The sequence below is a fragment of the Acomys minous genome (genome assembly GCF_964271855.1).
Source record: "Acomys minous genome assembly, chromosome: 16".
Lineage (NCBI taxonomy): Eukaryota > Metazoa > Chordata > Mammalia > Rodentia > Muridae > Acomys > Acomys minous.
In genome coordinates this window covers 93,496,444-93,617,775 of record NC_140498.1, presented here as the reverse complement: position 1 = coordinate 93,617,775, position 121,332 = coordinate 93,496,444, and the positions used below count along the sequence as shown (strand labels likewise).

Here is a 121,332-nt window from a genome sequence, read left to right as displayed (position 1 = left end):
TAACTGGGGACCAAGGGTCCCGAAGCCTAAGAGGGACATTTCTTGTTCAAACTGCCATGAAGAGTCTCACTCTGTAGACCAGGCTGGCCTCGAACTCACAGATTCACCTCCCTCTGCCTCAGACATGGCCTGTTTGGGTTTTTTATTTGTTTGTCTTTTGATCTTTGGGGGGTTTTTTGTTGTTTTGTTTTGTTTTCCTTACCACCCGTGATGTCCTAGCACTATGAGTGTGTCTCTTGCCTCAACATAACTGCTCCAACCCTGTCATCAGACTAGAATCTACCACCTTCACTTCCGGCTTTCTCAGCCTTTTGCACACGGGTCACTCCGTATCAAAGGGGCCGTAAAACTGGGCTCAGGAAGGAGCAATGTGTAAGCGAAGAATGTGAGTCGCTTCCTTGATCAGACTGAAGGACCCGGAGCTGGTAGTTTGTGAGACACCCAACAGGTGTCCCTGCGTTACCTTCTAGATCTCTCTAAGACCCTTCTGTTGTGTCCTGGGATGCATGGTTTGGGAACTTCAGACCTCCAGGGCCTCCACTCACACAGAAGAGTTAAAAAATAAAATAGCTGTGAACGCACCAGGTTCGCTTTCCTTTGACCCACTAAGAGGGATGCTGGGTCAGCCAACCCCAGAGCTTATCTTGGCTTTGACCCTTCTTTGTATGTGCACCTGGCTGTGAGTGCGGATGACAAGAAGCCAGGCAAGTGTGGTGGCGCATGCCTTTCATCCCAGCCCTGGGAGGCAGAGGCAAGGGAATCTGTGAGTTCAGTGCCAGCCTGGTCTACAAAGTGAATCAGGAAAGCCAAAGCTGCACAGAGAAATCCTGTCTCAAAAAAACAAAAAAACAAAAAAACAAGGGGCTGGAAAGATGGCTCAGAGGTTAAGAGCACTGTCTGTTCTTCCAAAGGCCATGAGTTCAATTCCCAGCAACCACATGGTGGCTCAAAACCATCTATAATGAGATCTAGTGCCCTCTTCTGGCCTGCAGGCACACACGTGGGCAGAATACTGTATAAATAAATCTTAAAAAAAAAAAACAAAAGTCGGGCGTGGTGGCGCACGCCTTTAATCCCAGCACTCGGGAGGCAGAGGCAGGTGGATCACTGTGCGTTCGAGGCCAGCCTGGACTACAAAGTGAGTCCAGGACAGTCAAGGCTACACAGAGAAACCCTGTCTCGAAAAACCAAAACAAACAAAACAAAACAAAAAAGAATAAAAGGCAAGGCAGTGGTGATGCACGCCTTTAATCCCAGCACTTGGGAGGCAGAGGCAGGCGGATTGCTGTGAGTTCAAGGCCAGCCTGGTCTACAAAGTGAGTCCAGGACAGCCAGGACTACACAGAGAGACCCTGTCTTCAAAAACAAAAAACAAAAAACAAAACAAACAAACAAAAAAAAAAGAATAAAGGTCTGTCTGTTCCCAGACATCAATCGACGCCGACTACACAACTAAAGAAGTGTTCTCTACCTGGAGTTTGTACATTGTGAGCGCATCTCTGCAGTGCGGTTCTTGCCAGAACCAGAGACGAACACCACCACCAAGGAAAGAGAACTGAGGTGTGCCTGGCCCTTGTGTGCTGTGGGGTGAGCATTGGTCGAAGGACAACTTGCCAGAGCCGGCTCTGTCCTTTCACCATGCTCTTTCTCGGATTTCCCGAAGGTGCGTTTTCAATCCCGTTAGAGGAGAACTCCTCGGGGAGAGCAGGATAGCTCTTTCTTCTCTTCATACCTGGTCTGCAGCTCTGACCTGGACACGGAGGAACACAGGAGAGCAGGACCCGCATCCTCCCGCGTTGGTGCAATCCTCTTTTTACCAGCAGAGGGCGCTCGACCTCCATGCGCCACAGCTTCCTACCCTTCCTTGCCTAAGACTTCCCCAGTCCGGATCCACCCACTTTGTTCCTGGCTCAGACTCCCGCGTCCAAATGGCAGAGTCTCTTGTTTGAGCAAACACTTGAGGCAGTCTTGCCAGGATCTCACCTGTTTCTCCGCTCTCCAGGTGCTTTTAGGAGACAATCTGGTTCTCACAAGCAAAATCCCAAGGACACCGATGAAACGGAGGCGACAATCAAAGTGAAGAAAAAGGTGAACCGCGGGCTGGGAAAATGACTTGGGGGAGATGGCTCGCACGTGTGCTGGCTGGAGCTGGGATCCTGACCACTCAGCCAAACACGTCCGAGTGCCTTTGCGAGTTTGCACCTACAGAAGGTTCCCGGGGCACAGTAGGACAAGTCAGCTCAGAAAGTAACAATAAGCCAGGCGCGGTGGCGCACGCCTTTAATCCCAGCACTGGGGAGGCAGAGGCAAGCGGATCGCTGTGAGTTCGAGGCCAGCCTGGTCTACAAAGTGAGTCTAGGACAGCCAGGGCTACACAGAGAAACTCTGTCTCAAACAAAACAAAACAAAACAAAACAGGAGGACTGCCGGGCATGGCGGCCCACACCTGTAATCCCTACCTTTTTTTCTGTTTTGAGGCAGGGTCTTGCTATGTAGCCCTGGAAATCCTCCTGCCTCAGCGTCCCTGTGCTTTGACTTAACATCTGTCTCTCTCAAGTGTCTCATAGCCAGTTTGTCTTGAGCTCAGTAAGAGTTTCCCACGAATCAGAAACAAAAACAACCTCAACCACGTGAGGTGTTGCTGTTGCTTTTCCGATATTGTGATAAGACATTGTAACCAAGGCCACTTGTAGAAGAAATTGTTCACTTGGGACGTGAGGTTCCAGAGCCAATGGCAGTGATGTGAAAGGGGCAAGCAGCTGAGAGCTCACATCTTGCGACCGAGACAGGATGGGGCGCAGAGAGAGCTCCCCAGGAAAGGTCTTTTTTTTTTTTTTATTATTATTTTGGTTTTTTGAAACAGGGTGTCTCTGTGTTAGCCTTGGCTATCCTGGAACAGTCTTTGTAAACCTCAAGGTCGGGCCCCCAGTAGCCACCAACTGGGGACCATGTGTTCAGAGGCCCCAGACTTATGCAGGACATCTCATTCAAACCAGCGCATCAAGCGAGCCTGAGGATACGGCTCTTGAGGTCACTAAGAGGCTGCCACCACTCCCAGAGGCCACCAAAGAGCAAGTACCTACTGCCTCTCATTGGTCCCCAGGCCTGACCTCAACCACCCACCGGCAAGATGCCTGACAAGTGAGCTGTTCTCTGGCGGAGTTCCATCAGCCCCACCCCCCACCCCCTCACCTCCCACCCCCCACCTCACCCCCACCCCACCTCACCCCCACCCCCCACCCCCACCCCCTCACCTCCCGCCCCCACCTCACCCCCCAGCAGACCTTCCAAGCTCAGCTCAAGCCTGCTACATCAGAAACCCTGGAGGGTGCCAAAGAGAGAGTTTTCAAAAGCCCTACATAAGCAAGACTTTGTCTCAAAAAACAGGAGGGCTGCTGGCCATGGTGGCGCACGCCTTTAATCCCAGCACTCGGGAGCCAGAGGCAGGAGGATCGCTGTGAGTTCGAGGCCAGCCTGGTCTACAAAGTGAGTCCAGGACAGCTAAGGCTACACAGAGAAACCCTGTCTTGAAAAATAAAAAATAAATTAAAAGCCCTCCAAGGGCTCTGGAGGTGGGTTCCTGTTGGAAAATCCACCTTACAGAGGTCTAGGGCTTCCTTTGTTTTGTTTTTAATTTAAATTTAAAATATATATATTTAGTGTTGTTTTAGGGAGAGGCGATACATGTAGAGAAGTCAAAGGACAGCCTGTGGGAGTAGATTCTCACGGTTCACCAGGTGGGTCCTGGGGATCGAACTCATGTCTTGACGCTTGACAGCAAGTGCCTTTACCCACTGAGCTGTCCCTCCAGCCCTTGCTTTGCTTTGTTTGGACGGCCGGGTTTGTTGGAGGCAGGGTCTCAGTGTACAGCCCAGGCTGTCCAAGCAACCATGACAGGCCCTACCTCTAACCCCCTGGCTTTGGAACGGCAGGCCTGTGCCACCATACGCAGTGATGCCAGCTCATCTTACACCCATCTGATTGCAGGTGCGATTAAGTTTCATTTTGAGTAATAAGGAAGTGGGCTCAGAGGTGCTAAGGCCGCCTAGCCTTGTGTCATCAGGGCTGAGTTTCAGCCTTATAACACCAGATAGCCAGCCTCTCCCCTGGTGACCTGCCCGTGGCGAGCCGGTGGAGCACAGCTGCGGTGGAGACCATTTCCCTGAGAAAACTTTAGAGCAACTAAAAATTAGGCCAGAAGGATGGCTCAGAGGATAAAAGCCCTTCTTACTGAGCCTGATGACCTAAGTTTGTTCCCTGGGTTCTGACTGGTGGAAAGAGGAACCAATTGTGTGTGCATGAGCTCTCTCCCCAAACACACACACACCGAGCACAGCACTAAATAAAGGTAAGAAGTCATTTTTTAAAAGAAAACAAGTCAAATTTTGTTTTGGTTTTGGTTTTTTGGATTTTTTGTTGTTGGTTGGTTGGTTGGTTTGGTTTTTTTGGTTTTGGTTTTGGTTTTCCAAGACAGGGTTTCTGTGTAGCCTTGGCTGTCCTGGACTCACCATGTAGACCAGGCTGGCCTCGAACTCATAAAGATCTGCCTGCCTCTGCCTCCTGAGTGCTGGGATTACAGGCATGTGCCACTACCACCCAGCTCTTTTTTCGTTTTTTTAAAAGATATATTTATTTTATGTCCTATTACAGATGGGTTTGAGCCACCATGTGGTTGCTGGGAATTAAACTCAGGACCTCTGGAAGAGCAGACAGTGCTCTTAACCACTGAGCCATCACTCCAGACCTCTTTTTTTTTCTTTTTTGTTTTGTTGTTGTTGTTGTTGTTGTTTTGTTTGTTTTTCAAGATGGTTTCTCTGTGTAGCCTTGGCTGTCCTGGACTTGCTTTGTAGACCAGGCTGGCTTCGAACTCACAGCGATCCACCTTCCTCTGCCTCCCAAGTGCTGGGATTAAAGGGGTGCGCCACCACGCCTGGCCTCTTTTTTAAAAAAAAACAGTTTTTATTTTATTATTTTATATGTATGAGTAATTTGCCTGCATTATGCCAGGCTACCACATGCATGCAGTGCTCTTTGTGGCCAGAGGAGGGCACTAGATCCCCTGGAAGGAGCAGCCAGTGTTCTTAACTGAGGAGCCACCTCTGCAGTTCTCTTTGTTTTTCTTTCTTTATTTTGCAGTTCCCAACATTGTGCAAATTGGCCTCCAGCTCAAGGCAACTCTCCTGCCTCCTGAGTGCAAGCAGGAGCTTCACTTCCGGCTAAAATTAGCTCCCTTGAAAAATAAAAACAAAGCCAGGTGTGGTGGTGCACCCCTTTAATCCCAGCACTCGGGAGGCAGAGGCAGGCGGATCGCTGTGAGTTGGAGGCCAGCCTGGTCTACAAAGTGAGCCCAGGACAGTCAAGGAAGGCTACAGAGAAACTCTGTCTCGAAAAACCAAAATAAGCCAGGCGTGGTGGCGCACACCTTTAACCCCAAGTGCGTACACCTCTGTGTTCCTCTGTGTATGCACAAGTGTGTGGGTGCCTAGGGATGCCAGGAGAAGGTTCCAGATATCCTGGAGCTGGACTCAGAGGTAGCTGTGCTCACCTGGTCCGGATGCTCTGTGAAAGCAGTAAACTGAGCTGGCCCTCCAGCCCCTACCACCAGGCCTTGCTGGCCACCCCTGCTGTGCTTTGCCCTCGTGGAAGCTGATGCAAGGACTTCCCGAGCTGCTCCCCTGCCCCAGATGGGATCAATTATAAACAGTTGTCTCAAGGCAGCTTTATAATATTACAAAATTGCTGAACACAGTGTAGGAGTCAGGTCCCCGTGTAGATAGGCCCGCATCTAAACTATAGATTTCTCTTTAGCTGATAGGAAGGTTGCTATTCCCCCACCCCCAGGGCTATGGGCAGATGACTGTGAATTCAAACAATCTCTGGTCAAGAATTACTGTGTTAAAAATAGCAACTGAGCCAGGTGTGGTAGCACACATCTTTAATCCCAGCATTGGGAGACAGAGGCATGTGGATCTCTGAGTTCAAGGCTAGCCTGGTCTACAGAGTGAGTTCAGGACAGCCAAGGATATACCGAGAAACCCTGTCTTGTAAAAACAAAATAAAAAAATAGCAACTGTGGGGCTGGAGAGATGGCTCAGAGGTTAAGAGCACTGTCTGCTCTTCCAGAGGTCCTGAGTTCAATTCCCAGCAACCACATGGTGGCTCACAACCATCTACAATGAGATCTGGCGCCCTCTTCTGGCATGTAGGAGTTGTATGCAAAACACTGCATGTGTAATAAGTAAATAAAAATTTAAAATAAATAAATAAATAACATTGTTGTATTTTCCAATTCTGAGACAGCCACTAGAAGATATAACATTGACTTGATAAGTTTGGGGTAGAAAAATACTCAATACATATACATTAAAAAAAAAAAGCCGGGCATGGTGGCGCACGCCTGTAATCCCAGCACTTGGGAGGCAGAGGCAGACGGATCGCTGTGAGTTCGAGGCCAGCCTGGTCTACAAAGTGACTCCAGGACAGCCAAGGCTACACAGAGAGATCTTGTCTCAAAAAAACAAAACCAAAAACAAACAAACAAACAAAAAAAGCAACTGTGCCGAGTATGGGCAGAATTCTGCTGTCATTATACTGTAAGCAATATGGTAGGAGACTGTATTTACAATGACTGGAAGTCTGTAGGGAGCCAGGCCTGATGGCACCAGCCTATAATGCCAGCCCCTTGGAAAGCTGAGGCAGGAGGACCCCAGGCTGGAGGATGACAGGTCTGCCGGGGCTGCAGAGTGAGTTCGAAGCCAGCTTGGACAACTTAGGGAGACCCTGTGACAACAGTCAAAGGCTTGCTTGTCCAGCACGTATGAGGCCCCGGGTTTCAACCTAAGTGAGGGAGGGAGGGAGGAATAAAAGAATGACGTAGGGGTGTGGACACATCCTACATGGATCAGATCAGCCTCTTAGGTTGGTATCTAAGGTGGGACCTGAACCCAGGCCCCGGGAATGGCTGTACAGTAGCCACAAAGACAAAGAAAAGAACTTGGCCTACTTCAGACCCACCTCTCTCCGTGACCTCACCAGGTTTTCATTTGTGTTTAAAATGTTAATCAGGGGGCTCGGGAGATGATGGGTCAGCGATTAAAAGCATTGGCTGTCTTGCAGAGGACCCAAATTCAGTTCCCAGCACCCACAAGGTGGCTCACAGCTGTTTGTAACTCCAGCTACAGGGAATCTGACGCCTGTGTCCTCTTCACGCACCTGCAGCTATGTCTATGTACACATAATTAAAAATAATAAGATAAATATATTTAAAACGTAAAGCAGTAAATTTGAGACAAGAAGACCTAAGAGAGTTTAACACCCACTCCCTTCCGATGTTTGACAGAGATGTGGTTTTCAAAACAATACTCAAGGTTAATTTTTGCTTTTGGTTTTGGTTTTTCGAGACAAGATTTCTCTGTGTAGCCTTGGCTGTCCTGGACTCACTTTGTAATCCAGGCTAACCTCAAACTCATCGATCCACCTGTCTCTGCCTCCTGAGTGCTGGTATTAAAGGTGTGTACCACCACACCCAGCTCAAGGTTAATTTTTTTTTTCTTCTTTCAGTTCTTTGAGACAGTTTTTCTGTGTAGCCCTGACTGTCCTGGAATCTCAAACTCACAGAGGTCCACCTGCCTCTGCCCCCTATGCTGGGATTAAAGGCTGCACCACCATGCCCAGCTGGGAACTTTTGTTTGTTTGTTTTGTTTTGAGACAGGGTTTCTCTGTGTGACAACCCTGGTTATCCTCGAACTCCCTCTGTAGACCAGGCTGTCCTCAAACTCACAGACATCTGTCTGCCTCTGCCTCCCAAGTGTGTGAGTCACCACAGCCTGGCTCTCTGGGAACTATTTTTAAATAAAAGAATCAGCCAAGTGCTGGTGGTACTGGCCTTTAATTCCAGCCCTCGGGAGGCAGAGGCAGGCCAATCACTGTGAGTTCGAGGCCAGCCTGGTCTACAAAGCAAGTCCAGGACAGTCAAGGCTACACAGAGAAACCCTGTCTCAAAAAAGAAAGAATCAAGAAAATAAAGACAATTACTTATCAATGATGTACAACTCCCGAAACATCTTTATCTGATCACAGGCTACAGGTGTGTCTAAACCTGAGGCCTTTGGGCTGCATGCACCCCGGAGAACTATGAGTTGGGCCCAATTTACTTACAATGTTAGTAGACATGTGTGCACATGCACCTCTGTATGTGTGTGTGTGTGTGTGTGTGTTTCGTTTTCTGTAACTCAGTTACACAGTTCTGGTTTTGTTTTTCGTTTTTTTGAGCCCAGTTACACAGTTCTGAAAATTGGTAGCTGACAGCGTCTTTCAGTGAAGAGGCAGACTGAGCCAGGCGGTGGTGGCAGCAAAGCCCTTTAATGTGGCAGAGGCAGGCGGATCTCTTGGATCAAGGCCAGCCTGGTCTACAGAGCGAGTTTCAGGACAGCCAGGGCTACACAGAGAGACCCTCTCTTGAAACCACAAACACAGAAAAAGGGACTGTGTCCTAGAAGGTACAGCCTAGCTGGCCTGCCATGCCAAAGCCTCAGACTGCAGTAAAAAGAGCAAAAGAGCAGATATGGCGGCTCACAGCTGTGATCCCAGCACCTGGCTGGAAGACGGTCACCTTTGGCTGCACAACAAGTTCAAGGCCAGTCTGAGCCACAAGAGAGAGCTTGTCTCCACCAAAGTTAAAAATTAAAACTGGACACAAACAAAGAAATCAAAACATGCCCCCAAGTCAAGAGGAGGCCCGGACACCAGGAGACTGTTTCCACACCTGCGCCTTGAGGTCAGTCCTGCCAACTCAACGACTCCATCCCTTTGTCCATTCATGTTCCAGACAGTTCCATCAGCACCCTCTGTGGCCTCTAGAGCCTGCTGGGGACCAGAGAGAGGACCAAGCCCCAAGGCAGGGAACATGTTGGAGCAGCGTTCAGGCCCAGGATGGGACCGACCGTGAGCTTGCTTCCTCACTGTTCCAGTTGTTTAAGGATGCTTGTGATCTCGTGGGGTTACTGTGAGGACAAGGTGAGGGTGTCACTGCTCTTGGGAGTGATTACTCATTGTGTCCCAGTCCCACCTTCTGAGGGAACGGGGTTCATGTTTTGTTTTGTTTTGTTTGCTTTTCCAGTCAGGGCCTCTCTGTGTAGCCCTGGCTGGCCTGGACTCACTTTGTAGACCAGGCTGGCCTCGAACTCACAGAGATCTGCCTGCCTCTAGCTCTGGAGTGCTGCAATTAAAGGCGTGGGCCACTACGCCCGGCTCACAACCACTTATAATGTGATCTGATGCCCTCTTCTGCTCTGCAGGTGTGCATGCAGTCAGAGCACTATCTACATAATGAATAAATAAAACTATAAAAAATACTAAAAAAATAAAACAACAAAAACAGAAACAGCCTAATGGGTGAGGAAAACGTCATGAAGAATGAGCTTGTAGTTCAATGACAGGTCACTTACCCAGCAGGTGTACAGCGCTCACACACACACATAAGCATACACGTTTTCACAGGACTCATCACATACCCTCGCAGGGGCACACATGGGTACACACACACACTCAAACACACAGCTGAGTAACTGGCACAGTGGCATATTGCTTGACAACAAAAAGAGTGAACAACTTACTGACGTGAACATGCTACCGTCACAATGGCGTGGGTGAATCTCAAACTAATGCTGGTGAGGGGGGTGGGCGTAAGGGAAGGCTCAGCAGTAAGGAGAGTGGCTGCTCTTGCAGAGGACCAGAGTTCAGTCCCCGGCACTTCAGCCGAGAGGCCCACAGCTGCCTGTGGGTCCCGCTCTATTCGACGATCCAGGAAGTGAAAACTTATCTGCACTTACAGCGAAAGTTGTAGTTGTTCAAAGCAGAACCAGGCCGCATGGGAAGCCCCCAGAAAGCGGGCACGTGGCCCCGGGGATTAGAAAAAGCAGGAAGAGGGGTCCCGGGAGCCCAGAGGGAACTTCTGAGAATTACTCAGTTCCCTTCCACTTAACAACTGGATACGGGCTGGAGAGATGGCGCAGAGGTAAGGAGCATTGTCTGTTCTTAGAGGTCCTGAGTTCAAATCCCAGAAACCACTGTCTATAATGAGATCTGGTGCCCTCTGCTGTAGGGCACGCACACACGCAGGCAGAATATTGTATACATAATAAATAAATAATTTTTTTTTTTAAACTGGATGAAGCCAGGCATGTTGGCGCACGCCTTTAATCCCAGCACTCGGGAGGCAGAGGCAGGAGGATCGCCGTGAGTTCGAGGCCAGCCTGGTCTACAAAGTGAGTCCAGGATGGCCAAGGCTACACAGAGGAAACCCTGTCTCGAAAAAACCAAAACCAAACCAAAACAAAAAAAACCTGGATGCATTCTGGAGCATACATTAACTGGAGATGTTGTTAATGTGCAAATATTGTAGAATGTGCTTATTCAAACCAAGATGGCTCAGGTGTCCCATCCTCACACAGGACACTGTCGCACCTGCAATCTCTCCAGGCTGGAGATGTTTCAATTCCTGTGACTATTTTTTATTTATTTATTTTATTTTTTTATTTTTTGGTTTTTCGAGACAGGGTTTCTCTGTGTAGCCTTGGCCATTCTGGACTCACTTTGTAGACCAGGCTGGCCTTGAACTCAAAGATCCACCTGCCTCTGCCTCCTGAGTGCTGGGATTAAAGGCATGTGAGATACCACTGCCGGCATCATCATCATCTGTGGGTGGGTGTGTGCGCGCGCGCTGTGAATATACGATTTATCCCATGGTTACAGACGCACTGGAGCACACATGTGAAAAACTCTGTACAATCTGCAGGAGCCAGCTCCTCCCTTCCGCCGCGGATTCCAGGGACGAGACCCAGGTAACAAGGCTTGGGTGGCAATCGCGTTTGCCCACAGAGGCCTCTCACCAGCCCCAAGAGCTCTTTTTACAAAAGTCTCTCTAGGGCAAACGCTGTGGCTCACTGCATAAAGCCAGGCGTGGTGGTTTAGGCCTGTAATCCCAGCCCCTGGAGAGCGGAGGCAGGAGAATCAAGAACTCAAGGTCACCCTGCGCTTCCTCTTGGTGATGAGGGCGTGGCTGGCTGGTGGGGCCGTAGGGGCGTGGCTGGGCGGTGAGGGCGTGGCTGGGTGGTGGAGCACTGTTCAAGCTTGCACAAGGCCCTTGGTTTCACTCCCAGTCCCACCCAAACAAAAAACAAAAAACCAGAAACTACTCGGGCAATTTTCTGAGACTGGGAAAAGATTTTAATTACTTTCTTTTTTTTTTTTCCTTTCTGCCAAATAAGTCACCACACAGAGGCAATGAAAAGCTTTGGTTATATTTGGCTTACATATATTATGCATAGAGCTTGGTGTCTGTCGCAATAAATAGCCCTGGCTGGGATGACTAAAGTGGCCCTTGCAGATACCGTCTGACAGGCAGAGAGAACTCTAGGCTACAAGAGGAAGGAAGCTCAGGAACATGAGGGGCAGGTGAAGGAAAGCGAAGAAGAAAGATAAGCTGTGGCTCTCAGCTACACCGTTGCAAAACGGAATTTATGTTCAGTGAAATGTATGTAAATGTCCGATGCTGAACAATGTACAGCGGTGGGCGGAGAGTGGGCGGAGACTGGGCAGCAGTGGGCGGGGACTGGGCCGGGGTCCAGGGCCAAAGCAGCTGCCCCTGACTACACCCAGCCGCTGAGTGATTACAATAGATAATTTTGCAAAATGCTTTTCGCTGATGCTCCCATTTCTCTGTGTTCTGGGTAATGATTAGTTCCTGTTCCAGGTGACACCTCTGAGGCTCAAGGCCAGAGAGTCTTAAGACCCAACCTATAGCCACCGCTGGCCTCAAACTCACTCTATAGACCAGGCTGGCCTTGAACTCACACAGACCGCCCCGCCCCCCCCCCCCCCCCCCCCCGCTTTGCCTCTGCCTCCTGATTGGTCTGATTGGTGGGATTAAAGGCGCGCGCCGCCACACCCGGCATACCAGCCTCGCATATCTCTCCAAGGATCTGAGATTCTTCCCTCCCAGACACACCTGGATCAAATAGGCTTTCTTTTATTAGGTCCACGGTGTAAAACTCCACTCTCCTTTCTTCCCGGATACGCCTGGAGCCAGGGAGGTTTTGGTTTGGTTTGGAGTTCTTTGGAGACAGGTCTGTCTAGGAGGCTAGGCTGGCCTTCAGTGAAAAATCTCCCTGCATCAGCCAGTTGAGAGGTGGGACCACAGATATGTGCCATCACACCCTACTAATTTGTGTGTGCGTGCTTGAGTGTGTGCAGGTGCACGTGTGTGGAGGCCTGCTGACAGCCTCAGGAGCCAGCCACCGTGTCTTTGTGTGTGTGGCGCGTCACGTGTGTGGGTACTCCTCCAGATAGCACGTGAAGAGGCCGGAAGTTGATGTCTGGGTCTCTTCTTCTACTGCTCGGCTTTATTTTGTGAAACAGGGTCTCTCGCTGAACCGAGGGCTTATCTTTTCCGCTAGATTGACTGGCCAGACAGCCTCGTGGGCCCTTCTCTGCTACCCAGGCACACACCACACCACCACAGCATTTCACCAGGGTCCCGGGGATCTGAGGCAATGTTGCCCAGAAAACACTTTGCCCACTGAGCTATCTCCTTAGGCCCCTGGCTGGTTTTGATTTTGGTTTTGAGGCACGGTGTCTCCCTGGGACCTGGAAATCACCAACTGTCCAGGCTGATCAGCCAGCAAGCCCTCTGGCTCGGTCTCCCCAGTGCACACTCCATGCACTCTCATGGGGAGTTATGAATATTGAATTAAATCATCAAGCTTGCAAGGTGAGAGCTTTACAAACCCGACCGTCAGCGTTGTTTTGGAGTCAGGAGAGTGATTCCAGGAGCCTCTGAGGAACATTCTAGAAACAAAAGAGTTGGAGAGGCACACACTCTCCTATGCCCTGTCATCACTAGTTGATGTTTTTGTTTTTGTAAATCCATTAGCAATTTCTCTGTGTAAATGTATCCTGGTTATAATGCAAGTGAAGTTTTCTTTCCCTTTTTTTTTTCTTCTCGAGACAGAGTCTCTCTATGTTATAGCCTTGGCTGTCCTGGACTCACTTTGTAGATCAGGCTGCCCTCGAACTCACAGTGATCCACCTGCCTCTGCCTCCCGGGTGCTGGGATTAAAGGCGTGCGCCACCACGCCCGGCTCTTTCCCTTTTTTCCCCCCCCATTTAACTAACTTATTTTTGAGGCAAGTTCTCCCTACATAGACCAGGCTGGCCATACACTGACAAAGCTCTCCCTGCCCCCACCTCCTGAGTGCCGGGATTCTAGATCAACACGCTCAGCTACAATGTTTGTTTGTTTGTTTGTTTGTTTGTTTGTTTGAAACAGAGTTCGACCATGAAGACCTGGCTGGCCTCGAACTCACCAAGATTCACCTTCCTCTGGCCCCAGAGCACTAGAATTAAAGTTGAGATCCCCCCAGCTCCCCGAACCAAGCTAAATTTTTAAAGGGAGCTATTGTGTGTGAAATTTAACTTGCAGAATGAATGTGTTTATTCATTCCACAAACAAATCGAGTGTGTGAGGCTCCTCATGAACAGTGAGCAGGGCTCACTGTGTGTGTGCCAGGCATCGCCCGGCTATTTGACAGGCATGCGAACAATTCATCGTTAGAAAACAAGCATGTGAGGCAGCTTCTCTTACGTCTCAGTCCGTGTGGGCTGCCAGAACACAGGGCCATAGATGGAGAACTTTATACCTCATCCTTCTGGAAGCCGAGACGCCCAGGGTCAAGGTGTCAGTGAAGCAAGCTTCTGAAGCCTCTTGGCTTGTGAGAGACGAACATGTGCCCACACGACCTCTCCAAGACTCTCCTCAGAGAGCTGCTAGCCCATGGGGCTGGAGGATGCCTCAGCTCCTGTGCTCGATGCTTGCGCCAAGACCTGAGTCCTGTCCTCAACAGCCGTGTGGTGGCTCACAACTGTCTGTAGCTCCAGGTCCGGAGAATCCAGCACTGTCTTCTGACCTCACCGGGCACTAGGAATGCACATGGCGCACAGACATGCTTTCAAGCTGAACATTCGTACACATAAAATAAAACAAAAATGCCTTACGGAGCTGGCAGTGGTGGCACAGGCCTTTAATCCTAGCACTCAGAAGGCAGAGCCAGGCACATCTCTGGGTTCGAGGCCAGGGTGGTCTGCAGAGTGAGTTCCAGAATAGGCAGGGCTACACAGAGAAACCCTACTTTGATGTCTTGAAAAATCGGAACAACAGCTGGGCATGGTGGTGCACATCTGTAATTCCAGCACTCAGGGAGGCAGAGGCAAGTGGATCTCTGTGAGTTCAAGGCCAGCCTGGTCTACAAAGCAAGTTCAGGACAGCCCCAATCTTGAGAAACCCAGTCTTGAAAAACCAAAAGAAAACAAACAAACAAACAAAAAAGGCCAGGCATGATGGCACACACCTTTAATCCCAGCACTCAGGAGACAGAGGTAGGCAGATCGCTGTGAGTTCAAGGTCAGCCTGGTCTACAAAGCGAGTCCAGAACAGTCAAAAGATATACAGAGAAACCCTGCCTCAAAGAAAAGAAAGAAAGTGGAGCGCCGGGCGTGGTGGCGCATGCCTTTAATCCCAGCACTCGGGAGGCAGAGGCAAGCGGATCGCTGTGAGTTCGAGGCCAGCCTGGTCTACAAAGTGAGTCCAGGATGGCCAAGGCTACATAGAGAAACCCTGTCTCGAAAAACCAAAAAAAAAAAAAAAAAAAAAAGAAAGAAAGTGGAGGTTAGGGGGCTGGAGAAATGGCTCAGAGGTTAAGAGCACTCTCTGTTCTTTCAAAGGTCCTGAGTTCAACTCCCAGAAACTACATGGTGGCTCACAACCGTCTATAATGAGATCTGGTGCCCTCTTCTGACATGCAGGCAGAATACTGTATAAATAAATAAAAAGCCATTAAAAAAACAAAAAACAAAAAAGGAACCAGGCATGGTGGCTCACACCTTTAATCCCAGCACTTGGGAGGCAGAGGCAGGCAGATCTTTGTGAGTTTGAGGACAGTCAGCACTACAAGAGAACCCTGTCTTGAAAAACCAAATCCAAACCAACCAAACAAACAAACAAAAAAACCATCAGAGGTTAGCCAGGCCTTTAATGGTGCACACCTTTAATCCTGCCTCCAGGAAGAAGCAGGAGGATTGCTGTGAGTTCGAGGCCAGCCTGGTCTAAAAAGTGAGTCCTGGGCTACACAGAGAAACTCTGTCGGGGGTGGGGGTGGCAGGGGCAGTGGGGGCGGGACAGCAGAGGCTAACCATCAGCATGGAGGAGCAGTAGAGAAAGCCGACTGGGCAGAAGAGTTTGACAGAACCTAAATCCTGGGTGCGGGGCTGTCAGACAAGGGAACTCCAAGCCACCACCATGGCATTTGCCTATAATCCCACCAGTCCTGAGCTGAGGCAGGAGGATCTCAGGTTCAAAGCCAGCCTGGACGATGGAGAGAGACCATCTCAAACCAGAATATCGTAGAGCTGCCAAACTAGGTCATTGCTAGATCACACTGGCCTCCAACTCACAGAGATCCCCTCTGCCTCCGGAGTGCTGGGACTAAGGGCATGTGCCACCACGCCGGGCTCCAGTTCTGTCGTTTCCTATTCCTCCTTCCTGCTGGTCTCCAAATGCTGTAGATCATCGTATCTGAAGGGTAAGAGCTGGTTCTGGTGTCGGCCCAGGGTCAAATGCTTTCCTTGGCTCAGATGAGTGCTACTAGATTTAATTGACCCAAGGAATTTTCATTTAACAATTTCCTTACTTACTCATTTGTTTGTATGTAGGCTCAATTTTCTTAACAACTATATTTTATTATGAACTTATTAAACGAGCCTACCTCCCTTACAACCCGACTAACCCAAACTATAGGAAAAGGAGACTAAGGAACACAATAATGAAACCTTAAGGATATTAGTTCTGAGGACTGATTCTCCTGGCGTGGTCAGCAGGAGCTCAGCAAACCAGCAATCCCACCAAAACTGCTGCTGGAACCTGGAGCAGCCGGAACCTGGAGCCTCAGCTGGAGCCCAAAGCCTCGATGCTTTCCCTGGAGCAGTCCTCTCTAGGAGCGTCTCTTGAAGTGTTGATGAACAGCCAAAATAATCCCAGGTCCTCTGCTCTCTCAAGCCTCTTATTTTGGTTCGACTTCTAAGTGGAAGAACATCGTGCTCTCTCACAAGTCTGTTCCCCATCCCACACTTGGGATCAACACAAAAACATGTTTATCTCCCCTACATTTGTTAATCCATCTAAGACTCTATTCCCAGGCTAGCGAGACAGCTGCCACGGCTGATGACCTAAATCTTTTTTCTTTCTTTCTTTCTTTTTTTTTTTTTCTTTTTTTTCTTTTTTTTTTTTTTTTTTTTTTTTGGTTTTTTCGAGACAGGGTCTCTCTGTGTAGCCTTGGCCATCCTGGACTCACTGTGTAGATCAGGCTGGCCTCGAACACACAGTGATCCGCCTACCTCTACCTCCCGAGTGCTGGGATTAAAGGTGTGCGCCACCACGCCCACGCCCGGCTCTTTCTTTTTCTTTTTCTTTCTTTCTTTCTTTCTTTTTTTTTTTTTTTTTTTTTTTTTTGTTTCTTTGTGTAACCCTGGCTGTCCTGGACTTACTTTGTAGACCAGGCTGGCCTCGAACTCATAGAGATCCGCCTGCCTCTGCCTCCCGAGTGCTGGGATTAAAGGAGTGTGCCACCATGCCAGGCTGGTGACCTGGATGTTATCCCTTAGACAAACATGATGGGAGGAAAGAACCAGCTCCTGACAGTGCACTAAATAGTACGCCACCACCGTACGATGTTCAAAAGATACAAAGCCATAGAGAGAAATGTTTTCTCTCCCACAGTCTCATGGCTTCAGGACTGTGATCTTTTGCAGGTAAGCAAGGCGAGGCGTGTGACATTTTTTGGTACCCGACAGAAACTGTAAGTCTGACCTTGTAACTTGTTAGCTGCTAATGTTTTTGTGTTCTTATAGATATTTACAGTGCTGTTCTTGGAAGTGCATTTATACATTTTTACATTTTTCTCCTTAGTATGTGTGCACCTGTGTGCATGTGTGTGTGTGTGTGCACGTGTGCTCACTCTGTGGCCTTGCTTCTAGGATGAACCCTTCTGGTCCAGCCACAGCATTCAGCACTGCAAAGCCTGCTGTTTTGTTGAACCCGTGCTCTCCTGGCGTTTCTGACTGTGGTTTTATGAGCTGCACAAGAACCCAGTCTAGATCAGCCATTCCCCAATGTGACTCTTACACACACACACACACACACACACACACACACACACAGACACACACAGGGTTTCTCTGTGTAGCCTTGGCTGTCCTGGACTCCCTCTGTAGACCAGGCTGTCCTTGAACTCACAGTGATCCACCTGCCTCTGCCTCCCGAGCGCTGGGAGTAAAGGCGTGCACCACCACGCCCGGCTTAAATTGAAGATCTTTATTTTTGGTTGTTTTTGTGGTTTTTGTTTGTTTGTTTTCGAGACAGGGTTTCTCTGTGTAGTCTTGGCCAAAAAGTATGACCCAGGCATACTGAACAGCACAGTTTAGCCAACCCTGCTTGAAACAGGCTCTGAGTGTTTACATCAGCCTACAGCTGGGCAAGGCTCTCGCATGGCGTCTTAGCCACTTTCTGTAGCTGTGACAGAACACCAGGACGAAGGCAACTCATAAAAGGAAGTGTTTCAAGCCGGGCGGTGGTGACACACACCGGGTGCTGGGATGGATAAAACGCCTGCGCCACCATTCCGATCTAATTAAGTGTGTCTGAGGCCAGCCTGGTCTACACAGTAAATCCCAGGGTCACTAGTGAGGCCCCGTGTTGTACAGCCAGTGCCATCCTCAGAGCCACACAGCTGCCACTCTCAGGAGCTCCTCTGGGTCTGTATGCAAGACTGTAAACTTTCCTTCGGGGAAAGAGGGGCTGGAAGGGCCATGGGACTCTTATCCTAATTACACCCCAGGAGTGGCCTTTGGGGTTAAGGAAGGTTTAGGAGATTGGGGGGTGGGGAGGCTCAGCTCCATCCACCCAGCCCTGAGGAGTGAGCATCCCCACTGGGGTAGAGTGCTTTGATTGTGGCTGTTTTAAGTTCACCCACATTTCTGCCCATGACCCCATTGCTTTATAAGTATGCCTCATAAACTCCACTGGCTCCCCAGAGTGAACTTTGTGGTTTATAGTTGGAGTCACGGTGTCCTGGTGCGGGTGGGAATGGGGGGTGTGGGGGGTGGGTGGGGGGGTGGGACCTGGAGTCACGGTGTCCTGGCGGGAGTGGGGGTGGGGGTGGGGGCGGGGCATGGCATGGTATCCTAATGGGGATGGGGGCGAGCGTGGGATATGAGGAGGTGGGGAAGTGGGGGTAAGTTTATTTATGCCTTCCCCAGGGAAAGAATTTTAGCAACACCCTGTCTTTAAAACAAATAAATAAACAAGCCAGGCCGACTGGGTGGTGTGTTTCTAACCTCCCACTCTGGGAAGGGAGAGACAGGAAACCCTGGAGCTCTCAGGCCACCCTGTGTAGCAGCCACAGCAAACTGGGGGTTCAGGGAGAGGAGAGACCCTGGCTCAAAAACATAAGGTAGCCAGGCACGGTGGCGCACGCCTTTAATCCCAACACCCGGGAGGCGGAGGCAGGCGGACCTGGTCTACAAAGGGAGTCCAGGACAGCCGAGGCTACACAGAGACCTTGTCTCGAAACCCTGCCCCCACACCCCCCAAAAAGGTCAACCTACCTATATTACACAGTAAGCTCCAAATCAGCCTGTGCTAAGACTTTGTCACAAAACAAAACAACGAACAAGCAAATAACTGCCAACTGTGATCAGCCCTGTGTGGTAGCCCCGTGCCTCAGGTAAATTAGAGACCATCTTGGTCTACATACAGAGTCCAGGCCAGCCAGGGCTACGGAAAAAGACCCCGGCTCAACTGTATTCCCCTCCAAAACACACTCTCCCACCCACTTACCCCCAAAACCCAGTAAGGAGCAAGGAGAGAGAGTTTCAGGGACAGCGAGGGTATGAACCCTACCAAGCGATCACTCTGTCAAGATTGACTTCACGGTGGTAGTCAGGTGGCTGGGGTGGGGGCCAGGCAGCCTGCTGGGATTACTGATGGCACAGTGAGGTGAGCTGGGCTAGAAAGGAGGGGGAGCACGCCAATGACTTGGGGACCACTACTCTCAGGCCTTGTTTTCTCGGGGTATCTATGTCACCTGACGTATCAGGTGTGTAGAATGGCTTACCCAGGCCATCTGTGTGGTTGCTCTGGGGAGACAACTCTGAGGAGAGTCTCCCCACAAAATGAGGCTGAGTGGGTGGCTCTTCCCTAATGCACTGAAAAGCATCTGGGATGTGCTCCTACCTGCCCTGGGGAGGCCCCTGCGCTCCTGTGACTCATCAGGAGCGTGAGGTGGGGCAGCCTCAGGCCCTAGCCCCAGCTCAAAGCCCCCCAGGGACAGGCTCTAACTCCTGATGCCCATGGAAACAGATGCAGAGGTCGGTAGTCCCCGGCGGGGCATCCTCCGGCCCTCTACGCACTGCACGTCCCCACGGTGGGTCTAGTGGATCCACTCTCAGGGGTGTGGTCCTGAGAACAGGACTGATGTCAGCGCTTCGTGGAGCCAGAGGCCTGAGGCCATCTGGCAGCATCTAGACTCGTGTTCTAGCAGGTGGCTGCTTGCCTGCAGTCCCGGGATACATGTACATTCACTCTGCCTTTGCCCTTCCCTATCAAAAACCCACCTCCTCCCATACCTCCTCGGCGTCTCCATTTGCATCCACTGGGCCCTTTGGCCCTTCTGGGATGGCCAAGTATTGCCGGGTTCAAAACGTGGACCCGCTGCCCACCTCTCGCTTGTCTGTCCTTCAACCATTCCTCTCCTGGATTGTAGTTTCCTGTGATAGAAAAATAGGGAGAAAAAGTTAGTGCCACAGGATTGTTAACATTTTCTCTTTTATTTATTCCTGTGGGTTTTTTTTTTTTGGGGGGGCGTGGGGAGTGTTTTGCTTTGTTTTTCGAGACAGGGTTTCTCTGTGTAACAGCTCTGGCTGTCCTGGACTCACTTTGTGGACCAGGCTGGCCTTGAACTCACAGAGATCCACCTGCCTCTGCCTTGTGAGTGCTGAGATTAAAGGCGTGCGCCACCACCCACCAGCGAGCCACCCACCAGCAGAGAGCAGATGAGTTTATTTTTTGTTTAATTAAAATATAACTTTATCATTCCCCCCCACCCCCCACCCCGCTCTTCTTTGCGACACTTTTCCTGCCCCTACCCCCACCGCCCATCCACTGCATCCTCCTCTTTTACCCACTATTGTTAGATTTACATATAAACAAGGAGACTATGGATACAACTGGCTGGGTCTGTTTAGTGTTGCCATCCTGTCTGGTTCTAGAGCGGACCACGTGGTCCCGGAAAGCCAAACAGGGGACTCCTTCTCTGGCAAGTGGCTCACTCCCTGCCTCAGGGATTGTTAAGGGCCTAGCTGTTCATCTCGGGATGAGTGTGTGTGTGTGTGTGTGTGTGTGTGCACGCATTTTGTGGTATGTGTGTGTTTCCTGGGATTTATGTGGGTACCAGAGGCCTCATGTCTGCACGCAAGCGGTTTGCGCACTGAGCCACCTCCCCAGCTTTATTACCGACGCCCTCATCCCGCGGGCGTGAGAAGCTTGGAAGAGAGCCCAGGACGTGTGTAACTAATAAATTAGAACGAATTGACCAGCACCAAGATGAAATATGCAGGGGGCATTCGGCCAGGTGTTGGGAATTCAGAGGGGGTGAGAGTAGACACTGTGGAAAACGGATGCGCTCAGGCGAGGAATGCATGGCGCCCGGCATGACAGGCTGCTCAGGAAACAGTGGGTCCTCCCTCTTCCTTCCCAGGGTCATGCCCTGGCTCTGAGAATGCCCCCCCCCCCCCCGTGTTTGCTGAAACCCACAGATCTGACTCGTTGGAGCGGGAAGATGCGCTGAGCCAGTCTAGCCACCTTAGAATGTGCCAGCCAAGGAGTTTCTCTGGTACACTTACGAGATGGGCCAGCTCTGAAGGTGGCACCCAAGTCCTTGCTTCTAACTTGGGCTGGCTGACAAGTTCAGCTGGCATCTACGAATGGGACAGTAAGAGTTTGCCTTCCTCGGTCGTGGGTTGTTCCTGGATTCCCATTGGGCACCCTGATCCAGCCTTCCGTCGTTTCTGTAGCTGGCTTTGCAGTTTTCCTGCCCTGTTCAGCGCTGTCACCTCAGGCGTCATAGACTGTGTGCTCTCTAGCAGGAAGGCCGGTGATCTGAGGCTGGGCGTCCCTGAACCCTTCTGAGAAGTTCTTTTGGGCTCTGGGATAAGTTGAAATGTTTCTTGTTTTGGGAGTGTGGCTTGAAGGGGAGAGTAGTTCCGTAGCACCCCTTAAGGCCTGGGGCTCCATCTTGGTGCTGGGAAAATAGATATATAATGAAATTATTTCTTCCCTGGAAAGAAGTGGAATGGACAGCCTCAGGGGTAGAGGCTGGGGGGAAGGAAGGACAGAGGGGAGGGATTCTGAAGTAATTTAGAGCGCACAGGTATAATTTGACTCTAGAGACCTGAAATAAAGTCAAAGATCCTGACAAAAGGAAACGGGAGGGAGGCTGTGCTACGAATTCCGTCTCAGGGCTGGAGAGATGGCCTGCACTGACTGTTCTCCTAGAGAAACCGAGTTCCGTTCCTAGCACCCACATGGTGGCTCACAACCACCCACAACCTCAGTTTCAGCTGATCCAGCATCCTCTTTGGACTTCCTTCGGTTCCTAGCATGTACGTGGTACCCAGACATACACGCAGGCAAAATACTTACATACATAAGATGAAAATAAATTAAAAAAAAAAAAATCACAGGCCCGGTGTGGTGGCGCATGCCTTTAACCCAAGCACTTGGGAGGCAGAGGCAGGTGGATCGCTGTGAGTTCGAGGCCAGCCTGGTCTACAGAGTGAGTCCAGGACAGCCAAGGCTACACAGAGAAACCCTGTCTCCAAAAACCAAAACCAAAACAAAACAAAAATCACAACCTAGTCTGGACATGGTGATGCACGCCTGAAATCCCAGCACTCAGGAGGCAGAGGGACGCAGGTCTCTGAGAGTTTGAGGCAAGCTTGGTGTACAAAGCAAGTCAGGACGGCCATAGCTACTTAGACTTTGCTTTAAAAAAAAAATGCAACTGAGAGACTGGAAGACCAGAGTTGGGGTCCCAGTACCTATGTCTGGTGACTCAAAACTGTCTGTAACTACACCACTAGGGGTATCCAATGTCCTCTTCTGCCCTCCACAGGCACTGAACCCTGAGTCACCCCCTCACCCAGATACACACAATCACAGGCAGACATTCGGAAAAATTAATAGACACAGTCTGCTGTATGCTTAGGGGTGTCAGGCCCTGCCTCAGCCCTCACATGCGTTATCTTACCACAGGCCCATGAGGTTGGCGCCAGTTTTTTTAATGTTTAATTTAAGAGAGGAGGGAGTGGGGACCTCAGAAACGTAGCCATACTTTCCTGGGGCCTCACAGCTAAAAGACACCTTAATACTCATGTCACCTACGGGGTGAAGCATGCTGGGAAAGTAAGAGGAATGGAGTGGGAGGGCCTGCCTCTGCCAGAGGGGTTCCGCCTGGCTGAGCTCCACGGAAGCGGAATAAAGCGCTGACTCCTCTGAACCTACTGCAGAGTGATTACCTGGGTAGTCGAAGCGTGCCCTCTCTATCTTGCCTGGTTTGTCAAATGACTCTGGTGATTGACAGCTTACCCAGCCCTGCTCTAAGTAGGGGTTTGGAGAGCTTTTGCCTCCTCTTGTCCCCAAGGATCTTCTGGAGGAGTCTAGGCTACCATCCAAACCACTCTGAAGGCGTGGTGGGGAAGAGAGGGACAAGCTGAGAGCGGCTCTGACTGGTTTCAAACCCTGGCTTCGTGTGACCTTGGATAAATGGTTTCACGGTTAGGTTTTCCGGTGCCTCGGTTTCTGCAGCTGAGAAATGGGAGGCAGCTGGCCAAATGCGCCGTGAGCTGGACACAGTGCTGCGGGAAGGTGAGCCCCCACCTGGAGGCTGAAGTCGGAGGACCAGGAGTGTGAAGCCAGCCTGTGTTTGCCACTGGGAGTTCCAGGCCTGCGTGGGCGCCCCGGCGGAAAGGCCCTGGCCCGGGCGTGGGCGCCGGGCTTTGGAGTGAGATTTCGCTTCACAGAGTGGAACATCAGAAGATTAAACAGAGGTCTGTCACCGCGGACGCGTGTTATAAGAAACAGGAAAGCACCTGTTGGAAGCGGGTGGACCTAAGTGAAAATCAAATCTACAGAAAAGAATTTAAAGATAAACGTATACTGGGCAAGTGGTGGCGCACCCCTTTAGTCCCAGCACTCGGAAGGCAGAGGCAGGTGGATTTCTGTGAGTTCGAGGCCAGCCTGGTCTACACAGTGAGTCCTGGACAGTGAGGGCTACACAGAGAAACCCTGTCTGGAGAAACCAAAAATAAATACAGAAATCTTAAAATGTTGCACTCCTAGAATATGGGTAAAAAAAGATCTTTAAAGAGCGATCTAACCACTACTACTACTGAGGCACACACGCGCACACACACACACACACACACACACACGCACATACGCACACACACACACACACACACGCACATACGCACACACACATGCACACACGCACATACACATGCACACGCACACATGCACACACACGCACATACACACACACACATGCACACACGCACGCGCACACACACAATTAGTAAAGACAGAATATATGGGGCTGGAGAGATGGCTCAGAGGTTAAGAGCACTGGCTGTTCTTCCAGAGGTCCTGAGTTCAATTCCCAGCAACCACATGGTGGCTCACAGAATATATGAGCATTACTGATCTCCTTGAATTAATTACCAAACCCCAAAATAGTATAATTCTGACTGAACAAAAAATATTTGCAAAAATAAACCAGACACCAGGCCAGAAGCACATTTTAATAAGCCTCAGAACACTGAAACCTTACATAATTTGTTAAATCACAAGGATTCAACAATAAGGTATCTGGGAAAGCCATAAGTGGGAAATTAAACAATGTGTTTGCAAAAACCCAAACAAATGACATATGTGCCCAAAGTCTGCATGTGAGTTTTTATTGTCATTTTATTTGTAATTCCCAATGCTTAGAAGCACTCAAGACACCCCTCAGCGAGTGAGTGTGTAAACACGCCGACCACTTGGTGGCTGAAGGGATCTGCTGCTGTTAGTGGCCCGGGCACTTAGGACCTGCATGCCGCCCATGGGTTTGCGTTTGCGTTTTTTTTAAACCCTTTCATGTGCGCATGCGGAGACAGGGCTCGTCCTTCATTCTGTGAGCTCCCGGGTTTGAACTCAGGATGCCAGGCTGGGTGGCAAGTGTGTTTCCTGCTGGGTCTGTGTGATTCCTCAGACTGGGAATTATAACGACTGGATTATACAGAAAAAAAAAACTGTCTCGCACTAAGAAAGGTCTGGGGTAGAGAGTTGGCTCAGCAGTGCCGAGCAGTTGCTGTGGACTTCATGGATACGTAATTTCACAACGGTCCTCCATGAACCATCCTAACGCCATGGCCCTTTGATACAGTTCATGTCCTGGTGATCCCAACCACAACATCGTGTCATTGCTGCTTCATAACTGCAGCCTTGCCACTGTTTTGAATTGTAACAGAAATATCGGGGCTGGAGAGATGGCTCAGCGGTTAAGAGCACTGACTGCTCCTCCAGAGGTCCGGAGTTCAATTCCCAGCAACCACATGGTGGCTCACAACCATCTGTAATGTAATTTGATGCCTTCTTCTGGTCTGCAGGCACACATGCAGGCAAAACACTGTAAACATAATAAGTAAATCTTAAAAAAAGAAAAAAGAAAAAGAAAAAAAGAAATATCTGACATGCAGGGTATCTAATGTGTGACCCAGAGGGGGTCACCACCCTCAGGCTGAAAGCTGCTGCTCTGTGGACTCCTGGCATGCACATGGGATGCTTACTAACATGCAAGCAAGACACTCATACACACAAAGTAGTAAATCTAAAAACCGGTTTTTAAATCTATGAAGAAGCCATGACAAGACTTGGAGCGGGCTGGGTGTGTTCTGCCGTTGGTAGGCTCCTGGCCTAGCGTTCCTACAGCCCAGGGTAAGGGTTCCAATGCCAAGTACTCTGGGTGTGCTGGCAAGAAGATCCCAGCAGGAGGATCAGAAATTCAATCCTGCCTAGGATACATGAGACACAGAGGAGAGCTAAACGTGAGGGCCTGTCTGAGGGGCTTCATCTTATATTGTTCTAATCATGTGACATTCTGGAAAAAAAGACAACTATGAAAACAGCTGGGCGTGGTGGCGCACACCAGCACTTAAGAGGCAGAGAGGCAGGTGGATTTCTGTGAGTTTGAGGCTAGTCTACAAAGTGAGTCCAGGACAGCCAAGGCTACACAGAGAGACCCTGTCTGGAAAAACAACAACAAAAAGACCACTGGTCCTCGGGGGCTAAGCAGAGAGATAAATAGGCGTGACTCGGGGGTTTTGAAGACAACACTAGCCCATATGACTCTGCAATGGTGGAGATAAACCATGACATGCTCATTCATGCCCACAGAGCTTACAATACAGAGGGAAATTGTACACTGTTACTAGAGGATCCGTTGGGGAAAGTGTGTGTCAGAGAGCACTCTGTACATCCCATAGTTTTTCCTGTAGCTTGAAACTCTTTCACCTCTCTCTTTTTCCGTATGTATGTATGCTTGCTTGCTTGTTTTCCTGTTTGTACTGCACAGCTGCACAGTATACCCTTCACTCCACGGTCAGGGTCTGGGGGAGGGTTGGGGGGTGGTAGGAACACATGCCACCGGGCTTGACAACCTGCCTGGTACCTGGGTTGGGTCCCCAGGACCCACATGTGTGGAAGGAGAGAACCAGCTTCAGGAAGTTGCAGGCGGGCACCACGAGGAAGACGTGTGGGAGTTGTCACAGGCAATGGGAGTAGAAGAGAACACAGGCCCCTGGGGACTGACAGGTGGGTCCCTGGAGAAGGCCAGTGTCCCCTGCCTGTTGGTGCATTGGAAGAGGGAAGATAGAGCGATGGGCCGGCAGCATAGGGTAGGGCTCAGGCCAGACAGGAGCCTTTGACCCTCACAGAAGCATGCCTAAGCCCGGCCTGGCAATGCTTGCTCCCAGGAGTCTGTGCCTGAGGCACATGATGCACCCTGGGAGGCTCTCCAAGTCTCCTTTGAACATACTCAGTGGATAAAACCATCCTATAATTACCATGGGGATAATTAGAGGCACTTTCATGGTCTCTTTCAACAAATATTACACAAGCTATGGCTCTCTCATCTTGGGGGTTGGAGGAGAGCAAGGCATCCCCTCCTGGGGGGTAGCCAACACCTGAACCCTCGCCAAACACACCTGACTCCACGGCCGAGGCTCGGGGATATAGAGGTCCACCTGGGGCTGCTCCAGCTCGGAGCCCAGTGCTGCTGGCACAGGCGCTGAAAGTCACCCCCCCAGTGCCACAGGCTGGGCGGCTTCCTGCCAATGTGCAGGCCTCTCCTTTACTCCAGCTTGGCCTCCTTGGAGGCCTGCAAGTTCTCTGAGATCGTGATGGTCTTAGATGCTCAAGTCACAAGACTCTCGTCTGGGCTCTCGTCATCTCTAGGGACCACGCACACAGGGTTTCTGGGGCCTGGACGACCTCCCAGCAGCACCAAGGGCTGTTTGGTTCTTGGCATAGAGTTTGTGTGTTTCCTGGGAAACACAGTGCTTATTGTCATTGACCAGGTCCCTCTTTTCTGTCATCCCCCCCCCTGCCCCCTCCGAGACAGGGTTTTTCTGTGTAGCCTTGGCTGTCCTGGAACTCCCTCTATAGCTTGAGGCTGGCCTCAAGCTCACAGAAATCCACCTGCCTCTGCCTCCCACGTGCTGGGAATAAAGGTGTGCGCCACCACTGCCTGGACAATGTTTCTTGCTGGCCTGAATGGCCTCCTTTTTTTTCTTTTTTTGGCTTTTTGAGACAGGGTTTCTCTGTGTAGCCTTGGCTGTCCTGGACTAGCATTGTAGAGCAGGCTGGCCTCGAACTCACAGAGATCCGCCTGCCTCTGCCTCCCAAGTGCTGGGATTAAAGGCGTGCGCCACCATGCCCAGCTCCTTCCCTTTTTTCTGTTTGTTTTCTGTTTTGTTTTTTTTTTTTTTTTAAGACAAGGTTTCTGTGTGATGGCTTGGCTGTCTTGGACTTGCTTGTAGATCAGGCTGGCCTCAAGCTCAGAGGCCTCTGCCTCCCAAGTGCTGGGATTAAAGGCGTGTGCCACCACTGCCCGGCCAGTGTTCCTTGCTGGCCCATGTGGGGCCTTTCCCTCTTTTCTTACACCAACACTTCCTCCACTGGATAGTCTTCCCTTTCAGCACAGCTTTGGCTGTTTTGTCAGCTACTCCTGCTCCACTCACCTCACACCCTAACTCCTCATTGGCTTTATCTTCTGTGACTCACTGGGAATCAAAGCCTAAGAGAGTTGCCCAGAGGCACCTGCTTGTCATTTCTGTTTCATTAGCCACACGTCTGGTCTGTTTTGTTCCTAACTCCCCTGAGAAAGCGTTTGGGCACCTCCCACAGCCACTCCTGCTTATGGCTTCGGGCCTTTCCCATGGGATCTGAAACCTCACTCACTCTGCTTGGAGACTCAGGATGACTGTGTCACACTTAAGGTCACAACTGCCTTTCTGTAGAAGTAACTTGGGGAGCTGTAAGGGGTCCACAGATGTTAAGAATTGGTGCTCTTTGCTGTTTCGCCTCCCTAGGACACCTGTGGGGTTTGCGGCTGAGCAGGCACTTGAGAGTTGGTACCTTGCTGGCCAGAGAAAGATGGAGACCTTGGATTAAATCCTCCCTGACACCTTTTCTTGGTCTCTCTGGTGATGCTCAGGAGGGGACACCTAGGACCTGGATGGTCCTAGCACCTGGCGACAGGGTAAAAGGAGAAAGCTTGCAGGAACAGTATACTTGGCCTTCTCATGAAAGCCTTCCCCTTGGAGGAAGGCAGGCGGCAGCTGCATGGGTAGTGGCCAACTGATCTATTAGAGATAGATTCCGGGTGTGGCGTTCCCCGTAAGCCTGGGGAGGCCCTGGGAAACCGGAGCAGAGTTAGAGCCTGGCCTAACACCGCGTGCTGGGCGAGCCACAGAGGATCCTGCGGTTGCGGGTGTGTGCCTTGCTTTCTGCGAAGGGGGGCAGAACTGGGGCTTCAGGCACGGTGCTGTGGTTTATTTGCCAAGCGTGGTTCTGAATCCTGACCATACCGTTCACAAGCAACACCAACTGACAGGGAGGCTGAGGGAGGCCCTTCCGAGCCTGGCCTCCACCCCGATTCCGAGCATCTTTGCTCAACAGCCTGTAGCACAGATCACCCATCCACTCCTATTCCTGGGTCTTGCTTGGCGCCACCCTGTCCTTAAACCTCTATACTGTTCTGCCTACCCCACTTCTGCAGTTCTGGGATTACAGCGTCATGTAGTCTAGTCCCCTTGCTTTAAAAATTCTCTTATTGTGTCCCTTCATCCCCTGACGACCAGTGGCCTTTTTACAGTTTTCATAGTTATTTTTCCAGAATGTCATGTGGTCAGAAACATACACTAGGTAGCTTTCTCAGAACACGCTCTTCATCTTTAGATATAGATGCTGTCACTTTTCTGTCTTTCTTATCGATACAGGGTCTCACTATGAAGTCTCGGCTGGCCTGGACCTCACTAATGTAGACCAGGCTGGCCTCGAACTCACAGCGATCCACCTGCCTCTCTGCCTCCTGAGCGCTGGGATTGCAGGCGCGCGCCAACCACACCTGGTTCCACCCCCCGTTCTCCCCCCGGCCCCCCCCCCCCCCCCCCCCGTCTTCTAAGGCAGGGTCTTAAAACAGCACTCTACTCACTGCGCTGTGCCCACCCACCGTACCCAACGCAGCCTGCGCCCCCTTCCCTTAGTCTCTGTTCCATCAGCACTCTGTGAACGCCTTCCCAACTTCGGCCTGAACCACCCGCACCTCTTCCCTGAGCACGTGTAAGCAGGGACAGGGGGCCCAGGTGAGGGGGGCTGACGCCTTAGTTGGCACCCGACAAGGGGCGTGCTGATCCAGGCTCTGCCAAGTCGAGCATGTAGCACTTGACTCGGCACCGGGAGCCGCGAGGGAAATCTTAGCTGAAACCAATGAGGGGCCCGTGCAAGGCGGGGACCCTGCAAAGCGGGGCCCTGCCCACCAGATGACAGTTGACTGGCGGTTGGGGACCCAGGCCAGACGGCTGATGACGGGAGGCTGACAGCTTGAGTGGCAGCGAACCGGGCCGCTCGGCGCCCGCCGGAGGGGCCTACAGCACGCGGCGGCCGCCAACCGTAGCCTCCAGCCGGGCCCGGCGCTCCGCGCATGGGCCGCGCGCGCGCGAGGCGGGGCGCGCGGGTCACGTGAGCGTGTTTTGGGCACGTGACCCGCGCGGCCCGGGCTCGCCCCCGCCCGCTCCCTCCTCCCTCGGCGGGTGTGCTCCGAGCGGCCTCGCCTCACCGCCTAGCGCCCCCCTCAGCCGTCGCCGCCGCCGCCGCCGCCGCCGCCGCCGCTCCCGCCGCCGGCCATGTCCCCCGGCCGCCGCCGCCGCCGCCCGAGCGCGTCGCTCCCGCGGCCCGGCGCGCACTGAGCACGGGCCCGAGCTGCCGTTCGCCCGCCCCGGGCCCTTGTTCTCCGCGCCGCCGCCGCCGCCATGTTGGGTTTGGAGCCGCAGCGGAGCCGCCGCCGCCGCCGCGGCTGACGAGGCCAAGCGCGGAGCCCGGCCCGCGCCGGGGCCCAGGGAGCAGGGCCGGTCGGAGTCCGTCGGAGCCCCGAGTGCCCGTCCGCCGCGCGAGCGAGCCGCCGGGCCTCCGGCCGCGCCCTCTGCCGCCGGCCGAGCGAGCCGCGGAGCCCCGAGAGGCAGCACCATGGCGGAGCAGACCTATTCGTGGTGAGTGCGGGCTCGGGGCGGGGGGCCGGGGGGACCGGGGGACGGGGGAGCCGGGCCGCAGGTGCTTGCGGGGCCGGGGTGCGGGCGGCGAGCGCCCTCCGAGCCCGGGGGAGGGGCGGTCATCCGAGTGGCACCGCGGAACCGACGGGCGCGGGTGCTGGCGGGCGGGCGGGGACTGGAGAGGGTGGGCACAGGCGGGCCGGGGCAAAGGTGTACCCCACTCCGGGGAGAACAGGTGGTAAGAGGCACAACTTGTGAGGAGCGAGCGAGGGAGGGAGGAGCGGCCGCCTCCGCGGTGGGCAGAGGCCCTTGCTCGGCCGAGGGGAGTCTGTGTTCGGATGGCCACCTTCTGGAAAGGAAGTGGTCGGTAGCAGTGGGGCATGGGCAGCCTCCGTGAGGGGTTGGTACTCTGCTGTAGGGATTCGAAGGTGCTCGTGTGTCTGGGGTCGATGGCGGAGACGGAGGGCGAGCAAGTTGAGTCCTCTCTTTCCCCCCTGTGGGACTTTCCAGTATGTTCAGGGGCTTAGACGCAAAGCTTGTAGTTTACCGGGGGCGGGGGGGGGGGGGAGTTGACAAATGGCGCCCTGGATGAGGGAGCGCCAAGTTTGGGGGGCACAAGGGGGTGAGAAGTGCAGAGGTGTGGAGTGTTTGCAGCCCAGTGGAGATGGTGTAGTTGAGAGCAAGGCAGGGCCTGAGGGTGAGAAAGCAGGGCTTGGAGGGTTGACTGTAGGTGTGGGGCGGGGAACCCGGCTGCAGTCGAGAGATGCTGGAGGTGGTTTGGAGCACTTGCGGTTTGGTACAGACCTGTGGACTGTTCCCGTGGGTAGGCTCGAAGGCCCGCTTCGTGGTGTAATTGGAAAAGTGAAAAGTGAGTTCTTCGTTCTTTGTCCCTAAACTATAAAGAACAAGAGTTGCCCTTTCCACAGCCTGGGCGGACTAGGCCGGTGCACGGGGCAAACTGTCAAGTGTCCATATTATACTAGAGCTTTAGCTCTGAAAGGGAGACAGTAAAAGAAATGGGTTCTATATGAAAACAAGGAATGGTTATGGTAAGTGAGGAAGGAACTCCTTGTGACCTGACAGAGGGCTGGTGATTGAAGATAATTTAATAATGCAAACTTCGCAGTCTGAAAAAGAAGATACTTGAGAAATTGAGAGGATGTAACTAAAAGGAAAGCTAGGTTTTGGTGGCTACAGTTGTGTTTTATTTAAAAGGACAAACTAAGTTGATGGTTTTGAGCAGCAGTGAGGAGAATCTCAGCGGCAGGTGTCGTTGGAACACAGGAGTACAGCTTGCCTTCCTGCAGATGGATTAGGACGTGAAGGTAGCGGGGATGTGGCCATGGCGCTGGGAACTCACCTGGAGCTAGTGCTGCACCATGAGGGCTCCCAAGTGACTCCCCATGGCTGCCTTGCTGTTTTGATTTGCTTTTTTGACTGTACTGTAAAACGGCTATGATTGGTTGAAAAAATAACTACCATAGTGGTCAGGAAAATGGGGAAAGCGCTGTACATGGTGGCACATGCTCACAATCCCAGTTTGAGTTTGGCCTGGTCTACAAAGTGCGGCCCTGTCTATAAACATGGGAAGTTAGTGCCTTACTGGGTAGACAGGCCACATACCACTTCTCTGGGATGCTCATGGGCCCTGGTGGTTAAGGAAAGACTACTTAGTGAGGTCTGATCGTTTACAAGATACCTGCTCTTGAAACACTTCCTTGTGTCTCAGCTTTCTTTGATCCACAGTTGAGGAACACTCAGCCCCTCCTTTCCAGCCTGTTTCAGGGCAGAGAGGGGGGCGGGGCACTGTGCCTACCCTGTTTCCTGCTTTTTCCCAAGTCAACCAGGGAACAAAAAAACTAAGCAGAGTGTTTGACATGCAGTCATTTAATCTCACTTGTCTCTAAGGTGGAGAAATCTTCCCTATTTTCAGAGGAGGACACAGGCTCAGGCAGTGACATGAAACGCCCTGAATATGTGGCCCATGGTGCTTTCTGAGTTCTCTCAGCATCTTTACTCGTTCCTGCAGAAATACCAGTGTGGAAGAGCTATTCTAAAAGTATATGTAAGATGAATTTTGGAATATTTTTTGTCACTTTTCACTTGGATTATGTAGATACACAAAATGTGATTTAAAAAACAAACCAGAAAATGGTGTTTGATACTTGCATTGTGCATCTAGGAACAGTCCACTGTGGCCCTGTGTATTGTCTGTGACTGGAGCTAGGAGAGATCTGGAATTTAAAAATAGGCACTCGGGAGGCAGAGGCAGGGGGATTGATGTGAGTTGAAGGCCAGCCTGGTCTATAGAGTGAGCTACAGGACAGCCAGGGCTACACAGACACACCCTGTCTAGAAAAACAAAACAAAAACCAAAAATAGGCTTATGTTATAGCCTCTGACATGTAAGCTATATATAAAATGAGTTTTGTTATTTTGTTGACTTGTACATGCTTAACTTTTTTGTGATAACATTAAAAAAATTACACCTTACCAATAAGATCGTATGGTTCTGATGTCTTGGACAAAATTCTATCACCTGGTGCCCAGCTCAAACTCCATCTAGCTGTGAGGTGTTTTCTGCTCACTCCTGAAGGCGGTCTTTTTATTTTATTTTAGTACTTCTGATTCTGTCTGCATCACCCCTTCCATTTCTTGTGTAAATACCGAGCCTGCTCACTAAACTTCCAGAGAGAGGGCCATGTGGTACTAACCTTTGTCCTCTAGTGCCCGTCGCACTGTCTGGCACACAGCTTCTGCCCAGTAAAGACTGTGTGGTTAATGTGATGGCAACTTCTCAGTTTATCTTCTGTCAAAGAATGCTGACCTAGAGCTCGGTGTACTGGCACACGCCTTTAATCCCAGTACTCAGGAGGCAGAGGCAGGGGGATTGATGTGAGTTCAAGGCCAGCCTGGTCTACAAAGCACGTCCAGGACAGCCAAGGCTCTGTTACACAGCGAAACCATGTCTCGAAAAATCTTTAAAAAAAAAAAAAAAAAAAATGCTGACTAGGAGGAGGGGCCGCTGCAGGATTCCTGTCTACTAGCTTTCCTGGTGTCCCATCGCGCCTACAGTAAAGGCTGTCACTCTTGGTTAATTCTTCTGAGACAAGATCTCACTGTAGCATCCAAGCTGACCCCCAATGTAGTATGAGTTCAGGTTGACCTTGAGCTCACTATTTCCTGCCTGCCTTTTGGAGGCCAGGATGTCAGGCTGTCAACAGAAGTTGATGGTTGCTTGGGATGCCAGGGTCTTCTTTTTCCTTCCTTCCTTTGTTTGTTTGTTTGTTTGTTTGTTTGTTTGAGACAGGGTTTCTCTGTATAGCCCTGGCTGTACCGGACTCACTTTGTAGACCAGGCTGGCTTTGAACTCACGGCGATCCGACTGCCTCTGCCTCCCAAGTGCTGGGATTACAGGTGTGCGCTACTGCTCCCGGCCTTCTTTTTTCGATTTGTTTTAGTTGGCCTCCTTCCTTCCTTCCTTCCTTCCTTCCTTCCTTCCTTCCTTCCTTCCACAGGTTCCTCCAAGTTTAAGGCTGGCCTGAAGCTGACTTTGAACTCCTGATCTTCCTTCCTCTTCAGTGCTGGGATTGTGGGCATACGCTGCCACCTTGGTTCCCTAGTGCTCAGGATTAGTCAGGGCTTTACTCACTCACACCATGCAAGTAGTTACTGAGTACATCTCAGCCTCACATGGAGCCTCATCGTGAGTTAACTGCAAGGTCCTGTTTCTGTCCTTTTCACTCACACTGAGGAAGTAAAAGAATGCGTGCAAAAACACAAGTTGAAGGGGGGAAATAACTTTCCCAGCATACACTGAGGAGTAGTTGTTTCAGTGTAAGTGCTCTGAGAAGCCTGAGCTTGGTCTTGTGTAGGAATGCACCTGAACCTGCTAGTGGTTGGTTGTGCTTGGCTTACTGTCTCGGTAGGGAGAAGGCCTCTCCTGAAACATGCAAGTGGCCCTCATCACCGGAGAACTAGCATGGTCACTTACTTTGTATTTGCCATGTGCTCACATTTTGAGGATTGCAGACAGCTCAACAGGTAAAGCCTGGTGCCCTGAGCTCCAGTACCAGAAGCAACATAAATACGGAAGAAGAAAACCAACTCCACAAAACTGTCTGTGCCACACTCAGCTATACACATCACACACGTGCACATGTCCCACATACAAACAACCGTAAAATGTACAAATGTAAGTAACTCACCCAAGGATACAAACAGGAAAAGAGCTCAGAGTCAAGACTTTTACAGTGACATTAACAGTCTCAGCAACTCAGGCAGGGGCAGGTGATCCCCAGGAGCTGGAGGCCAGCCTGCTCTACACAGGCAGTTGTAGGACAGCAGGGTCACGAAGAGACCCTGACTGAAGAAAAGAGCAAAAGAAAAGTAAACAAGCTTGAAAACAGGGCTTGGGGGCTCGTGGGGAAGGTGTGAGGAGCTTGCATTCATGAGAGAGATGGAGATTTCTGCAGGCTGTTTTGTTAGAGAGATGATCTAGGGCCTCAGTGAAAATCTGAGGATGGGTTAGTGGTCTTTTAAAAATGAGTCTGATTGCCGGGTGGTGGTGGCACACTCCTTTAATCCCAGCACTTGGCAGGCAGAGGCAGGTGGATCACTGTGAGTTCGAGGCCAGCCTGGTCTACAAAGTGAGTCCAGGACAGCCAAGGCTACACAGAGAAACCCTGTCTCAAAAAAAAAAAAAGAGTCTGACTCTGTTTCCGTTTCCACATTTTGCAGTATCTTGTCATTGAGTTCCTGTACTGGCCTCCTCGTTAGATGACCATTTTTCTGAGTGGCCTTGTAGTGTTGTAAGTTAGATTATAGTAGTCCTGTGCTGGTGGATTTTGGCCACAGTTAGAATAAAATTCAAATCCCTTAATACAGCTTCAAGTCTAGTTTTGTTCATTTCTGAGAGGTGGCATACAGACAGACACCTTACACAAGGGCAAGTTGGTGCCCTGTAGTTGGTAGTTAGTAGGACTTTACTGGATGAGAGTGTTTCTGCCTGTGCTATTGTAAGATGAGAGTGTAGACCTGCATCCCGTTTTGTGGTGATCTGTGATGGTGACATCTTTGTAGAGAGTGAAAAAGAGCACAGGTGTCCAGCACTCGTGGAAGTGGGTTCTCACCCAGGTGTTGTCATGTCACTCTGATCATGACAACCTTAGCAGCTGCATCCTTTTCAGAATGTAGGTTAAAATACGGTTAGGGTTATAGACTTTACAAGCCTTATTCAAACATGTTTTACCTAGAGGTTAACGTGGTATGATTTGGGTAATAGATTTAAGCTAAAATTAGCCAAAGTTAACATCATATATTTGTTTTTAAATAATTTCTCAATTTTCTGTTTTTTGAGACAGGGTTTTTCTGTGTCTCATTTCTCAGTTTTATTATGAAATCTTTGAGGGAAAAGAAGTCAGAGACTGGGCTATATGTGGTGGCGCACCCCTTTCTTTAATCCCAGCATTTGGGAGGCGGAGGCAGGCGGATCGCTGTGAGTACAGCCTGGTCTACAAAGCGAGTCCAGGACAGCCAAGGCTACATAGAGAAACCCTGTCTCGAAAAACCAAAAAAAAAAAAAAAAAAAACAGAGAGAGTGTCTGTGACTTTGAGATTGAGATTTTCTAATTTTAAGAAGTTAAAAGAAGAATGTCTTAGAATTTTCACCTTTTAGCTGTGTTGCAAGAGACTGCAAGTAACCAAATTTTTTACAAAACATATTTATTTATTCATTACTTATACAGTATTCAGAGGGCACCAGATCTCATTACAAATGGTTATGAACCACCATGTGGTTGCTGGGAATCAAACTCAGGACCTTTGGAAGAACAGCCAGTGCTCTTAACCTCTGAGCCATCTCTCCAGCCCCCAAATTTAATTTATTATTATATTATTATTATTATTATTATTATTATTATTATTATTATTATTATTATTATTATTATTATTATTTGGTTTTTCTGGAGACAAGGTTTCTCTGTGTAGCCCTGGCTGTCCTGGACTCACTTTGTAGACCAGGCTGACCTCTAACTCAAGAGATCCTCCTGCCTCTGCCTCCCAAGTGCTGGGATTAAAGGCATGAGCCACCATACCCGGCACCAAATTTAATTTTATAGGGGGAAAAAAACCTATAGTTCCTATGATCCTTGGGAAGAATTGTCACCTTTCTTTTTGTTTTTGTTTTTTCGAGACAGGATTTCTTTGTGTAGCCTTGGCTGTCCTGGACTCACTTTGTAGACCAGGCTGGCCTCGAACTCACAGCGATGCACCTTTCTCTGCCTCCAAGTGCTGGCATTAAAGGTATGTGCCATATCATCGTGTCATTATAGCCTATCAGGTCTCATCCGGATAGCCTGCTTACCCTTCCTCTGATTGCCAGTAGGCCTCCCTACCAAGGGGAAGCGGTCAAATCTGCTCTTGGGTTGGTTTTTATTTTATTTAATTTTTCGTTTTTGAGACAGGATTTCTCTGTGTAGCCTTGATTGGCCTGGACTCTCATTGTAGACCAGGCTGGCCTCGAACTCACAGAGACCCTCCTGCCTCTGCCTCCCCGAGTGCTGGGGTTACAGGCGTGGGCCACCACACCCAGCTGGTTTGGGAATTTTTAATATGAGAGTGTTTTCACCTCTGATTTACTGTGACCTCACTGTACCTCAGCCCAGTGTTTAGTCAGGCACTGTTAGACTGAGCTCCCTCAGCACTGCCTTCAGTGCTGTTTCAACAGTGCTTCTGAGGTGCTCTGCAGGCTGCAGAGGTTTGTGGAAATGCTTCTGAAATTGCTCCGTGCCCTCTGAAGGACAGCTGCATGTTTTCCTCAGTGATCTGTTAGATTCTGGTAGAGTCCAGACAGAGTTTTTCAGTATAGGTATATTTTTCTTGTTGACAGTCTAACCAGCATTGAAATCTCTGAGATGTCTGCTTTATCATGGATTCCAAGTGATGCTCCATAAAAGGAAGTAGAATAAATGACAGGTCTAGGCAGTCAAGTCACAAGGAAAAGGAAATTATAAAGTTACATTTATTTTCATGTGGACTTTCCCTGGATTTCTCTGTAATGCAGAGGAAAAATTTTCCATTCTTCTTTTTTTTATTTTAGATTTTTTTTTTTTGAGATTAAAAAAAAAGATTTATTATTACAGGTACAGTGCTTTGCCTGCATGTACACCTGCAGGCCAGAAGAGGGCACCAGATCTCATTATAGATGGTTGTGAGCCACCATGTGGTTGCTGGGAATTGAACTCAGGACCTCTGGAAGAGCAGACAGTGCTCTTAACCTTTGAACCATCTCTCCAGCCCATTTTCCATTCTAACAGCCAGGGAAGAGCGTTACAGTTTCCTGACTGTTTCCTTACCCACAGCAAGTGTGACAGGTGTGCCCGCTCCCCTCCGTCTAGCAGCTGGCCTAGACTTCACTCTAGACCTAAATAGGACGTGCAAGGCATAATTTTGTCCATTGTTTCTTCAGCCTGGCTACAAGACATTCTGAGCATTGTGCCTGACTTTGTTTTGTCCTGTTCTTGTCTTAATGTGTCCTCAAAATCGTCTAATTTTACGTTTTTCTTGACAAAACCAAAAATAAAGAAATAAGAGAGAGAGAAAAAAAAGACACTAGACAGTGGTGGTGCACGCCTTTAATTCCAGCACTCAGGAGGCAGAGGCAGGTGGATCGCTGTGAGTTCGAGGCCAGCCTGGTCTACAAAGTTAGTCCAGGACAGCCAAGGTACACAGAGTAACCCTGTCTCTAAAAACAAAAAACAAAAACTTGATTAAATCATCAGGCCTTGTTTTTGTTTAAAGGGACATAGTTTGCTGGTATCCACAACTCTTTTTGGCTTTTTTGAGACAGGGTCTCTCTGTGTAGCCCTGGCTGTCTGGACTTGCTTTGTAGGCCAGGCTGGCCTGGAATTCACAGAAATCCACCCGCTTCTGCCTCCCGAGTGCTGGGATTACAGGTGTGTGCCACCACTGCCTGGCTACACAGCTGTTTTTTTGTTTGTTTGTTTGTTTTTTGATGGGGCTGAAGGTGGAGTTTATTTTTTTATTTTTATTTTTTAAAGATTTATTTATTTACGTATACAGTGTTTCACCTTCATGTATGCCTGTCCACCAGAAGAGGGCTCCAGACCTCATGGTAGATGGTTGTGAGCCACCATGTGGTTGCTGGGAATTGAACTCAGGACTTTTGGAAGAGGGGGCAGCGCTCTTAACCACTGAGCCATCTCTCCAGCCCCCACAGCTCTTTTAAGATGTTCTAAATATCAATATCTTTAAACACATTTCTCGGAAATGCATAAAAAAATCTTAGAAGTCTGAGAAGTAAGAATTCGTTGTAAAGATGGGCTTGTCTTTGTCTTGGATTGTGTGGATGTATTTAGAGAGGCTGTCTGCTCCCACAGGCCCAGCTAGCCAGTTAGCTGAGTGGGGAGAGCTGAGTGAGGGCAGAGGAGAGAAAGACCAGACCCTCAGACCTCTGTGAACTGGAATGGCTAGGAAAGGGAAAGGCACAAAAAGCTTTAGGGGCAGAGGGGGTTGAAAAGAAAAACAGGCCATTGACTTTGCAAGGGAAGCCATTAGTGAAGTGTGTGCTGGGAGAGTTGAGAGCAGGGAGTGAAGCCACCTTAGGGTTGATGGGGACGGTGGAGAGGCCTCTCAGCCTGTGAGGGAGAAAGGACAGAGTGGTTGAGGACCAGAGGGGTCATAAAGGGTTTGTTTTCACCAAAGTTAGGAGGAAGTGTGTTTGAAGGCAGGAGGAAGAAATTGATCTTGGAAAGAGAAAAGGCTTTGTTTTTGTTTTTGTTTTTGTTTTTGTTTTTGTTTTTCTGTAGTGTAAGCTCAGAGTTTATTTTTCTTTAAATTATTGTAGCTATTATCTAAGAGTTGTACAAAAAAATTAATGGGGAATGTTTAGCGAGTATATCTAACTTTTGTCACTTGGTCTTAATTATGTTGCCACTAGATTTGTATTTGTATTTGTATTTATGTAATCTGTTTTCAATTGATGGAATATAAAACACAACCTCTTTATGGCCTTACAGTTCCATTTTCTTTACAGTATTTGTTACTTAAGCTAACTTCGATGACTTTTGTAGGAGGGAGGCCCTTGTCCCAACTCTAGACATGTAGGTCCCACTGCCCAGCTGAGATCTTGTCTCCTTTAAAACATTATAAAATGTCACCTTATTTTACTTACTGGCAAGTGTGTGTGCTGTGTGTGGGCAGGTATGCTGTGGGTTTTGTGTGTGTCAGAACAACCTTTAGTAGTTGTTGATGCTTAGCATTAACGTGGCCCGAGGTCCCTCAGGTCAGCCAGAATCACCTGCTGAGCCACCTGCCTAACTCAGGTGCTGTCCTGTTGTTTCAAGGCCTTTGGTGAAGCCTGTAGCTGTGATTTGCTGTGTCATGTGGGTGCACCTATGGATTTCTGACTTTATATTGAAACTGTTTAATATGGTTGTTTTCCCACCTTGTGACAGTAAAACTCTATGACAGAGTAGGATCAAAGCTATTTTTTAAAATCTGCAGTCCAGAAGAGGGCATCAGATCACACTGTGAGCCACCATATGGTTGCTGGGAATTGAACTCAGGACTTCTGGAAGAGCAGTCAGTGCCCTTAACTTCTGAGCCATCTCTTCAGCCCAAAGCTATTTTTTAAAAGCTAAATATTTTGTGGTATACAGACATACACATAGTAGGTGCTCAGAATTTTAAAAATTTAATTAAAGAATTTTTGTTCAAGACAGAGCTTCTCTCTTTATCCCTGGCTGTCCAGGAATGCACCCTGTAAAACAGGGTGGTCTCAAACTCAGATCTGCCCTTCTCTGTCACTCTAATGCTGGGATTAAAGGTATGTGCCCACCACTGCCTGGTTGGTGCTCAGATTTTTATTTTTTTATTTTATTTTTTAAGATTTCTTTATTATGTACACAGTGCTCTGCCTGCATGTACACCTGCAGGCCAGAAGAGGGCACCAGATCACATTATAGATGTGAGTCACCATGTGGTTGCTGTGAATTGAACTCAGGACCTCTGGAAGAACAGCCAGTGCTCTTAACCTCTGAGCCATCTCTCCAGCCCCTCAGATTTTCTTTTCTTTTCTTTTCTTTTTTTTTTTTTTGGTTTTTTTTTTTGGTTTTTTTTGGTTTTTTTTTGGTTTTTGAGACAGGGTCTCTCTGTGTATCCCTGGCTGTCCTGGACTCACTTTGTAGACCAGGCTGGCCTCGATCCACCAGCCTCTGCCTCCCGAGTGCTGGGATTAAAGGTGTGTGCCACCACGTCCGGCCCTAGGGTGTCCTCTTACAAGGGATCTCAGCGCTTTACTCATCTGCACTTTTACCTCCAGTCTCCCTGAACTGGACCTGCATTGCTACCCTCACCTGCCTCTTCCTCTTGTTTGTTTGGGCTGGTCTTGAACTTCTGACCCTCAGGCCTCCACACCCAGTGTGAGCTGGGATTTAAAACCTGTGTTAGGCAAGTATGAACTGAGATACATCCCCAGCCTATGTGCCTATGTGCACAGAAATGTACTACATGGATTTCTGGTACCTGTGGAGACCAGAAGAGGTTGCTGCGTCCCCTGGACATGGCTGTAAGTCACCCACCATATGATGCTGGGAACCTACCCTGGCTTCCTAGGTGCTCTGTAAGAGCAACAAGCCCTATTTTTTTTTCTTTTTACTATTACTGGAACTCCCAGTGTAGACCACATAGAGATCCTAGATATCCAGAGCTGCATAGTGAGAATCTGTCTCAAACACTAAGTAGTTATCTTCTATATTTGGTGGTGGTGGTGTGAGCAGGAGCATGCCACAGTGCATGTGTGGAGGTCGGGTGGCCACCTTGTACAGTGTGCTCCACGGACTGAACTCTGCTAACTTCACCTGCTCAGCCACCTCAAAGATTCCAGAGTTTTCTCTGTTAACTTATTCATCTTTCATGTTTAATCATCATTATTCAGACAGCACAGTTTAAGGCAATACCTTGACATAATGTGTGTACTTAAACCTTAATGTACTTAGTAGAGCCTCAGTCTTAGGTCATAACTAAGTCCTGTTGGCTTCTCTCTGTCTTTTACATGGTCGCTTTATTTTGCCTCCTCTCACTGTCTTCATCCCCACAAAAAGAGAATACCCTTTTCCTGTATTTGCCTCACCTCTTTTTTTTTTTTTTTTTGTTTTGTTTTGTTTTGTTTGTTTTTCAAGACAAGGTTTCTCTGTGTAGCCTTGGCTGTCCTGGACTCACTTTGTAGACCAGGCTGGCTTTGAACTCACAGCAATTTGCCTGCCTCTGCCTCCCCAAGTGCTGGGATTACAGGTGTGCGGCACCACCACGCCTGGTTGTACATGTCTCTTGCAAGAATTGGTTTGGTTTGCTTCTTGTTCATGTCCTTGTAAAGTTCTTTGTTTTTTGGGGGGGCTGGAGAGATGGCACAGCGATTAAAAGCACTGTCTGCTCTTACAGAGGGCAGAGTTCAATCCTCAGCAACCACATGGTGGCTCAGACCATCTGTAATGGGATTTGATGACTTCGTCTGTTATACATGCAAATAGAACACTCATAGAAATAAATATTTAAAAAATTTTTTGTTGTTTTGTTTTTGAGACAGGATCTCACACTGCAGCTCAGGCTAGCCTAGAACTTGATCTTTAACCCCAGCTGGTCGTAGACTCTGGGTGTCTTACTGCCTCATCCTTTCACATGATGGGATTACAAGAGTGAGCCACTGTGTCAGCCTTTCCTTTTTACTCTTCTCTTTTTCCCTTAACATGAGTTGAGTTTTAGAATTATATTTAATTGTGTGTGTGTTTGAGGGTGTACGCACAGGAGTGCAGGTACCTGCAGAGGCCAGAGAGAGGCTGTGGGATCTCCTGGAACTGCAGGCACAGGTGGTTGTGAGTCTCCTGACATGAGTTCTGGGAACCTAGCCTTTAACCTCTGAGTGTCTCTCCAGCCTGGAGTTTTTATGACTTTTTGGTTTTTTGAAACAGGGTTTCTTTGTACCCTTGACTGTCCTGGAACTCACTCTGTAGATCCACCTGTTTCTGCCTTCTGAGTGCTAGGATTAATGGTGTGAGCCACCACATACGCCCAGCTTATATTCTTTTTCTTCTTTTCTTTTTCTTTTTTTCTTCGAGACAGGGTCTCTCTGTGTAGCCTTAGCTGGCCTGAAGTCACTTTGTAGACCAGGCTAGCCTCAAACTCACAGAGATCCTCCTGCCTCTGCCTCCTCCCCAAGTGCTGGGGTTAAAGGCGTACGCCAGTTGGGCATGGTGAGAGGCAGAGACAGGTGGATCAATGTGAGTTCGAGGCCAGCCTGACCTACAAAAGCAAGTCCAAGATAGTGAGGACTGTTACACAGAGAAATCCTGTATGGAAAAAACAAACAAACAAACAAACAAAAAAGGCGTGTGCCACTAGGCCCAACTTCTGATTGGTTTTATTTAGTTAACTGTTTTGAGGTAGGGGTTCACTTACTGTCTAAGCTGATGTCAAATTGAATTGTTGTCAGTCTCCTTCGGCTTCCTATAGAACCTGAACACAATTTTGTATAAGACTTAATGGTTTTTCATAAAACAAAAGTTTGTGTTTATTGACCCACAATAAAGCAGCATGGTTACTTGGTTGGACACTGGTTCTCAGTCTGTGCTGCTTCCAGCCCCGCCACCCAGTTCTGCATTTACTGGCTGCTGTACTAATAAGGAGTCATTTCTGCACTTATCTGCACACTAGTGCAGTATAGTCATGACAGTTGGCTATAAAAGTTATGACACATGGCCATAGTCAACAGGGATGTGTTTGAGGAAGCTAGGAGCAGTGTGTCCATCATCAAGACACCGTATCACCTGCCAACAGCTGTCAGTTTCCACTCTGCAGTGCTGTTAAAGGTTACTGTAAGCTTTACTTTTCCTGGTTGTTTTTGGTGAGAACAAATGCCACCAGAGGCAGTTTGATGGCCATGAAGCATGTTCTGGAAGGCTTAAGGAGACATTCTGCTGAATGGTTTTCAGTGCCTAATTAACAGCATTTGTCTTAGAAGATTGGTTTTATATATAGCTGGGCGTGGTGGCACACGCCTGCAATCCCAGCACTCAGGGAGGCAGAGGCAGGCGGATCCCTGTGAGTTTTAGCCCAGCCTGGTCTACAGAGTGAGTCCAGGACAGCCAACGCTACACAGAGAAACCCTGTCTCAAACAAACAAACAAACAAACAAAAAAGCTACCTCTCCCTCTCACTTTCTTCCTCGCTCTTCCTCTCTTGTGCTCTCTCTCTGGGCCTTCCCCCTTCCTTTCTCTCCCCGTGCTCACATAATAAACCTCTTGATATCATAAAAAAATAAAAGAAGAAGCTTTGTAAGATTTTCATGGGCATATTCTCATTTTGAAATGTAATTTCATTTATTAACATATTTTACAGTTTAAATACAGCCTGGGCTTCATGCCTCTTACATAGTTTGATCTCAAGTCTAAGGCTTTGTCCATGGCATCAGACAGGCTGGCTTATTCTTGGGTCCCAGGGCATTCATACTTTCCTGAGAGCAAAGGGATTATGTTACCTGGGACCTGACGCTCACTGAATGAGTTCTGAGTGAATGAATGTCTGTAGCGCCAGCATGCACTTGGAGCTGCATAAAGATAAAAACCCAGTACGATTTTGATGGGCATCCAGGAATGTTTCCTTCACTGTGGACAGTAGAGGAACTCCTAGGGTGGGAGGGTCAAAAGTCTCCTGGGTCAATTAGAGCCCTCCTGTGAGACCGACAGACCAAGCATAGATCTTTCCTGGATCCTCTGGACCTGCTGTTGGTGCCAAAGTAAAGCCCTGTGAGCCTGCCATGCAGAACCACACAGAAGGTGCTGAGGAGGCAGATAACTGAGCAGTTACTGGTCCCAGTGCTAGCATTAACTGACCCACAACCACCTGGAACTCCAGCACCATTGGAATTCAGAGAGGTGACCCCACTTCCTAGGCAACAGGACTGATCTTTCTGGGGAAGAAGGACAGTGACAACTTGGCCCTTGGTAAGAACCCTCCAAATATGTCTAACTAGATGAATGGAAGAATGGTTGGTGTGATGTTTGTTTGTTTGTTTGTTGAGACAGAGTTTCTCTGTTACACAGAGCCCTGGCTCTTGTGGACTCTCTTTGTAGACCAGGCTGGCCTCAAACTCATAGAGATCCACCTGCCAGACAATGTTGGTGTTTGGTTGGTTGGATGGTTTAGTTGTTTTTCGAGACAGGGTTTCTCTGTGTAGCCTTGACTGTCCTGGACTCACTTTGTAGACCAGGCTGGCCTCAAATTCACAGCGATCCTCCTGCCTCTGCCTCCCAGGGTGCTGGGACTGAGCACAGGCGTGTGCCACCATGCCTGGCATTCATTTCCTATTTTTACTTTGTGTGTATGGGTGTTTTGCCTTCGTGCGTGTCTATATGGAGTGCCTATGGAAGCCAGAAGTGGGTAGTCAGATCCCTTGGGGGCAAGATTTACAGTTGACTGTGAGCTGACATGTGGGCTCTGGGAACTGAACCTGGGCTCTCTGGAAGAACAGTCAGTACTTTTAACCACTGAGCCATCTCTCCAGCCCCCAGTGTTGGGTAATTCTGCCCAGTAAAGCATTGCTTCCTCAGGAACAAATGCTTAACACTTGGTCCTGCATCAGCCCTTGACCATCCTGATCGTTCCAGGACAGAAAATCCTTAATATTTCGGCCTTCAGACTTCAGGGTTCCCAGAAAAACCTTTTAGGGTTGCTATTGACAATCAGGTAAAGGGATTCCTTATAGAGCCTGTAGCAATTTCTGCCTACAATCTGACTAAAAGCAACAGTGGCCTGCCCTCTCTACTGGCCCGGGATCACTCTGGTCCTTTGAGCCCTGTATTAAGCCATGAGTTTTGTCGTCATACTAACTAGTAGCTTCAGTCCTCCCTAATCTGAAAAAAGTACGACGTGACCTTGTGATTCCAGAGTTGACTTAAGATTCAAGGCCCCTGCTGAGGACGATTATAAGGTCTAGATCAGGAACCCCTGACTTCTACCTCGGAGATCTGGGGCTGCCAGGGGCCTGAGCTTTGAAGCCAAGGATGGCACTGCAATGTGGGCCAAGTGAAGCCAGACAGAGAAACAACTCATGGCCCCTGTGGCCAGGAGTAGCTGAGTTTTGCCTGAGTAAATGACACCTTGCCGTGTTAGACACACACAGAGTGTCTTATTGGCTTCTCAGCTCTCAAACAGCACAGCAGTTCAGAGCAGATGTAAAAAGGTAAGTGGAGGCCAGGTGTGGTGGCCGAGCCTTTAATCCCAGCACTTGAGAGGCAGAGGCAGGTAAATTGCTGTGAGTTTGAGGTCAGCCTGGTCTACAAAGTGAGTCTAGGACAGCCAAGGCTACACAGAGAAACCCTGTCTCAAACAAACAAACAAACAAACGGATGGAAGTCAAGTGATGTTGGCACAAACCTTTAATCCCAGCCTCTGGAGCCAGAGGTAGATGGATCTTAGCACTCAGGAGGGAGGTGAGTTTGAGGCCAGCCTGGTTCCAGGACAGCCAGAGCTGTTATGTAGAGAAGCCCTGTTTCGAAAACAGCCTTGGTATACATCCCAGTTGTGACCAACAAAGTTTAGTTTTGGCAAATTCATCTACCTCTTTGAGCTCAGTTCCCTTATTTACGAAGGAGCCTGTAATAGTCCTTATTTTAGGGGCAGTTTCGAGGCAAAGTGGGGTGCTATGTTCAGTATGTAGTATGGTATTAGACACCTGATCAAAGATGCTAGCAACCAACCAGCCTAACCTAAACCTAGATTTTTCTCAGTCTTAACTACTGTTAATGTTTTTTTGTTGTTATTGTGGCTTGACCTATGCATCAAAAGATACTGTCAGAGGATACAATTAGGACAGATTTGAAGGTCTGAGTTGGTGTTATTTGCAGTTGTCCAGTCTTTTCACGTGGGATGAGTGTCCCGTGTGCTAAGTGGAGGAGGTTAACTTACGGGTGACAGAGGCTGAAGGAAGTGAAAACGGGAAAGAAGAGCAGCACAAGTTGCTCCTCTCTTTGGAAGGTGGTGATGGGGAAACAGCAGGAAGAAAGTGGCTGCAGGCTAACATTGGATTCTTTTTCTGTAAAGATTGAAGCAGAGGGGACTTTACTTCTCATATCCGCTCAAACTGTCCTGCTTGGGAAACCTTGCTGTCCTGTCACCGTCTAGGAAAGTCAGAGTTGTTTCTCTGTCTGGTTTCAGGCAAGGTGGAATGACTACATCTTCATTTTCTTCATCCTGGCCGTTTAAGGTCTAATGCTGGGTTCTGCAAATAGGTGCAGCCCAGAGATAGAATGTAGGAGTCAGCCATAAGCTTATTGGGGATATTTAAAGTGATGAGAGCTGGTAGGTTCATGAGCAAGGAAGACATGCATTTAGGTGGGGCAGGGCAATGCTTCCTCAGTTTGTGTTTTCTCCTGTGTATTTACTGAGGACCAGGCTTTAAACAAATACGAAGTAAAGTGGACTTTGCAGCTGTACAAGAGAAGTCCTATTACATTTTATAGTGGTTAATCTTGACGGTCAGATAAGGCGGAGTGGGACCCTCCTATGTAAGTGAAACACACGTCTGGGTGTGTCTGTGGTTGATTGAGAGACCATGTACTTTGACCTCATCAGTGGGGTACTCCCTTGATAGCACTAACAGGTGATAACAAGTAGGAGCACAGGCTCTGGGGCAGGATGGTCCACGATGTGTCTTGGTGCTGTGTTTTGCCCCTTCGTATATTCTCATCTGCTGTGCTTCCCGTCTGCCATAGAGTGAGCAGCCTGTCACTGCCACAGTCGCCATCTATCCTGTTGTGCCCAAGCACACAACAGCCTGGTAACTCTGGACTGAAGTCTGTGAGCCAAAACAAAACTCCTCCTTTGGGTTGCATTCTTAGGTGTTTGGCTATCTTTTTTTTTTCTCTAGACAAGGTCTCTCTGTGCAGCCTTGGCTGCCCTAGACTCACTTTGTAGACCAGGTTGGCTTCGAACTCACAGCGATCCACCTGCCTCTGCCTCCTGAGTGCTGGGATTAAAGACGTGCGACACCACTGCCTGGCTTTTTTTTTTTTTTAACGCAGTTGCTTGGTACAAGGTGCTCATCGAGGCACCGGGGACATAAAGGAGCAAATAGGCAAGGAGGCATGGCTCTTCATGGAGGAGTCATTTTGTGGTAGAGGAAGCAGCTTACTCATCACTTCATCACTCAGGAAGTGATGAAGCCAGTGGGGTAGCAGAGACATTTAGAGTCTTGTGTGAGCCTCGTGAAGCCATTGACACTTCATCCTGAGATATGGTGGCCCTGAGAGATTATATATGGGCGATCACATGACCAGACAACCACTGAGTAGATTAGTGTTCAAAGGACACCAGAATGCCAGTGAAGAGGTTTTGATGCTTATGTCTCTTAGTTCCTCTATTTTAAACATGTGTTTGCAAGCTACATATGGTGGTGCATGCCTGCAGTCCTAACACTGGGGTGCGGGAGGACCAGGAGTTCAGGGTGAGCTTCAGCTGCATAGAGTTCAAGGTCAGTCTGGCCTATGAGGTAAGACCATGTCTAAAAATCTTAAGACAAAATAGATCAACAGGAACACACATGTTTATAGAACCTCAGCTACAAGGGAGGGAGGTGTGCGTAAAGTTGTTATTCTCAGGAAATGTAGGAGTCCTGGTTCTCCACAAGCTTGTCAGAGTAGAGCGCCATGCACCCCAGTCTTGTCTCTTCTGCAGTGGTTCGTTCAGTCTCCTTTAATTAGCTGGTGCTAGAGCCTTTGTGACCATGGGTTTCTGTAATCGGCATCCTTTCTGGGCGGGGGCTCTTTACCATGCACCTGGGGACTACTTACGGGCATTACTAGCTTTCTTTCCTGACATCCACTTTTTCTTTTTCTTTTCTTTTCTTTTCTTTTTCTTCTTCCTCTTCCTCCTCCTCCTCCTCTTCTTCCTCCTCCTCCTCCATCCTCCTCCTCTTCTTCTTCTTTTAGATAGAGTCTCCTTATGTAGCCCTAGTGGGCCTGAAACTTGCTGTATAGATCATGTTGGCTTGAAACTTATGGAGATCCACCTGCCTCTCTGCCTTCTGAGTCCTGAGATTAAAGGTGTGCGCCACCATGCCCGGCAACAGTCATAAAAATAATAGCTGTGCATGGGAAATGATCTGGGAAATAGGATACAAGGTAAGTGTTGACTACACAGGAATGGCAGTTACCACTGTCCTGTCTTAGATGGATCGAGTCTAGTTGCTTTCTGTGTGTCTGTGTATCCATAGTCACACAATCACACACAGAGGTTGTAGCTTTGTATTTTGTCTATTGGTTGTTACTTTTAAGCTTTCTGCAGTGACAGTTTGTAAGTTTCTTAATAGTTCATACATTTTCCACCCATTTATTTTGAAATAATTATGAGGATGATTTTATAATTCTTGATAATTGTTAGTAATCAGGCAACAATATAGTCACCCTTTAAGGTCCTGAGGATGGCAGGAAAACAGACTGCATGTCACCACCACTCAGCTACCCCCCAATCCCCCCAGCAGGACTCAAGCCTCCTTAGGCCACCTGTGCATGTTCTGCACACGCGCTAGTTTATAAAGGAAACTCCTCCCATTTCTCCCTCTCTCTCTCTCTCCACATGTGTCTCCAGACACGGTTCCTGTATCTCCCTGTTAACCCTCTTCAGTGGGTCTGTTGTGTGGTGTGGTTCCATCCCTCTGTACAGCTCCGCCGCTCACCTCTAACCTCTGCAGCTCAGCCTTTTGCAATAATGACTCCTGAATTGATTCAAGTGGCGTTTCCAGCCCCTCTTACAGAATAATAACTAAATCTGCTAGGAGTTAGTTCTGTGATCTGTCACTTGTCACCGACACATAGACCTTCACTGGGATAGAAACAGGCCTGAGACAGATTTGTGGCTTTCATGATGGCACCATGAATTCTGGTATATGCCATATATCAGGCAAGTTAAACCCAAAATATAATAGGGCTACCCACAGATGTCTCTGTACAGACCTTAATGTCAGAAACCACAAACGGTTCTGTTGTCATTCCTTGTCAGCTTATGGCATAAAGTACTGTCACTCTAAATGTACTTTGTATCTTGGGATGAAGGACAGATAAAATTATAGTCCTGAGCTCACTATAAACTAAGAGATACCTGGAAAATGTATAGCCAAGTCAGTCCAAATGAAAAAGACATATATCTTGTTGTAACCTCTTGGACGCTGCTAACCTTTAGGCCGTGTCAAACTTCGTCATTCTGAACTCTCTATGAACCTATGTAATGGATACATAGATAAGAAATGTTTAGTTTTAATGAAAAAAAAAACATGTAACCTGTTGTATTTTCTAATTCATCTGTTTTTGTGATTGCCTTTTTGACTATGAGGTAATTCCTTTTTTGACATAGAAAATTTGTCTCAGAAGTATAAAAACTGTGACCAGACAATAAACAGAGTTGAAGCTTTTAACTTCATCCACATTTTTCTCGTGAGTGTGTAGGAGTGTCTCTTTTCTCTCCCTCTCTCTTACTTCTTATTTCCCTTATCTTCACAAATAAGTTAGCAGACCCAGGGCTCTGCCATCAGCAGAACATTTTTGCTTAAGGAGATTTCCTCCAAGAGGCCTATCTACAGATCAAAGAGCCTCCTCCATTTACAATACTCTGCAGTTTTGGCCAGAAGCTGCTTTAGCAGCCCTGGCTGCAGGAAAAAGTGCTCAGTCTAAGTCCTCCCGGGGGCAGAGCAGCCTGTCCTGAGCCGCAGAGGAAGCCCTGGTCCCTCCATTCTTCCTCGTGCTCACGTTACTGGCTGCCTCTTGCACTCTCTGAGTTTAAAAGGTTTTAAAATTTAGGTGTAGAACACAAGAAAGAGATGCCAGTCACCAGTCTGACTGACCCCCAGATCTCTGATGCTACACACACCCTACCTCCCCTGGGCCTGCTTTGGCAAATCCCCATTAAACCCCAGCTCCGGGGAGGCAGAGGCAGGCGGGCTTCTGAGTTGGAGGCTGACTTGGTCTACATATCAAGTGTCAGGCCAGCCGGGGCCACACACGGTGAGAGCTTGTCTCAAAAGCTACAGGCTGTGCCGCCTCCTGTTGCTCTTTTTACTTGTTTAGCCTTTGTTTATAGTCTTTGAAATAAATAGAATTTAAAAAAAATTCTGCCTCTTAGTGTTTCTTAGAGTCACAGCAAAAAGTTATTCTATGGGGAGATTAAGGCTTTATCTGTAAGAAAAGTCCCAAAGCCCTGTTAGTGAGATGTGAAGACAGCCAGGCTCTCCCCGCGTTTGTAACTTAGAAGATAAAGCCCTACTGAATCTGCTCTGATTCTGTTCTCCTCCTGCACTCTCGGTGGTCACACCAGACAAGCCCCGTGTGCCCCTCTCTTCTCTCCTGTCTGTCCTCCTACCTTGATGACAGCATCACCAGTCATGTTCACACAAGAAAGCCTGATGTGCTGTAATTAGTATAAATGCATTTTAAATATCATAATACAAGAATGTTTTACTGCAGTAATTGTCATTTGAGCTAGCCAAAATCTGTTATGCCAAAAAACAAGTTCCCCTGCTTTGGAAACACTGGAGTGCCGCCGTGGTAAAGGGAACGGCGACTACAGGAAGCTCACATACTGAGTCCTGGGCTTTGTGTATCTAAATTTTAGGTGGATTCAATTTAAAGCCATTTTGAATCTTAGAAATAGTTTAGTATTACTAGGATGTTTTCTCTCAATAAGGCAGGGTTCACCATTTGCTTGTCCGTTACAGCTTAAAACACCTAAGGCTCTGTGCACCGGTTACTGCTCACTGATAGGTAAGGGCGTGCTCATAAGGAGGTGATGACAGCACATAGTCCCATCCTTAAGAAGGGAGGTGGGGACCTGTGCTTTCTGTTAGCTTAGCCAAAGTGTGTGTGTGGCTTTTTTGAGACAGAATTTCTCTGTGTAGCCTTGGCTATCCTGGCCTCAGTTTGTAGACCAGGCTGGCTTCGAACTCACAGAGACCCGCCTGCCTTTGCCTCGCTGAATGCTGGGATTACTTGTGTGCACCACCACACTCAGCTTGCTCATCCATACTTGATAAAAGTGGGTGTTTGTGTGTTCTTGCACATGTGCTCATCACGTCCATGATGTGTGCCATGACGCCATATGTCAGTGTCTGAGGACTGCTTTGTTAAGTCAGTTCTCTCTCCCTTTACGTAGGTTGAACTCAACTGGCCCTGGCCAGGCTTGCCTACCCACTCACTGAGCCTTCCTGACAGCTTGTCTCCATGTGTTATACCAACACGTAAACAAGATGATTTGATTGCACCAAACCACTAGTGTATATAACAAAATCTATTGCTTCTTCACCGTGCTATAGCAGTGCAGGGATGGGTCATACGTAATGTAATTCAGACCTTCACTCAATTTTTAAAAATTCTGTTTAGGTATAGTATTTTATTAGTATCTTTTGAGGATATCATATATGTACACAGTGTATTACCATATTCCCTCCTCACACCTCTCCCCAACCTCTTCCAGATCTTCCCTCTCCTTACCCTGCCAACTTAGTATCCTCCCGATGTTTTTAAGTACTTCTCCTGTACCAGTGGGTATACAGGGAATCACACCTGTAAAGAAAATTGGTCGTCCTTCCCCAGAAATTATCCATAGCCCAGTAGTTAAGGGCAGGGCTTATGACCCCTTCCATCTCCAAATTGGAATGTTAATTGGCTTGATCATGTGCAGGTCTTACGCAGTCAGCCATAGATGCTGTGAGTATGCGTCCTGTGGTCCTGTCTTGTCAGAAGGTACTGTTTTATTTTTGTCCTCCCTGACCTGTGGCTCTTACAGTCTTTTTGACCCCTTCTTCTGTGATGGTCCCTGGGCCTTTCAGGAGAGGTTATGATATAGCTGTCCCATCTATGGCTCAGAAACCCCCCTAACACTAATTTTCTGTACTTTGTTCAGTTACAAGTTTTGGTTTTAACCACTGTCCACCAGTGAAACTTGTGACGAGGTTTGAGAGCTGCACCAATCTATGAAAACAGACATAAGAATTTAGAGGGCAGTTTGATATTACGTACATTTAACAGAATAATAGGACGACCACCAGAGCGGGGCAATGGTGGCGCACGCCTTTAATCCCCGCACTTGGGAGACAGAAGTAGGTGGATCTCTGAGTTCAAGGCAAACATGGTCTTCAGAGTGTGTTCCATGACAGCCAGGACTACACAGCAGAAGAAACCCTGTCTCAAAAAGAAAGAAAGAAAAAGAAAAAAGGAGATTCACCCCTAGGTCCTGTAGGCTCCCCAACCAAGGGTTCTTGGCCGGATTTACAGTATCAGGCATGCATTTCCTCCTCTGGAATGGGCCTTAGATCCAGTCAGGAAGCATATGGTTACTCAAGTAACATTCATACCACGGTTGTACTCATGGGTAGAACTATAGTCTTTGGTAATGTTGTTAGAAGACAACTACATCAAGGTAATATATAATAAATGCAGTGTACTTTATTTGGGAGGGGGGGTTCTTTTTGTTTTTAGAGGCAGGGTTTGTCTGTCCTGCACTCGCTTTGTAGATTAGGCTGGCCTCGAATTCACAGAGATCTACTTGCCTATGCCTCCCAAGTTCTGGGATAAAAGGCGTGTACCATGCCTGGCATAAATGCAGTTTAAATTCTATTAATACAAAGAAAATTTATAGTTTTGAAGTATGTATTAAGTCCTAAAGAGTGTGCATAAAACAAAATAAAAAGTTAAATGTTTAAATGTTAAAAGTTAGGGCTGGAAGGCCAGGCGTGGTGGTGCATACCTTTAATCCCAGCACTCAGGAGGCAGAGGCAGGCAGATTGCTGTGAGTTCAAGACCAGCTTGGTCTACAAAGTGAGTCCAGGACAGTCAAGGCTACACAGAGAAACTGTCTCCAAAAACAAACAAACCACATCAGAAAGTTAGGGCTGGAGAGATGGCTCAGCAGTTATAAACACTGGCTTCTCTAACAGAGGTCGCGGGTTCAATTACCAGTGCATTTGTGGTGATTAACAAACAACTGTTTGTCACTCCAGTTCCAGGGGATCCAGTGCCCTCTTCTGGTCTCTGTGGTCATTAGTAAGGTCCAACAGAGTACATAGATGTACATGCAGACAAGGCGCCCATAACATAAAATAAAAATTTAAAAATATGTGAAAGTTATTTAAATCTTTACATGCTTATTCATTGTGTGATCACTATAATTGTTAATTGTTACACATATTGTTGGTTAAAGAATAGTTTATAGCTGGGCGGTGGTGGCTCACACCTTTAATCCCAGCACTTGGGAGGCAGAGGCAGGCGGATCGCTGTGAGTTCGAGGCCAGCCTGGTCTACAAAGTGAGTCTAGGACAGCCAAGGCTACACAAAGAGACCCTGTCTCGAAAAACCAAAAAAAAAAAAAAGAATAGTTTATAGCCAAGCACAATGGGACAAACTGTAGGCATAAGGTTATTGTATAATTCAAACGCTGATTTCTGTTAAACAACCTCCCCCCCCCCCCATATCTGGTCACAAGCCTTGTTCTGAGAGAGTCTCCTGTCTCAACACTGTTTAAACACTGCTCCCCAATTGTCCCTGTCATACCGATAAAGTAGCTTTCAGCCACTCGCTAACACGGGAGAGAATAGGGTTGGACTTCCTGCCAGTCGGGAGAATGAGTTAGAGGAGGAAAAGGGGCACCAGCCACGGACAGATGTTCAGAAGAAGAGCCGGGGCAGGAAAGCTGCAGAGTGCAAGTGTCTCTAGGACGCACACTGGGAGGAAGCCAGATTAGTTTAGAAGGCTAAGAATAGAGTTAATATGTCGGGCGGTAGTGGTGCACGCCTTTAATCCCAGCACTTGGGAGGCAGAGGCAGCCAGATCTTTGAGTTCCAGGACAGCCAGAGCTACACAGAGAAACCTTGTCTTGAAATAACAACAACAAAAGAGTAGAGTTAATACTGCTCAGGATTGTGCTGTGAAGCTCTAAAATAATAGAGTCTCAATTATCTGTGATAATTGGGTTTAAGAGGAAAAACTAAGAGAAACCACACGATCATATAAAAATAACCTCAACAGCAAACCTTTTTTTTTTTTTTTTTTTTTTTCCTCTTCTCGAGATCTTTACTCAGGATTAAGCTCAGTGGGTCAACAGCAAACCTTATCCCAGCACTTGGAAAGGAGAAGGATCAGGAGTTCGAGGTTATCTTCAACACCATAAGTTCAAGGCCAGCCTGAGCTGTGGGAAAGGGTCTCAGAGAGAGAGAGAGAGAGAGAGAGAGAGAGAGAATTTTAATTGTCAGTGTTTGCTTACTTTCCTTATAATGAGATATGCCAAAAAAGAATGATAATTTTAGGGCTGGAGAGATGGCTCAGTGGTAAAGAGCACTGTCCACTCTTTAAAAGGACCCTGGTTCAATTTCCAGCACATGGCAGCGCACAGCTGTCTGTAATTCCAGTACCAAGGGATCTGACACCCCCACACCAAAGCATAAATAAAATAAAAATAAATAAAAAAGAAGCTGGGCAGCGGTGGCACACACCTTTAGTCCCAGCACTTGGGAAGCAGAGAGGCAGGTGGATCGCTGTGAGTTCGAGGCCAGCCTGGTCTACAAAGTGAGTCCAGGACAGCCAGGGCTACACAGAGAAACCTTGTCTCAAAAAACAAAAACAAAACCAAACAAAAACAAAAATTTTTTTACAAATTTGGCTTCCTTTAATTGTAACTATGTAGTTCAGTTACACAAGCATATGTAAAATATGGCATTTAGAGCAATATAACAATTCTAAAATAATACATGCCACACTAGCTTTAGGTAGGGGACAGCAAGGAACTTAGGCAAAGCAAAGCTCTGCCATTCTGTGTGACTGGTCTCAGCCACTTGGACTAGTTGAGAAATAGCATCTGCCCCACACAGCCCTCCAGTTTTTGTTGCAGTGTATTAACTTGAGGTGAATTGAGGATCGCTCTAAACCTAACCTACCCCGGATCCTGCCTTAGGACCATTGGCTGTGGTAAGGGTGTCTTGCCCCTGGTGGGTTAGAGACCAGCCGGTGAAGAAATAAGAACAGACACTTCAAGTTCTCCGTTGCCCCCTTGTCAGGAGACAGAAAAGACGGGAATCTCGTCAGGCAGTGCTGGCGACTGTTCTCTCCCTGTAGTAGAACCTGGCCGTTGTCTTCATCAGGAGGCTGTGCTCTCATCCCAGAGGTGGTGATGCAAGCAAGGTTAGGCTGTTGGATCTTCCCATACTTCTCTTCCCGTCACTGTCTAGCTGCTTATAAAAGTTACTCTCTGGCCAGCGCTCAGGGGTTAGGGTTAGCACCTGCTTTCACAGAGGACTGAAGTCCGTTGCCAGCACCCACACCAGGCGGCTCACAACTGCCTGACACCGCAGTTCCAGAGTCCCTGATGCCCTCATTTGAACTTCACAGGAGCTACACTCACGTGCACGATCCCCCATGTGTGCATAGTTAAAAGTAACACGCTCATTCTAAAAAGTTGTTCTCACGCCAGCGATCATGCCCTTGAAGAGCTCACATATGCTGAGGCATTTGAGCAGGCACCCAAGGGGATTATGGTACCTGGATACAGGAGAACAGGAAGACAGCTTGGTGGTGTGAAGTTCAACACTAGCACTCACCAGAAACCAGCCAGTGATTCCCTTAAAAAGGAGCCCTGTCTAGTTCCAGACCCCTCGGAGCAAGGAACTGAATTAGCCCTTTCCATTCTACATCTTCCTTGATGCTTATTTTATTTGAATTTCCTTATGTTTTGTTCTGTGCATAAGGAAGTTATGGCATGTGCATGTGGCAGTTGGTGTAGGAATTCATAACATAAAACTTCATTTACTTGATTTATTAAGCCAAAGTGCTGTTGTACTTCTTGAGCCTCTGGAGAACCATAAAAATCCATTGGGATTTCAGGTGCAATAAGCACACCACTTACTTAATTACTGCCCCGAGCTTACCAGAGTTCACCGTCACAAATAGAGGGCCTGAAAGAAGCCTCCACACTTCCCCACAGGCTCTTGGCCTGTTCTATTCCTGTCCTCTGGCAAGCAAGACCGCAGATCTGTTCCAAAAGCTTCTGTGAAAGCAGCTTAGGCATTTGGGCCATGGCTCTAACAAATCTTCATAGTGTAGCATTTTGGGTCCATTTTACCAGCTTTATCCACACTGTCACCAAAGGAAAAGTTGTTACTCTCCTTGAAAGCTTTGTAGCTGCCTTCTTAAGAACTTTTGGGTTGTTGCAGGTGCTTAAGACTCAGGCTTAGGGCTAGAAAGACACTCAGCAGTTAAGAGCACGTGTTGCTCTTGCAGCCGATCTGGGTGTGTTAGTACCTGTGTCCAGCAGCTCACAGCTGCCTGTAACTACAGTTCCAGGGGAGCTCTTCTGGCCCGTGCAGGCTCCTGCACACACATGAAGCACACAGACACTAAATAGCCAAACACACGCTGTCTAGAGCCTCTGATAAGCCTGTAGTGTAGACCATGGCTAGATAAAGAATTGGGGGACAGCTGGTTTATGCTGAAATAGTTGCTGTGTAAAGCCAGACACTCAAGTTTGTTTGACTTATATAAAGCAGCAGAACGCTATTGCTTTGAATACAGTTAAAATCTGTGTGAGAGCTGGAGATCCAGAGGTTAGGAACACACACTGCTTCTGCAGAGGACCTGGCTTTAGTCCCCAGCACCCACCTGTAGCTCCAGTTCCAAGGAGCTTGACACAGTCGTAAAACTGGTCAAAGACAGGCAAGAGTTTAGGGGGTTTGTTTGTTTTACATTTTAAAAGATATTTTATGTGTATGAGTGCCTTTTGCTTCACTTTTATACTTCTTTTATATATTGAGATTATAATAGAATTACATAATGTCTCCCTTCCCTTTGCTCCTTCCAACCCCTCCCATGTATCCCTTCCTCAGTCTGAGAACTTAGATTTTACTGTATAGCATGTAGCCACTGAGGATTTTAAACAGGTGTGAGAGCTGTTGAGATGCAAAGATGAAGTTGAGGCAGATGACTGACAGAGCAGCTGGGCCCTTGAAATGTCGCTAGAAAGGTTGGCAGTGACCTGGACTAAAGCCTCATCCTGGAGCTGGGAGGGTTTGGAGACAGAGCTGATGACTTATGCAGAGGTTCTGCCTGAGCATCAGCATGGAAGGTGCCGTTACCACCAGGTGTGCACAAGGCACCAAACAGGCAGAACACACTGGGCTCATAAAAGTAATCAGGGAAACCATAGACTGAATAGGGGGGACCTAGTGCCCTGGAGATGCCAGGAGAAAGAGCCAGCCGGGGTGACTGAGGCAGGAACTGCAGCAAGTGAGGTGGGAGCAACTGATTTTCAGTGTCTGAGTCCAGGACAGCTGTGAGCCCTGCTGAGAGGCCATAAAGAGCAACCAGCAACGGGCTTGATCTTGACAAGAGCTTGCTTTCTTTGTTTCTTTTTTTTCCTTTCCGAGACAGGGTCTCTCTGTGTAGCCTTGGCTGTCCCGGACTCACTTTGTAGACCAGGCTGGCCTTGAACTCACAGCGATCCACCTGCCTCTGCCTCCCAAGCGCTGGGATTAAAGGTGTGTGCCACCATGCCCGGCTTCTTTTTTGTTTTTAATTTTAATTTTCCAGGACAGGGTTTCTCTTTGTAGCTTTGGTTGTTCTGGACTCAATTTATAGACCAGGCTGGCCTTGAAATCAGAGATCCACCTTCCCAAGTGCTGGGATTACAGGCACGCTCCACCATGCTGGGCTGACAAGAACATTCCTAGGAAGGTAGAAATGAATGGATCAAGGAGGGAGGACTATATCAAATCATGGGTATGGCATGTGACTGTACTCTGTAAGGCAGTAGATAGCAGACAATACTTTGTTTCTAAATCTGCAGAAATGCTGCTGGCTGGTTTATGTGTGTGCACTTGATATCTGTGGACCCAGGCTTGTCCTGGTAGAATTGTCACCAGCCACTGAGTGCTGTGGGGTGGAACCTGGGCACAGAGGTCTATTGACTGAAGCTGGGGGTTAGTGAAAAGACTTCAGTACTTTGAGGTCACACTTTATATATCTCCAGCTAGAAATGGTGCCAGATGGGTATGTGTCAGCTGCACTGGAGCTTCCACATCATTGATCAAGCAGGTTACTCAGCATTAAAATTCCTTTTGGCATTTTTTTCTATTAAGAATCAATGTTGAGATGTTCTGTCCTCAGTAATTTGTGCTGTGATCTCAGTGCTTGTAGTCGGCCCCTCCCCAGAAGTCAGTTGTTGAAGCTTAATCCCCTGTATTAACTGAGATCTTTGGGACAGTGACTAAGTGGGGCATTGGCTTTACAGATGGGCATAAACACCCTTATTCAGGGGTTCCAAAATCCCTTCACCAGGGAGTCACGCACAGAGAAGGCACTGTCTCTGAAACAGCCTCTCGAACCATAGGAGACAAATTTGAACTTCTGATCTTTCTGCCTATGTCCCCCATGTGCTGCTGGCATTGTAGGTGTTCCCTACCTTGCCTGATTTAGGTAGTGCAAGCTATGGAACCCAGAGCTTTGTGAGCACTGGGCCAGCACTCTTACCAGCTGTGCTCCAGCCCTAGCTATCTCTGGCAGATTCCCATCTAATTACTCAGTTATTTATTATGATGATGATGTGTGTATGTAAGTGTGGACAGGCTCCCATCACATTATAGGTGAGGTCAGAGGACCACTTGTAGGAGTCAGTTCTCTCCTACTACTTGTAGGCAAAGGAGTTCATACTTAGATCATAGGGTTTGGCAGCAGACACATTTATCCACTGAGCCATCTTGATGGACCTGGTACTGACTTTTCTTTTACCTGAGTTTAGAATAGGGTTTTACTTGACTATGAGTTTTTTAAAGACAAGGTTTCTGTGTGTAGCCCTGTCTGTCCTGGAAATAGCCCTATGGACCAGGCTGTCCTCAAACTCACAGATATGCCTGTCGCGGCCTCCTGAGTACTATGCCTGCCTGCCTGCCTGCCTGCCTGCCTGCTTGCTTGCTTTTCTTTCTTTCTCAGCTTTATTTATTATTATGTATACTGTCTTGCTTGCATGCACACCTGCAGGCCAGAAGAGGGCACCAGATCCCATTATTGGTGGTTGTGCGCCACCATGTGGTTGCTGGGAATTGAACTCAGGACCTTTGGAAGAACAGACAGTGCTCTTAATCTCTGAGCCATCTCTCCAGCCCTCTGCCTTCTTTTTTGATAATCAGTTTCACAGACATTTACAGCAGTAACCTTTTACTGTAATTTTCCCCCCATGATTTATTTTTCCACCAGAAAAAAAAGTATGGTAAGTATAGTACAGTAAGATTCAAGAGAGACCGTATTTATGTAACTTACAATAATGTTCTATAATTCTTCTACTTAAGCTATTTTTAATGTCTTATTTACCTTGTTGATAAATTAAACTATAGTGGGTATGCATATTGGAAAGAAACATGGTCTGGCACATACGTGTAGATAGGCTCAGCACTGCCTCTCATTCCAGGCACCCACTGCTCAGTTGTCACATGAACAACATTACATTGGTTGTCATTTTCTTAGCCTGCCTCCCTCCCACCCCCATCCCCAGGGGCGGTTTCAAGACAGGGTTTCTTTGTGTAGCCCTGGCTGTCCTGGACTCACTCTGTAGACCAGACTGGCCTCGAACTCACAGAGATCCACCTGCCTCTGCCTCTCTGGGTGTTGGGATTACAGGTATGCGCCACCACACTCAATTTCCAACCTACCTTCGTTTAGTTAGTATAGTATATGGCATTTGTCATTAATTAATTTCTTTTTATTGCATACTCTATTAAAGATCTACAGAATATTTGATGGGAACTTTTTTAAAAAAGTGTTATATGTGCGTGCATGTGTGAGCAGAGCATTTATGCATGAACACATGTGGAAACCAGAGGACATGTTAACAAGTGTCAGCTCTAAGAACAGGTTGGCCTGGCCACTGATCTTCTGTCACCACTTCCCCAGTGCTAAGATAAAAAGTGTGTGCCACCAGGGTTGACAAATATATTTTTTAACGTTACTTATTGTTACTGTTTTTCTTTTGTGGAAATGTGCACCAGCACCATTGCCCAGCGCGGCCAGGAAAGGGTGTTGAGTCTGGAGCTGTGTAATGGCAGTTGTGGCAATTGTCAGCCACCTGATGTGGGTGCTGGGAACTGAGCTCCTCTCAGAAGAGTACCAGGTGCACTTAACCACCAGGACATCACCCAGCTCACACCTGGCATTTCATGTGAGCCCTAGGGATCAGTGTGAGGCCCTCATTCTTCCAAGACGAGCACTTTCCTGATTGAGCTGTCTTCACAGCCCTAGGACTTTTGATTTCTTTGAGTCATATGGCTTTAATGCTATATGCCGCTGCCAGGCTAATATGGCTATGTCACACTGCAGTCCAACCACAGCATGTGGGACCTCAAGTCCCATCATCAGTACTTGTTTTGGGCATTTTTCTCTTTTTGTTTTTTAAGTTGACCTGTTCTAATAGGTACAGAGTAATATTTCCATGTTTAAGGTTTTGGTTCTGGTTTTGATTTTGATTTTTTAAGACAGGGCTTCTCTGTGTAGCCTTGGCTGTCCAGGACTTTGTAGACCAGGCTGGCCTCAAACTCACAGAGATCCACCTACCTCTGCCTCCCAAGTGCTGGGATTAAAGGCGTGCGCCACCACACCAGACTTAGTGTTTTAAGTTTTAATGTTCGGGCTGGAGAGATGGCTCAAAGGTTAAGAGCACCGTCTGCTCTTCCAAAGGTCCTAAGTTCAATTTCTAGCAACCATATGGTGGCTCACAACCATCTGTAATGAGATCTCGTACCTTGTGGTGGGGCGAGGTATATATGTGGGCAGAATACTGTATAAATAATTAATAAATAAATCTTTAAAAAAAGTTTTAATGTTCATTTTGTTTGACGTGAACACGAACATTTGACATGACATGAACACAGAGATGTGTACTCACTGCCATTTCTGTCTCTTCTCAAAGAAGGGTATGTTTATAATCGTTGCCTTTTCTCCATTTTAAATTTTCTTTTTAACATATACATTTATATTATTACACATGCATAAAATAAACTACATACAGCCGGAAGAACCATGAGGCAATCGGGAATATATATAAATGTTACATTCATGGTGAATTGGCAATTCGTATTTGGCAAACTTGAAGTAAACATCTTTCCTATCTTTCTGGGTTTGCCTATTTTTTAAACTTACAGTTTGTTCTTATATCGAAGTAAAAGACTCTCTTACATGTTTGCTTTATCTGGTGGGGACATTGCAGCATTTTATCCCAGACTGACTTTTATTTTCTTCTTGCTTGTGGTACTGAGAACTAACTTGGGACCCTCACCCATGCTTTGCAAGAGTCTGTCCACCAAACTGTGTCCCCACCCTAGAAGGTGCAGTTTGATCATGATACAACTTAGTGGTCGTGACCTGGGTAAGGTTGGGAGGTGCCCATTGCTGAGATGGACGTTGTGTTGATTGCGGCAGGGCCTCTGGGTCTGGAGCTAGACTGTTGGCAGCCACGTGCTGGCCCTCCTCCCAAGTTTCTGGCCTTGGGCAAAGGACCTCACTCTTCCCACAGTGAGCATCAGCTCTGAGTTCAAGTTCCTCCTCAAAGAGATGTTGCTGAGATGAAGTGAGCACAAAGCAAATGGCTCGTACAGTGTCTAGCACATAGGAAGAGCCCTGAAGAGTGTTTGCTGTTGCTGTGCTCACAACAGCAGCTTGACTTCTGTCTCGTGCGCCTTGCAGCCAGGACTTTGTTTTGGTTGCTTAGATATTTTCCAAAGAATTTCTCCGCCCTTTACAATATTTTCTTTATGCTTATTGTATTTAGGAAGCCATAGAGCATGGTGGCTTTGCTCATCGTTAGCAAAGCACCTGTGCAGCTGTGTGAGATGCCAGCTGGGATCAAAGTCCCTGTCCTTTGAGGAAGGATGCCACTCTTAAGAGTGTGGTGGGTGGGGGCTGGAGAGATGGCTCAGAAGTTAAGAGCACCACCTGCTCTTCGAGAGATCCTGAGTTCAATTCCCAGCAACCACATGGTGGGTCACAACCATCTGTAATGTGATCTGATGCCCTCTTCTGGCCTATAGATGTACATGTAGGCAGAGCACTGTATACATAACAATTAATAAATAAATCTTTTAAAATAAAAATAAGAATGTGGTGGGCACACTAGAGTTAGTCAAACTTAAGTATTGTCAGTTCTTCAAAGCAAAATACGCTTTGCTAATGGTAAAATTTAATTAACAGATAGAAATCTTCATATACTATAAACCGGAAATTTTTAGACTGTATGATTTTAGTGTACCAGCAGCTTACATACTGCTTGTATCATATTACAAAACTTTCCGTGGATAAAAAGATCACCCAGACTACAAAATAGGCCACTGGGCTCAGATGTGATATATGCTTTTCATTATTACTCTAGTCAAGTGTATGGTGGCTCATGCCTGCAGCCCCAGTAGCAGAGGCGAGAGGATTGTGATGTCAAGGCTAGCATGGAGTGGATAGTGGGACCTGTCTCAAAAAAAGTAAAAATAAAAAATTACCCCATGAACTTCAGAGGAAACTACCCCAGTTATTTGAAAAGGCTTTAAACCCCTTCTCTTCTGCAGCTGCGATTTTCCCATAGAGAACCCCGCTGTGCGCCCCCCCCCCCCCCCCCCCGAGCTTACATCTTAGCTCACAAAGATGTAAAAGAAGGTTCTTCTCCATCTTGTGTTGTTCAGAAAATACTTTTTTTCCACTTTAAGGTTTTGCTGATTTAACATACAATAATTTCATTGTAAGTAAATTAATGAATATTCTACACTTTTCAATTTCTTGTTTTGTTGTTTTGATGGTATCATGAAGTCTAGACTGGCCTTGAACTTCTGGCCCCACTTCCCAAGTGCTCTGATTACAGGGTCCATAATCAAGTCACCCGCTTTGTAATATAGTAAATACCATAAACTACAACTCACCCAGACAAAAAACTTAACTTAGGAGTCCTGAGGTTTAGAAGTGTAAATGGTTGCACAGCCAGAAAGCACGCGCCATGCTGGTCTAAGACAGCATGTTTGCAGAGAATGGAAGAGGCGTGCTGGGTGTGTTGATGGGCAAGACCGCTCTCACTGTACTGACGCCTAGGGCACGTTGCTCAGTAGTGCTCAGTGTGTCTCAGCTCAGCAGACGTTTAGTGTCACACACATTTGCTAGTAAAGCAGCGCGAACTGGATGTTAAGTGCTCAGCGTCCAGCATGGCTCCTTCCATCTCAGGAGCTCTGTAGCTAAAGGCCTGGTGAGTGCTTAGAGAACCCATGCTTTCTGTGCTGCCTCTCAGAGGTGTCAGGTCAGCACCTGACATGCACCAAGGCATCACTGGCCAAGTTTTCAGGTCTGTGTATAATTGCCCAGCCTGAATTTTGGCATGTTTCAAATGCATGCACTTCGTTTTTTTGTTTTTTTATTACATTCATAAAAACTTGTTTATTTCCGAAAACAGCATAGTTCTGTCTTTAATTTGCATTCAAAGTCTTTGGGGAAAGACCCAGCGAAGAGCCCAAGGCGCAGCACATTCTGGGAATGCTTTGGCAGAGTATGATGTGGAGGACAGGAAGAGACTATGAAGTAAGGTTGCTGCTGGGCAAAATTTCCCACAGTTCCTCAAATACCCACTCAATTTCTTGACATAGCTACCTACCTTTCCAGCTCCCTTCTGCCTGCTTGTTTGGGTCATTAACCTAAATAATAACAGTGTGCCTCAAAAAATCCAACCAATGATTGGTCAAACTTGAAACCCATGCCACAAGAGAGAGCTCACACCTGATATTATCAAAAGGGCTAAGACCAGCTGCTGAATAGCCCAGAGACCCAGGAGAGAACCAAATAGCACATCAAGGAAAGGATTCCTCATAGACAGGAGCTTAGCACAGTTGTCATCAAAGAGGCTTCTTCCAGCCACTGATGGAAACAGATGCAAAGACCCACAGCCAAACACGAGGCAGAGGGAGGGGGAGGAAGGACTGTAGTAGCCAGAGGTGTCAGGGACACCACAAGAAACCCACAGAACCAACTAGCCTGGGCTCATAGAGCCTCACAGAGACTGAACAGACAACCAGGGAGCCTGCGTGGGACTGCCCTCTGTACACGTTACAGACGTGTGGCGTGGCCTTCTTGTGGGACTCCTAACAGTGGGAGCAGGGCCTGTCTCTGACTCTTGGCTTTTGATAGCCATGGAAGGTCTACTTTGCTCTGAAGAGAAATGGAGGAGGAGTGGGTTGGGAGGGGAGGTGGGAGGAGAAACTGCCTTTGGGGCGCGCTATGTGAGAGAAGAATACATAAACCGAGGATACTTGTTTTGCCCAGACCTGGGTGGTGTGGATTGTGAGTTCCTGGAGATGCTTGAGAGCAAGACCTGGATAGGTGACGGTGGGAGCTGAGGCCTGGGCAGCGGGGCTGCAGGGAGATGGCAGATTCCTTAGACAGCATTGGTCTAAAGTTACAAAGGACTAGTTATGAAGTAGTAACTAGTTTTATATCCTCCTTACCACACCCAAGAAAGATGTGGGTTTTTACTTCATCATTAAGCCAGGCCAGCAAAGTACTATTGCTTATTCATTGTAAACTCATGAAAATGTAAGTGTTGAAAGTTTTTTGTTTGTTTGTTTGTTTTTATTTTGTTTTTAATGGAAATAGGTTTAAGTTGGTAGCAGATGTTACAAACATATATAAACTGTGATTTTATAATATATATCATGGAGGTAACGTTTCTACACCATTATTTTTTAACACCCTAGGAAGTTAGCTAACAACCCTGGCGCTCTCGGTGTGCCCCTTGTGGTAATCCAGCATGTCCAGTTTTATGTTGCTCCTGTGCAAATGCTAATGTGCGTCTCTTTTCTTAAAGAGCCCACGGAGCTCGTTGAGCGCCTGCGGCGTATGAGTTAATGCAAGTCCTCTTCTTCCTCTAGGGCCTATTCCCTGGTGGACTCCAGCCAGGTGTCGACGTTCCTGATATCCATCCTCCTCATAGTGTACGGCAGCTTCAGGTAAGCCGTTCCTGTGGGGCTGTGATTAGCTGCAGAGGGAGGGAGCGTCACCTGTGGAGGGAAGACTTTAGCATATTAATACAAACGTGTAGAAACGAATTGCTTAAAACTATGTCTTTAGATATTGACTCACTGCAGAGCAGAGCTCATTGGGAAGGCTGTGAGGAGTGCTAACTGACTCGGGTGTCACAGGATCAAAAATGTAAATAGAAGGACGACCCAAAATAATAAATAAATCAATGCTGCAGAATGAATAATAAGTAGTAAATGTTTTTTATCTAATAAATCAAAATGTAGTCATATGCCCTTAATAGACAGAGAAGGATCAAATAAACCAAATACAGCTATGCTCAAGAAGCTAGAGAAGTTCTTCCATGTCCTGAAGGGCCTTTTCACGAATAGCATTTTTACAGAAATCAGTGTTTTCTTATGACAAAAACATGGACAGAGGCAATCCATACAAATTCCTAATAAGAGACAGATGCCCCTTTCAGACTACCTGCAGTGGAAGGAACGTAGCTGTCTGTAATTCAGATCCGCACTCACGCAGCTGTACAGCTCATTGCTAACGGAGTTTGGATTGGAATGGTTTTAAGCTGCTGACCCCTGGATATAATGTCTTTACACTTGAATGCGTTTCTGTAGACAGTAAGTCATGATGCCTTTGCTCATACTTCAAGTTGACCTGACTAAGTGGGTAAGCATTTCTTCCTCTGCTGTTTTCTGGGTGGAATGTTTTGTTTTGTTTTTTTCTTTTTTGATTTTTCGAGACAGGGTTTCTCTGTGTAGCCTTGACTGTCCTGGACCCACTTTGTAGTCCAGGCTGGCCTCGAACTCACAGCGATCGCCTGTCTCTGCCTCCCGAGTGCTGGGATTAAAGGCATGCGCCACCACGCCCAGCGACATGTTATTTCTTTAACTATTCTATAGAACTCAGCTTTGAAACTATTTACATCTAGGCTTTTCTTTGTGCGGTAGTGTTCTTGCTCTGGCTTGATTGAAAGTCCTTTCTTTAAAAAAAAAAAAAAAGGAAGGTCTGAAGAGATGGCTCACTCAGTAGTTAAAGGCGCTGACTGCTGCTCTTCCTGAGGACCTGGGTTCAATTCCCAGCGCATGGTGGTTCACAACTATCTATAATGGTATTTGATGCCCTCTTCTGTCATGCCAGTGTACATGCAGATAGAGCACTCACACACGTAAGATGTAAAGCATACCATGTAAGCTCTTTAGGCGCACAGGACAGTGACAGAGAGCCTGGCGTCACTCTGTTACAGCTGTGCTATTACTAGGGAGTGGGTGGCATCACTGCTTTGGATTGCATTTCTTGGAATGATGGTGCAGCTGCTGAGATCTCTCCTGTGGGTAGCCATCTGCTTTCTTCGGCGAAATAGCTACTCAGAAGTGCTCTCTGACAGACAGAATTTGTAGCTGGCTCCTACTCTCTGGCCTGCCTTTTCATTTTCTTAGTGTTGTCTCAGCAGAAGCATAATTTTGGATAAGTCCACATTGTACCGTGTTTATAAATCACGCTTTTATTGTTATGTCAAAGAATTGACCTGCTCATTGAGACAAATATTAAAACATTTAATAGTTTCAGTGTGGTGCTTACATTTAAGACTATGGTATGTTTTCAGTTTGTCTTCATATCATCTTCAAAAATTGTTGACTGGCCGGGCGTGGTGGCGCACGCCTTTAATCCCAGCACTCGGGAGCCAGAGGCAGGCGGATTGCTGTGAGTTTAAGGCCAGCCTGGTCTACAAAGCGAGTCCAGGACAGTGAAGGCTACACAGAGAGACCCTGTCTTGGAGAAAAAAAAATTGTTGCCTGTCAGTGTGAGACTAGCTACATTCCTGTTTCTGTTCCAGTCATCTGTATGGCGTATGTGCGTGCGTGTGTCTGTGCTGATGGCTGCCTCAGGTGTTTTTCCTTAGGTGTCATCCACCTTACACACACACACACACACACACACACACACACACACACACACACACACACACGTTTAAGCCCCATCCCCAGTCTTGATACTTGCAACCCAAACACTTGATCCACTGAGCTGTGTCCTCAGCCTCTGTATTCTCTTCCTAGGCCTGTCCTGGTTTCTCAATTACTGTATCCTTCTTAGGAAGTTGGTAGTTTAAGTATCAACTTTGTTCTTTTTCAAATGTATCCAGTTACTCTGCATCCTTTACATTTCCATATAACTTTCAGATTCAACAGGTCAGTTTCTTCCCCCTCACAAAAAAGTCTGTGGGTTTGATGAGCATTGCGGCTCCGTGCATCAGTTACGTGGAACTGCTGGGTGTCTTGTTTATTTAATCTAGGATTTACCTATCATATGTTGTGTGTGTGAGTGTTTTGCTTTTAGTGTGTATGTGCACTACTTGTGTACCTGGGAGCTCAGAAGAGAGCATCAGATCTCCTGGAGAGGAGTGACAGATGGCTGTGAGCCACCATGGAGGTGCTAGGAACTGAACTCCGGTGCTGTACCATGACTGGCCTGGAACTTGCTCTGTGCCAGACCACCCTCAGACGCACAGCTCCACCTTGCTGCTTGTGTATTTCACCCTCTACTGCTGACTGCTTTCTCTGGCTGCTGCTGTTTGCGCTGTCCTGAGTACTGGTGCTGTGGATGCTTACAGCTCTGATGGGAGGGAACAGCAGGGTGCGAGATGACGTGCTAACTCTGCGCTCTAGGAACACGTTTCCCAAGGCGGCTGCTCCGTTCAGCATGCTCAGCAGCACTGCACGATCCCTTCACTTGGCACTGCCAGCTCTTGTTGTGTTTCCTTTTATTTTTACTATATGATAATTACATAGTATAAGCTTCCACTGTGTATTTCCATACCTCATATCATTATTTTCACCACAGCCACACACAAACATGGCTCTCTCTTCTTGCCCTCCTTTGGCTCCGTTGCTCCTTGTCTGTGCTCCTGCTTGCCCCTATCTACTCCTGCCCAGTCTAGACGCGTGAAAGGAGGCGGGGCTAGCTGTGCTCCACTTGCAATGATATAATTTCATTTTCCTTCTTTCTTTCCCTCTCTCTCTCTCTCTTTCTTCTTCCTTCCTTCCTTTCTGTCTGTCTTTCTTTCTGTCCATCTGTCTTTCTTTCTTCTCCTTTCTCTCTCTCTCTCTCTCTCTCTCTCTCTCTCTCTCTCTCTCTCTCTCTCTGTGTAGCCTTGACTGTCCTGGACTCGCATTGTAGACCAGGCTGGCCTCGAACTCACATTGATCTCCCTGCCTCTGCCTCCGAGTGCTGGGATTAAAGGCGTGCACCACCGCCGCCCGGCTTTTTATTTTCTTTATGGCAAAATAAAGCATCCGCCTCCCATCTTTGTGTGTGTGTGTGTGTGTGTGTGTGTGTGTGTGTGTGTGTGTGTGTGTACACATTTTTAAATCCATTCATTTAGCCAGGCAGTGGTTGTGTACACCTTTAATCACAGCACTTGGGAGGCAGAAGCAGGCTGATCCCTGAGTTTGAGGCCAGCCTGGTCTACAAAGTGAGTCCAGGATACAAGGCTACACAGAGAAACCCTGCCTTAAAAGAAAAAAAAATCAATTCAGAGCTGGGCACAGTGGTGCACACCTTTAATCCAGGCCAGCCTGGTCTACAAAGGGAGTCCAGGACAGCCAAGGCTACACAGAGAGACCCTGTAGGGGTGGGAGGATCCGTTCGTCCATAAGATCTAGGGTACGCGACTCATTTGGCAGTTCCACTCTTCATTACTGGCTTGTGTGGTCTTTGCACTGACTGACTCCCACCTTCTGCACTTGCTTCCTCTCGCTCCTGTGTCCTAACAAGCGTTTGGGCTTGAGTTCCTGTCGCCTCTGGGCTCACCTGCCTGTCCTGATCCATTGTGTGGCTCTGTTACTCGAGTGGGTGTAGGTGGGGTCTCAGTATGGCTTTTATTTGCATTTCCTTAATGACTCACACTATCCAGCATCTTTTCATTTGTTTATTTCACATCTGTGTAGATTCTTTGGTGTCTAATGAGAACTGCCACCCCCTCCCAGCTCTGGGGCCCAATCTAGGGTCGTGAGCCTGCCATACTTACTTACTCTGAGCCCCTCTCTCCTTATTCTACCTTCCTAGTGTTGACTCTAAGAGTTGATGACATACTGTGAGGATGCCTTTACCAGATGAGTGCTGGCAAACATTTCTTTCAAGTCTCTGGACTTGTCTTTTCACTTTCTACATATTTGTAGTTGTGTATTTCCTGATGGACTGGCCTTTGTTAAATGTCCCTCTATTTCTGTGGTTCTCAGCTGTGGGATGCCATTCCATCACAACAGAAGCAAAACTACAGCTATGAAGCAGCAATGAAATCATTTTGTGGTTGGGGGTTGCAGCATTAGGAAGGTTGAGACCCACTGTCTATACCTTCTTAAAATTTCTGTGTTAATATTGAGTCTGATGTGAGAATACCCAACGTCTTTTATTTTAGTTTTGGAGAATTTGTTAAATATCTCTCAAAGTCAAGCTGCAGTGACAGATTTAGATATGAGTCTCAGAGACCCTGGGGGGAAAATGTGTGTGTTCAGGGTGTGCATGCACATGGGAGTGTGTCACTCCACAGCTCTTTTCCTTGAGGCACTCAAATGTGACTCATCGTTTCCTTCAGTGTGTGCGTTCTGGGAAATACTTTGGCCAAAAATGAGGGTAGACAGGCAGCAGCAGGGCTGTGGTCCAGACGACAGAGCATGCTATGCCTGAGGTTGTCACACCATCTGGCTGTTGGTCCCTCGGTTATTCCTGACCACTGTGCTCTTAAACACAGTGGTGATCCAAGCATGTTCTGTTGCTTGCTGAGTGCAGACCTCGGGGCCTTGACTAATCACAGCACATTCTGTCAGACCCAGTGAAGCTTTGGGCAAGCCCACATGCTCCTGGTCCAGCAGCACACAGTGAAGGTTGGTTTGGTTTGGCTTTTTGGATTTTGGTTTCTGAGAAAGAGTTTCTCTATGTAGCCTTACCTGTCCTGGGCTCCATTTGTAGACCAGGCTAGCCTCGAACTCATCCACATCTACCAGCCTTTGCCTCCCCGAGTGCTGGGATTAAAGGCGTGTGCCACCATGTCTAACTCAGAGTGCAAGTTTCTCAAAGCAAGCTTAGGTTGCTCAGAAAATCCTAAAGATTTAAAGAATCTAAAGAGTCTAAAGAATGAGTTGATTTCCAAGACTTCTGTTCATGGGGTGAGGGTATATAGCTCAGTTTAGAACCCTTGACTTGCCTGCCATGTGTGAAACCCTGGTTTTGAGCTGCAGCATCACAAATTAATAATTTGTTTTGGCATCCATATGCTGTGCCTGTGTGTGTTTGTGGCTGTACATAACTGTGTAGTCCTCAGTAGCTCCCTCTCTGAGCCTGGAACTCACTAGCTGAGGTAGGCTGACTACCCAGTGAGCACTATGCACCTGGCCTGTACTCTGGTCCTGGGGAACTTGAGCTTAGGTGCTTCCTCATGCTTGTGTGCTGTGCTGACTGAGGCATCCCCAACCCTAGTTAATTCAAATAACATTCTATTCTTTTCTTAGGAACTCTTACATTAGAAATGAGGAGTATGTGGTACTATAAAAGCTATCCTTAGCACACTAGTGCACGGAACACTGTAAAGTGCTGTTAGTCCTACTTTAGAGAAAGATGTGGACTGGAGAGATGGCTCAGTGGGCGGACACTTGCTGTGAAAGCTGAAGGAGCTGGTTCATGTCTCCAGCAGACATTTAGAAAATCGCTGTGGCCTTGGGTGCCTGTAACCCCAGCTTTTGGGCCTGGAAACAGGCAAATCCACCCAGCTTAGCCCAGACAACCTGCTTAGTGATAGGCCCTGTCTCAGAGGGAGAGTGTGATAGAGGAAGGTGCTAGACACACACACACACACACACACACACACACACACACACACACACACACACACACACACACACCGCGCGCAGGGGCGGGGGGCATGGCACAAATACATACCAAATGTATTTATTCCTACTGGATAAAGGTTTAGGGGTGTCTTGCTTTGGACCGTCATCATCATGATTTTGCATGTTTTATATTGTGATTATCACTTGCTACCTTTTCTTGTTTAAGAAGAAGGTGAAGGTCAGATAGGTGACAGGAGATGGTGACCCAGAGCTGGTTTGCTGGGCTGCCTAACAAGGAGCCGCAGGATGACTTGACTTTAGTTCTAGAAGCTGAAAGTCCAAGATCTAAGATGTCAGCAGGGTGGGCTGACACCCTGACGCCTGCCCTTGGTCTGTGGTTCAGTCTTCACCTGTAGGTGGTGCTTTCACATGTCCTCTCCTGACTGCACAGATGTCTCTCTCCCCTTCCTTGCCCACGCCTGCTTATCTCCTTTGATACTTTTTTGGTTTTTCGAGACAGGGTCTCTCTGTGTAGCCTTGGCTGTCCTGGACTCACTTTGTAGACCAGGCTGGCCTCGAACCTCCGCCTGCCTCTGCCTCCTGAATGCTGGGATTAAAGGCGTGCACCACCACGCTCGACCTGATCCTATTTTAAGCCAGGTGTGGTGCTGTACACCTTTGGTCCTGCCACTTGCGGGGGAAGGGGGAGGGGTGTCTGTGGGCTCAACACCAGCTTGTTGGTCCAGGCCAAATGCTACACAGTAGGGGTAGAAAAGCACACCATCTTACTGTAATAAGTCTTAAAAAACTGTCTGCAAGTACAGTTACATGTTCTGGCCTGTGGTTAAAAATGCAGATAGGAATCTTGAAGGTAGACAATTCAGTCCAACATAGAAAGTAGTCATATTACTGTCCAAACCACAGCACACTGACTTTGAACAGGGGTCACATTAATCTTGGTAGGACAAAATAATAATTACCTAGGGATTTGTCATCTCCTGCTTATAAGGTTACTATGAAAATCAAAAGAAATCTTGGACTTGAGTTTAGTTCAGTGGTAGAGCATTTGTGTGGTACGTCTGAAGCCTCAGATCCATCCCCACTCTGAAGAAAACAAAGAGTCACCTTGACTGCCACCTCCAGCCCAGTGCCTGACCGGGTGAGTCAGTTAAGGTTAGCTGTTACAGAGTGAGCGGAAGAGCTGGAGGTGGGAGGGTCACAAGTCGAGGAACATGTTTGGTTACAGAGTGAGTTCAACCCTGTCTCATACTGTCCTTGCTCCTCTCACTGCCCCCAAAAAACAGCCACCAGCAACCCAGTTCTCTGCTGTATTTGTAGCATGTCTTTGCTACTTTGTGGGTTCTTCTTTTTCCCACCCTTTATCCCCGCCCCCAGTTTCACCTCCTATCATTAGGAAAGAAAGAAGGATAGAAGGGAGAAAGACAGATATCCCTGAATCTTAATTTCTTTCTTGTTTTTTCTTGGAGCACAACTACTAACAAACTGCAACCAACCCCCTTGAACGACCAACAACCAGCCACTTCTCAGGGCTCTAGCATTTATAGCCCCTCTGAAAAGTTCCCAGAATTCCAAATGTCACACAGTTGCAGAAACTGTCTGCAGCTGGCTCTGGTGATCGCAGCTATCCAGCACCTCTGCTAGAGCTTGAGGAAACCATCATCCTTTGCTGCCACGCAGCCCCGCATCCACACACCTGGGATTAAAATGAAAATACACAATGAGAACACATCATGTTTCTGTGGGTTTTTTTTGTTTGTTTGTTTGGTTGGTTGGTTTGGTTTTTTGAGACAGAGTTTTCGGTGTAGCCTTGGCTGTCCTGGATTCTCTTTGTAGACCAGGCTGGCCTCGAACTCATAGTGATCCACCTGCCTCTGCCTCCTGAGTGCTGGGACTAAAAGCGCGCACCACCATGCCCAGCCCTGTTTCTGTGTTTTTTTAAAAGAAACCAAAATTCAGGGCTGGAGAGATGGCTCAGAGATTAAGAGCACTGACTGCTGTTCTTCCAGAGGACCTGGGTTCAATTCCCAGCAACTACATGGTAGCGCATAGTCATTTATAATGTGATCTGGTGCCCTCTTCTAGCCTGCAGGCAGAACACTGTATATGGAATAAGTAAATCTTAAAGAAAGAAAGAAAGAAACCAATTCTCACTACAGTCATTATTTTGGCCTTCAAAATATATCCAGCCCCTTAATCAGAAGACTGTCCTCTTCTCTCATGCATCCGTGCTGGGTTGGTTGGTCAGGGACAGGATTTCATTGCTATGTGGCCCAGGTGTGTGTGTGTGTGTGTGTGTGTGTGTGTGTGTGTGTGTGTGTGTGTGTGTGTGTGTCAGTCACCGCCTAAAACTTGACCTACTGCTGTTTCTGTTCAGTTACAGTTGATACAAAGTAAAAAACAAAACATTGCTTTGGGTCTTTTTTTTAAAATACAGGATCTCACCATATAACCCTGGCTGGTTCAGACTTTTGATCCAAACTTGCAGTCCTCTTGCCTCAGCCTCCCAACTGCTGGGATTTTGGGCATGTGTCACCATGTTCAATTTCTTCTGTCGGTCAGTTTTCACTTTCTTAATGTTTATATATTTGTGTGTGAGTGATGTGTTTGTGTCAGTGTTCCTCAGAATGCGAGGGAGGAAGTTTTGTGGAGTTGATTCTGTTTCTCCATATTTACGTGGATCAAACTCAGATAATCAGGCTTGCGCAGCAAGCTCTTGACCTGCTAAGCTGTCTTGTGGCCCACATCATTTAAGCACTGGTTGTAGTAACCCAAATGTGCCCTTTGTTAAGCAGATAGACAGGGTACAGTTTGAATGGAGTGTGCAGTAATAATGTTTGGTGTGTTGTTGTAGAGCAGTGTAAGACTGGTGGTAGGATAGGGCTGGTGGTGTGGGTGATCGTCTGTGAGGGCAGAACAGACTGTTCAGGGGCTAGCCAAGCATTGGGCTATCTGTGGAGTTAATAAGTTACCAAGTGAGTCAGGATAGAGGCCCATACTTCAGTGGTTCTAGTAGTGCTCTAAGGCAGAAGTCTGCCATCAGCTGAAACTAGACCCCAGTCACAGTGGCCTGCAAACGGAGGCCCGTGATCTTCCTCTGTAAAACTGGAAAAAGTAACACAGCTTAAACAGATGTGTTTTGTCCTCCACGTTCTCATGTTGTGTAGTGATGACCCCTAGTGATCAGACAAGGCTTGATTTTAGCAAGATTGAGGCAAACCGAAGCTCAGAGTAGTTACATAAAACTGCCCAGCGTCAGAAGGCAGAGGCAGGTGCACCTGGAAGTCCAAGGCCCGCCTGGTCTTCAGAGAAACCTCCTGGGGAGGGTGGTGACGGTTTCATAGCACCTCAGGCGTTGCCTTTGGCACCGTCTCTGCAAGCAGTGCTGTCAGCAAGATGAAATATGCTTGCTTTGCTTCATCAGTTTATTTGAAGATAATCTTTTAAAACAATGTGTTTGTGGCTGTGTGTCTAGTAGAGTCCAGGAAAGGGCTTGGGATGCCCTGGAGTTGTGGTTGCCGGTGGTTATCAGCCACCCACACAGACACTAGAGACCAAACTCAGGGTCTCTGCAGCAGCTTTAACTGCGAGGGTCACCCCTCTGGCCCTGATGTGTGTGACCGTGCATGCATGTGTTTTTATTGTTGTTTAAGTCTGGGTCTCTTGAACTCACAGAGATCCACCTGCTTCTGCCTCCTGGGTGCTGGGATTAAAGGTGTGCACCACCACACCCAGCTAAAGGTAGAGTTTTTAATAGCCCTCAGCTAATAATAAATTGGAAGAGTTAAATGACTGGCCAGCACTGACCTCAGCACCCAGGCTCTTTCCTCCATCTTCTGAGAGAAGCTGTGTAACACCCATGCCTCGGGTAAGACCAAAAAGACAGCTGGCAGCTTTCCCGTCCACAGTGTCAGATGTGCCAGCAGGAGGAGTAGAAGCTGTCACCAGGGGCAGAGAGGCAGCGTGGATGTAACAGATGTCCTTACTGTTGGGATCTTCATAAGTGGAGCTAGTGCGTGTCTTCCCAGGACACCCATAGGGAAGAGGTGTGTGTGTGTGTGTGTTGGCTGCAGATGTGTTCTCCTGCGCTGCATTGCTAGCTTAGACCTCCTGTGCCCTGAGGTGATTAGCTCTCTCATGAGACACTGAAAATCACCACATGTGTCACCATAGAAGAGAATTCATTTTAAATTTTGTGTGCAGGTTTTTAAGTGTTGTTGTTGTTGTTGTTGTTGTTGTTGTTGTTGTTGTTGTTGTTGTTGTTTTATAGACCTAATGAGAAGTAAGAAGTGACAGTTTGCCCGGCAGCCAGTCTTTGTAGCAGCCCTTTAGGACCAGCTGGCAGGGCAGCTAAATTAGTCTTCTGTTTCCTGCCCAGCATCTGATAGCTCTAAATAGAGACCCCAAATGTCTACAAGCAAGTGACTGTTAGGATTAGAAAACTGAATAGGGTAGATTTGTTTATTATTACTATTGGTCTCTGTGTGTGTGTGTGTGTGTGTGTGTGTGTGTACACACACACACATATAACTTGCAGGAACCAGTTCTGTCATTCTACCACGTGAGGTCCAGGAGTTAAATCCAGGTAACTGTAGTTGCAGCAAACTTAACCTGCTAAGTCATCTCACTGGGGCTCCTAAATGCTTATTCATATAATAAAAGGACTCTAAATTCCATGAAATAAAAACTGGTAGGTAAAAATAAAACCGAACCCACAATACAGCTGAAAATAGCAGTGTCCCCCATTCAATAATGGAACAAAACAAGTAGGAAGAAAATGGACAGCATGTTGTGGTTTTGATAATGTTGTATGTGCCCATGTGTGTATGGTCCAGAGGACTGGTGTCTCCTCAGTCTGACCCCCACTGAACCTCGAGATCATCAATTGGACTAGACTGGGCTGACCAATAAGCTTCCGCATTGCCTGCTTCTGAGACACTTTCCCCTCCCCCAGTACTGAGCTACAGATGTGTGCCACACACACTGCTTTCCACATGGGCTCTAGATACAAAGTCAGGCTTGCACAGCAGTGCTGACTGAGCACTTGTCATTTGTGAGATGCCTCCGCAACAAGATGTGTTCTTGAACATACAGTAAGATATTTGCTAGTGTTGGACATAGCAAAAGACATGAAACCTTAGACTATACAACACATGATCTGTACTCTATATTAGCTCAGGCAGCCATAGCAAAATACATTGATGGCTTAGACAACAGAAATTCCACTTTCTCAGCATTCTGGAGGCTGGAACCCCAAAATCAGACGTGTGGTTGGACTGTCCGCCAGACTCAGTGACTCCAGTCATGTCAGCCCTCAGTGGGGTAGCTTCTAGCCTCCCAAAACTTGACTCTTACCGTTCTTGACCAGTTACAGGGTTTGTGAGTGTTCTCTCTGTCGTGTAAGTGGCCTTTGTTTGTTTACTTTCAGTAGTGTTGTTTGAAGCACAGATGTTCTCACCTGCTTTTTGCTGCTGTCCTTAGAGCGTCCTCCGTGTACCCTCTCTAAAAGCTGTTGTGTGGATGTAAAAGTCCCAGACTGTGCTTGCTCTTTACCCAGAATTTCTCCTTCTAGATTTTTAATCGCAAGAAAGTAATGAGGAGACTCTGGAAGGTTGAAGTGCACTGGAGTGCGTTATTGGGTGTCAGGAAGGCTCTTGAACTAACACTAGAGGATTGTAGACTGTCTTCAGTCTAACAGAGGGGCCATCCAAAAAAACAAAGCAAAACAGCTGCATATGGTGGCGCACGCCTTTAATCCCAGCACTTGGGAGACAGAGGCAGGTGGATTGCTGTGAGTTCGAGGCCAGCCTGGTCTACAAAGTGAGTCCAGGACAGCCAAGGCTACACAGAGAAACCCTGTCTCCAAAAAACAACAAACAAACCAACCAGAGGCGCCATTCTTTCCCTCCTAGTAGCAGCATTTTAGAGCACTGACTCTTGGCTGCCTTGCTGCCTCCTCTCTTAAGCAAAACTGAAACTTTCCTGTTAAATTCTTTCCCACAGGTCTCTTAACATGGACTTTGAAAACCAGGATAAGGAGAAAGACAGCAACAGCTCTTCTGGCTCTTTCAACGGCAACAGCACCAATAACAGTAAGGCGTGTTACAAAAGACCTTTCCTCCTGTGTGCTTCATTTTAGTCACAGCCGCCATGTGCTCACCCCAGCTGACCACTCTGCACCTCCAGTTGCTGCTCATTTAATGGCTTTATGTCTGATAGAGCAATAAGACCCAGTCTGTATGCTGCCATCTGTTAGATTTGTATGTTCTAAAGCTGAACTTCCTGATCGCTTACGTAGAAGAAGCTTGAGCCTTGCACAGAGACCTGCCTGCCTCTGCCTCCCAGGGGGGCCACCACCGCTGACTGGGGCCCAGGGAGACAGCCTAGTCATGCTCGCCGTGCAAGCATGGGTTCTGAGCTCAGACCCAGCAGCCATGTAACAACCTAGGCATGGTGGCTGTGCCTGTGATCCAAGTGGTGGGGGACACAGTGAAAGCCCCTCTCGGGTTTGCTGGCCAGGCAGCGTGGCCTACTCTGTCAGCTATAACTTGACTGAGAGACCCTGCCTCAAAAAATAAGTTGGAAAATATAGAGAAGACACCCAGAATAAACTTCTGACATGAGCATAGGTGTAATGTACTTGACATACAAATGTGCATACTGTATACATACACCATATTCATAAAATGCAGTGCTAATACATGCTGTGATGCAAATGAACTCGCTCCGTGCTAAGTAAAGGAGCCACGCACAGCTACTTCCTGTGTGAGTCCCCAACCAGCAAATGTGCGCGGACAGACGTGGGCCTGGAGCTGTGGCTAAGAAGTAAGAAGAGATGGTGTATGTGTAGATGTGAGCAGTAGACTCGTTCATTGCATGTATGATGTGCTGGCTGTGAATCACAGCACCACCAGTCAGAAGGCGTGAGCATTGTAACACTTACGCCCAGAGTTCCAATTCCCAGCAACCACTTGATGGCTCACAACCATCTATAGTGAGATCTGGTGCCTTCTTGTAGGGGCCAGGCACAGAATATTGTATACATAATAAATGAATCTTTAAAAGAAAGAAAGAAAGAAAGAAAAAGGAATCAGGAAAGCAAACTGAACTTTCTGAAATCACACTGGGCAGCCACCAGGATCACTCAGGATGAAGCCCTAGCCACACCTAATGTGCATATAGACAGAGTGAGCATTGCAAGTCATTGTGGACACGGTTTGGCATTATCTACTGATGTCTACCTCTCAGACCCAGCAGTGTACTTTAGGGTGTGTGTTTGTGGGCATAAGCAGGTGAACGACGCCAATATTAGAGTTAAAAAGGTGAAGCAGGAACCCTGAGGAACCTGTGGTCTGAGTCAGCCTAACTTACCAGATAATAGCGATGAAACAGTTCTGGGGGAAGCAGCAAAGCAGGTCTGTGCATGACTCAGAGGATATGGCCTGCCGCCCTCCCCCGGCCACTGCCCAGGAGCTCTGGGCCCTGAGGCCTTCCCACACACGCGGTGTCCGCTGCATCTGCTTATGGTACACTGTGGTGTGGGAGAGACAGCTGTTAGGAATCCTTTGCCTCTTGGAGGACAGGGAGCATGGTGTGGTGGCCACCCCAGGAGTAGGTAGAGGAATGGCAGACCAGGCTTGGAGGGCAGGTCCTAGAGGCAGCCTCTCTATGGCTGTCCAGCTCCCTGCCCTCACTCTGAAAGGTGTGCTTTGTTTTTCCTTTATTGTCTGCCAACTTTGAATGCTCTTAGTACCCAGGCGTACATTCTCCTTGAGGAGCACACGAGCTGCCAGTGTTGCTGTGGTTAGGATTAGCGGGAGTTTGGGAAGAAACATCGCCCGCTAACAAAGAGACAACTGTAACATCAGTACTTCACAACTAAGGAAGGAAAATAGCAGCTTTGAGGCCAGCCAGGGCTAGGCTAGCCTTGGCCTCAGTGTGATAATCTATCTCAAAATAGTAATAATGATATTAATGGGCTGGAGAGATGGCTCAGTGGTTAAGAGCACTTAGAGGGCCAGGTTTTATAATAGCCAAAAATTTAGAAAAAAACCTAAATGTCTATCATAGAATGGAAAAAAAGTAAACATTTCATACAGGAAGTCATAGGATAGAGCCGCATGAAATATCCTTTTCTTTCTTTCTTTTCTTTTTGTTTGTTTGCTTGGTTTTGGTTTTTCAAGACAGGGTTTCCCTGTGTTAGCCCTGGCTGTCCTGGACTTGCTTTGTAGACCAGGCTGGCCTCGAACTCATAGCGATCCGCCCGCCTCTGCCTCCCTTGTGCTGGGATTAAAGGTATGTGCCACCACTGCCCGGTGAACGAAATATTCTTATAAAATACTATTGAGCGAAAAAGGCTAGACACACATTATTTAATGTATGAAAAGTTCTAAAACCAGGCACAGTAAGCCATGTCTTAGTGCGCCTGTGTAAGTGAGACACCTACAGAGTCAGGGTTGGAGGCACTGGGTACCTGAGGAGCGAGATCTCCAGCTTGACGCCATCCCGGGCTTTCACAGTAAGACCCTGTTCTTTAAGAAAAAAGTCAAAATCCAATCATAAAATGATTGGAAAGAAAGTTGTAAGAAGCTGAAATTTCCATCCAGACCATCTCTGACCATCCAAGTTTAATTCTAATTCCTGGGTCTGCCCCAAGAGGCATGTAGATAGCCCACCCTCCCTCCTTCCCTTCCTCCCATCTCTCTCTCTCTCTCTCTCTCTCTCTCTCTCTCTCTCTCTCTCTCTCTCTCTCTCTCTCTCTCGACTGGCTAGGAACTTTCTATGTAGACCAGTCTGGCCTCCACCTCATGAGATCACCTGCCTTTGTTCTCAGCATGAGCACTAAAGGTGTGTGCCACCATGCCCAGCCCAGTCCTTCATTTAATTAGATAAAGAAAAAAGGCCATGTAAATGCCATTGCCTGATTTTAGTCCTTGCACGGCCTCCACAGACAGACATGACGGCTGGTAAGGGAGTGAGGACAAGACAGACATAGAAAGGAAACTGGGGCTGAGGTCGTGGCTGCTGCATGGCTGGGTCAGGGAGGCAGGTGCAGCTGGTCTCAGCAGGACTGGTCTGTTGGAGAGCGGTCTCCACACTCTGGACTCCCAGGGAAGGCGTTGCCGTGTCTCTGACCCTCAGCAGAGTTGCTGCTTTCCCATGGGTTTGGAGTATTAGGACCCTTGGCGTTGTCAGCTCATGTCTCAACACTTGTGATCAGGGCTTCCTCTGCTCCCCACATCTTGTAGCCCTGAACTGTGATAACTGGTGGATTTACACAGTTTAGATTCCCCCCATTTAGACTGCAAAGCCTGTAAGTACTAGAACTTTCTCGTAATCTCTCCCATTGTGTAGTCTGATTGGTAGATATTTAATCAAAAGATACAAAGCAAGCCAGGAGGTGGTGTTGCACACATGTAATCCCAGCACTTTGAGAGGCAGAGGCAAGTGGATCTCTATGAGTTTGTGGCCAGCCTGATCTACAGAGAGGACAGCCAAGGCTATACAGAGAAAACCCTATCTTGAAAACACAGACAGAAGATACAAAGTCAGCAATTTACGTTGGTTTCTCGGTATAATCTGTTCCATAACCAGGTGTATATTTTGCCTGTGGCTATGTTCACTCATAGTACTGTGTTCTGGGCATGGTGGTTCACTTTAGAGATAGAGACAAGAAGGTAAGAAGTTAAAGGTCACTCTCATGACTGCAGGCCAGCCTGGTCTACAAAGCAAGTCCCTGTCTCGAAAAACCAAAAAGGGGGGGCTGGAGAGATGGCTCAGTGGTTAAGAGCACCACCTGCTCTTCTAAAGGTCCTGAGTTCAATTCCCAGCAACCACATGGTGGCTCACAACCATCTATAATGTAGTCTGATACCCTCTTCTGCAGATAAAGCACTCATATTCACATATTCAATAAATAAAATAAATAAATCTTAAAAAAAAAAAACAAAAGGGATGAGGGTGGGGTTGCAAAGTCATTTATTTTCAAAAGTATTGTTTTCTTTCTTTCTCTTTTTTCTTTGTTTTGTTGTTGTTGTTGTTGTTGTTGTTGTTGTTGTTTTCAAGACAGGGTTTCTTTGTGTAGCCTTGGCTGTCCTCACTCTGTAGACCAGGCTGGCCTCGAACTCATGGAACTCAGAGATCTGCCTGCCTCGGCCTCCGGAGTGCTGGGATTAAAGGCCTGTGCCACCAGGCCTGCCTTTGTTTTCTTGTTTGAAGTCTGCACTTCTCACTAGCTCTTTGAACTACTCAGGGGAAGGTGTTTTCGTGGAGCTCTGTCCTGTAGATGCACACACTCAGGGTCGTGTGTGGCAACTGTAGCTAAAAGCAGTTTCCTGTATTGTATCTTTGTCACCTTACCTTGGTCACTTTTCCAAAAAAAAATAAAAAATAAAAATTAAAAAATAAAAAAAATATATATATATATATACATATACACATATATATACACACACACACGCACACACACATTCCTGAGTAAATCATTTGGCTTATCTACCTAACCCCTAAGAAGCAGTTTTGATTTGGAGAAATATTTAATGTCTTATTGGCCCTAAATAATTCTTGGAGTAAACAAATTTAGATTATGACAAGAGCTTTTTGTTTTTTGTTTTTACTTTGTTTTAAGAGAGGACCAGTTGTACATGGTGGTGCATATCTGTAATTCTAGCACTCAAGAGGCAGAGGCAGGTGAAGCTCTGATTTCGAGGCTAGCCTGGTCTACAAAGTGAGTCCAGGACAGAGTTTCTCTGTGTAGCCTTGGCTGTCCTGGACTTGCTTTGTAGATGACCAGGCTGGCCTGGAACTTGTTTGTTCTTTTAAAAATGTATTACTTTCTGGGTAGTGGCGCATGCCTTTAATCCCAGCACTGGGGAAGCAGGGGTGGCCTGATCTCTGGAGTTTGAGGTCAGCCTGGTCATAAAGTGAGTCCCAGGACAGCCACAGCAGTTACTACACAGAGAAACTCTGTCTTGAAAAGAAAAAAGAAAAAAAATATATATATATAAACTTTCCTTTTTCCTCAGTACATGTGTGCATAGATATGGGAGTATCTCTTCTACCATGCTTGTCCTGGGGGCTAGAATTCAGGGCATCGGGCTTGGCCCTAGTGCCTTTGCCCAACTATGAACTCTTTCTCCAGTCTCAGGCCTAGCTGTGAGAACAAGGGTATGTGTGTAAATGTAACATTTCTTTATTTTAAAAATTATGGGCCTGGCGTGGTGGCGCACACCTTTAATCCCAGCACTCGGGAGGCAGAGGCAGGTGGATCACTGTGACTTCGAGGCCAGCCTGGTCTACAAAGTGAGTTCAGGACAGCCAAGGCTACACAGAGAAACCCTGTCTTGGAGAAAAAATGTGTGCTGGGCTTGGTGGCGCATGCTGGTAATGCACTCGGGAGGCAGAGGCAAGCGGATCTCTTGAGTTTGAGGCCAGCCTGGTCTACAGAGTGAGTTCCAGGACAGCCAGGACTGTCACACAGAGAAACGCTTGTCTCGAAAAACCAAAAATTGTGTCCATGTGTGTAGGTGAGGGTATGGACATAAGAGTGCAGGGTTCACAGAGGCCAGAAGAGGGCGTCCCATCCCCTGGAACAGTCGATACAGGCAGTTGTAAGCTGCCTTGTACGGTAACTATGAACTGAGCTCAAGTCCTTTGCAAGAATGGTGTGTGTGCTCTTAACCACTGAGAGACTGCCTCAGCCTTCTTTTCAGCCCTTTATGCCTAGGTTTCGACTTGATTGTGTAGTTTACTTGTAGCCTTAACACAGACTTTCACTTTCAGTATGCCACTGTAATTGATTGTGTGGCAGTTTCCCTATGACATCTCAGGAGGGTTAGTTACGTAGACAGCATGTAGAGCACGGGGTAGTAGGGTCTCTTTCACCCAGTGGTCATCAGGTCTGGGCAGTCCCTTCTCTGCAAGTAATCTATTCACAGTTCTCAGCTCCCAGTACGAAATCAGCATTCTTGTACAGACTTAGCTAGACCTAACTCTAGAGATTTCCCTTTAACCATCTAAGTGGTGTGTAACAATCTCTCCAGACCTGGCAAGACGGGTCTGTGGGTAAAGACACTTGCTGCCAAGTCTGACAACCTGAGTGCAAGCCCTGAGTCCCACCTGGTAGGGAGAAGCACCTCCCACAAGTTGTCCTCCGACCTCCACGTTTGCCAGAGCACACCCACCTACAAGCACACAAAATAAATAATAAATATATAAGTGATTGTAACTCTAAATAATGAAAAATTTTCTAGGTGATTCCAGTGGGCAACTAGAAATTAAGAACGCTGAGATACATCCTGCTCTGTCCCAGGGATTTCCCTATTAATCTCCTATTCTAGTACCTTAAAATTCCACAGACAAAAAAGGGGGGGCCAGCTGGAGAGATGTCTCAGGGGTTAAGAGTGCTCTTCCAGAGGTCCTGAGTTCAATTCACAGCAACACACGGTGGCTCACAACCATCTGTAATGTGATCTGGTGCCCTCTTCTGGCTTGCAGGTGTACATGCAGGCAGAGCACTGTATACATAATAATAAGTAAATCTTTTAAAAACATTTTTTTTTTCACAGACAAGCCCTCTCCAAAAATTGCTGGGCAATGGTGGTTGATACTCAGCTTTTAATCTCAGCACTCAGGAAGCAGAGACAGGTGGATGTCTGTGAGTTTGAGGCCAGCCTGGTCTACAAAGTGAATTCCAGGTTAGCCAAGGCTACAAAGAAAACCTTGTCTCAAAAAACAAACCAAAAAAAATCATAAATAATAACTTTCCTTTTTGGCTGTTATTTATCACTCTCCTCACTAAGATGACTAAAGCCTATTAAATCCACTGACCAAAATTCTGTTTAATTATATCTATAGGAATGTTTTTGTTTATGAGTATGTGCATATTAGTGCAGAGGCCCTCAGAGGCCAGGAGGAGGATACTGGATCCTCGGCCTGGGATGACAGGTGGCTGTGGGTGCCTACTGAGTTTCCTGGCTGCTCAAACGAGTCTTCTAGAAGAGCAGTTCGTGTTCTTAACCAAAGAGCCATCTCTCTAGCAGCAAGAGTGTTGTTTTATGTGTGTAAATGTGTTTGCCTACATGTATATATTTGAATCATGGGCTTTACCTTATGTCCAAGGAAGCCAAAAGAGTATGCCAGATCCCCTGGAACTGGAGTGTCCGACCGTTGTGAGCTCCCTATGGGTTCTGGGAACTGACTTGGGTCCTCTGCAAAAGCAGCAAGTACTCTGAATTGTTGAGCCATCTTCCGGCCCAGAATTACCTGTCAATGCCTGTATGTAGGCGTGCGTGCACATGTGTATAAAGCTGGAGCACCACGTGATGGCGCACACCTTTAATCTCAGCACTCGGGAGGCAGAGGCAGGCGGATCGCTGTGAGTTCGAGGCCAGCCTGGTCTACAAAGTGAGTCCTGGACAGCCAAGGCTACACAGAGAAACAAAAACAAAAAACAAAAACAAAACCACCTCACATGTCACCGCACCTCCTTTAGGATGAAGCCGCCTCAGCCCTGAGTGCATCAGTCAGGCTCTACTGACTGGTTGGTTAGCCACCCCCAGCCCTCCTGTCTCTTGCTCACTGGTGCTAGCCCAGAGTTTCCTACATGGGTTTCGGGAATTAAGCTCCATCCAGTACTGGTGCTTCCAAAACCAATGCTTTACCAACTGAGCTGTCCCCAGCTCCAGGAAATGAATCTTCTCGATTAGACTTAAACCACCTCTTTGAGACATCTGTACACCAGCCCACAAATATGCTTCACTAGACTAACCTGATTCCTTCCTTTCTTTTGTTTCGTTTTGTTTTGTTTGTCCAGACAGGGTTTCTCTGTGTAATGGAGCCATGGCTGTCACTTTGTAGACCAGGCTGGTCTTGATCTCACAGAGATCCACTTGCCTCTGCCTCCCAAGCACTGGGATTAAAGGTGTGTGCCACCATGTCCAGCTAGCTAATCTGAACTTTTATTACTTTAATATTCTTTCCCTTGAGGATTTTGTTGTATCTGGATTTTGAATCAGGGCTTGGCAGGGGTTGGAGGGGTGAACATCCTGTCTAGGTTGGGTTACAGAAGGTGAAGAGGTTTCCTACTCTAATTGAAAGCCCTAGGGCCTGGAGTCCACACATTACACAGCGAGCCCAAGAACCATGTATGGTGGCTGGAGAGGTTCAATTCCCAGCAACTACCTATAGTGAGATCTAATGCCCAATTCTGGCATGCAGGCAGAACACTATAAACAAACAAAAAAAAAAAACTTTAAAAAACAAAAACATGTGTGTTTAGTGATTACTGTGTAAAATGCACGGGCAGAGCCCAGGGGAGCCAGGCTCCTGGGAGGACACGGATGGCAGCTGTAGGATGTGGATACAGATTGCAGTCGTTACATGTCTAGAAACTGATGCCCAGTTCCAGTTCACTGGTCGTAAGTTTGTCAGGCACTTGGAAAGGCAGCTCAGCAGTTCTTCCAGAGTACCTGAGTTAACTCTCAGCACCCACACGGTACTCACAACTGTCAGGGGACCCGGCTCGTTGGGCAGTTCTGTTTGTGCAGTGGTTTATGAAGGGGGTGGTGCGTGGACGTCTTGCCTGTTATGAAATAAGGGTTAATGTGCCATGTTTTCCCTCTTCAGGTATCCAGACAATTGACTCCACCCAGGCTCTGTTCCTTCCCATTGGAGCATCCGTCTCTCTCCTAGTAATGTTCTTCTTCTTTGACTCAGTTCAAGTAGTTTTCACGATATGTACAGCAGGTAATGGAGCCTCACATCTTATTACTGTTCAAAAATTACCAGGTTGTGCCTTCATTATTCTGTTAACCACAGTCTGGAAGAAAGGCAAGGATCGGAAAGCTCAGAAGCTTTAGTGACACCAAATGGTTGTGACTTGTTTCTGGCAGGAACTCCAAAGGTCTTGTAGGTTCCGTGGCCATTAGCATCCTCACCAGTGTGTCTGCGGATGCAGATGCCGACAGGTGATTAAGCACTGACTGTCAGCACAGAGCGAGGGTGGGGGTAGGGAGAAGAACAGCTAGATGACCTTAGGAGCTCGTGCTCTGTGATGAGGGGACAAGGGAACACATCCTGCCCTCACTTCAGACCGCGTGCTAGGTTTTTTTTTTACTGGTTGTTCACACAGTAGTGAAAAACTTTGTGGGCAAACGGCTCAGTGCCACACACTGCACGAGGTCCCTGAGTCCCAGCTCTAGCACAAGCAGAAAAATGGATAAAGGTCAAGAAAAATATGTTAGAAAACTATTTTCTAAAAGTTATGTCATTTTTCCTGTAATAGGCAAAGAAAAAAAATTAAATGAAACTTTTTTCCCCCTAGTTCTTGCAACAATAGCTTTTGCTTTTCTTCTTCTCCCGATGTGCCAGTATTTAACAAGACCCTGCTCACCTCAGAACAAGTAAGTACTAAGGACCTTTTCTCTCAGTTATAAGAGTGATGAGTATTGGCTGGAAGACACAATCAGCCAGAGCCTAGGGTGAGATAGTTGGATGCCCCTTTTAAAACATCAAGATAAGCCGGCTGCAGTGGCACACAACTTTAATCCCAGCACTTGGGCGGCAGAAGCAGGTAGATCTCTTGAGTTCAAGGCCAGCCTGGTCTACAAAGCAAGTCTAGGACAGCCCGGGATACACAAAGAAACCTTGTCTCAAAAAACAAACAAACCTGCAAGACGATGTCCCCTTTTATACTTTTCATGGCACAGGAAATAGAAACAAGCCCTTCAAGTGGGGTCAGTGTCATCTATTCCTTGCTTTGCTGGAACTCAGACTCCTTGTTGTTGGTGTCTGCTGACCTGCATATCCTGCCAACCCTGGCTTGACTTGGTGTGTCACTCACACCTCCACCTTCAGGAGCCAGTGCTGATGGCGACACAGGCTATGCTGGTGGGAACAGTGCTGGGGACTAATCACTTGTGGCAGCTGGCTTTCCAGAAATTAGTGGGAGCCAAGTAGATTCCCCATCTTAACAATATTATTTCATCATTGCTAAATGAATGCAGTCTGTTCCTTTTCTTCATTTTATTTTCTCTTAAGAATAGTATTTTTGGGGGCTGGAGAGGTGGCTCAGAGGTTAAGAGCACCGTCTGTTCTTCCAGAGGTCCCGAGTTCAATTCCCAGCAACCACATGGTGGCTCACAGCCATCTGTAATGAAATCCAGTGCCTTCTTGTGGCAGGAAGGTGCACGTGCGGGCAGAACACTGTATGAATAATAAATAAATCTTAAAAAAAAAAAAAAAAGAATAGTATTTTTGTGGGTGTGGTGGCGCATGCCTCAGAAGGCAGAGGCAGGCGGATCGCTGTGAGTTTGAGGCCAGCCTGGTCTACAAGGAGTCCAGGACAGCCAGGGCTACACAGAGAAACCCTGTATCAAAAAAAAAAAAAAAAAAGTGAGAGAGAATAGGAGTTTTCGTGCATAAATTATAATAAAAAATACTTTAAGTCTTTTTTTAAAAGAAAAAAAAAAGGTTTTTCTTGTTTTCAATCTCCCGGAGACCAATTTTGTTACATTAAACTTTTTTAAGCACCCATGTTGATAATTTTGGGGTTTTGTTTTGGTTTTTCGAGACAGGGTTTCTCTGTGCGGCCTTGGCTGTCATGGACCCGCTTTATAGACCAGGCTGGCCTCGAACTCACAGAGATCTGCCCACCTCTGCCTCCCAAGTGCTGGGATTAAAGGCGTGCGCCACCTCTGACCGGCCCATGTTGATAATTTAGTATTTAACACAAAACAAAAAACACACACACACAGGCTGGGCACGGTGGCACACACCTTTAATCCCAGCACTTGAGAAGGCAGAAGCGGGCGGATCTCTGTGAGTTCGAGGCCAGCCAGGGCTACACAGAGAAACTCTGTCTCAAACAAACAAACAAACAAACAAAAAATACAGTCGGGCCAGTGCAGTCATTGAGTGGGTAAAATGCTTGTCTAGCCAGCCTCATGGCCTGAGCTTGGTCCTCTGAATCCACAGTGGAAGGACAAGGACAGATTGACTTGACAGAGTTGTCACCTGACCTCCACATGTACACGCACAGTAAATAAAATGTAAACTCTCAAAATGAACTGTATTACCAAATGAGAGGTGAAAAATAATTTCTGAGTTTTTCATAGATAGCTCCAGTGAGGCTTGGATTTCTTAGCTTCCCAGGTAATTAGGTATTGCTTGCTGCTTTGACTCAGCCATTGTGAGCTCTGACCATGAAGAGCCGTGGGGACATTTGGTCACTGAACGCAGCGTGATCTTCAGAAAAACCACATGTGTGTTTTCCAGAATCTCCTTCGGTTGCTGTGGACGCTTCACAGCTGCTGAGCTACTGTCCTTCTCGCTGTCTGTTATGCTCGTCCTCATCTGGGTCCTCACTGGACACTGGCTTCTCATGGACGGTGAGTGACGCCAGGGCAGTAACTGCGCCTCAAATATTTTCATGGGTCACAGCCTCAATGCAGGCCGCGGACCCATGTTACTGAACCCCCAGCTTTGACAGTGTGCACCAGTGCTGCAGCACTGTGTGCCTTCACCAGAAGCCTTGGTCCTGAGAACGCAGCCTGCCCTGCTAGAACTCCTCTGCTCACACTGATGAGCCTGGTGTTAGAACTGCAGTGGGGTTGTTTTGTTTTGTTGGGTGTTTTGTCTGTCATTGGCATCGTCCGTCCGTCCCCCCAGGCAGAGTCTCTCTGTGTAGCCCTGGCTGTCCTGGATACACTTTGTAGACCAGGCTGGCCCCGAATTCACAGAGATCTGCCTGCCTCTGCCTCCCGAGTGCTGGGATTAAAGGCGTGCACCACCACAGCTGGTTAGTTTTTATTTTAAAAAGTAATTGACCAAATTTTGGGTTTGAATTAGGATAGAATGTCCAACAATTTCTAAAATGGTCCTAAGCATACTTGTAGGGTTGCTCTTTTTTTTTTTTTTTTAAGATTTACTTTTAATTATTATGTATACAGTACTCTGTCTGCATGTACACCTGCAGGTCAGAAGAGGGCATGAGATCACATAGATGGTTGTGAGCCACCATGTGGTTGCTGGGAATTGAACTCATGACCTCTGGAACAGCAGCCAGTGCCCTTAACCTCTGAGCCATCGCTCCAGCCCACTTGTGGAGTTTTGTATTGCATATTTATGCAAAGCACAGTTCTTGGCATTGAAAGCTGTCTACTCTGAGAAATAGTAAAGGTGCCTTTGTGGACATATTATTCAGCCAAAATTTGAAAAAATTCTCTATTTAGCATGCAGATTTTTTGTGTGTCTAATAGTAAATTTTAAGTTTATAATGTATTATCAGTGAATGTTTGCTTCATATGCCAATTATGTATGCCTGTTTCCAGGGTCACATAAAAATTAGTTGAGCAAAAGGAAGCAACCAGTGAAGCGATGTAAATCTATTGTACACCAAGTCATCACAGACACTCAGTCCTAGGCCGTTCATGCCCCTGAGTCTATGCACCAGCAGCCGCAGCCTCTTCTGCCACAGCCCTGGCATCTGCAGGTGGCGTCTGACTTCCTCCACTTGGCAGAGTGTTCGAAAGGGCACACAGCCGTAGCCACTCACTAGTCCTTCCTCTAGAACACTGCTGTTGCTCGGTCATAACAATTTCCCCCATTTTTGCTTATAACAGAAGTTTTTGTGTAGATAATTCCTTATATAAGTGGAAATAAATATTACATATGTGATATATAAAACAAATATCAGGCTAGAAAGTCCGCTCCCTGGTTAGCCGCGCTTCCTGTTCCTGAAGAGGCCCTGAGTTCGGTTCTCAGCACCTGCACAGGTAGCAGCAGCAGCTGCCGGCTCCCACCCTTCTGACTCTGCAGGCACTTGCACCCCTGTGGCCTACACTCATGTTCAGTGATATCTTGTACTGTGCTCTTTTTTAAGTAGCCATAAGTGTGTGCCTGTATCGTCATATAAAGAAACACCTAGCCCTTGTCAATAGCTCCAGAGCATTCTGAAGCATGTGCACTTTTTAAAAAAGATTTATTTATTTATTATGCATACAGTGCTCTGGCTGCATGTGCACTCACAGGCCAGAAGAGGGCATCGGATCACATTATAGATGGGTGTGAGCCACCCTTTGGTTTTTCCGAGTCAGGGTTTCTCTGTGTAGCCTTCCCTGTCCTGGACTCACTTTCACTGATCCCGCCTGCCTCTGCCTCCCTGAGTACTAGGATTAAAGGCGTGTACCAGCACACCCGGCTTGAGAATGTATTTTCTACATAAAAAAATTTAATATATAGAAAAAGTCTTAGTGTGTGTCATGGTGCATGCTTCTAATCCTAGCAGAGAGAGGCAGGCAGGTCTGTGAGTTCAAGGCCAGCCAGAGCTGCATAGTGAGGCCCTGACTCAAAAACAGAGGGTGTGAGAGAGATGTGTGAGCAGATAGGAGCACATGCTGCTCCTCCAGAGGACCTGAAGCACTCCCAAAATAGCTCCAGCTCCAGGAGGCCCGAGGCACTCTTCTGGTCTCCACAGGCATGCACACTCAGCTCCACACGTATACACACGCACAAGGTTGAGAGGAAAGAGTCTCTTTAAAACATGCTGGGGGGCTGGAGAGATGGCTCAGTGGTTAAGAGCACTGTCCGCTCTTCCAGAGGTCCTGAGTTCAATTCCCACCAACCACATGGTGGCCCAAAACCATCTATAATGTGATCTAATATACATTTTATACCTAATAAATAAATAATTTTAAACTATTTAAAAAATAAAATAAGGGGCTGGAGAGATGGCTCAGAGGTTAAGAGCACCACCTGCTCTTCCAGAGGTCCTGAGTTCAATTCCCAGCCACCACATGGTGGCCCAAAACCATCTATAATGTGATCTGATGTCCTCTTCTGCAGATAAAGCACTCATATACAATAAATAAATCTTTAAAAAATAAAATAAATAAAACATGCTGGAAGGATGTTTAAACAGTAATATTAGGATAGGATGGATGGGTAGATAGAACTATAATTATAAGCAATATAATTACTGCTTCTGGGGAGGAGTTTGAGACAAGAGTCTCTGTGTGTAGCCTTGGCTGTCCTAGAACTATTTGTAGACCAGGCTGGCCTAAAACTCACAGATTCACCTGCCTCTGCCTCCCCAAGTGCTAGGATTAAAGGGCGTGCGCCACCACTGCCCAGATCAATTAATTGCTTTTATACTGCAAGAATTGGAAAGGTAAGAAGGCAGCTCTGCTGTCGTTGGGAGAGAGGCTTGCTGTGCAGTGCACGGTGGCCCCAGCCTTGTTGGGGTCTGCCTGTGTGCTGCAGCATGGCCGTGTCTCCTACAATTCTTTGGAGCAGCCGAATTTATGGAGAACTTCTCCGCTTACTATGCCTTTTTGCCCAGGAAATTTTTATGCAACCTAGGCTATAAGTGTATAAAAGTGGCATACAACCAAACACCGATAAATAATAAATATATTGCAGGCATAGTGGCACACACCTTTAATCTCACCATGCAGGAAGTGGGTGTATCTCTGAATTAGAGGCTAGCCTGATGTACGTAGAGTTCTAGGACAGCTGGGACTACATAGAAAGGCCCTGTCCCAAAAGAAATAATTCTTTGATAGACATAACTTACTAAAGACAAAGTGGACATCCGTGCCCACAGGGCAGGAGGTGCTGTTAGCACAGGGCGTTTCCCAGGACAAGGCCTATTTATTTATTGCACTCCGCTCTGATATTTAAAACAAGAACAGAATCATGCAGAGTAAGGAAATGGATGGGCTTCTTCACTGTGGCCAAACAAGAAGCAACAGCAGCTCTTGGCCGAGTGTCCATGTAAGGCGAGGAGAGCAGCCTTGGTGTCTTGAGTTTAAAGCTCCCCGGTGCCAAGAATGCTCTTGCCTGCAGTCACAGTGCAGACTGGCAGGAGGTGTCTGCGGCCGTGCCAGAACTGCTGGGCAGTGATGGTCCTGTGAGGGCAGGAAGCTTCATGTACAGCAAAGGTGCTGGAGCGCACAGGGCACAGGGCCTGGGTTTCAGGCATGGGCACACGCCATCACAGCCCGAGCAGTACGCAGTGCACGCGTGCCAACATATGGTGGTACGGAGGTGAGCGCTTCTGGAGGGCCTCAGAGTTGTCACATTTGGATTTTAATTCAGATTTGACAGTTGTGTTTTAGGAACCCTTACTAGTGACTAATTTTTTTGTTAAATAGTTTGAGAAACTGGCTCTAAGAGGACCTTTAGGTCAGAGAACTGGGAGGAAGGCAGAGGCGGAGGGCGGTTGGCAAATGCTATGTTAAGATTAAAATGTTGCAAATATTACATCGATGGATTGATGGGCAAATGGAATAAAGAGAATGATGAATTTCTGAAATGCTGTCTAAAGGAAAGAAGGGCAGTGGCTCGGAATAAAGGGTCCCCCTCCCCCCCTTTTGTTGTTTTTGAGACAGGGTCTCTCTGTGTAGCCCTGGATGTCCTGGACTCAACTTTGTAGACCAGGCTGGCCTGGAACTCACAGCAATCCTCCTGCCTCTGCATCCTGAGTGCTGGGATTAAAGGCGTGCGCCACCACGCCTGGCACCCCTCTTTCTTTTTTTAAAGACAGGGTCTCACTCTATAGACTAGGCTGGCCTCGAACTCAGAGAGATCTGCCCGCCTCTGCCCTCCTGAGTGCTGGGATGAAGGCGTGTGCCGCTATGGCTGCCTGAGTTGGAAATAGACTCTGCCTGTGGGGGCTCTTCTACCTGTAGCTAAGCAGCTCCAGGCAGAGCTCATGGGAGGAGGCCGACCCTGCCAACACTTGACTGGTCCTGTGCTTTCCCTGCCCCCAGCTCTGGCCATGGGTCTCTGTGTCGCCATGATCGCCTTCGTCCGCCTGCCTAGCCTCAAGGTGTCCTGCCTGCTTCTCTCAGGGCTTCTCATCTACGACGTCTTCTGGGTGAGTGTCTGCCTCCCTAGAAGCCCTGCTCTCCTCTGGGTTCAGGTGCTGCAGAGAGATGTCTAGATACCCAAAGCCTGGCGCACCCACTGTCTCGGGGACTCCCTCTGCTGGGCTACAGGTATTAGCCATGGACAAGCAGCTGTGTGACGCAGTAGGTGGTGTGTGGCGGGGTGGGACAGGCAGCAGGCTGGTGAGGGTTCTTGCATGGAACCGTTCTGCTGAGCAGGGGGCATCTGTGTGTGTGCAGAGACTCAGCAACCTGTAGGCAGGCACAGACTCCCTTCCTCTGCAGACATGCCGGCAAAGAGCCCGTAGGACAGAGTAGGCTGCAGGCTAATACGGGCGGCTTGCAGCTCCTGACCTATCGTCCGTTCATCTTGACAGGTGTTTTTCTCAGCCTACATCTTCAATAGCAATGTCATGGTGAAAGTGGCCACACAGCCAGCTGACAATCCCCTCGATGTTCTGTCCCGGAAGCTCCACCTGGGACCCAACGTGGGACGTGATGTTCCTCGCCTGTCTTTGCCTGGAAAGTTGGTCTTCCCAAGGTAGGACTGGCCTGTGAGTCCCCATCCCACAATGATGAAACTTCCGCCTCCTTGTGTGTCTGGTCCTAACCTAAAAAGGACCATCATCCCAGACCTGTGTAGATGAGGGAGAACAGCAGCCTTCTGTTCCATCATGCCACCCTTACACGTGTGCATATCATGGATTTGCATTGGTCTGCTATTTTCCTTAGTCCCCTCCTATTTTTATACACACTGATCTAGATTGCGTTTTAACAGTCACACTTAGCTCTTCTTGATGACTGAGTAAAGCTCCGTGTTGTGTGTGTATACACATACACACCTCACATTTCCTCGTCTACTAGTGAGCGTGTGGAGTGAATCCACATCCTAACTGTTGTGACTGTTGCGGCAATAAACATGGTACCTATGCTGCCTGGGAGCACTGTAGCCAGATCGTGTGGTAGTTCTGCTTTTGGGTGTTTGACGTGGCCTTGTATACTGACTCCCATGTTGCCTGGCCTACATGACATTCCCACCAGCAGTGTGTGGTTGGCCAAGAACACGGGGATCCACTGCCAAGTGCTAGGAATGAGGGTGTGTCCACCAGACCTGCCTTTGTGGTCTTGACAGTAGCTGTTTTGATTGTGGTGAAAAGTAGAATCACACTGTGGTTTCGTTTTATATTCCCTGTGTCTTGTTCAAGTAATTATTAGTCATTTACACCTCTGAGAAGTTTGTTCATTTTCCTATACATCTATTAGTTAATTTGTTTTAATTTTTTGACTTGTTTATATGTTCTAGTTATGAGTCCTGAGGGGAGGCTTTCTGCCTTCTGGAGGCTGTCTGTTCACTCTACTGTCTCCTTTGTTCTGGGAAGTTGGTTTTTTGTTTTGTTTTGTTTGTTTTGTTTTGTTTTGTTTTTTGTTGTTGTTGTTTTGTTTTTGTTTTTCGAGACAGGGTCTCTCTGTGTTAGCCTTGGCTGTCCTGGACTCACTTTGTAGACCAGGCTGGCCTCGAACTCACAGCGATCCACCTGCCTCTGCCTCCCGAGTGCTGGGATTAAAGGCGTGCGCCACCACGCCCGGCTTTGTTCTGGGAAGTTTTTTTAAGATTTATTTATTACTATGTATACAGTGCTCTGCCTGCTGCACACCAGAAGAGGGCATTAGATCATATTACAGATGGTTGTGAGCCACCATGTGGTTGCTGGGAATTGAATTCAGGACCTTTGGAAGAACAGGAGGCGCTCTTAACCACTGAGCCATTGCTCTATCCCTGTTCTGTGAAGTTTTTAATGCAGTTCTGTTTGTCAACTCTTGATGTTACCTGGGCTGTTGACGTCATCACAGAAAACCCCTGCTTCTGTGTGTATTTGGAGATGTGTTCCCTTCCTATTTTAAAGTTTCAGGTCTTAGGGTTTTGTTTTGTTTTGTTTTGTTTTGTTAAATATATTTTATTTGTGTGAGTGTTTTGCCTGCAGGCATCTCTGTGCACAGCATGTCTGCCTGGTGCCCTTGTAAGCCAAAAGAGGGCATCAGATCCCCTGGAACTGGACAGATGGTTGTGAGCTGTTGTGTGGCTTCTGGGACTCAAAGCTAGGTCCTCTAGCAGAGAAGAGCAGCCAGTGCTTTTAACCACTAGCCCGTAAATTAATTTTGAGCTAGTTTTTATGTAGATGACAGATAAGAGATTATCTTAGTTAGGGTTTTTATGGCTGTGAGGACACACCATGACTACAGCAGCTCTTACAAAGGAATCCAGTCAGTTGGGGCCTGTCACAGTTGAGAGGCTTAGTCACCCATTGTCAGCATGGCGGGAAGCATGGTGGCACACAGGTACACATGGTGCTGGAGAGGGAGCTGAGAGTTGTACATCGGGACTGGCAGGCAGCAGGACGCAACAGCCACACAGGCCTGTCTGCAGCGTTGAGACCTCAGAGCCCACCTCCAGTGACACACATTGTCCAACAAGGCCATGTGTCCTAATGTCCTCTCCATATGAGTGTTGTAGCCCAAAAATAGCCACACAAACACCTAGACTGTAGTCTGAGTCAGACATTGGATGGTTTATTAAACCCATCGCCCCAAGACTGACCATGGTCAGGGACACAGTAGACTTGAGAGCCAAGTGAAAACCAAGAGCAGACAACGAGGGGTCAGTAACACATTGTCAGCTGACTTTTAAGCTGAATGGTCCCAAGTGAGGTGAGTGAGGTAGAGATTAGGGCCTTCCAGAGCGCAGCCAGTGCACAACGGGAGTTACACAGCATTGAGTCATAGTGAAGCATAAGGCTAACTTGACCGACTTGGCAGGGTCTGTTAGTGTCAGCTGTGAATAGCTACTTCTAGCGAGCAGAGTTAAAGATTTTTAAACTTAATTTCCCCTTATGAACAAAAATGGATACTGAATTGCTTCAGCTATGCTACAAGGAGCAGGCCCTAATATGACCAAGCATTCAAACACATAACTCTGTGGGGCCATTTTTATTCAGATCACAGCAGGGACCTGGCTTCATTATTCTATACCTAGACATCCAGCCTTCCCAGACCATTGTAGGAAAAGCTGTCTTGCTGTCCAGGGTGTGGTTTTGGCACCCTTGTCAAAAATCAGGTGGGGGCGGGGCTAATAGCTCAACAGTAGACTTCTTGCACAGCATGTCCAAGGCCCTAGACCCCATCTCTAGCACCAGAGTCGGGTCGAGTCCATCGGGGGTCTGTGCTGTGACTAGTGCAGTGTGAGCTGGTCTGTGTGCTGTGACAGTGCAGTGTGAGCTGGTCTGTGTGCTGTGACTAATGCAGTGTGAGCTGCTCTGCGTGCTGTGACTAGTGCAGTGTGAGCTGGTCTGTGTGCTGTGACTAGTGCTGTGACAGTGCAGTGTGAGCTGCTCTGCGTGCTGTGACAGTGCCGTGTGAGCTGGTCTTGGCCAGCATTCCTGGTGTCTAACACTGCACGGCTGTTTAGGGCCTTTGTGTTTCTACGTGTATATAGCGTTGTCTTTTCAGTTTCTGCCAAGACTGTTAGAATTTTTGTGGTGATCATTAAATCTGAAGACAGTTGGGGTGTAATGTTTTCACAGTGAGTGTGGAAGGTCTTTCCATTGCTAACATCTTCATCATGAAGATCTTTCCACCTTTCTGGTTGAGTTAATTTCTAGATTTAACTCTTGATTTTGTTTGTAGTACCAGGGAATTGCACGTAAGGCTTCCCTAATCGAGCACCTTTTCTTTTATTGCCTGGGATTTTTTTCTTAGTGTAATCACTATTGGTCTATAGAAAAGCTATTGCTGGCCAGGCAGGCTGCTCTACAGAGTGAGAGGAGGAGTAGTATTTTTTATTTCTCCCTGCCTTATAGCTCTGAGTCGAACCATTCCTAGGTCCTTGGAATAAAACTAGCCTAGTCATGGGTGCTGAGTGCAGTTGCAGGGCTGAGTGATCAGCTTCGCCCGTGGCTCTGACTGCGTTGTGATGTCTTCTCTGGTTTTGGCATTGGATGTGGTGATTGTGGCAGTGTCCTTCCCTGGCAGGGTCGTGTGACAGCTGGGATGGCTGATATGTGTGGTCCCGACTGCTAACTTGAGCCTTGTTGCTCTATTACAGCCTTAGGGTTTTTTTGTTTTTTGTTGTTGTTGTTGTTGTTTTGTTTGTTTGTTTGTTTGTTTTGATTTTTCGAGACAAGGTCTCTTTGTGTAGCCTTGGCTGTCCTGGACTCACTTTGTAGACCAGGCTGGCCTCGAAACTTACAGCGATCCACCAGCCTCTTCCTCCCGAGTGCTGGGATTAAAGGCATGCGCCACCATGCCCGGCCTACCTTGGTTTAATTTTGACGGCTTGTATATATATCTAGGAATTTACCCATTCCACCTTGGTTTTGTAGTTTGGAGAATATAAAATTTTAAAGGATCCATTGTAAGAGCTACCATTTTTCTCTCCAGTTTGATTAATTTGCATCTGTTGGTTTAGTTTACTTATGGTAAGTCTTTGGAGACACTAACAGCTGTAAACTTAACTTAGAGCTGCCTCTGCCGTGTCCAGAGAGCTCTGAAATGTTGGTTTTAGTTTCTTGAGGGATGACTGACAGCCAAGACTGTTGTTCAGTCCCCGTGCCTTTGTGTAGTGCATGGCCTTGTCCCACAGCCTGTGTGGAGGTGTGTGTGCTGCCTGGACGTCTCTGGTGGTGGAGATTTAGGGTGTGGCTTCTTCTGAAACAGAGTACTACCACCGTCACCCCAGAGGGGACCCTCCCTCCCAGCAGGCCTCCCTCTAATGGCTTCACTACCTTGAAAAACAGCCGCCAGCTGGGCCCAAGTACTCAGACACAGGCTGTGGGGCATTTCTTACTCAAACAGAGCACAGGCTCTGTCATCTTTCTTGCTTATTCATCTCTGGTTCTATTCCCATAGGATTCTTTCATAGTGCTTGTTTGGTTTGGGTTTTTTATTTATTTGTTTTTTTTCTGAGACAGGGTTTCTCTGTGTAGCCTTGACTATCCTGGACTCACTTTGTAGACCAGGCTGGCCTCGAACTCACAGCAATCCACCTGCCTCTGCCTCCCTCTCTCAGAATTCTATAAGGCTTTATCACCTAAATTATAATGTGGTTGTCTTTTTCTTAAAATTTTACAGGCTACTGAAAAGAATGTGTATTCCACAGCTATTGGTAGAATACTCACTAGGCATGTAATGGTTGGGGTCAGATTGCCTATATTTTTAGATCTGTGGGTCACAACCCCTTGGCACTGAACGACCCCTTCACAAGGGCCGCCTAAGACTATTGGAGAACACCAGTATTTACATTATGATGTATAATAGTGTCAAAACTAGTTATGAGGTAGCAATGAACTAATTTTGTGTTTGGGGTTCACCACACCATGAGCTAGACTAGAGGGTCACGTTAGGCAGGTGAGAACCACTGTTTTAGAGTCTCCCAAGTTCGTTCCAGGCCAGAGGAGTCTGTTTTGGAGAACTAGGAAGCAAACATGACCCAACATGTCCCAGCAGCAATGGGGCCGCAGAAAGCCAGAGCTCCACTGGGATAGATCCTGGGATCCTCAGCAGAGGGCAGGGCTGCCATGAGCCGCCTAGATGAGCACGTCTAAAGCCAGACTCCAGACTCCCTCACACAGCAGTCCCCAGACTGTGCATGGGGCTGTGGCTTGTTTTCAGGCCTTCAGAGTAGCTCACTCTCAGCTCTAACCCCTCAGGGAGCGAAGAGTGGCAGAGTGAAGTCTGAGGAAGTGCTGTGATGCCAAGGCTTGTGGCACCGTGTAGATAAGACCTGGTGCTGTCCCCTCCCTTCCTGAGTTGGCACAGGTTCCTATTTTCACTGGAGACAGTGTAGGAGGCCGGAGTGTGAATGTTGCTCCACCAGCTACTGGCTCAGCTCAGACCCAGCGTTAGGCCCCACTCCTCTAGCACAAGACCTTTAAGGAGCAGCGCCAGGTGGGCACAGAATCAACCACCACGTCCCCTGTGCTCTTACCAAGAAAAGCTTAGTTGAGGCAGGTGGACAGGGTGACGCTGAGGAACAGCTGTTGAGAAAACGGCTGTGGTGTTCCGGCCCTGTGTAATAATCTTTGCTGTGCTAATCCCACCTTTGCCTAAGTGACCAGTCTGTTAGTCTCCTGTCTGTATAAATTGTTCAAAGTATAACTTGGGCCCAGGAGCCAAAAGAGAGTTAAGGATGACAGCATATGTGGGGTGCGCAAGCCTGTGACGTGTGTGCCTCGTAACATGTATTCGTGGCCAGCTTCTCCTTGGACGTTAGCCGTGAAGAGTGATTTCACTGGGAGAGCAGGTTGCTGCAGCGTGCTGATAGGTCTTGTTTGTACTGTCAGGAGAGAGAGTGTCACAGGTGGTGACACTCCCATAAGAGGCGCCTGTGTATGTGTCAGCCCAGCAGCCACCTTGGAGATTACTGATGCCAGTGCATCAGAAGGCATAGAGGCAGTGGAGCGCCGCCTCCCTAACAGGTGCTGTTGTTTCAGCTCCACTGGAAGTCACTTCTCTATGCTGGGCATCGGGGACATCGTGATGCCCGGGCTCCTGCTATGCTTTGTCCTCCGCTATGACAACTACAAGAAGCAAGCCAGTGGCGACTCGTGTGGGGCCCCCGGCCCCGCCAACATCTCTGGGCGCATGCAGAAGGTCTCCTACTTCCACTGCACCCTCATCGGGTACTTCGTAGGTAAGAACGGCCAGCGCGACAGCTGCCAGGCCCCTCCATCCCTTCTCCGATGCTTCCAGAAAAGCAGTCACGCTGGTTGCTGTTTAGATAACAAAGAGGAATCCTTGAGCTGACGTGGGCTCCATGTGTTGGAGGCTCATATCTGAGAAACTTGGAAAAAAAAACATGGCCAGTTCTCAGTCCAACACACACCACACGCTGTGGGTCTAGGCACGGATCAGCTGTTTGTGTTTTACTCCCACTGGCTCTAGTGCGGCCATCACCTCAGAATCTTCCAGGCTGGTGCTTCTCCAGACAAACCACAAACAGGAAACACAGTTGTGCTAGGAAGAAACAGGAGTAGTGTTCACCTCCCCCCTTTCCTGGTGCCACAGAGTGTAAGTGTAAAAAGCACTTGGCCTTTACTAACCTGCATGCACGTGAGCTCCTGTCCGTCTGTAGGCCCTGGGGGTCAGGCAGGCGGTATCCACCCACCAGGCAGGTCAGGAGGCTGACAGGCGAGATGCTCAGGCACCACTGTGCAGCCTTGTGAAGTATTTCAGGGCTGTCACCACAGCTCAGGAGTCAGTCCTGGGTCTCAGGGGTGCCTTCCTGGTCTCCGTTTCCCTCACAGTTCTACTGTTAACTGTGCCACAGCCAGGTGACAAGGGGCTGTCTCCTCTCTTGGACACTCACACTCACCAGTGTTTCTCTCCTAGGTCTGCTCACTGCGACTGTGGCGTCTCGTATCCACCGAGCTGCCCAGCCTGCCCTCCTCTACTTGGTGCCATTTACCTTGCTGCCCCTCCTCACCATGGCCTACTTGAAGGTGAGGGCAGCTGCTGACAGGCCACCAGGGGTTAGCTACACTGCCGAGACTCCTGCTTTATTACAGCAGTGTCCTAGGGCCACACAACCCCTGTCACTGTCAGTGCTCAGAAGACTGAGGCAGGAGAATTGAGAGCTCAGGGCCAGCCTGGGCAGCTTACAAGCTCCTGTATAGAAGCCAACACTTGAAAAGGCCTGGACCTGAAGCTCAGTGGGGCCCAGGATTCAGTCTCCATTACCCAGGTGACAGCAGGGCCCTATTGGGCTGGAAACATGGCTCAGTGGGTCAAGTCCCTGCTGGTCTTGGTTCCCAGTACCCATGTGGCAGCTCATAACTATCTGCATGTAACTCCGGTTCCAGAGGCTCCGTGGGCACCAGACACACACGTGCTGAACATAGACACATACAGTCAAAATACACAAAATCTAAGTAAATATATACTATTAAAGCAATATACGACTACTGTCCCCCAAATTCCTAATTTAGAGGGTGTTTTTTCTTTTAAAAAATTTTGTTGTTTTTGAGACAGGATCTAATAATGTAGCCCTAGTTAGTCTGGAAGTGGCTGTGTAGATTGGCGTAGTCACAGAGATCCACTTGCCTCTGCCTCCCGAGGGTTTGTGCCATCCTACACAACCCTAAAGATTTGTGTGTGTGTGCCTGTATCAGCCCAAAGAGTGATTTTTTTTTTCCTTTTCATTTTATTTATGTATGTATACAGTATTCTGCCCGCGTGTACACTTCCAGGCCAGAAGAGGGCACCAAATCTCATTATAGATGGTTATGAGCCAGCATGTGATTGCTGGGGATTTGAACTCAGGACCTTTGGAAGAATGGTCAATGCTCTTAACCTCTGAGCCATCTTTCCAGCCCCAAAGAGTGATTTCTTATTGCCTGGGTTTTTAGCCTCTCATTTTACAGCAATTCACAAACATGCCAGGGAGACAGGACTTCCCTCGGAGCTCAGGGTGGGTGTGCAGGTCTCACAGGATGGGCTTCTCTGTGCTCAGGGGCCTGTGCATCAGTGGCAAGTAAGGTTGATGCTCTGTGGCCTTGTGGTAGGAGGACCCTGGAACTCAGCAGTGTCCCTTCCTTCTGTCCCCAGGGTGACTTACGAAGGATGTGGTCTGAGCCATTCCACTCCAAGTCCAGCAGCTCCCGATTCCTGGAGGTATGAAGGACCACGTGGGAAGTGACCAGAGTGCTCTATCGCCTTCTCTCTCACCGCGTGGTTTTGTTTTCTCTAAACGCTGGCCTGGTACTCAGAGGCATGCCTGTTCACGGAACTGCAGTGTGACTGGAGTTTGCGTCTGAGGGAAAGCCTTCGAGGAGGGTGCTGGAGCCCTGCGGAGCCTTCTCCTCCTCGCTCGGAGAGTGGACCCTCCCAGAAGGGACAGGCCCTCCCGGCGCTCTCCTCCTGTTTTCACGGATCTGCACCGACTGTTACCTTGCGGGGAGATGGAGAGCTGACGTAAAACTACAAACAGCAAGGAGTTGTTCTAGAACTTTGAACACTAAAAGGATGAAAAAAATTAGCAAGCCGAAGTTTCTTCAGTTGAACCCTCCAAAACTTTGGGACCAGCGTCCTGTGGGGGACTTCAGAGACTCAGGACAGACTTTCTGTCCATCTTTTCTTCTTTTGGATCTATTAAATATTTTCTGTGGTGTGAAGTGACTTATTAAATCCACAGACACTGAGTGACTTCTTACAACATACACGTAAGAATTTGTTGTAATGACTGTGTCCAACTGTGTTGGCAGTGAGCAAGGACATGGTTTTTTATACATACGTACATACATATATATATATACATATATATACATATACATATACGCGCGCGCGCACATAGGTATCTACGAGTAAACACGACTAACCTGCTAAGATCATGCTGTGTAGCAGATGGGGGCTTGCTGTCGTTTGAGCATGCAGAGCAGTTCACTGGCTTCCTCGCACAAGCTGCCGTCTCCTCACGAGTCACCTGCGGTTGTAAACCATGGAAAGATTGACCTGACAGACGACTCGTGGGTTGAGGGGACCCCTACTTCTTTTGATCAGTGTAGCAAATTAGGGATGAAAAGTTTGAACTTTTTGACCCTTTTCTTTTTACAGGCTTCACCCTCAGTTTTTAGTAACCGCCTCCTGAGCCAGTGCATGTACCATAGCAGCCAGGTATCCTCGTGCACTCCCTGTAAATACATTTTCTATTTTCTATTTTTTTGTATTTTTTTTGACATTTTGTTTCATTGGTGCGCTGTATTTTCCATGCCCCTCACTCCCTTAAAAACAAGGAGAAGGCAACCCTGCCTCTGCTCTTGTGGTTATAGTGATTACCTGTGGTGACAACTGGGCTTTGGGGACAGAGCAGGCTGCTGCTGTGTGACCTCAGAACCACACCCGATCTGTCTGGGCTCTCAGAGCCTGCACAGGCAGTGACTAGTGTCTGCTCCACTGCCGGTATGTGCGGTGTTGGCGTGCTGTTGTCCCCAGGCCCGAGGTCACCACGGCGGAGTTCACAGCTGAGTCCATCAGGTCAACAGAGCAGGACGGCCGCCATCGTGGTGTTGGTTCCTCTGTCATCTTCAAATTCTACTGAAGGGTTTGAAGGTTTGGTTTTTGTCTCTAATAAATGACTCCTTTTTCTAGCTTTTGTCCTGACTTCACTCTTGGTGGTTGCTGCAGAGCGGAGCTCCCACTTAACCTCTCACTGTACCAGAGACTGGTGGGGAAACTGTCCCCAGAGCTGTCACCTGCAGCTCTGCCTCTGTTGTCAGTGTAGAGGCTCCAAGTACACTTGGCATTGGCCAAGGCTGGCAATGGCTGCTCTGCTCAGGGCTGAGTGGAGCGCCTTCCTCAGCCTCCGGGATGCGGGGCCAGGACTGCCTGGCAGGTGTACTTCCAGACAGAGGACTCTGGACTCCTGACTCACTTTGGTCCAGGTTTGTGGAAAAGAAGTCCTACGTGACTTAAGATTAGATTTACACGCCTGTCTTCAGAGCTCTTGACACATTCCCCAAAAGCCTCGGCGGGTGCTGGACCACCTTCCTGTTCGGGAAAGCCGTCAGAGGGGAGGAGGGCTTGTTCTCAGAAGTCTATTCGGCAGGGTCAACAACCTGTGTGTTGGTCTCTCAGTTGTTCATGGCTGTCAGCGTTTCATCCCCAAGCGTGGCCCCTACAGGCCTCCATTAGCCAGGCACTGGAATTAGGGGTGGATACAAGCTGCCGTGTGGGTGCTAAAAGACCCACCCAGGTCCTGTGACTTTAGCTATGGGGCCATCTCTCCATCCTCTTGAGGGAGTTGTGAGTAACTGAAGTAACAGCTGTCAGCCGTGCTAACCGCAGGAGCCAGCTGTGTGCCCTGCTCCTAAGCGCACAGCTTATAGCCTCACCACTGCCTGTTTCTGGCGCAGTTAAGATCTCTCTGGGAATGGCAGGCCCTAATGTCAGGGGAGAGGGGAACAGTCATCTGAAACCTGTAATCTCAAAATAATGGCTACACTATCTAGAGCTTTCCTGGGGTGGCTTTGCATCCAGTCTCCATTTCTTCCCCTCCCTCCCCACCCACCCTGAGAATCCAAGGTCCTTCCTGCCCTGGCAGGACTTGAGTCGTGTGTAGTACTCAGGCTGCCTGGCCCTGGGCGTTGACACAAACCATGCTGGGCATCCTGCAGTCAAGGCAGTGCAGGGGTTCTCTTGAACCCAGCGTGGCAGCCAGCACAATGCACGAGGGGGTCACACAGCAGCTCCACGGTGAGCTCAACAGAGAGCCCATGGCTCACTGTTGATAGTGAGACATCCCCAAGTGCCGCGCAGCTAGATGTGACAGCTAAGAGGGCTGAAGACCGTGGCAGAAGCTGCAGACCCTGATAGATGCAACACTTAATGACCACGGAGAAAGCCGCAGCTCACACCACCTTGACCCTTAACTACAACACAGCTCAGGATTCTTAGTCATTGCCCTCAAGAGTGGATGGCAGCACTGTGTGTGGCACTAAAGCCAGTCACACCAGTGTGCTGTTGCCTTAGGTGTTTAAGTCATAGTAGCTGTGGCAACATATTAAGATCAAAAGACTTCTGGCATGGCCGCTTGGCACGGCAGTCTGTGACTTTAATCAGAGCACTTTGGAGGCAGAGGCAGACCGAACTCTAAATTCACGGCCAGGCGGGTCTGTGACTGAAAGATCACGATTTAGGCCAGCCCAAGCTACAGAGCAAGACCTTGTCTCCAAGATAGACAGTTAGGCCTGGGCTGGTCCTTCCTGCTCAGCGGCTTCCCTGTTTGGTAGACCATGTGAAGCTTGGTGCGGGCTCTCTGGCAGCCGAGGCACTGACACTCAGGTGTTCGGCGTCCCCCGTGGAGACCAGAAGACAGGAGGGAGCTGGTGCCCAGCAGTTCAAACAAAGCTAAGACACAGGCTGGGGAAGTCAGCCAAGTAGTGGGTGGGGGTGCTGTGCCCCGTAAGGAATGAAAGAAGTGGGTGTCCGTGGGGGGTTAAGAGCAGGATGGCTGCCTGCCAGTATACCAGGCTGTGAAGGCCAGGTCCTGTGCCTGGCTCTGGCACCATGCCCATGTGAGAGACACAAAGTGCTGCTCAGGACCACACAGCTAGAAAGTGGGCATGGAACTGGGTCTCTGCCTGAGACCCTCGGGACAGCAGATGGGAGGGAGGAAGCTATCAAACTGGAGAAATGTAATGAGTGGCAAATGACTGCCACCAGTCATCAGTAACAGCTCCCAGAGTCCTTTGCAGTTAGCACCACAGAGGACAGGCCACACCACCAGGATCACAACTGGTGATTAGAAAAAGAATCAAGTCAGGGCCTGTGTCCCCAGCCTTCATACCTCCCACTACTGAATCAGAAAAACCTCCACCCACCAAACTACAGAGAATGCCTTAAACAGTCACATAATGGGCCCAACTCCAGCTCCACGAGCATGCATACCTCTGCCCTTGCAACTGTGCGCGCACGCACACGCACACGCGCGCACACACACACACACGAGGTTAAAATATAAATCTCCAGCCGGACATGGTGGCACACGCCTTTAATCCCAGCACAGAGAAACCTTGTCTTGAAAAAGCAAACAAATAAATAAATAAACTACTTTATGGGTGAACAACTGGCTTCCCAATTATGAAGACAGGCCTCCAGCCAGCCAGGGCCCCAGCACACTTGGTGTCAGTGTCAAGGCTCCTGTTGCCAGTGTGAAGACGCGGCTGCTGCAAAGACGTCGGGAAGAGCTGGCTGATCTTCAGCTTGCCACACAGAGCCTTAAGCACATGAAATGAGAGGGTGTCCCAAGTGGTACTAACAAGGGCTCTAAGTCTGACATGATGCAGGAGCCCGACCTCACGCCCTCACGACCCTCCTGAAAATGACAACTTTTAAGTCCCAGAATACATTCTCATATATAAAAATTAATAGGGGAAGAGGGGAGAGAGATCAGAATCACTAAAAAAATAAATAAAATATCTTAGAAAGGGGAGCCGGGCGTGGTGGCGCACGCCTTTAATCCCAGCACTTGGGAGGCAGAGGCAGGCGGATCGCTGTGAGTTTGAGGCCAGCCTGGTCTACAGAGTGAGTCCAGGACAGCCAAGGCTACACAGAGAAACCCTGTCTCGAAAAACAAAACAAAACAAAACAAAACAAAAAACAGCACCTACAGTTAGCTGCTGGGCCATCACAGAGGGGTTAAGCCTTGAGTTAAACCAAATTAAATGCTAGTGTGTGCATATGTGTATGTGTGTGTGTGTGTGTGTGTGTGTGTGTGTGTGTGTGTGTGTATGCGCCACAGCACGTGTGGCAATTGGAGACAGCATTCCTGAGGCTCTTCCTGCCCTCTCCTTGCTGAGGCAGGGTGGTCCCTGCTTCTACCACAGTGTTAACCTCGCTGGCCCAGTACTAAAAGGCAGTTTGTACAAAGTGAAGAGCGCATGTGTCTCTTGTTTATGTATGTATACTAACTGCTGTGTTTGTGGGGACCAGAATGGATGCTGCTTTTTGTTTGGTTAGGTTTGGTTTCCTGGGACAAGGCTTCTCTGCATTCGTAGCCCTGGCTGTCCTAGACTCACTTTGTAGACCATCCTGATTCAAACTCAAAAAGAGCTGTTTGCCTCTGCCTCCCAAGTGCTGCCACCATGTCCAGCAGGGGGCGCTGTTTTACTTTCTGAAACAGATATCCATGCGTTGCCCAGGCTGCTCTCCTGGACATAGCGGATCAATCCCCCAGTCTCCAACCTCTGAGCAGCGAGGACAGCAGGCGTGGGCCCTCATACCTAGCACCAGTCAAGCCTTTTTTTATTTTTTATTTTTTGGTTTTTCGAGACAGGGTCTCTCTGTGTAGCCTTGGCTGTCCTGGACTCGCTTTGTAGACCACGCTGGCCTCGAACTCACAGTGATCCGCCTGCCTCTGCCTCCCGAGTGCTGGGATTAAAGGCGTGCGCCACCACTTCCGGCTCTTTTTTTATTTTTTATTTTTATACACCTGGTATCGCTTTGCAGCCCTGGCTGGCGTCAAGCTCACAAAGATCCACCTGCCTCTGCTTCCTAAGTGTTGGGATGGAAGGTATGTGCCATCACACCTGGCAACATTCAAGACTGAAAGCAGCTATTATAACTACATTAAAAGATTCAAAGGAGGGCTGGAGAAATGGCTCAGAGGTTAAGAGCACTGACTGCTCCCCCAGAGGTCCTAAATTCAATTCCCAGAAACCACATGGTGGCTCACAACCATCTATAATGTAATCTAATGCCCTCTTCTGGCCGGCAGATAATGCATGGAGGCAGAACACTGTATACATAGTAAATAAACAAGTAAATAAATCTTTAAAAAAGGAAGATTCAAAGGAAAAGACACAACAAATGAACAAATACCAGCCAGGCCTGGTGGTGCACACCTTTAATCCCAGCACTTGGGAGGCAGAGGCAGGTGGATCGCTGTGAGTTCAAGGCCAGCCTGGTCTACAAAGTGAGTCCAGGACAGCCAAGGCTACACAGAGAGACCCTGTCTCGAAAAAAAAGTTAACAAATAAAAACTGTCAGTGAAAAAGTAATCGAGTCTGGAGAGGTGGCTGAGCGGTGGAGAGCACTGGCTGCTCTTTTTTTTTTTTTTTTTTTTTTTTTTTTTGGTTTTTCGAGACAGAGTCTCTCTGTGTAGCCTTGGCTGTCCTGGACTCACTTTGTAGACCAGGCTGGCCTCGAACTCACAGCGATCCGCCTGCCTCTGCCTCCCGAGTGCTGGGATTAAAGGCGTGCGCCACCACGCCCGGCGCACTGGCTGCTCTTACAGAGAAGACCCAGGCTTGAGTCCCAGCCCCCACACATTTCTAACTCTAGTTCAGGGGATTTGCTGCCCTCTCTGGACTAAACGTGTACATGAAGGCAGAGTGCTGTGTACATAAAAATAAATAAATAAATAAAAATTTTAAGTAAATGAATACAGTAACAACAGAATCAAATGAGCAGTCCTGGTGTCTGGGTGATCCCCAGAGCCCAGCAAAACTGAATTTCCAAGCCCTGCACACTAGAGTAGGGCTCAGTTTCTACCTCGTGTTTACCCAGGAGGCAGGTTGGTCTGGACAGTGGATTCTAGGCAAGCCATGACTACACAGTGACGCCCTGTCTGAAATTGTTTTTAAAGTTTCATATATATAAACAAACAAACAAAAGCCTAGAAGGTCCCAAGCCTGCCAGAGCGTAGGTGGGTGCAGCACCCTCCCTAACACCCCCATGAATAGGTGGCCACAGCCTCCACTGCCTGCCTCCTGTATCCCCGAGCAGCAGGCAGAGGTCTCCCAAATGCCCCCGAGGCTGCAGCTCAGCTCCGGTCCCACTGTGCACGTGTCTGGCTTGAACTGCCCAGCTCTGTCCCTCATGTGGACCCATCCTGCACCTTCCCGAGTGCCTCAGCCCTGGAGCCCTGGGACCTCACTCAAAAACTCTCTAGCCAGGTTTGCTGATTTTCATCACCATGGCAGTGACCTTAGGAAAAGAGTCAAGAAGCCTAGCAAGTCCCAGATGAAAAAAAAGTCGCCTCATACTTGGGAAACAGACAGGAGCAGCTTTCTCTGAGGACTGGCCTGACGGAGCAGAAGCTGCCCAAATGGAACATGGGCAAGTGTTTATGGGCATAACAGCCACCCTATCAATAGCCAGCATTAATTAGTATTAATTAATTAATTAGAATAATTAATTCATTTAACATAAGCCTTAATAATTATATGAATCAATATTAAATATTATTAATTCCACATCACACCAGTATATAAATAGAATATATTACCAAGGCAAGTGGCGGCGGCGCACACCTTTAATCTCTGCACTCGGGAGGCAGAGGCAGGCGGATCTCTGAATTCGAAGCCAGCCTGGTCTAAGGAGCGAGCCCCATGATAGCCAGGGCTACACACAGAAACCCTGTCTCGAAATCCTTCCCTAATTATAGAGATAACTGGGGCTGGAGAGATGGCTCAGAGGTTAAGAGCACTGTCTGTTCTTCCGAAGGTCCTGAGTTCAATTCCCAGCAACCACCTGGTGGCTCGCAACCATCTGTAATGAGATTTGGTGCACTATTTTGGCGTGCAGGCACACATGGGGGCAGAATGCTGTATAAATAATAGATAAATAAATAAATCTTTAAAAAATTATAGAGATAATTATATATCAACATACATTCCTTTTATATATAACCTGTGTGCATATATATACATATAATAAAGGGGAAAGAAAAAAACCACACTTAAGTACTTCAGAAGCGTGGAAACTGAAAATAGAAACCCTCGAGAGCAGCAGAGGGCTGAGCAGACACTCAGAACCTGTTGCATGAGGCCTGGTGCTGGAAACCAGGCTGCTGTATAAAGCTAAGCGTGGCATGCATCTGGCCCCCAGCACAGGGTAGCAACAGAGACAGGAGGACCACGGCTTCCTGGCTCCTGGTCCACTGACAGACCTTGTCTCAAGTGAGCCAGCAGCAGCGATCTGATTCTATACAAAGGAACACAAAAGCACATTGAAGAAAAGGTGGCCTCTTTGGCAAGTGATGCTGGGAACACTAGCTCTCCACATGCAAACCAACCAACCAACCAATCAGTCAGTTTCTCTCTAAATCAACTCAGGCTGGACCAAATGCATCTTGTTTTTTGAGACAGAGTCTTACTATGTGGCTCTGGCTGTCCTGGAACATGCTCTGTAGACCAGACTGGCAGCAAACTCACAGAGATCCACCTGCTTCTGTCTCCCCCCCACACAGGGCTGGGATTAAAGGACCTCCTGGCTGCCCCCCCCCAGACAGGGTTTCTCTGTGTAGCCTTGACTGTCCTGGACTCGCTTTGTAGACCAGGCTAGCCTGGAACTCACAACAATTTGCCTGCTTCTGCCTCCCAAGTGCTGGGATTAAAGACCTGTGCTGCCACCACCCGGCCAGTTTTGTTTGTTTGTTTTTTGATTTTTAAGGCAAGGTTTCTCTGTGTAGCCTTGGCTGTCCTAGACTCCCTTTCTAGACCAGGCTGACCTCAAACTCACAGCAATCTGTCTGCCTCTGCCTCCCAAGTGTTGGGATTAAAGGTGTGCGCCACCACACCCAGCCCTTTTCTTTTCTTTTTTTCCTTCTTTTTTTCTGTTTTTGAGACAAGGTCTCTCTGTGTAGCCCTGGCTGGCCCGTGCAGTCTAGGCTGGTTTCAAACACCTGCCCATCTCCACCTCCCAAGCTCTGGGGTCCCAGGCGTGCACTACTATCCTGGTTGATGATCAAAGATCTCAGTGTCATACTGAGGCTGGAGAGCAGGGCCTGGTGGCACACGCTTGAAACCCTGTCTCGAAAACCCAAAAAGGGGGGGGGGGCTGGAGAGATGGCTCAGCAGATAAGAGCACAGTCTGTTCTTCCAGAGGCCCTGAGTTCAATCCCCAGCAACCACATGGTGGCTCACAACCATCTATAATGTGACCTAATGAGCACCGTATACATAATAAATAAATCTTTAAAATAAAATAAAATAAAAAATAAAAGCAGATGTACAAATAAACCAATAATTACAGGAAGAGACACATGTCCTCAGGCACTGTGGAACTGCAGATGCAAACCGCAGAGGTCTCACCTCACCCTGTCAGAGAAGTCAACCAAGAAAATCTACAACTGCTGGACATGGCCTGTCACCCCAGCTGCTCAGGAGGCTGGGCAGAAGGAGAGCACACTAAAGGCATGTGACACAGGGAATTCAAGGCCAGGCTGGGGAGACAGCTCAGCCAGCAGAGTGCTTGCGGGACAAGCATGAGATGCAGGGTTTCATCCCCAGCCCCATTAAAGCCTGGAGGGCGCATGTCTGTGAGGGGAGGGCTGACTGGCTGGGAAAGGCGGAGCCCAGCACTCACTGGCTGGCCAGCCCTGGTCGGCAGCAAGCCCAGGTCCCAGTAAGAGACCTGACTCAAGAAAACAGCATCTGGGGGCTGGAGAGATGGCTCAGTGGTTAAGAGCACTGTCTGCTCTTCCAAAGGACCCGGGTTCAATTCTCAGCCACCACATGGCAGCTCACAACTGTCTGTAATACCAGTTCCAATGGCAACACCCTCACACTAAAATAAAATTAAATAAATTATTAAGAAAAAGAAAGAAAGAAGAAAAAGAAAATAGCATCTGGCTTGGTGGCGCACGCCTTTAACCCCAGCACTCGGGAGGCAGAGGCAGGCAGATCGCTGTGAGTTTGAGGCCAGCCTGGTCTACAAAGGTAGTCGAGGACAGCCAGGATTACACAGAGAAACCCTGTCTCAAAAAACCAAACCAAACCAAACAAAAAAACAAAACCAAAATGCTGGTGTGCCCACTCCACTCCTTGGCATGACACGGAAGGACTGAGAAGCAGCTGACACCAGCGTGCCTGCTTAGCCTTAGCCATGTTTGTGGCAGCACTGCTCAGGACAGAAAGGTGTGAATTCAGGCTAGATACCCATCGGCAAAGGGGACACGAAAGCCTGGTGTTCCTACGCAGGGCATTTTGCACAGGCATAAAAGAATGAAATCACAGCAAGACAGTGGTGGCGCACTCAGGGGCAGAGGCAGGCAGGAAGATCTCTGAGTTGAAGTCCAGCCTGCTCTACAGAGTGAGTTCCAGGACAGCCAGGGCTACACAGTGAGACACCCCCCGCCCCCCCCCCCAAAAAAAAGGAATGAAACAGCACCGTCTGCAGGGAAGTGGCTAGAAGTGAAGATTGTCCTGTCACTGTAACCGGACACTGAGAGAGTCACATGCCAGGTTGGGTTGATAGCTCAGTGGTAAAGTTCCTGCCTGGTGTGGGCTGAGCTGTGGATTCGGTCCCCTGTACCTCAAACACACGGAGGAGCCAGCAAGTGCTTTGGTGGGTAAAGGTGCTTGCTGTCTGGCCTGATTTCAAAAGTGAAAAACTGAATAACTCAAGTTCTCCTCTGATCTCCATGCTGTGCCACACACATGCCCACCCTCTCTCCCTCCCCTTTCCCCTCGCCACACACACTTAATTTTTTTTTTCAACACAGGGTTTCTCTGTGTAGCTCTGACTGTCCTGGACTCGCTTTGTAGACCAGGCTGGCCTCAAACTCACAGCGATCCGCCTGCCTCTGCCTCCCAAGTGCTGGGATTAAAGGTGTGCACCACCACCCAGCAAAAAAAATTGTTTTAATTATTAAAATATGATGGCTGAGCCAGGCGCGGTGGTACATGCCTGTAATCCCAGCACTTTGGGAGGCAGAGGTAGGTGGATCATACACACACACACACACACACACACACACAGAGAGAGAGAGAGAGAGAGAGAGAGAGAGAGAGAGAAAGAGAGAGAACTCTCAAGAACAGCTGGTCAAAGGTCTCAGCTGCAGCTACACTCCAGCCAAGGGCCTGATGTCTCCCCATCTTGGGGACTGTGAACTGAAAAGACAAGTTAACTGTCCCCAAATGCGGCACAGATCAGGCCTGAGACGCTGAGGGAGGAGAAGGTGGAGAAAGCGACTCTGGAATTCAGCTGGAAGAACCTGGTGCCCAGGTCAGGGTCCTAGGTCAATCCTCCGACCTGTGACCCCTACGGCCACACCCCTGCATCATCCGTTTTCCTGAACATTCATGTCTGCAGCTGAGGGATTCCGTCAGCCTTTGCTGGCCGAGGGATTGTAGACAAGTGTCCGAGAGCTTGTGTTCTATTCAGCGCTCTGTTGTGCTCAGCACATGGCGGTAGTTCTGCTGGTGTGAATGCCTCAAGAATTCTGTGGGTCACCCATACCATGAGGATTCACACCAGCAGACAAAGTGCCCCAGAGCTTCCTACAGCCCCATGTAAAACATTAAAAAAAAATGAGCCAGGCGAGGTGGCACACGCCTTTCATCCCAGCACTTAGGATCGCTGTGAGTTCGAGGCCAGCCTGGTCTACAAAAGCGAGTCTAGGACAGCCAAGGCTACACAGAGAAACCCTGTCTCGAAAAACAAAAACAAACAAACAACAAAAAAAAACCATAAAAAAATAACAGTCTGGGGCTGGAGAGATGGCTCAGTGGTAAAGAGCACGGATTGTTCTTCCAGAGGTCCTGAGTTCAATTCCCAGCAACCACATGGTGGCTCACAACCATCTATAATGTGATCTGATGCACACTGTATAAAGAATAAATAAATCTTTAAAAAAAAAAAAACAATCCGTTTCAAACATGCCTGAGTCAGCTGCAGTCCAGCCACAGTTGCAGAGGATGCACTAGGCCCCTGGCTAGCGCCACCCCCAGACTAAAGCAAAAAAATTAGTCACAGCCGAGTTTGCCTAGTGACCCGAGGATGTGACAAACGCCATGTGCCATGTGCATGAAAAGCTTGAAATAAGCAGGATGTGAAAGGCAGAGCTTTTTTATTTATTTATTTATTTACTTATCAAGACAAAGTTTCTCTGTGTAGCCTTGGCTGTCCTGGAACTGACTCTATAGACCAGGCTGGCCTTGAACTCACAGAGATCCCCCTGCCTCTGCCTCCCAAGTGCTGGAACTGAAGCATGCCTGCAGACAGGGCATTCATACACAAATGAATAAATACATTAAAACAAAAACCTCTTCAGCGACTCAGTGCTGTGACCAAGCCCGATTTCATGTCTGGGAGTTGTCACATCACAAGTTCAAGGCCATCATTAGCTATACAGTGACTACAAGGCCGACCTGGGATACATGAAACCCTGTCTCCAAAAAAAAAAGATGATAAAAAAACAACTTTGGAGTTAAACATATTCCCTCATAACCAGAGAAAAAGAGAAACAGAACTGAGCCAGAGTGGTGGTTCAGACCTGTGGTTCCTGCCCTTGGAAAACTGAACCAGGAGACTAACCCTGAGTTCAAAATCAGCCTGCGTGAGAGCTCGACCTTGTCTCCAAATAAGTATAAACCTGGAGGGAGGGAAGGAGGGAGGGACCGTGACCTGAGGGTTGGCCAGAGCCATCAGATCCTGAAGTCTCAGGTGGTGGGGTTCCAGGACCCAAACTCAGCTCTTCTGAAGAGCAGCGTGCACGTGAGCTTCCTCCCTCTGAATAATCACCTTTCATGCCAGCTCTTAGGGGGCAGAGGCAGGCGGATCTCTATGAGTTCGAGGCCAGCCTGGTCTACAGAGTGAGTCCAGGACAGCCAGGGCTACACAGAGAAACCATGTCTCGAAAAACAACCACCAAAAACCCAAACAAATAACAAAAAAAAGGCAAAGGCAAAACAAAACCCACCAATGTGACAAAAGCCAAACTGCAGCTGATGTCCCTTTGACTGTGAAGCCAAACCCAATGCCCTGTGCCAGGCCAGTAGCACCATGTGACACTGAGACAACTGGCCAACTTGAGTGGCATTCCAGGCTCCTGGAGGTTAAGTTTTACAACTTGCAACTATCCTTAGGACACACACCTGCTGGAGAACGCACACGTGGCGATCCAGGTGTCTGCAACTGAACTCAGGTTCAAACGCACCCAAGGGTAGAGTTGGAATGCCAAAGCCACCACCTAGAAGGGTGGCAGTCTCTGACCTCATGGCCCCTTGGCACACCCCAGTGTGCGGACCAGAGCTTGGCTTAACGCCCATGGGAAGTGACCCGCAGTAGCCTCCTAGGCTGCCCTGCACCTGAGGTTGGGCACTCGGCCCTCAGATGCAGAACCCATGTGGGGCATGGCCACAGCCGACCCGTTTCCCTTCCCGACGGAAGCCAGTCAGGGCTAGGAAGCTAGGAGGCCATGGAACATTCTGAACTGTTCCTGGCTCACAGGGTCCCCACTTGAGGGTGTGACTCAGAGTGGCAGCCACCTGCCTCCAAGGTAGGATGAGCTAGCGTGGACCCATTGCCCTCTGCACGGCTTGCACAGAAGAGGCAGAGTCGGGGGACCTAGAGACAGTGGGGCGCTCACCTGGACCAGGAAGACCAGCGTCTGCAGGCTGTGGAGGCCTCCTCCGTCCTCAAGCGCACTGGAAGGGAGACTCCCGGCCCCAGGTGGAGGCTCTGACTCCCTAACGAGTCTCCTTTACTAGGCCTTTACGAGGGACTCACTAAAGGCCTGTACCTCCCTACAACCTGACTACCCTAAATAGGAGGGGAAGGAGATTAGGGAAAACAAGGATGGAACCTTCTGGGGGTTAGTTCCATGGGGCAAATCCTCCTGGCATAATTCTCAGGAGTCTAGCAGATCCACACCATGGGCTGGAGAGACGGCTCAGAGGTTAAGAGCACAGGCTGCTCTGCCAAAGGTCCTGAGTTCAATTCCCAGTAACCACACGGTGGCTCACAACCATCTTTAGTGAGATCTGGTGCCCTCTTCTGGCATGCAGACAGAATAATAAATAATTTTTTTTTTAATCTTTTTTTAAAAAAAGCCACACCATCCGTGGACCAAACTTGGAGGTCTTCCTGGCACTGGGCACCGCCCCCGGCAGACTCTCTCCCTCTGGTCCCCTCCTCCCATCGATGGTCCCTAGACAATACAACAGCCCGTGGGAGTCGCCTGCCTATCTTCTGTCTTGGGCTGACACTTCTTCCTCTGATGTTTACCAGTTTGTAGAGACAAAGTCTCAGTGGGGTAGCATCCCAAGACTGTTTCCACCTTGGGCCCAGACTAAGGCAAGGTTACATGCTCTTCACACACAGGTGTGCCTCCTTGCCCAGGAAGCCAGCTCGTGCCTGCCCCGCCCCCACGCAGGGAGCCCACCTGAGCAGGGAATGGCACAATCACAGCCTTAACTCCCACGGTGAAGCTCACACTGCCCCTGTCCCTTAAGGGCACAGCAGTCGCACCCAACAGCTCCTGTCGCCCCTACCCTGCCCACTTGCTCAACTGGAGCCTGGGACAAGCCCTCCAGAGCTGCAGTCCCAGGACCCCGGCCTCCCTGCTGCCTGCTCACCCACCCACCCAAGCTCTGGTCTAAAGACATAGTGAAGACAGACACAGGGGCACAGGTGTGCTTTATTGGCCACAGGCAGCAGAACACACACCTGCACTCAGCTGACCTCTAGCCAGGGCCCATGGCCCAGCCCCCAGCCCTCCCAAGACAACCCCGGGGACTCAAACACTGAAACGCCTGCCGCTGAGGCCTTTTGGGCCACCCTCTCCTGACCCCTGCCCTGTCCCTTCTGTTCCTGCCACTGAACAGCAGGGCTCATGGGAAATGGGGGCTGCAGGGTCACTCAGGCCCCCAGCAGGCAGCTCAAATGACCAGAGAGGGCACCGTTGTGGCTTGTGAAGAGGTAGCCTTGCTCGGCTCTGAGTGGACAACTAATTTCTTCGAGGTCGCAGGTCACAGTAGCTGACCTTCCCTGTCCCTGAGACAGATTTCCCCCAGTCTGACTGGGAGGACACAGTGAAGAGCCTAGCGGGCAGAACGAGGCAGGTCCCTGTAGGGGCTGATCAGGCCATGCCGGAAGGGAGGGCGGGCTCAGCCCTGGTAGCTCCGCAGCAGATGCCCGGCAATCACCAGTCTCTGGATTTCGCTGGTGCCTTCGTAGATCTCGGTGATGCGGGCGTCTCGGTAGTAGCGCTCGGCTGGCATCTCGGTCACGTACCCCATGCCACCCAGGATCTGGATGGCCTAAGAGGGGAAACAGGCAGTGGCAGGGAGAAGTCTGCACGGGGTGGAGAGGGCAGGCCGCAGGTTCGGGGCTCACCTGGTGGCTAATGGCGGTTGCAGCTTCTGAGGCAGCCAGCTTGGCCATAGCTGATTCCTACCCACCAGGAATGGCCGTCAGCATCTTCCCTTTCAGAGGGACCCCAGCCAGCTCAACACCCTCTGTGAGCAGTAGGCGTGGCTTTCCCCACAGTACAGCACAGTCCTGTGGTGCCCCTTCCCGCCTCAGGGCGTGCCTGGGGACCCCCCTCCCTTCCCACAGGCACCTTGGTGAAAGGCTTCTTATTGTCCTTCAACATGGCAGCGCGCCAGGTCAGCAGGCGGGCACTCTCCAGGGCCAGGGCCATGTCCGCCAGCTTGAACTGCAACGATCCGGCCCCACCCATCACCTGGAACTCCCTCTCCCAGTGGTCAGGGAAGGGGTGGGAGAGGTCGGGGTGGGTGTGGCAGGGGTGAGGTGATGGCGTGAAAAGGCAAGGCTTGTTCCCTCAGCCCCGGGGGCCCCATCCTCCAACGCCCTACCTGGATGTTCTGGAGCTTGGTGAGAGGCGCCCCAAAGGCATTGCGGCTCTCGGCATATTTCACAGCACAATCCAGCGAGGCCTGGGCGATGCCCAGGGCCTGGGAGGCGATGCCAATGCGGCCCATGTCCAGGGTTTGCATGGCTATTTTGAAGCCCATCCCCGGCTCCCCCAGCAGGTTCTCCTTGGGGATGCGACAGTCCTCAAAGATGAGGTTGGCTGTGGACGAGGCCCGGATGCCCAGCTTGTCTTCCTTCTTGCCCAGCGTGAGCCCAGGAGTTGGCATGGGAACCAGGAAGGCACTGATGCCCTGGAAGGCCCCCGCCCCAAAGTTAGAATGACTCCCCAGTCACCTGAGCCCTCTGCTGGCTTTGGAGAGGTGCCAACTCCAGTGGGGAAAGAGAGACAGCCCTCCCCGCCCACCCCCCAGCCCATCCTCCCAACCCCCCACCTCCCCCCACCGCCCCACCCCCATCAGCCCCAACAGAAGTAGCTCCAGCAGATCCCAGAGTTCCAACCTAGAAATCGCAGGGCCCACCTTGTTCTGCCGGGACTTGTCTGTGCTGGCAAACACCACGGTGGCCGAAGCCTCCCAGGAGTTGGTGATCCAGGCCTTGGTGCCGTTGAGGACCCATGAGTCACCCTCTTCCCGGGCTGTGGTGGAGGCGGCTCCTGCATCGCTGCCGTTCCCTGCCAGGGACACAGCCTCAGGACCCAGGGCATGCACCCCTCAAGGCGCAGGGCGGCTAGCTTGGAGCCCTGGCTTCCAGGCCCACAGACCCTGTGACCAAGCTCTAAAGCTGGGGCCTTGTTCCCAAACCTTTAAAGGACACAGGGATCCGAACAGGCAGGAGACATCTTCAAGCCAAACCTTCCCTCACCCCAAGTGGGCAGCGGGTCTCTTGGTGTGTCCCGTGGTCCAGGACTCGCAGAACAGCAGGTCCCAGGCCTGCCTCTCCCTCTGGGGGCCCCTGGCTTCTGCCTGTCACCCTGATTCTGAGCAAAGGAGACAGGGCAGGTGCAGGTACCTGGTTCACTGAGGGCAAAACAGCCGATTTTGTCACCGTTGGTGAAAGGGGAGATCCACTGCTGTTTCTGCTCAGGGGATCCAAACTTCAGGATGGGCCCCAAGTAGAGAGACTGGCGGGGACAGTGGAGAGCAGCTGGAGGCCACCCCAAAGCTTCCTCTCTCCAGAGGCTCTCCCAGGGGATGAGGCCAGGAGCCCAGGCTGGCAGTGCTTGGCCACAGAGACCCATGGCGAGGGTCCATACCTACCCCAACTGCGTCCCAGGACCCAGAGAAACTCACGTTGTTGACGCTCATGATGACGCCAGTGGAGGCACAGCCACGGCTGATCTCCTCCAGAGCAATGGAGTAGGCCAAGTAATCCAGGCTCGCACCCCCGAACTCCTCAGGCACATCCATGGCCAGCAGCCCCAGCTCCCCCATCTTCTTCACCTGTGGGGGTTGGGGGATGATGACGTCATCACGTCAGGGGCAGCGAGCCTAATCTCCCCAACGGCCCAGACCCTTAAGAAAGGGCTGAGCGTGCCAGGCACCTGCAAGACCCGGGACTCTAAACCACTACCCCAAACAAAATAACCATCTCAAGGCTAAGAACTTTTTTTTTTTAATTTATTGTATTATTTATACAGTATTCTGCCCGCATGTGCATCTGCCTGCCACAAGAAGGCATCAGATCTCATTACAGATGGTCGTGAGCCACCATGTGGTTGCTGGGGACTGGATTCAAGGCCTTTGGAAGAGCAGTCAGTGCTCTTAGCCTCTGAGCCAGCTCTCCAACCCCCGGGCTAAGAACTCTTAAGCTTGCTGGAAACACTGGCATCATAAACTCATATTCACTTCTCTCCTCTTGTTAGTTTAGGCATAAAAAGACTGAAGTCCAATCTGGTTGTGAAACAGCCAAAAGGCACAGACTGGAGCCAGCCTTCTCCGAAACTGGCTCACCTTCCTCAGGGCGGCTGCTCCTTGGCCCTTCTGTAATCTTGCTGTTATATATATATGTGTATATTGTGTATAATATATTACATATAATGCTATATATTACTACATAAAACCATGCCTCAGCAAAAGCTCAGGAAATGTCTACGCTTTGGGACCTGCAGAGGTGGCTCAGAAGTCTGTCTCTGACTCCTCAACCATGACCCAGTAGCTGTTGGGCAAAGAATGTCACATCTGGCCTTGGGTTCCTCAACATTAACTTGACCTAATGAAGAAACGGGCTGTGCTGTTTCGAAGAGGACAGCCAAGGCTACACAGAGAAACCCTGTCTCAAAGGAAAAAAAAAAAAAAAGAGCACCGCCTGGCCATATGCACTAAATTAATAAATCTTTGTAATAATTTTACAGATCTTGGCTAGAGGTCGATGTTGAACCAAGCAAACCTGAGCATGTTCTGCGCCTCCCACCCGAGGTCTCGGTGCCTCTGGCCACTGCGGCCTCTGCTGCTGCTCTCACCTGAGCTGTAGGGAAGCGGTGTTCCTTGTCCAGCTGGGCTGCAATGGGGACCAGCTCCTTCTCAGCAAAGTCACGGCATGTCTGACGCAGCATCTGGTGTGTCTCGGGCAGTTCCGCAGACTGGTAAACGGTATGTACCCTTCGCCAGTCACGAGCACGGAGAGCTGTCAGAGAAGGGCCGAGTAAGGAAGAGATCTTTTTTTTTTTTAAAGGAATTATTTATTTATTATTATGTATACACTGCTCTGCCTGCAATATACACCTGCAGGCCAAACGAAGGCATCAGATCACATTACAGATGGTTGTGAGCCACCATGTGGTTGCTGGGAATTGAACTCAGGACCTCTGGAAGAGCAGTCAGTGCTCTTAACCTCTGAGCCATCTCTCCAGCCCTCAGGAAGGGATCTTAAGACTTTCCTTTTATGTGTCCGTGTATCTGTGTTTATGTATGTGCTCATGCATGTATGTGCCCACGGAGGCCAGAAGAGGGCGTCAGATCCCCTGGACCTGGAGTTACAGGTGGTTCTGAGGGGATCTGAACTCAGGTCTCTGCAAGAACCGCCTGGAGTTCCGGCTAGCCTGTGCCGTAGGTCAAGACTCCACCTCAGGGTCTGGAGTGAGGGCTCAACAGTCAAGAGCACTTGCTGCTCTGTCCGAGGAACTGAGTGTAGTTCCCTCCACCCACGGGGTGGCTTACAACTGTCTGAAACTAAAGTTCCAAGGATCCAGCTCACCGTTCTAGCCTCTGTGACTATGTGGACATGGTGCACTTACTACATGCAAAAACTCATACACATAGCCGGGCGGTGGTGACGGTGCACGCCTTTTATCCCAGCACTCGGGAGGCAGAGGCAGGCGGATTGCTGTGAGTTCGAGGCCAGCCTGGTCTACAAAGTAAGTCCAGGACAGTCAAGGATACACAGAGAAACCCTGTCTCAAAAAGCAAAACAAACCCAAAAACTCATATACATAAACTTTTAAGAAAAAAATGAAGCACCACTCCCCACCCACAACCACATCTCAAAGGGGGGAGGGTAAAAAAACTCAAAAAAACTTTTTACTGATACAATACCAATAGGGCTGTTACTGAAAAGCCCAGGTTAACTGGACGCTTGCTAAACACTCCAATCCTCAGTATAATCCCAATCTCAACACCTCAGGAAAGGGTTTTAACTTTCACTGGGCCTGGATTTCTATAAAATGTGGACAACAGCAGCACTCAGCTCCCTGGGGCAGGAGGATTAAAGAAGTACTAATGGCTAATTTAGCACCTCAGGGCTGCTACAGAAAACAAAACAGCAGGTAAAGTAACTATCTGCTAACGTTATGGAAACACCCATTACTAGGTGCCAGCCCCTATGATTTTATATGCATCCTATGATTTAATACGACTCTGAGGATATAAACAGTTCACACTTGGACCCCTTGAGGCTGAGCTTCACGACCAAGGTCACAGGTCGAGCTGCGTGCGCCCCGCACGGGCCAGAGGCTACCGAACTAGGGCAAAGGCCGCGGGGATGCGGGTGCTGCCCGCTCGTCCATCCGCGGCCACAGCAGGACGGGCCGCCAGGATCCCCACCGTGTGACCGGCCCCGGGGGCGCCGCGGGCGCACTCACCTCTACGGAGTGGGCCACGGGCCCGGGCGAGCAGCGTTGCGGCCATGGACATGAACCTCCGGGGCCTCTGCTGGCAGCTCTGGAGTTCCGGCGGGCTGGGGCAGCCTTGGGCCACGCCCATCTGGCTGCAGGGGCGGGGCCGGCGCAGTCACGGACACGCCCACCGCGCTGCAGGGGCGGGGCCGGCGCAGAGTTTGGGAAGTTAATCCAGAAAGTACAAAGTCTGTCAGCTCCCTTTCCTGTCCTCGTCTTTAGTAAGGCCGCTGGCGACACAGAGGCATTAAAAAAATAAAAATAAAAAAGCAATCAACCCTTGATTTAAAACCCTCGGTCCGCGAACCCATCCCCTAAACACA

General features: G+C 48.5%; 2 protein-coding genes and 3 long non-coding RNA genes across 9 annotated transcripts; 3 read left to right on the top strand and 2 right to left on the bottom strand.

Annotated features, from left to right (window-relative positions):
• The first annotated feature begins 1,074 nt into the window (after positions 1–1,074).
• Positions 1,075–4,612, top strand: LOC311586237. Its single transcript, XR_014775483.1, has 4 exons — positions 1,075–1,560; positions 2,003–2,088; positions 2,864–3,141; positions 3,988–4,612. It is a non-coding gene; the product is annotated as an uncharacterized lncRNA (long non-coding RNA).
• A 10,094-nt stretch (positions 4,613–14,706) lies between these two features.
• On the bottom strand, positions 14,707–29,388 carry LOC311586238. Of its 4 annotated transcripts, XR_014775485.1 has the most exons (4): positions 29,034–29,308; positions 26,413–26,751; positions 19,723–19,875; positions 14,712–16,129 (listed from the first exon to the last, which is right to left on the bottom strand). It is a non-coding gene; the product is annotated as an uncharacterized lncRNA (long non-coding RNA). The 4 variants fall into 4 exon arrangements; XR_014775486.1 differs by lacking the exons at positions 26,413–26,751; positions 29,034–29,308 and adding an exon at positions 21,010–21,633 and having other exon boundaries at positions 14,707–16,129; XR_014775487.1 differs by lacking the exons at positions 26,413–26,751; positions 29,034–29,308 and adding an exon at positions 20,308–20,411 and having other exon boundaries at positions 14,707–16,129.
• Positions 29,389–29,397: 9 nt separating this feature from the next.
• Positions 29,398–102,926, top strand: SPPL3 (signal peptide peptidase like 3). Of its 2 annotated transcripts, none has more exons than XM_084762216.1 (11): positions 29,398–29,976; positions 64,955–65,032; positions 76,907–76,995; positions 85,529–85,648; positions 86,226–86,304; positions 88,178–88,290; positions 92,674–92,780; positions 93,168–93,331; positions 99,276–99,475; positions 100,174–100,283; positions 101,389–102,926. In XM_084762216.1, exons 1-11 carry the CDS (start codon positions 29,954–29,956, stop codon positions 101,458–101,460), a joined length of 1,155 nt encoding a protein of 384 aa, XP_084618342.1. In that variant the 5' UTR covers positions 29,398–29,953; the 3' UTR covers positions 101,461–102,926. The 2 variants fall into 2 exon arrangements, with proteins under 2 accessions (XP_084618342.1, XP_084618343.1); XM_084762217.1 differs by lacking the exon at positions 29,398–29,976 and adding an exon at positions 32,023–32,041.
• On the top strand, positions 57,571–60,886 carry LOC311586245. Its single transcript, XR_014775495.1, has 2 exons — positions 57,571–58,450; positions 58,673–60,886. It is a non-coding gene; the product is annotated as an uncharacterized lncRNA (long non-coding RNA).
• A 12,758-nt stretch (positions 102,927–115,684) lies between the features above and the next one.
• On the bottom strand, positions 115,685–121,120 carry ACADS (acyl-CoA dehydrogenase short chain). The gene is made up of 9 exons (XM_084764832.1): positions 120,977–121,120; positions 119,360–119,523; positions 118,191–118,340; positions 117,910–118,021; positions 117,420–117,571; positions 116,883–117,191; positions 116,627–116,722; positions 116,401–116,457; positions 115,685–116,324 (listed from the first exon to the last, which is right to left on the bottom strand). Exons 1-9 carry the CDS (start codon positions 121,095–121,097, stop codon positions 116,172–116,174), a joined length of 1,314 nt encoding a protein of 437 aa, XP_084620958.1. The 5' UTR covers positions 121,098–121,120; the 3' UTR covers positions 115,685–116,171.
• Positions 121,121–121,332: the final 212 nt, after the last annotated feature.

Excerpts from the sequence above, each read along its gene's own strand:
- ACADS (XM_084764832.1), bottom strand. The coding sequence starts at position 121,097 with ATGGGCGTGGCCCAAGGCTGCCCCAGCCCGCCGGAACTCCAGAGCTGC. Across the intron at positions 117,192-117,419 it reads ACAAGTCCCGGCAGAACAAG|GGCATCAGTGCCTTCCTGGT; the intron begins GTGGGCCCTGCG and ends GGGGCCTTCCAG. Across the intron at positions 116,458-116,626 it reads ATAAGAAGCCTTTCACCAAG|GAATCAGCTATGGCCAAGCT; the intron begins GTGCCTGTGGGA and ends CCTGGTGGGTAG.
- SPPL3 (XM_084762216.1), top strand. The coding sequence starts at position 29,954 with ATGGCGGAGCAGACCTATTCGTG. Across the intron at positions 65,033-76,906 it reads ATAGTGTACGGCAGCTTCAG|GTCTCTTAACATGGACTTTG; the intron begins GTAAGCCGTTCC and ends TCTTTCCCACAG. Across the intron at positions 100,284-101,388 it reads TCACCATGGCCTACTTGAAG|GGTGACTTACGAAGGATGTG; the intron begins GTGAGGGCAGCT and ends TTCTGTCCCCAG.